Source organism: Malaya genurostris, chromosome 3 (assembly GCF_030247185.1).
Source record: "Malaya genurostris strain Urasoe2022 chromosome 3, Malgen_1.1, whole genome shotgun sequence".
Classification (NCBI taxonomy): domain Eukaryota; kingdom Metazoa; phylum Arthropoda; class Insecta; order Diptera; family Culicidae; genus Malaya; species Malaya genurostris.
The window spans coordinates 81,299,508-81,421,403 of NC_080572.1; the positions used below are offsets into that span (position 1 = coordinate 81,299,508).

The 121,896-nt window shown below is 37.8% G+C and overlaps 4 protein-coding genes across 16 annotated transcripts in view; 1 reads left to right on the forward strand and 3 right to left on the reverse strand.

The window, feature by feature from the left end:
- The window catches only part of LOC131436933 (uncharacterized), a 2,358-nt gene extending 1,179 nt beyond the window's left edge, over positions 1-1,179 (reverse strand). The window contains exons 1-3 of the mRNA XM_058605930.1: positions 932-1,179; positions 664-874; positions 300-603 (exon numbers count right to left, since the gene is read on the reverse strand). Coding sequence (XP_058461913.1) covers positions 300-603; positions 664-874; positions 932-1,068 — 652 coding nt within the window. The 5' untranslated portion in view covers positions 1,069-1,179. The remainder of the gene's footprint in view (positions 1-299; positions 604-663; positions 875-931) is intronic.
- Positions 1,180-18,155: 16,976 nt separating this feature from the next.
- On the reverse strand, positions 18,156-21,704 carry LOC131435345 (uncharacterized). Its single transcript, XM_058603130.1, has 7 exons — positions 20,603-21,704; positions 20,418-20,546; positions 20,228-20,358; positions 20,021-20,170; positions 19,862-19,964; positions 19,263-19,790; positions 18,156-19,199 (listed from the first exon to the last, which is right to left on the reverse strand). Exons 1-7 carry the CDS (start codon positions 20,924-20,926, stop codon positions 18,549-18,551), a joined length of 2,016 nt encoding a protein of 671 aa, XP_058459113.1. The 5' UTR covers positions 20,927-21,704; the 3' UTR covers positions 18,156-18,548.
- Positions 21,705-22,109: 405 nt separating this feature from the next.
- LOC131435346 (uncharacterized) lies at positions 22,110-29,763 on the forward strand. Of its 9 annotated transcripts, none has more exons than XM_058603138.1 (6): positions 22,192-22,328; positions 25,222-25,268; positions 25,330-25,587; positions 25,648-25,874; positions 27,713-27,823; positions 29,067-29,763. In XM_058603138.1, exons 3-6 carry the CDS (start codon positions 25,331-25,333, stop codon positions 29,117-29,119), a joined length of 648 nt encoding a protein of 215 aa, XP_058459121.1. In that variant the 5' UTR covers positions 22,192-22,328; positions 25,222-25,268; position 25,330; the 3' UTR covers positions 29,120-29,763. The 9 variants fall into 9 exon arrangements, with proteins under 9 accessions (XP_058459114.1, XP_058459115.1, XP_058459116.1 ...); XM_058603134.1 differs by lacking the exon at positions 25,222-25,268 and adding an exon at positions 22,445-22,663 and having other exon boundaries at positions 22,202-22,328; positions 25,311-25,587; XM_058603137.1 differs by having other exon boundaries at positions 22,204-22,328; positions 25,181-25,268.
- A 13,368-nt stretch (positions 29,764-43,131) lies between these two features.
- On the reverse strand, positions 43,132-119,301 carry LOC131434936 (uncharacterized). Of its 5 annotated transcripts, none has more exons than XM_058602236.1 (7): positions 119,127-119,301; positions 105,199-105,432; positions 73,396-73,489; positions 44,978-45,103; positions 44,564-44,699; positions 43,931-44,507; positions 43,132-43,867 (listed from the first exon to the last, which is right to left on the reverse strand). In XM_058602236.1, the coding sequence occupies exons 2-7, from the start codon at positions 105,272-105,274 to the stop codon at positions 43,566-43,568; spliced, it is 1,311 nt and encodes a 436-aa protein (XP_058458219.1). In that variant the 5' UTR covers positions 105,275-105,432; positions 119,127-119,301; the 3' UTR covers positions 43,132-43,565. The 5 variants fall into 5 exon arrangements, with proteins under 5 accessions (XP_058458219.1, XP_058458216.1, XP_058458217.1 ...); XM_058602233.1 differs by having other exon boundaries at positions 105,199-105,630; XM_058602234.1 differs by having other exon boundaries at positions 118,979-119,301.
- Between the last annotated feature and the right edge of the window lie 2,595 nt (positions 119,302-121,896).

Genomic DNA, 121,896 nt, shown 5'->3' on the forward strand with positions numbered 1-121,896 from the left:
TTCAGCTCGTAAAAACTATGTAATAAGAAGTATGCCATTAAACTTTTGAGTTCAGATGATTTATTTTTTTCCAAAAACTATACTTCTCGATTTTTGTGATAACTGTTTAACACTTACATTAAAATGTACCCAAATCAGCTCTAAAATAAATAGTACTATAGCTGCTGACAAACCGATCAACAAAACGAAGGACGGTCCTAGAATGTGTGTTACAGACAGAGGTTTCAATTCTTTTACACTGTTGTGACCTTCAGCAATCAAGGACAAGATTTGCTCCATACGACTACTCATATACTTACGAATCATTTGCTTTTCCCAGTGTAAGATGAACCCGTGCTGAATTGTTTCCAGATTGAACTTGTTAAAGTACTCCATCAATGGCCAACCCCGTTGTGAATATGCGATTGTGTACATAAAATATAGTTCTTGTTTAAGAATATCAAATAACTGAACATTTTCCTGTCGAACAAATGACAAATACGCATAGTAGCCGCTGTTCAAAAATTCTATGGCTAACCCGTAGTCTCCACCCAGGGAACGACGGAAGAGTTCTTCCTCGTCTGGAATCATATCGAATCTAGCTACCAACTCTCGGATATCGTGCTGAAAAAAAGAAAAATGTATACTTTTCTACAGATAAAATTTAGCATCCAATTCTGTTACGGTGTCAGCAGATTCCAAAGAAAGAATCCAGGCCAAAGATGATGCACCCCACCGGTAAGGAGATTCCACAAAATCGTGAATAGTTTCAAGTGGTTTACCATATCTCGGAATAGTTAGAACACTTGCTAATCCACTCGCATAGGTATTACTCAGTACGACTCCAGATAAAAGTATAAATGATATCAACACACGATACGATGAGAATACAGAGCTGCAAAAAATCGATTTCTCATTAAATGTATAGCTCTATTAATTTCATGAGTGTTACTTCGAGAATACTCCTTGATTCAAGAAAATTGAGATCATGTCAAAAATCGACTCATTAATTGAATGTTTGGAATTTAGGTTGTGCTTAAGATTCAAGCTAGTGATCAAGTGATGAACTACGGTCAGAACAATCAACATTAGCAAAATTAAAAACCAAACTACATTTGAAAACGGGTAGATGAGAGTTCGAGATGTTGGTAAAAGCTTTGCCTTCGGAACAAGCAATTTAACAGTAGATTTGGCTATATAGTGACTTCCATCCAGTATTGGAAGAAACCTACAAAGATAGTGCGCGATAAATCATTTTCGGTTATACAAACTTTATAAGCATACCAGTTCAGATAGAGACAACAAACCGCAAAGTCGGTTTGCTTGCTAAAAACAGAAAATACCTCCCCATTACCGGACCCATTTGGATAGATATCTCCCCAGTCATTTGGAACATCTAATTAAAAACGCTGGTCATATTCGAATTCGTCGTATTTGTCCATTTGTACTTACACGGCCATAGTTTAATATTGCAATTCCGTTGCTTGCAAAATTCCACTATCAATGATCCTTCAAGACCTTCGATGAAAAGTTCTTTGGAAGCGCTTGAATTGAAGGCATCGGCATTGCCTAGATCAGCGCCAACATTTTTCGTTACACAATAAGGCGCATATTCTTCGACCGCCATATTAACCGTTATTCCTTGCACATCGAAAAGTTTATCGTAGTAAAGCTTTCCGCTGCCAAAAAATTTACGCTTAGCAATATCATAGCTGTCCTCCAAATCTACCTTCGACGGAATCTCATTCCATTTGGTTTGTGTATAAAAAGTGTAACTAGTATTACCCGATGGAACTATGAACCAGAGGTTTGGAAAAACTGTTAAAATGATTGAAATTTAGAAATAATAATCAGTAAAACATCACATAACTGTTACATTTCAAAGCTTCTTCAAAGTTGTCTAGTGTTTTGATTTCCTCAGAAAAAATTAGAAAATTTCTGTCTCGCATTCTTTGCGTTGTCTTCTCTTTCAGAATTAGTTTTGTTTGCAGGAACTCCTCTATCTTTCGACTTATCACTATGTATGACTGGAATATGTATATTTTTTAAATATATTTTATTATTACCTTCTTGAGAAGTTATCTTACTTGACAACCATTTTCTATGACATTTTCAAGATATATTTCGTTCGTCATTGATGAAGCTGATATCCACATCACTGAAGGTTTATTATCTTTTAGTTCACTAAAAGCAGATTCAACCGATGAAAGTATGGAGCAGTAATAATCACAATAATTGTGGTTATCAATTAACTGCTGATCATAATAGACTACTGCACAATAATCCCCTGAGAAATATGTTAGTACTGCAAATAAGAGTAAAATTAATTTAATCGCCTTTATTTGCATTCAATAGTTTCTACTCAAGTACTGGACAAAAGCAATAATATTGCTCTGTTCCTTAAACATCTTAGCACAACTAGTTTATAGGATTGGTATGCAAGCCGTCGAAACTGAGTATCATTTTTTTTATACATCCCCTGGTTTTAAACCTTCGCAATTTTTTGTTTATTCAGTGTTCTTTGTCATGAAATGCTAGTCATCGTTTCTGTCCTATAACGTTCCATTCCTAACATTAAATACTACCAATGCAACTGATTTTTTTTGCATCAGAAAATTGAAGTTTCCTATTGCATTGGTCAGAAAAGCGTAAGAGCGACAGGAGTATAACTATTTCCACACAAAATGCGTCCTGTTTCTCCATTTCCGCTACTAATTCGTTACCACGAGTGTTTCACTTAGCAATGCATACATGCATAATAAATCGAGTGATAGTATGATGCATCTCTATAAAAACCGCTACAAACCCAAAACAGTTCAAATATTTGCACTGTAACCCTGTATAATATTCATGATATAGTGTTGTACACAAAAGAAAACAGGATAGAGTTTTTTAATATGTTAGCTCATGCTATATTGTGTTTGAGCATATATTCGAGCTACTCCATCACATCCTATGGTGTTCCCATGTCATTATCGGTCACCTAAATAACTGACCATCTCATCACTACAGTTGCCATATCATTTGACCGATTACTCGACTTTCAAATTGCGATAATATGTGATAATATCGAATGCAGTATCTTTGCTTCGACTCTAAGAACCAATGCCGTAGAAAAAAATAGTTCAAAAATTGCTTGATACTGCTGAACAGCAAAAAAAAAAGAATTGTAATAATCTTTATGGGATTATCAATGGGTATGAAAAAACCTATTTTAATCCACCTAGTTGTGTAATGATGCCTTTCTCATATCAATCATATTTTCATTTATAATACTGTGGTGTTCTTCAAAATAATTTTCTTCGATTCTTAAAAGAATAACTACTACTATCAATTGGAGAAGATCTGAGGTCGATTTAGATTTTTTTTACGGTTTTTCGCCCTTTTCAGTGATGGTATAAAAATTTTACCACACTTTACCGGAAATATTTTCATTTTTTGCGCATTTTACCCCATAACTCCGGAACCGGAAGTTGGATCCAAATAATCTACGTTTGTGATCCAAATAATCTAAGTTTGTGAAAATCGGTTCAGCCATATCTGAGAAAAGTTAGTGGAGAGTTGGCATCACTGGGAGTCCGATGCGATGTCCTGGTGCTGCTCTCAAAAAAGTATAATTTCAATGTGTTGTTTGATACGTATGGTTAAAAATTAGGTTGAAATAGTTATTTTGAGTGATGGTGCAGGTGTAGCAAGTGTGTTTCTAGTAGTGAGAGTGCTATTTATTGAATAATATTGATCAGCGAAACTAAAGATGCTTAAGCGGCGGAAACTGAGAATTTACCGCCTCAAAATTCAACGATGTTAACCGATCGAAGCGCCGTCTGCATGTCATTGTCGGTGTTGTAGGATTTCTATGGAATGTGTGAAAGTTTACAAGTCGATCGTGTCATTCATACTGAAGGTCTAGGGTTGGTCTGCAGCGGACCCATTCGCGAGTGTTTTTATTTTATTCTTTCAGTGGTCGTGTTTCACCTCACGTTGCTGACAGCAAAGCGAGCAGGAGAAAAGGAATACTGGTGAAATCGTTCCTTGGAGATATTTTATATTTTTCTTATTTATTATATTTCTGCTGAGAATCGAAAATTAGGTTTTGTTGAGATCATATTGTTTACCAAAACATATCCGGATTTCTTTCCCTTCCCAATAACAAATCTCCTATCCCGTGATGCTCGTGGAGATACAGTGGTACCCGCGGTCTCAAGAAACAACGAGTATCAGACTAACATTCCTTACTTTCCCTCAGTAGCACAGCCTTTGGTCGTAGTCAGCGTCGGTATTGATCATTTAATAAAAAGTTAGTAGTGAGTGGGTATGCACAGTGAAAATGATTTGCTTCTCCCAAGCTTCATTTTCTTGGTTCATTGTACATTTCCACTCATTCGATCAATCACGAAGTGCAACCACGGGCGATCTACATCAGCTCAGCTCAGTCATCTCTGAGAAAAGTTAGTGCAAAAAAACGTTACATACACACATACGCACATACACACACAGATATTTTGCGTACTCGACGAACTGAGTCGAATGGAATATGACACTCGGCCCTCCGGGCTTCGGTTCAAAAGTCGGTTTTCACAGTGATTGCATTACCTTTCTATATGAAAAAGGCAAAAATTAGACGTACTGAACATCGAATGTTATAATTTTCTGTTTTCGAGAAATATTGCAAATGATTCACACGTTATTACATCGAAACAACGATTACATCTACTTGATTTAATGCTGTATACGTTTCTGGTAGGAATTTACGTATTTTTTCGTGTAATGTTACAACCGTTACGAATGACACCAAAACTTTCGTGATATTACAACGAAATTGCTGCACATCGCTACTAATTACTGATGTGCAGCGATTACGTTATCTCACTCTAACTAATAGTTTTCGTACACGCAGAGAAAAATATTGTAAAAATAACTAAATTTTGGTTTCACGCAACGATTTATTTTGTTGAAATAGTGACAAAAGAAAATCTGATTTCAAATTACAAATATTGTTGCTTGAAGCTACAAAATATAATATTTGATTTTACTCAGTGCATTAGTTTGTATTAAGAAATATTTTGTTTAAAATAACAAATATTTTACCTGCGGGTTCCTGTGATTTTCTTAGCAAACAATTTCATGGTACTAAATTTCTGTTTATTTCTGAATTTCATGGTAAATTTAACTTTCAAAATGAGTTTAAGATGAACTAGCTTTAGATAAAGGTATTATTATTTGTTCTTTGAATTTATAAAGTTGGTAGTTGAAATGAATGATAAGATTCAAACCTAAAATAATTAGTATTTCAACATACGCTTTTGTTTGTTAAAATCATTTAACGTCATTTTTGAAACTAATTTTAATTCGATTTTTATCCATTTTGTTAATTGTTTTCTATAGCAGTTGAGCCCTTTTGTCGTTGGACGATCAAATTTTTCACATGTCACAATCAATGATTCGGTGCTCCATTAATCTGGTCAAGATAGAATTTCTTCATTTTCTGTAAAAAACGTGTTATGTAATGTAATGTAAAAGTTTAGTAATAGTTTGAAATTGATTCAAAACAATCATATTCTAGCTAGAAATCAACAGAAATCATGTTTTAAAATCAACTGACTGTTTTGTTATTTTAAACAAGCTCAATTTCACTGCGTGTATATAAGGTGACTACTGGAGCTGAGGTGAATGGGGGTGCCGTTACCTTTCCCACTGAGAGGCAGAGATGCCAGGATCGTCAATATTTGAAATTTCCGCGTCAGTTTTGCGTGTCATCCTTTAAGTATTGAGGTTTCTATGCCCGGTGAAAAATGAACGGTAGCCCTACTGAAAAATGGGTGGCCAACACGTTTCCTGATGAAAACAAAACAATATGTAAAAGCGATTCACACGTAGCATAAAGCGGCTATCACCTGAATGGAACGATTACGGAATAACAACATTAATTGTAAGCAATTCATATGAAAGGACACTACGTCAAGTTCACGGAACTTTTTAACGTCGGATACGTGAGCAATATTCGGCTAAATAAAATTAATAAATCAATATGGACGTCGACCGAAGTTGATTGATCGTCTGAACTGTGTTTAATGCATTCGTTTCCTGATGAAAACAAACCAATTGTGTGGGATGCATAAGTGTGTACCATCATTCCTGTATTACCAACAGTGTACAAGGTGCTGAACTGTAAGGCAACATGAACCGAATGCCCTAACTGACGGCGTCGCGTCTCAACCGAGGCTACCAACATGAAAAGAACTGAGGCCAGTACATATTTCCCGCGCCAGCTCAGTTCCCTCCGAGACTACACGAGAGTCAGGTAAGCCACGTCGTGCTTGAAACGGCATCAAGTCGAAGGTGCTTGCTATTGGCAAGAAGCGTAAAGTTCACATTGGCGATCCTGCCAGACTACAGCAATTAATGGACAGATGATCCTTTTTTTTTGTTTTTATTAATTTGGTCTAGTAACAAAAAAAGCAGCCATCTTGAACAAATATCTCCATACTAATGTTACTTTGTGGTTATGTGATACTTTTAACAAATGACTAAAGTGCAAGCATGGCGGAATATCCGCAGAACAGGTGGAAATGTATAAGAGCGTGACCGGATGTCCGCAAAAAAAAAAAAAAAAAATAAATAAATAAATAAATAAATAAATAACCAATGCGAGACCGGAAGTCCGCGGAGAAAAGTTCATAGCGAGACCGGATGTCCGCAAAGAAAAAGTACCCGTATGCGAGACGGGATGTCCGCAGAGAAAAAAGCATGCGAGACGGGATGTCCGCAGAGGAAAAAGTATGCGAGACGGGATGTCCGCAAATAAAATATATGTTGTATGGTGTAATATTCGAATATAATCCTCGGAACTTACTTCTAACAAATAACAGTTCAGTAACGATTCGTTTGTGCACCGCATCTCTTTTTTTTCCTTTCAGATTATTTAAAGCGAAGAATAACCAAAAAAAATGTCAGGCGACGGCAAATACGTTCGAGCTCCAAGATACTCCGATACAGAAGTCAGCTGCGAAGAGTACGAACAGATCGAATTAGGAGATTCATCGAACGACTTGGAAAGTGGTGATGATAGTGAACTAAGAGTTGATTCGAACTTCACCGAAGACCCTGTCCCTCCAGAAGCAAGCAAAACGGTTGGCTCTAACTCTAGCATAAACAAAGACACAGATCCAACCACCATCGAACCAATAAATGAGCTGGAAGGTAGAAATCCAGGTACTAGCGAACGCCTCCAAAGAATGGAGAACATTTTGTCTGATATAACGCAAGCAATAAATTCTATGCAAACGATGCGTCCTTCCAACGACTATGACCAAACCTGGTGCACATCTGTTAGTAGTCAATCAGAAGTCATCCTACCTAGCATTCGTTGGGATAGCATTAAACCCTTCCCGACTGCAGTACCGGCAAATAAAATGTGGGAAGAATGGAATCGATACATAGAAAATTTCGAAATTGCCGCTTCTCTCAGTAACGCACATAATCCCATTCAACGTTCCCAATTACTATTTCTATCAATCGGTGAAGAGCTTCAGAGTATTATAAGAGCAGCAAAACTCAGACCTAGTCTGGATGACGCAAACTGTTACCGTAATTTTGTTAATAATATTAAAAACTATTTTCAGTCAATGACTGACACGGCGGCTGAACACGAAGCCTTCTCCAACATGCGCCAAGAAAAAACTGAATCGGCAATTGCTTTTCACGCCCGGTTGATGGCAAAAGTTCGACTGTGTGGGTACAGCCTTATTGACCAAGACAGATTTGTACGAGCACAGTTACTGAAGGGCTTAAGAAACAAAGAACTGGTGAAAGCAGCCAGGGTATATGGTCATGATGCCAATTACGTGGTACAAGCAGCTACTCGAGATGAAGCTTACGAAGCAGAGACAATCTTAACAGATCAGTCTCCGGTGCAAGCGATTAACCATGTATATCGTCGGTCACCAGATTCAACGAGAAAACGCCCAAGAACTAGCCAATGGGAAAATGGACCGAATTTACAGCAGTTCCGTAGTAACCAACTGCCACCGCGGCGAGAGATTCAAAATCGTGGCCGGCGCTCACGTTGTCGTCGATGTAATGGGTTTTTACACACTACTTTCCCATGTCCAGCACTGCGGAGAAAATGTAACACTTGCGGAGAACTTGGACACTATGCCGTAACCTGCAGGAAATCTCGCGTTCGTCAAATTGAAGCGAAAGCTAATGTACCTTCTCCACTCGATAATCATGTGGATCATACCGAGGTACGAAATGATTAATTTTTGTGCTAAACTCATAATAAAATGAGACGATTCAATGATTTGTATTCGTTTTTTTTGGTCTAAACTTCTTAATTGATATATCACACAAATTTCCTCTTACAGCACGTTAATATGCTCTCATTTCAAGATGTCTTGGTGGATTGTTGTCTAGGTTTGTCCAGCCCAATACAATTCCTCATAGATTCTGGTGCAGACGTGAATGTCATCGGAGGAAAGGATTGGATTCATCTCAAACATGAATATGATTCAGGTTTAGCTAATTTCAAGTATGTTGAAAATTCCAACACAAAAAGTCTCCAGGCGTACGGTGCAGAGTCACCTATGATAGTAGAGTGCGTCTTTGAGGCTGAAATCGTTAGTCCAACATACAATCAACCGGCAGTAACAGCATTATTTCATGTAGTACGGAATGGATCGAGGTCTATTTTAGGCCGCTCAACAGCAAGCGATATGGATCTGTTGCATGTTAAGACAGTTAACAATGTTCAACACGAAAAAAAATCAAAAAAGTTTCCAACAATGCCGGGGGTCAAAATTAAATTCAGTTTAGACCATACCGTACCACCAATCAAGAACGCATATTACAATGTGCCCGCTGCCTTTCGAGAAGCTGCTAAATGTCGCTTAGAGAAAATGGAATCGGACGGAATAATCGAAAAAGTAAATACTGCCCCTAAGTGGATAAGCGGTATGTCTGCCGTCGCCAAAGGAAAAGACGACTTCCGTTTAGTAGTTAACATGCGTGGACCGAATAAGGCTATCAACCGTGAATATTTCCGACTTCCTATAATCGAGGAAATGAAAGCCAAGCTCTATGGTGCGACGTGTTTTACGAAGCTAGATCTCAGTAGCGCATATTACCATCTCGAACTACATAACGAATCTCGCGACCTCACCACATTTCTAACAGAGAATGGAATGTACAGGTTTACTAGGTTGATGTTTGGAGTGAACTGTGCACCCGAAATCTTCCAGCGAGAGATGACCCGTATACTTAAAGGCGTGAAAAACGTAATCGTTTATATCGATGATATTCTGATTTTCGCGAAAAACTTCGAAGATTTACGAAGAACCGTGAGTGAAGTGCTGAAAGTACTTAGAGCCAACAATCTAACGCTCAATACAGAAAAATGTGAATATAACAAAACTCGTATAAAGTTCCTCGGTCATGATCTGGATAAAGACGGTTTCCATGTGGAGGATGCAAAAATAAAAAGCATACAAAATTTTCGTGAGCCTGCTACAGTTTCAGAGCTCCGAAGTTTTTTGGGATTAGCTTCATTTGTTAGTCCACACGTGAAGAACTTTGCGGATATCACTAGTCCGCTGTGGGAAATCATCACAGCAAAATCGTGGTACTGGGGACCTACACAAAGTCACGCGTTTCAAGTTGTAAAGAACCGAATAGTACACTGTTGCGTGTCGTTAGGTTTTTTCTCCGAAAACGATAGAACTATTTTGTATACAGATGCCTCCCCTCTAGCCCTGGGAGCAGTCTTGACACAGGAAGACAAGCATGGATCTCAGCGAATTATAAGCTTTGCATCTAAAGCACTAACGACGACTGAAAAAAAATATGCTCAAAACCAACGAGAAGCTCTTGGTGCCGTTTGGGCTGTTGAGCATTTTTCATATTTTCTACTCGGTAGACGATTTACGTTGCGCACAGATGCTCAAGGGGTATCCTTTATTCTGAATAGGACCCGCGAAGTATCTAGAAGAGCTTTGACACGCGCAGATGGTTGGGCGCTACGATTAAGTCCATATAATTACGAAGTGGAATATGTTCGGGGAGTAGATAACATAGCTGATTCCTCTTCGCGGCTATATGAAGGTGACGATGAACCGTTTAACGACGATTCGGGTTCATGGGAGATAGCATCATTGGAGGCTAGCACTGTAGGATTCCTGACTGAAGACGAGATCAAGAATGCCACAGCTAGTGATCGAACTCTCCAGGATGTTATAAATGCTCTTGATTCAAATCATTGGCCAAAATCTGCACATAGATATAAGCTTCTTGAGAACGATTTGGCACTACGCGACGGAATGCTGGTGAAAACAGGCTGTGTGGTAATTCCAGAAGCTCTGCGGAAACGAACGCTTGAGATATCCCACCAGGGCCATCCCTCGGCATCTAAGCAGAAGAGTATATTGAGACAGCGTGTTTGGTGGCCTGGAATGCCTAATGATGTTCAGAAATGGGTTGAGTCTTGTTCCACTTGTGCTGTCACTGGTAAACCTGAAAAACCTACTCCAATGCAGCGTATTTTTGCCCCAAAAGCAGTGTGGGAAATGATCGCACTTGACTATAATGGACCATATGTGAAATTCGGAGGAATTTCCATACTTGTCGTAGTCGATTACAAGTCCAGATATCTTTTTGCACGTCCAGTAAAATCAACAAGTTTTGAACAACTGAAGAAAGTATTGGATGACATTTTTGATCGGGAAGGTATTCCGAAGTATATCAAAACGGACAATGGTCCGCCTTTCAACGGAGACGATTATAGGCAGTACTGTGTTGGTCGAAGTATCACACCAATATTTTCTACTCCGTTATTTCCACAGCAGAATGGGTTAGTAGAAAGATATATGAGAATAATAAACAAGGCTATGATTAGTGCATCAATAAACAAGACAAACTACAATGATGAATTGAGAGCAGCAATAAACGCTCACAATTCGGCACTCCATAGTATAACAAAAATAGCCCCAGAAGAAGTATTATCCGGTAGAAAGATTAAACGCCGTCTTCCATTGCTTGACTTGGGAAACACAACAATTGACGAAGAACTATTCTCTAAGAGAGACCGCGAAGCAAAGCTAGCAGGGAAAGAACGGGAAGATAAAAGACGTGGTGCCCGCGCCGCACAAGTTGGCCCTGGAGACACGGTTATTGTCGAACGGAACACATACATAAAAGGCGACTCACGATTTTCACCGAAGAAATACACAATTGCTGAAAATAACAACGGAAGCCTAACACTCCACGATGATTCAGGTCATATACTTAAACGGCACATTTCACAAACAAAAAAAGTATCCAGTTGGCGCACTGATGAGTCATCCGAATGTGAAAACACAGTAAATTCAGGCTTCAATAGCAGCACTAGGGAAAATCGCAATAGGAAAACTCCAACATATCTAAAAGATTACATATGTAGAATTAATCAATAAAATGAAAGCGTTACCAAAACAATAATTGCTCTTTCACAAATATAACAAGCAGCTATACAAATCATACAAATTAATGGAGATTCTTGTTTGTTGTTTTATTCAATATTCGCAGCAGAGATGCCAGCAAAAAAAATAAAAAAAGCAATCATATAAACAAAATGGTTCCAAATTTGCAAACCCGAAAAATTGTCTGCGGTTTCCGTTTCTATATAAAGCATGACACACAAAACTAATTTACGGAGTAGAGGAAACAGCGCTGTCATTCAAAAAAAAAAGTCGAAAGTGGAAAAAATGCCTGCAGCACTTCATAGGAATTCTACAGATTTTCAGACAAATCTGTAGACCTGGCATCTCTGATTCACAGATTTAATGACAGCAGTGATGCCAGATAATTTATTTTAAATAAAATATATTATACACTAAAAAAAACCCCCTTTCTAAAACGCCACTTATTTTGTCAAGTTCAATATCACATCAATGAGAATGATTGTCCTGAATGTATACAAAGCATAAAATCTAGTGCATTAAAACTATAAAATATTGGTACCGTTGAAGCATAAACTACCCATTGAAAATGGGATGGTGCTATCGACTTTTCACGTTTATTGTAAACACCAAACTAAGTTTGTATATTCTATGTCAATGAAAGGGTCTCTCACGATTACACGATAGTCAGCAATAAAATAAAAGATCATTGTTCTTGTATTCACTTTGTTTACAAGAATAGTATAAAATATCTACAGTTTACCGAAAATACAATGTCAAAACTAAAATAAAATGAACTTCAGTCAATTTGATCCTTTCTCTTGAGGAGAGGGAAGATGTGTGGGATGCATAAGTGTGTACCATCATTCCTGTATTACCAACAGTGTACAAGGTGCTGAACTGTAAGGCAACATGAACCGAATGCCCTAACTGACGGCGTCGCGTCTCAACCGAGGCTACCAACATGAAAAGAACTGAGGCCAGTACATATTTCCCGCGCCAGCTCAGTTCCCTCCGAGACTACACGAGAGTCAGGTAAGCCACGTCGTGCTTGAAACGGCATCAAGTCGAAGGTGCTTGCTATTGGCAAGAAGCGTAAAGTTCACACCAATCTCATTTGCATTTGTGGTTGTAAGTGAGCTGTCAGAGAGCCTAATTGGGAATTAGTACCATTCCAACTCAAACCGAATATCTCAGTAGCATGATAGTCTCGATTGCCCCCCATTTCTATCGTTCACAGGAAGAATAAAGGAAGGATAACAAGGAGAGTTCCAATACGTTCAACGAGAGGCCGATTCGAGGCTTTCGCACCGATTTTTAAGCAGACCATTGAACCACGCACTTTTTTTTTTTCGTTCAACACTCTCGGTTGACGGAGGTCCATTGTTCAGGTTTTTTTTATATGAGGAGTTCGAGCTTTGATGGACTAGCTTTGTTGGAGACTTTTGGAAGTTTCTACTTTTTGCCTTTCGCATATAGAAAGGCTACGTAATCACTGTGAAAACCGACTTTTATACCGAGGCTCGGAGGGCCGAGTGTTATATACCATTCGACTCAGTTCGTCAAGATCACAAAATGTCTGTGTGCGTATGTATGCCTATGTGTATGTGACTAATTATGTCACTCGATTTTTTCAGAGATTGCTGAACCGAATGTTTACAAACTCAGATTCAAATAAAAGATCTTATGGTCTCATAAACTGCTATTCGATTTTATCCCAATCCGACTTCCGGTTCCGGAATTACAAGGTAATATGTGCATATGTATGGGGAAATGCGCACTCAATTTTCTTGGAAATTTCTTAACCGATTTTTACAAACTAAAATAGTAGGTGTTAAAATTCTTTAAAAACTCCGCGAAAACTGATGCAGATCCAACTTCCGGTTACGGTTTTACTGCGCGAAAAGTGATTTTTTTTTTCATTTTTATGGATATTTTTTCGCAAGTGATGGCGAAATTCATCTAGTTGGTAGACCTTGTTAGTTAGTGGATATATATATATATCTGCTTTAGGACTATTAGTCTCCGGAACTCACTTCGATTTCTATGAAACGGTTCAACCGATTTTCACCAATTATGATTCAAATTAAAGCTCTTATTGTCTCAAAAGATACTGAGCAATTTCATTCAGATCAAAACTTTCAAACTATAATACAAAATGTTTCAAAACCGGTTCGTATCGGTTAGGAAGAAGAAAACAACACCGCCTAGCACACAGCGTTCTTTGTTCAATTTTGTGTAGCGTGCAGGGTTTGCCAAATTTAAATCCATTTTTACTTGATATAACTGTTTACAATTAGAAAAGGTAATACTCAAAGAAATTTTTTGATTTTATTCAAGTTTGAAAAAAGAAATCTGGACTGAATCTTCTAGTGATGTTTTCAAAACTATGAGTAATAGGATAAAGGAATCATTACACCACTGTAGAATACATTTACATCGCGTAGAATAACAATACATTTGTTTTGTCGTAAATAAGACTTACTTTACTATGGGTTGCCTATTCAAAATTTATCTTGTACATGAACTTAATGACGAATATTTTTTGTATTTAACGCAGCAATCCAATGTATCCATTTATAAAAGAACTGAATAATATTCAAAGAAGATCTTTTTTATATGGAATTAGAACTGGCTTGTAATATGTTCGCTACAACTGACTTATATTCACTTATATACTGACATAATATGCACTTAACAAACTAGATTAAGTGCATATTATGTCAGTATATAAGTGAATAATGTTTTACCATTTCTCATGAGTTTTTGAAGGAATTATAGATACTTTTTGTTCACGCTTGGGTTAGATATAATTAAATTCAGCTTGAAGAAGAATCGGCCTGACCTCGCAAAAAGACTTTTGTTGGAATTATTCAACAAGTTTCTTGAGCAAAATATTGCTTCACCTGAATGCAGGCGAGTAAAAGTTATTCCCATTCAAAAGCCTGGTAAACCAGCTTCCAACCACAACTCATATAGACCCATCGCAATGTTGTCCTGCACCAGAAAATTGTTCGAAAAAAATATTCGTCGACGTTTCGGCACTTGGATCGAGATGAACGGTTTGTTGTCAGACACTGTTTGGCTTTCGTAGAAAAATTGCTTTCACTCAAAAACAACAAATGACATCTATATTTTTGCACATAAAAAAGAGCATTTGATTCAGATTCTATTCCAACGGTTATAAATAATTACAACCTTTAATAACCAACCTTCACATGGTGATTTGGAAACATTCTCATTATATAAGAGCGGACTCCTCTATAATTTTTACGTGAACGACATTGATAGCTGTCTAGTAACCGGATTTACACTAATGTCGTTTTCGCTTGATGCCAAACCTAACCCAGTTTCCACCCTAACTGCTGTCAAACCGTTTGTTTGAAGCTAGTTTCGAAAGTAGTTGAACTGAAAATGGAGTCAGTTTCGAACCTGGTTTTTAAATCAGGTTTACTCAAAGCCCCGTTGCTAAGTGCGAACCCAACACAGTTTCATGAAAAAAAGTGTTTGTTTGATGAAACTACCCCGGATCAGTTTCAGTTTTCTCAAGCAAAAACGACATAACAGTTCGGCTGAAAAGTTCGTATCGTTTAATAGAAACACACATTTTTTTGCCAAAATTCGTATTTATTATTCAACATGATTGCCATCAGAGGCGATACAGGGATTATAGCGATCTTCCAACTTTTCGATACCATTTTTGTAGTACGATTTGTCCTTTGCCTCAAAATAAGCCTCAGTTTCAGCAATTACCTCTTCATTGCTTCTAAATTTTTTACCAGCGAGCATTCTCTTGAGGTCTGAGAACAGAAAAAAGTCACTGGGGGCCAAATCTGGAGAATACGGTGGATGAGGGAGCAATTCGAAGCCCAATTCGTTCAATTTCAGCATGGTTTTCATCGACTTGTGACACGGTGCATTGTCTTGATGAAACAAAACTTTTTTCTTCTTCAAATGAGGCCGTTTTTTTGAAATTTCGTCCTTCAAATTCTCTAATAACGCTATATAATAGCCACTGTTGATGGCCTTACCGGCCGATTGTTGAGTCTTTCCACGCTTTGGGTTCGGTTCATCGCGTGCAGTCCACTCAGCTGACTGTCGATTGGACTCCGGAGTGAAGTGATGGAGCCATGTTTCGTCCATTGTTATATATCGACGAAAAAAATCGGTTTTATTTCGATATAACAGCTCCAAACACTGCTCAGAATTATCAATTCGTTGTTGTTTTTGATCGATTGTGAGCTCACGCGGCACCCATTTTGCACAAAGCTTTCTCATATCCAAATATTCGTGAATAATATGTCCAACACGTTCCTTTGATATCTTTAGGGTGTCAGCTATCTCGATCAACTTCACTTTACGGTCATTGAAAATCATTTTGTGGATATTTTTCACGTTTTCATCGGTAACAGCCTCTTTTGGACGTCAACTGCGTTCATCGTCTTCGGTGCTCATATGACCAGTACGAAATTTTGCAAACCACTTACGAATTGTTGCTTCGCCCGGTGCAGAGTCTGGATAACACTCATCAAGCTCATTTTTTGGTATCGGCGGCACTTTTTTTCATCAAAAAGTAGTGTTTCATCAACACACGAAATTCCTTTTTTTCCTTTAGCGACTCGACGCAGTCACACAGCGAGATTTTTGCTTGTGAAAAGAAAGTCCATTTGGATATAAACGAAAATGGACTGGCAATATGACCTAAGTTGCTGTGTCATCAATCGGCGTCATCTCAAGTGAGGTGACGCCAACCAGAAATAAGAAGAAGAAGATCATGGCGTGATTTCAGTTACTGAAGCCGAAGCTGTTAACCTGCAAAAATCATTGCAAGATATCTTAGATAACTTGGTCGTTTGGGCTGTTCATCTGGGTATCGAATTATCAGCGGAGAAAACTCAATAGGTTGTGTTTTCAAGAAAGCATGATCCCGCGCAGCTTCATCTTCATATGATGGGAAGAATGATCCAACAGGTTTTGACTTTCAAATACCTCGGGGTGTGGTTTGATTCCAAATGCACGTGGGGAGGACACATTAGGTATCTGATAACGCAATGCCAACAAAGTGTAAAATTTCTTCGAACAATAACAGGATCTTGGTGGGGTGCTCATCTGGTAGATCTAATAAAATTGTATCAGACTAAGATACTTTCAGTGATGGAATATGGATGCGCTTGTTTTCGTTCCGCTGCAAACTCTCATATTATCAAACTGGAGCGAATTCAGTATTCTTGTTTGCGAATTGCCTTAGATTGCATGCAGTCGACTCATACGATAGTTCTGGCAGGAGTTCTTCCATTGAAAGATCGTTTTTGGGAGCTTTCGTCGCGAGATGTGAGGTACTGAATCCTCTAGTTATTAAAAACTTCGAAAGGCTAGTTGAGCTTCAATCTCAAACAAGATTTATTACAGTATATTTTAACCATATGCCACAGGAAATCGACTCTTCAAGATATATTCCTATCTGTGACAGCCTCCTAATCCGTGCAGCGTGAAGTGCTTGGAATCCCGGAACACCTACGCTCGATGGAAATCCCAAAAATATTTACAAGTAAGTTCAGGTATATTGACTCTGAGAACATATTTTACACGGACGGATCACGAATTGAAGAGGCTACTGGGTTCAACAATAATGTTTCGGCTTCATTAAGGTTTCAAGAACCTGCATCTGTTTATATAGCTGAGTTAGCAACAGTTCATTATAGTTTGAGTGTAATCGTCACATTATCTCAAACCATAATTTCCTTTTCACAGATAATCTGAGTGCAATTGAAGCCATTTGCTCAAGCATTGTTGACAAGAATATACCGTTTTCTTGGACAAATAAGACAATACCTATGGTCTGGGTCTCAGCTCATTGCTCCATTCCAGGCAATGAAAGGTCCAACAATTTAGCCAAACGTTGTGCTCTTGAGGGTGAAATTTATGTGCTACCGACTGCTCTCAACGAATACAATAGCGCGTCTCGTCAAAGAACACTTGCCAGCTGACAAGCTATTTAGGATAAAGATTATCTGAGCCGGTGGATGCACTTAATTATTTCTAAAATATGGATAAAGGCATAATTCAGGGGACTGGATGTGAGTAGCGATTTCATTCGTGTGATGTTCAGAATCATGTCCAATCATTACACGTTAGACGCACATCTCCTTCGTATCGGACTTTCCGAGACTAATCATTGTACTTGTGGCGAAGGTTATCGCAACATTGATCATGTCTTTTGGACATGCGAAGAGTATCGTGATGTCAGGTCCCAACTAATAAATTTGCGTACGCAAGGTAGACTATCCATTGTCCCAGTTCGCGACATTCTTGCTTGTTGTGACCTTCCGTGCATGAAAGTTCGTTATCATTTCATCAAGACAATTAGAGTTTCAGTTTAATTATAACCCCTTTTCACATTTATGGTAGCCCCCTAACTCTTTCATGAGTTCAACAAATAGCTAACTTTGAATAAAAATGATATACTGTTAAAAAAAAATCTGAAAAAGCTTATGAGATAGCAGAATATACAAAAATATAAATTTTCTTATCATGTATAGTAACTAATCGTTCGGTTAAAATAATATAGTCGAGCAGGTTTGTTAAATACAGAAATACCTATTATGATTTTTAAAAAAATAGTGGGAAAATGTTTGATTAAATTTAAATCGGTGTAACTATATTTAATTATATTAGGTTAAAAGAGTAAACGGCCTTAAAAAATAATCGTATTAATGAATAACAAAAAAAAATCATTTGATGCTCTAAATACATTTCCCTGCAGGAATCCCTAATAATATCAAACGGAATTGACCAAATCTAAGCCAACATTATCTTATAAATGTATGTGTTGGAGGATGACGTTCATTTTGTATCTAAACGGATAGTAAATCCAATGATGAGCACTCTTCAACCAACCCAATTTAAGATTTGAATATGGCCATGATCAAGCGTATCAATAGATGTGTTTCATAAACAAATATTAAAAAAATCTGTTTAGAACAGTTTAAGAAAAAACACTGCTCTGGAATCAGCATGATCAAAAATGTGGTGTTGGCAATTTCAGAATCTGCGTTAGTTATTAAATTATTTAACATGGTTGTTTTAGGAGTACTATAATTTTATCAATTTCTGCCAAACAGGAAGTTGATGATTTTGTCTTTACGGTGCATTCAATATACGATCTAGCTCATCACAACAGTCACAGACTAGCAGGTTTATAATGATTAACAACAATTGGGGGTATCGTTGATCCTCCTTGGGAAACCGCAAAATACAATGCGCTATTTCATCTGCAATAGATTCTTCTGGTTCGATCGGTTTATTCACCTTTTGACGAACAATTTCTAAACGCAATACGTCAATAGCTGCCAACACTCTTTTTTCAACATTTTGATGAATGATAGCACGAAATTTTAAAAGATTAGTTTCCAAAAATCGCTTCTGTCTCATTGTCAAATGTATGAGTGGATGATTTTCATCTGTTATGGTGCGCTCCATGGCCTCTGCAATGGATGATTGAATTTCTAGATCCTCCAATGAACTAGGTAACTCTTCCGAATACACCAAATGGTCTACCAATGAAGTTACTGAAGTTACCGGCGTTGGAGGTCGAAGGCGTGATTTCTTAAACTTTTCCTGTTCGGTTTGGTATTCATCGATTATTTGAATTTCACCGATTGAAACCCGATGGCGATGGTTTTCGGATTCACTTTGCAAAGACCGTCGTTTCCAAAGCATATTCCAAGGACCACATAGAGTGCTTCTACGACGGACATTAGCTTCGATTTGGTTTCGCATTTTTGTGGCAACCTGTAATCATTAGAACACTATTATGTTTTTTTCCTCATATAATAAAAATTTCTCTGAGTTTACTTGCTCAATCAGCAGACATCCGGCACGAATTACTTGCTTTCGTATTTGAGCTATTATTTCTAGTAACGCGTTACTGGTATACTTGATGGTTTGTCGATCCATCGGTAGTTTTTCCGTTGACATATTACTCAAATCGTTGATCAACTGTCGGGCCGTATCGATGATCTGGGTACTACTGACGGTGGGACTGATAGTCCTATGTATGCTATACGCCATGTTCACGGCATTCTCCACGGATGCACGCGATACCTGTATTTCAACATCCGGTTGCCGTACCTGGATGCTGTGCCACGCTTTCAACATCGCTTTTATCAAGGCCGGTTTGGTACGTTTGTCATACTTACTAGCCAAATTTCTAGCCTTCCTACGTGTCAAAGCTCGATCTAGACGATCCTGCTGGGCAGCTGATTGCAAAATGCGTTGCTGTACGTTACTTTGCGTGTGCTTCAGCAATTTTTCTAGTAGTGTTTGACGTTCGACTTCCGCTTCCTGGGCTGATATGAAAAGTAGTTTGTGACGTTCTTTGCGCTGTTGTAGTAGTAAATAACGATAATTTTAACGATCTAACGAACGAAAGCAAATGTAAATCAATTTCAAACCATGATTTTCTTAGATTCTACGTTTCTTTTTTTCAAGATTGTCATCCTACGAGTTCTGAGATGATCCTTTTCTTTTAGTCTTCGTTTAAGCCTCAAGCGGTACCTGAAAAAATGAGACATTTTCAATAATTGAATAGAAAAATAACTGAATTCAGTTACGATTTTCTTGAAGCTGTGATCAATTCCTTGTTGTGACGGATTTTCAATGTTCTAAGATGACCGTTGAGCATATTTAAATGTTTGTATCTTTCACGACATTTCAGAAACTGTTCTAATTTTTTCTCATGCTTAAAAATAGCTTTTAGTGTTCTGAAAAGCGTATATTTTTAATGTACGATTCAGTTTTCTATAATATGTATACTATGCCTTTGTCTTTTCACTTTTCTTAAAAGATTTGCTGTACATTTTTTGCGTTCCAGTAATCCTTCAAAGTCGTAGTGCTTTTTAACATGCAAAGCTGCTTGCTTGTCGTGATATTCTTTACACCAGGCACGATCCTGTAATATAGAGCTTATTATTATAATAAGTATTATGAAATTACATTCTTCTCGCAAACCAATTTTTGAAGCTCCTTTCGAATTTCGTGTTTGTGATATTTCCACAAATAACTTCTGAATCGATTGAATTCCGATAAAGAACAAACTACTTCGTCTCTATTGTTAGTAATTTTTTGATATCTTAATTCCTGCAAGGGAAAAAACTTATTAATTTAGATTGTTATCGAAATAATTTGTACCTTACATTTTTGATTCTCTCATCCTTATAGAATCTTTGCAAATGCTTGTCGTGAGGCTGTAGATAAGCGTAGGAAACATCGTTTCCCAACGGGTCGGTGAGGTCGAAACCAAAGTCATCCGGTTTGGTCCAAAGGCACTGGCCAAGTAAACCCCGGCTGAAGGTGGGCGGATGTATTGGGCAGGCTTTGGCCGGTAACTTTTGGTCCAAGCCAAGCTTTTCCCATAATGGCAAGCTGCCGTGCTTGGGAAGGGCAGCTACGGGTTTAGGAATTGACTCGTGGAGACGAGAATACCTTGTAGGACGTCGCAGTTGCAAAAATTTTGCCATCTCTAAAAGTCTATTGCCGAAGACAGTTCAACATTTAACAAAATTGGATTGCTGTGATCATTTGTGAATTTTGATTAACTTCTCATGAATCACAAGTTGTGATAAAATAAACAGTTAAATCGACGACACGACCTGCCACTCGACTATCAAAACTGTATCGCAAATTTAACTACCCCTCAGTAACTGGTAATGTCAAATCGAGAACGCTAGTGAATTTTTTTAAACTGGCAGCACAAGTTGATATATTTATTGATTTTGAATAACAGTCACCATAACCTTGGTTACTGCATATCGAAGGCAAGATGAATGTAAACAAAATAAATTTCAGATCGGTTATTATATTACAGAACATTTTAATGGATTTACCTGACTCGAGCGGAATGTAAAAATTGAGGAGTACGAGTTATCTCTTTTATAAAGCCAAGTTCAAAATTCAGGTCTTGACTTGAAACCGTTGTGTGAGAAGGAAGACATGGAAATGACCGACAACGAGCTGAGCGAGGCTAGTGCTCTGCGGTACCTGCATAACGTACGGTAAAATGTTTTCTTTGTGGAATTCCACTAGTAATCCTCGAATAGTGGCCAACAAGGTGAAATACTGTTTCCACTGCTGCGCAATCAACCAAAAATTTTGACACCGGCATATTACACCGAATTCTATTGCCCAGAAAAGCTAGCAGTTGAAGTGTACGGATGAATCGCTGGAAGCAGATCATTGTCCTCGTTCGTTGGTTTTATCCATAGTTTCGATTAAATTCCGAAAATCGAGTTCATTTAAATGCATTTCTGCTTAATTTGGACAAAGTTTAACACTAATAGAACTATTCCACCGCTTTCAAAACATGTTTATTTGTTTTGGGGTTCCTTGGTAACTAGTCCATAGCAACTTAAACAGTGTTGCTCGAGAAGATTATTTTTATCATTTACAAGGGGTCGCTAGATTTGTGGTAACTGACGGTGAATCGTTAGCGAACAGTTTTATTGCTGTTTTTTCTTCGGAGTGTCTGGTCGTGTCGTCGGTTAAATCGTCTGGATTTTGACTCGGAATCCATTTGGAAATCATGTTGAATGGCGAATCTAATTTCAGGCGATATATCTATCGATTCAGCCCATAGTGCACGGTGGTGAGTATTTTGACACATACAGAAATTCACCTCTTATCTCGTCAGGGCAGTAAGGTTGGAGAAAATTTTCAACCGATCAGTACTTATAGACAACTGATACCGGGAAGCCGGGAGTGCGAACATTGAGCAATAGAAATTTCCATTGATGTTACTCAACATTCTAAAACGGGTTAACCACAGTGCCAGACACAGTAGCTTATCGAATTGCCAAAGTTATCTGAAGCTACTGATCAACCAGCAGCCACCAAACAACACATTCGGCCAACCACTAGCCAAAGGTAGTAGGGCGATATATTAAATTTTGTCCGTTTGGGCTGCGTGAACAAGATAAAATCGCGATAATATTGTGCTGCGTCATTCTACATTCTGTACTAACCACCTACCTCTGCGACAGAAAAGGAATATTCACATTTCTAGCAACTAATCAGCAAGGACCTCGCAAACTAATTTAGCACCAACTGCAATTCTGCACGGGATAAATCCATTACCACCCACTCATCCAAACATCTGCCTCCCGTTGCCTGAGTACGCGTGTGTGTGTGCATTTTTGTGCTTGTTCTAATTCTTTAGTGAGAAGAAAAAATGCTAACACTCGCCGTTGTCTTAGCCAGGGGTGAGTTTAAAAAAAATTATAGGTAGTTCTTGAGCAGCATTAATCGTATAGTGTTGCCGTTGAAGCATGTTTCTAAGATTGGCAAAGCATGATTGTGATAAGACCAAATACATACTCTGCTAGATTCAAGATGTGGAAATAGAAAAGGTAGCTGCTCCGCGCGGGTCTGACTGACCGAGCTTGTATTCGGTCATATCTACTTAGCCTCTACCTTATCATTCTGTTATGTTGAAACGGACTATACAATTCAGAGATGCCAGATATTTTCATAGAAAATCTGTATTGCTTTGTATAAAAATTTGTATTTATCTGTATTCCCTAATCAAATGAAATTTCTACAATAAAACGATGATGCTTCCAATAGATTGTGGTTATAGAATGGTAGATTCAATGGGCATTTATTCTTCATATCTTTGTAAGTCAGAACCACGCTCATAGGTATATTCAACGACAAAATGTAATAGCTTTTTTATCAACAACAATTGAATTGTAATTCCATATACTTATCTAGTTTGAAAATGTTGACTTCATAAGTTGACTTGGCATTCCATTGTGCAATATGTAACGTCAAGTCATGTCATACAACTCTCAACAGTCTGACAATAAAGTTTCATGATGCCATGACTTCCTTGAATATCAATTCAAACTATAATATAAATGTATTTCAGTGTTCATCACTTGCTTCATCATCAAATATTTGCAGAAAATAGTTCCATTTTATTTGTGATTTGTCAGTTGAATCATAAACTTTTATCTCGTCACTGCAATCAAATACTAAAAAGACTAGACGGAAAAGTTTGATTTTTTCATTTTTAAAATCTGTACTCTGTTATAAATCTGTATGCGCATGCAAAAATCTATATAAATGGCATCTCTGATACAATCGCAAATGGTCAGTGGTGATTTCGTATGGAAATCGTCACAATATGACGTGTTGTTGTGTTGGTAAACGTAGGCTTGGTACCGTTATCGTAGTAAGTTTGCTTTCGATGTTGGGGTACGTTCGCGCAGTGTTTTGTTTACTTCATGTTTTCCCTTCGTTAGCAAAAACAGACATGCTCGTGTTCATAATTCAAAATTTCACACTTCATTTCTGGTTGGTTTGACCCACCAGCCGGGATCTAAAGATAGCAAAATTCACTGAAAGTTTATATTTTGCACCAAACTATTCTATATTTGCTGCAGATTTTTTTTATAGTAGTCATATATATGGCGTAGTATGTCGTGACGCCCAGGGAAGTACGTTTTGAATCCACGCAATCAAAACCTACTTCTCAAGGCCTAGGATGTGTTTTTTTCTGGAATGAGTCCAAATATATCAATCTGACATCCGAGAGAATGAGTGTTGGTATTTTAAGCGATCACTATTAGCGCAGCGGCATTGAATGAAACAGTTCATTTGGCAAATTATTTGCTTGAGCTGTCGTAAAATAGATAGTATTTTAATCAAGTGCAATTTGGAGATACTTGTAGCTTATTGAGCGTTTTTTTTTGGCGATTAGTGTGCGTGATTTATTTTCAGATCCACGAAAATTCGTTTAATCATAGATAAGAGTTATTTTTGATATGTAAATTTATTACACGTCCTTGTGCATAAATCTATGCACATAGTACAACTATAAAATTACGGATTTGAACATTAATTGTAAATTTTTAAAGTATTTGAAGAACAGTGTGATTGAACTAATTATTCAAAGCTATAGATAATCATTTAATCACGTTTACGTTGCAAACATTCTCTACTAATCCTTGCATCTAACCTATGCAGATGCGTAAAAACGAAGCTAACTGATCATGACATACCGCATGGGCTTACGAAAACATGCCCGATCTGGTCTGGTTGTTTTGCACTCTGCTGTCCTGCGCAGATCTGCGTCCGGTCTCGGCACAGACTCGGTCTGCTTCGGTTATTACCGTGTCAGTTTCCCTTTGTGCATGGCACCAATCATGCTAACGTTTCTGGGATGCGCCAGTCATACCGAAGCATTTAAAGAAGCCGGTTTCTGAGAGAGACGGATCTGCAACTGCCCAGAGTATCAACCGTTCTGCAACGTGGTCTAGTTTTTTTCTGCGACGTACAGCAAACACGCTAAATATAGCAGTGAATAGTATTGTGTTTTTGTTTTTGGGTTTTGCCGGAATTTGGACTGTTGCCGGTGAAGTAACGCATCTTTGGTGAGATTTTAGTAGATAGCAAAACGTGTCTTAGCCCCCCACGAACACCATCGCCATCTTTTTAATTTCTTTGCTCAAAATTTCAACTACATTCATACTACACAGAATAATAAAAATTGCGGGTTGTAGAGGGTTAAGGTTAAGATACACTTTTATGGGAAAATGAATTACTCATTCGGAACGGGACATGGAAGTACAAGTGGCGGTTGATTGACATTCGTTTGATTGAAAAAGGACGAAGGCGAAAAATATTGCGTGTCAGATGTTTCCTGTAATGTCGCCTTCGTTAGCGCCGCGGTATTTGGAACACTAATATTAGTCGTAATTAAATTGCATGTTTAGCTGCTTGCCTGTAGTTCATTTCACAATTATCTGACCTTTAGTGCAGACGTATAGTTGGTGTTCTGCTGTTAAGAATAAGGATCTACGCGTGAGTTCTTAGTTAAATGATATCTACTTTTTGATTCGAAAGCATTTTCCCAACTCACCAGCATGGTTAGACAAGGTCCTCGCCCTCTGGTCATCTGTGGCCCGTCGGGGTCCGGTAAAAGTACCTTGTTGAAAAAGTTGTTCAAGGAATTCCCAGATACTTTTGGATTCAGTGTATCGCACACGACCAGAAAACCGCGTCCCGGAGAAGAAAATGGTGTTCACTATCACTTCGTTTCGGTGGAGGAAATGCAGGCCGCCATCGAGAATGGAGAGTTTATCGAAACTGCCGTCTTCAGTGGCAATATGTATGGTACCAGGTAATATTTCACGTTTAATTTTCAAGCATACCTATTGAAATTGGAAATTTTTGTATGTAGCAAAAAAGCAGTTGAAACTGTCCAACATCATGGCAAAGTTTGTGTTCTCGATATCGAAATTGAGGGCGTTAAACAGGTGCGTAATTCGGAGCGCTTGAATCCGCTGTTGGTGTTTATCAATCCACCATCCGTGGCCGAATTGGAGCGCAGGCTGCGTGGTCGTAAGACCGAGACGGAGGAGAGTTTACAGAAGCGACTTAATACCGCAAGGGTCGAGATTGAGTATGGTAAGTGTGTTCTACTGTTCTTACACAAGCGGGTGCTCATATTTGCCTGTACGGTAGCTCATGTTGCTCGAACTGTTGTCAAAATCACTGTCATTGCCTTTAGTATGAAGTGAAGGGCGCACAAAAAAGTCAGCAATAGGCAAAGATATCATATTAACTAGATATCCAGCTCTCACATTTCCCGAACAAATCATTGGCAACATCCTTTTTCGCGAGCATGGCGCCCTTAGAATAGTCCGCTTCGAATCTCGTACGTAGAAGTAGGGGAGAGATGTCAAGTTTGTGCGCGCCAAAAAAGCAGCACTGCGCACCCATGCAATTGACATGATATGTTTAATGTGATGGCGTTGCTGAACTGAAGATTGATGCGCTCTAAAGCAGCCCTTACACGTGACAATATTATTGTCAATCCAAAGTATTGTCAATACCATCAATCCAATTGGCTTGATAACTTGAGTCCGAGTTTTTCGAAAAATTGAAGCGTTTGGCGCTTTAAATATTGCAAATGAATATTAAAATATTGAGAAAAGAGGTCATTGCACATATTGAACAGTTTCTCTCTGGAGAGAAAGTATTGTCGGATTGATGAGCAAGTTTGATTTTTTGACAATATTTTCGTCAATCCAATGAAGTTTCCATTACACGATCAAAAGTATTGTCAATACTCCTTGTATTGACAATAATATTGTCTCGTGTAAGGGCAGCTTAAGCTGACAGGGTCTGCAATAAGTTAACTTGCTGTTCACGTAAGTTCGTTAACCTTACACGAGTACAAAACCTTCCCTTCGGCGTTTTCGAATCGCATTGAGTACAGATGGGTTCAATAATACTGCAGTTGCGTGAAGAATATTATCGTTCATGCTACGCGAAATGAAATGGCGTCTCTGTTATTAATTGATGTTATATTCACTTATTAACTAAAGTAGGGATGACTATAAAATATATAGTTTTATCTTTTTTCGTATATTGAATTCTTACCTCTGCATAGGAAACAAAGACTGCGTAAAAAAACAAAAGTTTGATCTACGTAAAAAAATATACGCTTGCGGTATGAGGGTAAGGCTAGAGCCATACAAGGCGAAATGCATTCACGCACGGAGTGAGGAACTCCCAAGCAACTCGTTTCGCTTCATGCAATTACCCACTAAACACTCCAAACCTACTTCCCCGGAATCATCGCAGTGGGATAAAATTATATCTACTGGGAAAACTGTACACGTGTCCAATCAGGTTGCACTCCGCAGTGTTTCATCACAATTCGAATTCTGCCTTCATCGTGTTCACCTGTTCAACCGTATACCTGCGACATCCTTCCAGCAAGAGAACACTTCACACACCGCATCACCAATCCACTTCACTCTCTTACTTCTGCCGGACACCACTTTCGAAGCTTTTTTCGTTGGTGTTGCTCGGATAGGAAAATTACGGGCTCGAGTTTCGTCTTTGTGGTAACTTTTTAGCAAACTTTCAATTCTACTGTCTCATTCGTTAGTCTGTTTCGAATCTGTTCTGTTGTGTTTTTCGTTAGATACTAAGAAAACCTGGTTCAAGACAAGACTGATGTACTAGCTTAAACTCGAGGGAACAGCATTGATTGCTACTCCCTTACAAATTGCACCGAAAATCAGCCGATGGCCTAAACTGAGTTTGACAAACCATTCAATGTACAATTCCTAGTAAATTCAGAGACTTGATTGAAAAAACGGGGAGGAACGTTAGTCTGTTGTTTGTTGTTACTGGAAACCGAATATATATTTTTTTTACTTTACAATTTCCTGTTATCAACTTTAACCGCTATTGTATCACCAAATGCCTTTCTTTATTAACTCTCTTTGTAGGGAATACCGCTGGAAACTTCCACATCGTAGTCCACAACAGCAATTTGAAGCAGGCGTACGCAGATTTGCGAGATTTTGTCGTGCGTGAATTGGAAACACAACAGAATCAAGGTATCAACGTTACACTGACCCGTGTGTCCCAGAATGATGACTAAACACCTACACGCAGACCGTGCGTTTTGAGTGAATTTAATCGTTTACGTAGGATTACTCATTGTCGAAAGCGAAGCAAAGGCCATGAGAAACGTGCCGCTCTTCGAACTTTTTACCTAATCCAAGGACCGTTTTCATCATCCGTCATCCACTAACACTAAAACGAATCTAATACGAACCATTTCTCTGACAAATATTCTACTACGCTGTATTTTATGCGCCATTCCAATCGTTTGTCTACAACAAAACTTCGATTTTAAATTATTGTGCAAGGTCCCAGTAGAACATCAGTAGTTACAGTATAATGAACAGGTTAAAAGCTTTACATACCTGACTTGTTCATGATGCTTACTAGTAGAATGCATACTAAGTATCAACATAGAACGACTAAAATTAAAGCATACATCGTTAAATAGAAAAAGTGAACGTACGAATTTATTTTGACCAACTGTTGAAACAGCAGTCATTTTCTCATGAATCAGTTTTCTCTGTTTGAACATTGCAAACGGATTAGTTATATGTAGTTCTTACCAAACATAGCAATTGATGTACGTATAGGATGAAAATGAACAATTTAGTCAAAATGCACATTCCAAAAAATATGATTTTGCTTATTTTATACTTTAATCTCTTAACATTTGATTTTTCATTGCTGTAGTTACTAATAAACTCTGAAAGTGCTAAATAAGTTAGTAGAATTAAATATACTTTTAAAAAAGTAAAGCATTTAACAATGGTCCCATTTTAAAATTGGTGCTGCGCTTGTGAATTGAGGGACAAGGAGGAATCATTTTAACCGATGTTGTACGGGTCTAGTGCTATCGGGAACACGAAACATGTTTATCAGAATTATTTCCCCTCAGACCAGCAAAGCTATTCTATTAGTTAGTCATGTACTAATTTGTTGCATGTAAATAAATGTGTTAGGTTTGGTTGAATGAGTACCGAACAACTAATGCGGCTAGTTGAGCTGTTCTATTCTCAAGTATTAAGTGTGCTGATTTATTAAGTTTTGTCTTTGTGCTTCCTAAAATTGTTTGTCAGGCGGCTGGCACGAAAACTGTTCTGTGCACAATTAACACCTGGATTCTAACCTTCCCTTACTGAACATAATTATTTATGTTTACTTTCTCTTCTTATTTCCGCTTCCACGTTTTCTGAATGTATCGCATCGAACGGTTTCCACTACAAACTACAATAGATAATCGTTTTATACCAACGTTAGTTACAGGATACAAGGGGATTGAAGCCTGATCTGTTTCATTAGATAAAACAGGGATGTGTAGATGCGTAATTACTGTTTGTGTATTGTTAAAAGAAAAACTAGTGCTGCAAACACACACATACATTTACTCTGGATGCTTTTTCATAACATAATGAATTATTTGTAAACAGTCACGACAGTAATCAACTCCCACTGAAAGTAGCTGTTAAACAAATACAAATTTACTATTGTAATTAGAGTTCAGAAGTGTTGATAAGGAAAGAATGATCGAGGAGGAATGAAGACATAAGTTATAAGCTATTTACAAGGCCGATGGGAAATTAACTGCTTTTTCGTTGTTAGCAATGATTTCTAGACTGTTTTGATCCACTTTTCTTCCTCATATTTTACGTGATCAGTTTTTTTTCTTTCTACCATGTGACCAACCGGATTGAGGGCTAGTATTACGAAATAAATAAGATCCAACAAAACCAATAGAGAGGCAAGGATGACCTGTCTTGACAGTTTATTTTTAGCATGCTTTTTGGATCGTGAAATATTCATTACTGAGCCGGAAGGTACACTGTATGTAATAAGAACGATTTTAAATTAAAGGATTTGTTTATCCTTTTCAAACGACGGTCCTTTAGTATATACCAATAAACGATGTTTAACTTTTAGTAAATATATGGAAATAGAAGCTTTTTCTAATTGCGAGTGGTAATATCATCTCAATAAAACATAACATTCATTCAAGTATGAATTATGAAATCTAACTAAATCAAAATTATAAGGAGTTGGGCTAAAACTATGTTGAACTGTAAAATGAAAACATAACAGTTCGGCTGAAAAGTTCGTATCGTTTAATAGAAACACACATTTTTTTGCCAAAATTCGTTTTTATTATTCAACATAATTGCCATCAGAGGCTATACAGCGATTATAGCGATCTTCCAACTTTTCGATACCATTTTTGTAGCATTTTTGTCCTTTGCCTTTAAATAGGCCTCAGTTTCAGCGATTACCTCTTCATTGCTTCTAAATTTTTTACCAGCGAGCATTCTCTTGAGGTCTGAGAACCGGAAAAAGTCACTGGGGGCCAAATCTGGAGAATACGGTGGATGAGCGAGCAATTCGAAGCCCAATTCGTTAAATTTCAGCATGGTTTTCATCGACTCGTGACACGGTGCATTTTCTTGATGAAACAAAACTTTTTTCTTTTTCAAATGAGGCCGTTTTTTTTAAATTTCGTCCTTCAAACGCTCTAATAACGTTATATAATAGTCACTGTTGATAGTTTTTCCCTTTTCAAGGTAGTCGATGAAAATTATACCATGCGAATCCCAAAATACAGACGCCATAACCTTACCGGCCGATTGTTGAGTCTTCCCACGCTTTGGGTTCGGTTCATCGCGTGCAGTTCACTCAGCTGACAGTCGATTGGACTCCGGAGTGAAGTGATGGAGCCATGTTTCGTCCATTGTTATATATCGACGAAAAAAATCGGTTTTATTTCGATATAACAGCTCCAAACACTGCTCAGAATCATCAATTCGTTGTTGTTTTTGATCGATTGTGAGCTCACGCGGCACCCATTTTGCACAAAGCTTTCTCATATCCAAATATTCGTGAATAATATGTCCAACACGTTCCTTTGATATCTTTAGGGTGTCAGCTATCTCGATCAACTTCACTTTACGGTCATTGAAAATCATTTTGTGGATTTTTTTCACGTTTTCAACGGTAACAGCCTCTTTTGGACGTCCACTGCGTTTATCGTCTTCGGTGCTCATATGACCAGTACGAAATTTTGCAAACCACTTACGAATTGTGGCTTCGCCCGGTGCAGAGTCTGGATAACACTCATCAAGCCATTTTTTGGTATCGGCGGCACTTTTTTTCATCAAAAAGTACACCCCGATTCTGAAATCCAACGGATTTGTGATACGAACGAATCTTCACTTTCGTTCGAGTTCGAATTTTGCATTCTTTATTCCGTTCGACTTGTATGATTCGATCGACTCTCGTTCGGGAACCCTCGAAATTTCGAACACTAACCATCAAAACTGTCACCACTACTTATGTACGATTCAGACGATCCGGCTCCTTCCGTCACAGTCAACCTTCGTCACCGTCACCGTCAACATTAATTACATGCATTCTTTTGGAGCCATTCACACGTAACGTCACCGTCACGGAACGTCTTGACGGACGGAGCGTGTGAACGTTCCGGTAAAGAAATTATTGAACTAATTTTGACGGAAGCTGACGTTCCAGTGACGGTGACGGAAGAAGGTGGACCGTCTGAATCGTACATTACTCGTCAATCGAGTAATGTTCGAAAATTTAACAACTCGAACGAAGTTCATACCAAACTCGAACGGAATGCAGAATGGAAATTTCAAATTCTATCGGAATATTTTGAATCGATCGACGTACAGAATAGGGGTGGTAGTGTTTCATCAACACACGAAATTCCTTTTTTCCATTTTTTTCACAATAACAAAAGTAGCTTCACTCAAAATGCAATATCTCACAACTAGTAATCAGACAGCTGTCAAATTTATACACGTATCTTTTGAAGGTTGGTACTAACTGAAAATGGTATGGATTCAAGGATAATTTTTTTTTAAATAATACCATTTAATTCTGTTATAAGTATATCACGTCACTATACAAATTCACTATGTATCTCACGACACTATAAATCTTGTATAATAAACGTCACATCACATATGCACATTTCGAATACAATTTATATTCTTCTTCAGTGTGATAGTTTTGTTTAGTTATTGGAAGAAGAATATAAATTGTATTCGAAATGTGCACATGTGATGTGACGTTTATTATACAAGATTTATAGTGTCGTGAGATACATAGTGAATTTGTATAGTGACGTGATATACTTATAACAGAATTAAATGGTATTATTTGAAAAAAAATTAATCCTTGTAAAATAATTCTGTTCAAACACTCAAACGAAAAGTTAATGGTATGGATTTAATTCTAGTGGGGCCTTCTCATAGAAACGATACGAACTTTTCAGCCGATCTGTTAATTTACAATTGTTTTATGTGGAACAGAGAAAAGCCCGGTGGAGTTAGTTTCTGTCAAACTTGCTTTCCAGCAGACATAAAACCTCATCGTTTTTTGCATCAACTGATTACAATCATCCAAATGTTTTTTTTACATGACACTGCAAAATCGAGCAAAACACTTTCAACAAGCCGTGCAATTCTACAGTTGAACAGGTTTGGTTAGTCGATGACGTTCCGGAAGTACCAAAAAAGTTGATCGTGTACTCAAAACTGAAAATCACTCCTAAAATTGATTGAAACCTAAAACAAGTTCAAGACGGCTGTACAACTTAATAAGACTAAAACGAATCCTTATTTTGGGCATTGAGAAATAAAAGATGAAGAAGAGTGGAAAGATGACTCGGGATGTGACAGAGATGAAGAGATGGAACAAAATGTCCGCTCAGGTTAATTAACAGAGTATCCCAAATATGACGATTGGTATTCAAAGTATTCTTCCGTTATTTTTCATTTATAGTAAAATAAACCACCCTCATTTTAAGTATTTAATATTCGTTTCCCTTAACACATTTCCTAGATAAATCAGTTGTTCGCGCCTAGATATTAAATTACTCAAGCTTCACTAAACTCAGATCTTGACAAAACCATACGAAGTAGTCAAATTTTAGAAAACCACACAACAAACTGTGTGAATGAATTACTTATGCAGGAGATGCGCATCGTATGATGAATGACAAATAAAACCATTTTACTTGGAAAACCAAAATAAAAAGAAACCGCATAACGTTGGAAATCCACGCGAAAAATTCGAAATACCTAAACGGGGTTTTCCAAAGTTACGTTTATTCGATTTTTGTATTCATATCTTGTATTTGTAGAAACGTCGAACGGTAGCCCAATGAATTGTCCAACGAGAGCTCATTTCGTGACTTATGTTGTTCGATTTTGAAGCAGATCATTGAACCGTGAACAACTATTGACAGCTCAATTCGATCTACAAATGCAACAGACAACACCACAGAAGAGAAACCATTATCACTTCAACTTTGCAGATCAACTATCACAACTTCATGCCGTTCCAACACGCTGAACGAACACGTGGAAGCTAATCGTTTCATCTCGCCCAGTTTGCAGTTCAAGAGACGCTCAAAATTCAACAAAATGGTTCCACTTTCTCAGTGGGTAGTGCGCTCCCATGGACAATTCTTGCCCTAAATCTTCATTACCTTGAAAAGCTTTAATATAAATAAACCCGGAATTTCAAACTCTTTCTCATTAAACCTGGTTCGATGGTTTAGAGTATAAAGTACTGGTCTCGCAATCCTGTTGTCGTGTGTTTGAGTCCTGACGTAAAAGGATTCTTAGTATCAGTAGTTTAATAAAACTTTATTGGGCTTTTTTGTCACTTCTCTCTAAGGGTCACGCTCGTGCACAATTTTTTGTACCCCCTTCACAATGTTTTACGGGGGAAAATATTGAAGTCATTCCTTTTTGCTTTGTTTAAAAAACCAATATTTTAGTGAAAAATAATTGCTGAACTTTCATTTAGGTAACTTTATAGGTAGGATTTATTGTTATGAAATAGTAACTTTATAGGTTAGCTTCCAAACTTATATCAAATTTTACTCATACATCTTTTCGCAATTATGAACTTCACTGTTTGGGTCATGAATGATGATTTTAATTAATACTGAGTCCACATACTTCATAGGATGAAAGATGTTTAGTGGTGGCCCATTGATTCTGAAACCCAATAGCAATCAAACCTTTTTTTGTAGAAGTTTATTATTTAGTTCATCCTTGAAAATTCTCTCGTTGTAATTGCTATGCTATGGACAATACTGATGGGGAGAGTTAAATTCAAATGAATGGTATTAAGGTCCCATATGGAATTCCTGAATTTCATCCGGATCCGACTTCCGGTTGCTGAATCACAATGTGATGAGTGTTGAAAATTGTTCAAACACTCATATAAACGACGACTTAAAAAAGTAACGAAATGTTCAAATCTGATCTTGAATCTATTTCGAAATTCTGCTTTTGTAAGTTGTAGCACAGACTAACAGACATGACACTATAAGTAAATTCAAATATTCTACAAAGCCTGATGGAATCATTATATAAGACAAGGGGTAAACCGATAGCGAATAGATAGAGATCTATATTGAGCTGCGCGTATTATTCGCTATCGGTTTACCCCTTGTCTTATAAAAGGTGATTTTTTTGAGGTTAGGATTTTCATGCATTAGTATTTGCTCAGATTTTTTGAGGTTATGATTTTCATGCATTATTATTTGCTCAGTATGCTCTGACATTTCATCATGAATAGACTTACTAACGAGCAACGCTTGCAAATCAGTGAATGGGCCCTAGAAAAGTTGGCAGAAAATCCGCTTTTTTATCGACAAATTTTGTTCAGCGATGAGGCTCATTTCTGGTTGAATGGCTACGTAAATAAGCAAAATTGCCGCATTTGGAGTGAAGAGCAACCAGAAGCCGTTCAAGAACTGCCCATGCATCCCGAAAAATGCACTGTTTGGTGTGGTTTGTACGCTGGTGGAATCATTGGACCGTATTTTTTCAAAGATGCTGTTGGACGCAACGTTACAGTGAATGGCGATCGCTATCGTTCGATGCTAACAAACTTTTTGTTGCCAAAAATGGAAGAACTGAACTTGGTTGACATGTGGTTTCAACAAGATGGCGCTACATGCCACACAGCTCGCGATTCTATGGCCATTTTGAGGGAAAACTTCGGAGAACAATTCATCTCAAGAAATGGACCGGTAAGTTGGCCACCAAGATCATGCGATTTGACGCCTTTAGACTATTTTTTGTGGGGCTACGTCAAGTCTAAAATCTACAGAAATAAGCCAGTAACTATTCCAGCTTTGGAAGACAACATTTCCGAAGAAATTCGGGCTATTCCGGCCGAAATGCTCGAAAAAGTTGCCCAAAATTGGACTTTCCGAATGGACCACCTAAGACGCAGCCGCGGTCAACATTTAAATGAAATTATCTTCAAAAAGTAAATGTCATGTACCAATCTAACGTTTAAAATAAAGAACCGATGAGATTTTGCAAATTTTATGCGTTTTATTGTTTAAAAAAGTTCTCAAGCTCTTAAAAAATCACCCTGTATAATGATTCCATCAGGCTTTGTAGAATATTTGAAAAATCGTCGCAATAAATTTGGGGATTTGGTTGATAGTATATTTAACGTTTTTAGTAAAGTTTGAAGGAAACAATTTATTTTTCTCCTCGTTGTTCAGAATAACGACTTCTAATGTACTTGGAACCGATTATTGATATATACATTGCTGTAATATTTATACTTTTTAGTTAGTTTTTTGTTCATTATCGGGTCCGATGTAAAAAGAACTTGTAGTCATCTAGGCTGTTTTAGATTGTGTTGTGTCTTTCGGGTTTAAAGTAGACAATCGCGTTTACATTTACGACTTTTATTTATTAAAAGAGACATCGAGCGTTATAAAAAACTGTTAAAAATGTTTCAAAAAAAGTGTAACCGTACTTCTGAAACTTTTATTTTATACTGCAAGAAAGTGTTGCCAGAAATCATGCGAAATTAAACGACTCCATAAAAAGCATATACAACATTTCTTCCCTCCATTCGAAAGAATCATCTACGGCGAATACTTGCGAGGAGGACGACGGTCTCTTGTTGAACGGCGCACGGTGACCGGTAAAGGCTCTTGAGAAACCGGTGTGTTGTCCAGACTTGCAGATGGAGTGTAGTACTCTGCAGAAGCTTGATTTGAATTTCCGTTTCCGGAGTTGCTTGGAGTTGATGGCACATTCAAAGAGCTCCCGTCATTGTTGTAGAAATGGACACGCCTTGAAGTACTCTGTTGACCTAAATCTTCAGTGTTCAATGTATCAGTTGTCTTAGGCCCTTGAGGATCAATTCTGGAGCGAATTTGATCTATGTGTCGTTTGATGCGTTTCCCATCGTAGTCAATTTCATAATGAAGATCTCCTAGGCGAGTCGCAATCACACCAGCTAACCACTTTTCCAAATGGGAAATACCTGAGAGAAAAAACACTTTTTGTCCCGAGGTAAATTCGCGTACAGATGGCTCAAAATTGGTCTCTTGCTTTAACGTAACTCTTTGTTTAACATCCTCCGGTTTAAGTCCAATCGTGTTCTGATATTACGTCCCATGAACAGCATAGATGGTGACTCTCCAGTGGTAGTATGAGGAGCTAGACGATATCGTTGCAAAAAGTTATTCAAGTTCGAATGTAATGTAGATGGAGTGGTTCCCATAGCCTTAAGTGCGTCTTTAGTTGTTTGCACGTAACGTTCGGCCTGCCCGTTTGTTGCTGGGTGATAAGGAGCTGATTGCTTGTGAAATTTAACGCCACTTTTGCGCAAAAAATCTTTAAATTCCGCTGCTGCAAATTGCGGACCGTTGTCTGATACAACAGTAACAGGTACTCCATAACTCGAAAACAGTTCATCCATAATACGAATAGTGGCCACAGTTGTCGTTGTATTAGTAATTTTTACCTCTAGCCATTTACTATATGCATCCACTACGATGAGCAGCATCGAACCTGCTACCGGACCAGCATAATCTAGATGTATCCTTTCCCAAGGTCCATTGGGATACAGCCAGTGATGTTCGCTAAACTTCGGCAGAGCATGGGAATGACGAGCGCACTCGGAGCACGATTTAGCTACCTTCTCGATATCAGCATCAATTCCCGGCCAGTACACAAACGAACGAGCAAGTCCTTTCATTTTCACTATTCCAATATGCGATACATGAAGATCATCCAGCACAGACTGTCGAAGAGCAGGGGGAATTACTACACGATGTTCAAATAATAAACAGTTTGAAGAAAGACTATATTTGCTTTCTGCCCCCAAACCATATTTACTTGCGTCGGTGGCCAATATCAAAGGAAGATCCGGATCATACGGCATTAGCACCTGTGGCGAGATAAGAGCAGATTTTATGTCCTCGTATGCTGCTGCTCTTGCTGGTGTCCATTCGAAACTTTCTTCTCCTAACATTTCTCGCAGACATCGAGATCGTGTGGAAAGATTAGGAATAAAAGCGTTATAGTATGTGGCTTTCCCTAAAAACAGGTGCATTTCGTCTGGATTCGATGGGCGAGGAGCGTCTCGTATTGCTTCAATGTGTTGGTCTGATTTGTGCAATCCATTTGCATCGATCTTATGGCCCAGGCATTCGAGAGCCGGGGTGGCGAAAACACATTTCGAACGGTTCAATCGTAAACCGTAATTTTTCAGTCTATCGAAAACTGCTGTCAGTGCAATAAGTAAATTTTCAAAACTATCTGCAAAGACTATGATATCGCCATAGAAATTAATAACATTAGGCAAACCTTTTAACACGGATTCCATACGGCGTTGCCAGATTGCTGGTATGTTTGCTGCACCATATACCGCTCTAGTTGGACGAACTAATCCATGTGTTGGTGTGTTGAGAGTAAGGACATGTCGAAACTCTGCATCGATTTGGAGGTGAGTGTAAGCGTCTGTCACATCGAGATGACAGAACAAACGGGCTCCTTGCATGCGATTAAAAATGGTTTCGATCTTGGGGATCGGGTGTTCGTCAATAATCATCCGGGGATTTACAGTAGGTTTGTAATTTCCGGTGATACGTAAATTTCCATTCTTTTTCACAACGATGTGAGTGGGAGATGCCCATTCCGAATAGTCGACTCGTTCGTAAACACCTGCCCTCAACTTTTTTTCGATCTCTTGGGCGTATCGGCTTTTCAGCGCCAACGGTACATCTCGAGCTTTTGCGAATACTGGTGTTGTTCCGGACTTGAGGTGTACTGATGCCGGAGGACCTTTGAGAGTACCGGGAATATCACTGAACACATCATCGTAGTGAGACAACAACTGTAACATAGCTTTCTGTTGATGCGTCGAAATGGTAGCAGAAATAGAGTCCAGGCACTTTACGTGATCATTTTTCGTGAAAAGCTCATTTAAATTCACTTCGGGAACAAACTGAGAAATCCAATCTCTACCAAACAGCGTGTCGTAATCTTCGTTAACAACATACAATTCAAGCCGACGTGTAGTAGAACCTATACTAGCGTTCACAGGAAGACGTCCTAAACAAGAGATACGATGACCCGTATAACTGGTAAATTGACGGTCCGATTCCAACAACCTAAACGTTGGTTTGATGATACGGAGTTTTCGTTCACTAATAATGCTACACGGAGCACCAGTATCTACTTCCATGTCCAACCTTTTCCCGTCGATGGTGACGGCTATGACTCGTTTTCCGGAAGTGTTGACGGAATGAATTTTACTCAACGATTGAACTATGTCCGTTCCAGAGGTTGATATTTCTTCGGATTCCACCTGGGATGTGGTACGTTCCTGTGATTGCTGTCTACTGGATCGACACACTTTAGCGATGTGGCCCTTTTTTTCACACTTGTAGCACTTTATGTCGCGGAATTTGCATTGATTTCTCGGGTGATTTCCACCACATCCACTGCAATCACATTCTCCAGATGACTGTATGTTCCGCATCTTTTGTGACGGCGATGACGAAATTGCCTTTCTCATTCTCGGTCTTTCGTAACCTAATTTACTGACAGGTTCAGCAGCATGTGGCTGAGCAGTACGTACTTCTTTGGTTGTATTTCGAGTGGCTTCCAAGGTGTGTGCGATCTCGAAAGCTGCTTTGAATGTGGTGGGTTTCTTAGCAATAATTTCATCACACATTTCACGCGATCCAAGGCCATGCAGAAGTTGCTCAATTAGCATTCTGTCAAGAAAATCGTCATACTCACATTGTGCTGCACCTTGTCGAAGTCTAAGAGCAAAACTTGAGACAGGCTCGCCATTTTGTTGCACAATCCCGCGAAATTTTATACTCTCTACGTACTTGTCTTTTGCCTGGTCAAAATGATTCACTAATAATGTACGAAGTTCTTCGTAAGTGAGGTTTTCTGGATTGCGGGGACTGACCAGAAACTTAATAGCATTATTTAGTTCCGTTCCCATGTGCACTCGAGCATAGTGTGCGTATTGAGGAAAAGGAATATTACTAAGCTGCAACGCCCATCCAAAGCGTTCAAAATAATCCGACACGGAAGTGTTGTCCGACGACCGATATTCGGAAACGGAAAATGATGGTGGTTTCACCTGCGCCGCTGCGGCTCTGGCTTGATCCACTTGCCCCACTGCCACAGCCTCAATAGAGGATTTTAGAGCGTTGGCTAGCATTTGTGTAAGAGATGCCATTAGCTCTTCGTTAGCCATCTTGATTTCGCGAGATCGAAACGGACGCGTTACTTTCGACCGAGAATTTATGCCTTTTATCCCACTTCTGACACCAAATGTTGTGTCTTTCGGGTTTAAAGTAGACAATCGCGTTTACATTTACGACTTTTATTTATTAAAAGAGACATCGAGCGTTATAAAAAACTGTTAAAAATGTTTCAAAAAAAGTGTAACCGTACTTCTGAAACTTTTATTTTATACTGCAAGAAAGTGTTGCCAGAAATCATGCGAAATTAAACGACTCCATAAAAAGCATATACAACAGATTGTGTTGGTAATTTTCACCCGAAATTAAGTGGCAGCAGGCTAGAAGCAAGTAACTATGGTAACAAAACATTTGTTACGTTCGATATTGTTTCGCGTTGGAGGATGAGAAGTAGGTACAATCTGTATCCGGCATGAAATCCGCATGGACGTATACAAATCAGTTCATTTCAGATAATTCTGTATAAATGGCAACTCTGTAGCTAAAAAATATTAAATATTAATCTCATACAAATTTTTAGGATCGGTCTTTGATTTGAAATAAACGTGAACAATGTTTTGATGAATGGATTATTTTTATCCCCTACAAAATCAGCCAATCAGGTCCAAAATTGGAACAAAAGCAGCCCCCCCCAGTTTCAGGTCTTGTCTTAAGTCTAGATGACAGACTGATTGTTTTTGATAGGGTAACGTGGCGCCATCATGACATATGCGAGTACTGTCCCAACTAAAGGAATATTCGAAATGACCGTTCAAATAAATAAAGAATCCAAATTGAGTATCTTGTTATCCCACGAATTGGCAATTTGGTTTCATCGGATCCTTTTGTGGATGGCCAAAACAGTCGAAGAAGAATCTGTCGGATGATGCTAGGGGTCTTTTAGCTGGAGAAGACCGTTGTCAGCTATCCTAAAATAAATATGAATAACTAAAAAATTAGTTTTAATATTACTTTTCTCTCCCAGAAGATGACATAACTTCATTCGATTTGATGATTGCTTTTTTAATAGTCACGGTCAAAGCAGTTACTTAACTTTTCAATGTATAGACTTAGATGTGCAAAAAAAGTATATGTTGTGCCAAGTACTATGGTAATGAATATATAGTGAAATCTTATCTGATATACAATAAACCTTATCATAGCAAATGTCAAGGAGAAGGATATTTGAAAAGAACATATCTCGCCTGCAGACGATCGCAGACGAGTAATTCAACCACGGTATGAAAGCTCTTTTGAAGTAGTTTTATATGTAAGTAGTCCCATCTACACCTTTGTGCGCCTTTTGATGATAGACAAGTTGGAATTATGTTAAAAAAGACACGAAAAATGGCTCTATTTCATTAAACTGAAATGATAGCGGCATAGTATGTTTGAGAAAGTTTTGCAGTTTTTAATGATGAAAAACTTCGTCAAACATGAAAAACTCATATAAATTGAAAATATATATGTTTTCTTACAAAAACTGGTTTTAGGACACCCTTTTCAGAAAATAGATCATATCATGAATTACACTCAAGTTACGAAAATAATATCTTCTGCAAATTTGTTTGAAATGACTTTCTGCACAACTTTGTCGAAGTTACTTAGCCCATAGGTTGGCCCTGAGCTAAAATAATATACCTATCTCACTTTTAGGGGGATTGATTACATAATTTTTTTTTTCAAAAGATGGCACCTATAATTCTGAGCAACTTTGCTGAAATTACTTTACCTCGAAAACATTGTTTTTAATGAGTTATCAATTAAGAGCGTGAAATTGGGCTTTTGAACCACTGTGCAATGCTTGGAGAGAACTGCTTTTGCGTTTTGAACAATAGTTGTTTTTCGAACAATTCGCTGTTTTTGTTTGTAAATTACCACTAGATAGCTGTTTAAGGGGTTTTCAGTACCTTCCGACATGAGAAAAGCAGCTAATCTCTTTTGATTAATCTTGGCAATGTGGAATCGATTTTGTGAGCGATTCTTAAGGGGGGTAGGGTCTGAACGATGAAAAAAATCATCATTTTTGCGAATTTTTTCCATAATTATCGTTCAACAAAATAAGATCAAATGTTTTGTATGATAAAAAGCATCATTCGAACAACATTTTGTAATATTTTCGTGGAAAAATATTGAGAAATAAGTCGGTGAGAGGTATTTTTGAGAACGCTTCTTAATAATCATGATTTACGATGTCCATTGTATCTCAGCGCAAACTAATTAGAAGTGAACAAATGAACGCAGCCTAATTAGAGTACATGTTTTCTAGACCCCAACGTTTCTGTTTTTTTTTAATTTTTGGTGGTTGTTCAAAGTGAAAATTACGATTTTCACGAAAAAATCCACCATTTTGTAGCTGTTAAACCTCTCCAAAGTAACAAACAACGGAAAGGAAAACGTTGGGGTCTGGTTTTTTATATGTAGAAAGTGTGTACAAAATTAAAAAAAATATGGTGGAGTAGTTTTTGAATGACGATGGACACGACTGCTTTCGAGGAAAACGCGTTTAAAGGTTTTTGTCTATAAAATCAATGGAAACAATTAATTACTTCAGGGAGCCCGTAGGGTCTAACATTTTCAAAAAATCATAGTTTTTATTTTATAATTTATTATAACGAAACATTTCAAGAATGTTTTGTCAATCGAAGTAGAAATCTTGGGCCTATGCGCCGAGCTCTTGCTTCTTCCTATAATGAGATAGTCATAGATAAAGATCAATAACTTCCAGAGTTTCGTTCCAATAGGCTTGAAAATTTTACAGAAAATTTTTCAAATGTTTTACTATAAGAAAATATAAAGATAAATGATTTTTCAAAAGTGTTAGACCCTACCCGCCCCTTAAGGGTGGAAAAATCGTTTATTCTTTCTTTGTTTTTTCTTATAGAAAAACATTTCTAGAATAGTTTGTCAAATTTCCAAGCCTATCGGAACAAAACTCTGGAAGTTATGGGTCTTTATCTTTGCTTATATCATACTGCAAAGAGGCGAGAGCTCGGCGCACCCTCAAGGTTTTGAAGTTTCCGTGTCCATCTTCTGTAAGGAACTACTTCACCAATTTGTTTCATATTTTGCACACTTTTTCTACATTTAAAATATCTAACCCCAACGTTTTCCTTTTCCTTTTTTTTACTTTGGTTGAGGTTTTATAGCTACAAAACGACGGATTTTTTTGTGAAAATCGTAGTTTTCACTTTAAACAACCATAAAAAATAATAAAAAAATCACTCCTTCACAGGCTTATTTCTTAACATTTTTCCACGAAAAAGATACAAAATGTTGTTCGAATGGTGCTCTGTAATATGCAAAACATTTGAATTATGCAATACATTCGAATTTATTTTGTTGAACGATAGCTAAAAAAAATTACAAAAAATAGTTTTTTTTTTCATCTGTTAGACTCTATAACCCCCTCCCACCCCTCAAAATCAAATGAAAAAGAAAAATTCTTTATTGTATCTTGATATTGATAGAACTTTCTTCGTATTGATGTTTCGTTCCCAAGAATATTTGATTCCCGTTAGAAACTTTGAAAAACTGTCTCTAGTAGGTTAGTTAGTAAATATTTTGTTTTTAAATTTACAATTCACTTCAAATCAACAATATTCAATTCTCTGTTCTGGATCAAAATTAGAAGAGCTTTTGAAATGGTTGCGAACCCGCTTGCAAAGTGCCAGTACATTTTCGCAATGCCGGTTGCCTACTGTTGGGGCGCATTTCTTTTGGTTCTTAGATTAGGGTATTTTTGCTGTGTTTTTGATAAATATGGCGTATTTATTATTGTTACAAAATAAGCTCGCTATTTATTTTTAACTAAAAATGCGTTACGAGCTATGTAAACAGTGTCATGTTTGGTAGAAAACAAATCATTTTTAACAAGAAATGCTCTTAGCAATCGTAACGTATGAGATAATATTAGCTATTTTGTTTAATAACACTCCCATTGAATTTAATCATTTGGTAGTTAAACGATTCAATGTTTTCCTCCCTCAAAGCCGCATAAATAAATGTTATCCTCGTACTCGTAAGTAGATTTATTAATGAAATATCGTTCACATCCATACATTCACATACAAAATCGCTTTAGTATCGAAGCCGTAGAACAACTTTCTGATCGTGGAAGACTTATTGTAAGAATTCTACCCGGGAAGAACTAAACAGTATTTCGTATTCGTACACTATTAGGCCTATCCATATCTTCGTTTGGGATGTATTCCACTACCTACTTTGTGACAGAAAGGCTTCATCGTCGAGTTCCAGCGCCCTTCGTGGCAACCGAACACGGATGCCGCTCGAAGATGGGCTGGGATATCGTAATGGTCATTGCACCGGATTCGACACATTGTCCCATTGGGGACGTACAGGTCATTCGAGGTTTCGGTACTAGGTTTCAATTCGCACGCAAATCGTCCATTGTTCGGTGGAATCAGATAGGTGCAGTCCGATCTAGAGGCAGTGTCACTGTCGTATGCGTAATCATCCGATACATCTGCGGTAATAATAATTAAAGTTAGTTGGTACAAGTTGCAATACGATTTAAAGATGAACCTACCATTGTAGACGCAATACGGTTCGTCACCTTCCCAGGTTTGATCCTCGGTGCACTCCACATACGCGTTCTGTTTGCTCAAAAAGCCATCGTTTCGACAGTGGAAGGTACATTTGGATCCCCATATGTGCCCTAAGTCGCAAGCCATTTTCAGGTCCTTATTTTTCGGATGATACCGTCCGCATTGTTTGACAATGACCTTGTAGCGCAGCTCGCACGTCAGTATCGACTTCCCAGTGCGTTTGTTGATAACCTTGGCCAGAAAGGAAAACGGTCCAGCACCGTTCGAGTGTGGCAGGATGAAGTTGAACTTGGTTCCGAACAGCGTTTCCAGTTCGTACAGGTCACGCGAGATCGGTTGATTGCGACATGTTGTCAGCATCGGTGGTTCGATCAGCACACCGTCCAGGCCTTTGCGTGCTATCGCCGTTTTCTCAGCGGGACACTTGATGCATAGTCCGTTGACAACGGTTGATTTAACGCTAGAGTCGTGCGACCGGCGATTAGCTGACCAACTGTCCGTGTGGCGTTGACGTTGGTTACGGTTCCTGTTGTGCAACGGGGGTTTCTGGCGGTACACCTGCATGCAAACGGTTGTGGTTATGGTGTTCAACGATAAAACAGGTTCATACTTGCCGTAGTGTCCAGCTTGGCCGTGTACGCCAAAGTTCTGTTCTGGTCCGGCTCGAGGAACGCGCGTCCCCCCTTCGGTAGCGATATTGACCCACTCTGAATGTGTTCGTACATGTACTGGGTTTTACTTGATCCGTACCTACAAGTGAAAACATATTCGTTCATTCTTTAATGGAACTTTAGCAAGGTGACAACAAGCTTTGCACGTTGATTAATAGCTGCTGTTTGACAGCCAATGAGTGTCGATCCGTGGAATAAATCGATTAGAAGATAAGATCTATTCCTTCTCCTAATTAGTTGTTCACTCGACAGTTCGCGTTACTGAGAGCTGATCGCATAGATTCGTTGTTCGTTGACGACACCTTTGAATGAGCGTGCGCGCGTTACAACTAACCAGAGTCCTAGAGTTTAGCTTACCGATCGACTGCTTTGGTGCCGCCTATCGGGACGAGATCGTTGCCGGTGCGACCGGTGGCGCCAGCGTTGTTGTAGTGGCGGCTACTACGACTTGCCCGACCATGATTTATACCGTGCTGGAGGTTCCTGTGTAGAAGAAACGGACAAGACATGAAACCGGAATTATTACTACTGTGATTAATAGTGTGTTCCTAGAGGTATATCTCCTATGCAGATGCTAATTGTCGAGGTAATGATAGATCGGTGTGTATAATTGTTTTGTCGTTTGTGGGCCACCTTAATTTAATTGATCAATTTTTTATTCCTGAGCTTTCAGCCAAACATACATACTATCTAATGCATGTCAGTAGTGAGAATTGCAACATAAATCCAACCTAACAAGTGTAGGACAGTGTATTTTCATCATGAGTACTAGTAACGAAATAAGATTTATTTGAAATGGTTAACTAATATCCCACTAATTTTCTAACAGAAAACTGTTCGAAGCATACAAATGATAATTGTAATTATCATGGCATACTAGTTCAGCCCATAAGGAATTTTACTACTTAGTGATTTTTCAAACACATTTTTCAAAATTTCTTAAACACATTATAAGACACGTACGTTTAAAATCTGTACTGAAATCATTTGAATCCATGTATTTAATTCCAATTCGTTTGCTACTCAAACAGTTCTAATGTAAGTAAAAGTGATTAATTCACCTAGCAGTGAGATGATACCTTTTTTATCAATCCGCATGTGTTTTTTGCATGGATATTCTTCGGTATTTTAGTTCTCATGACACTATTTTAATTATCGTCGTTTAAACGGTGACAATCGATTGAACATTTCATGAGATGTCGAAGTAAGTTCCACTTTAGAGTTTTTCGTCATTATTTAGGGTACTTCCAAAGCCGGTATTCAGGAACTAGTATAACCCAAATAGATTCGTATGGCCATAAATTAATCCGCCAAACAATTTACATCTTCTATATCTGTATGAATTTTAAAAACCCATCTTTCTGTCATTCCAGAATTGGATAAAATTAACAATAAGTCCTTTAATTTGAATTTTTGTTGAAGACTGTGCACGGTTTGGCCTTAATTTATGTGAAATGAACATTTTTATACTCATCACCTTGAATCTCCTAAACCGGAAGTCGAATCTGACTAAAAAGTAAGAAGTTTTATAGGATTTTAAGACCTCTCATTTGAATCATAGATGGTTTTTACATTTCATTTGAATCTTGGATCGATTCAGCCATCTACGAGAAAAATGAGTTGCATTATTTTAATTTCGTTTCACATATCATCCTGTAGTTCCGGAACCAGACGTCGGATCCAAACGTAATTCAGGAACCTTGTTTGGGAGTATACTACTTTTCATATGAATCTGAGTTTGTAGGAAACGGCTCAGCCATCTCCGAGAAAATTGAGTGAAATTATTTGTCACACACGCATTCGCTGATCTCGACGAACTGAGTCGAATGGTATATGGGAGTAATGTTCTTCCAGCATTTATTACTGTAAGTAGTTTAAATCAAAATAATTATATATATACAATAACAGTTTTCAATATGTGTTAGAAATTTAACTGACATTTTTAAAAAGTAATTACCAAGAAACAATTGGTTTTTAGAAGCACTGCGATTGTCTCAGGAAACACCTAAGACATCTCGTGCGTTCGAATTTACATATGATGATAAGCCATGCATGCAAAATTGTACGCAATGGTGATTAGGGAAGACGTGGCGATTAGTGCGCCCCTAAGGTTTTTGTAGTATTACAAATAAAATATTACTTTTTCAAGATCGCAAACACGTCTACAGAAACTTGAAATCTTGCTTTATAATATCCTCAAATGAACGATTATAATTAGGATGTTGCTTACGAGCACGAAAGCCAAAAAATGATCGTGTTTTGTTCCTAATAGTGCGCAAGGGTAAGGTAATAGTGCACAGTAGCACACAATTATGCGCACAATTATTCTTCCGTAATACTCGAATACTAGAATTTTCCGTAATACTCGGATAATCATCGAGTATAATAACTATGTTTTTGTCGAAAATTTTTTACTAAACCCAGAAAAACGTGATTCTATTAGAGATAAATATGAAGCTTATTTTTTAAAGACAGATTTCATATTTAAATATGCTGTATTGAAAAGAAATTAACAGGGAAAGTGAAATATCTACGAATGAAGTTAACAGGGCCAAATATCAATGTTTATTGCAAGTAAATAGTGGTGAACATTAACAGTAGCTCACAAAGAGATGCGCACTAATATGCATCGCGCGCTATTACCCACCTCTCCCCTAATAAAGCATGTTCAATGTATTTTTTTGTATCAGTTTGTTAGGATAGATGGCTTTTACTTGTATATCTATTAATTTGTTTTCTCTCTGAAACTGTATCTCTATTTATTGTCCCTCCAAATTATATCTAAAGCACGTCTTTCTCAAAACCGAACTGAATTGAAAGACACGTTATCAAAGGCACCTTCAATATCTAGGAAAACTCCCAAGCAAGATTGCTTTTGTGAGAAAGCTTTTTCAATGTTGTACACAACATCATGTAACAGGGTTGTAGTGGACTTTCCACGCTGGTAAGCATGTTGCATTCCATGTAGCGGTTGCACGCCCAGACTAACATTCCTGATATAGTGATCGACTATGCGTTCCACTGTTTTAAGAAGAAATGAGCTAAGACTTGTTCTTGAACCAAAGCTATAGAAGCTTTACCTTCTTGAAGAAGTCTGGATAGATTCATAGTTGCTGTACGTTTATGCTGAAGATTGATTTGTGCCACTCTAACCATTATAAATTAGAGTAACGAACATTCCACCTCCAGCACCAACCGTACAACAACTACAAGAAACCAAATATATTGGCTTATAATCGCCTATAGCGAACCATGTAAGGATTTTTTGAAATGTTATTATCATTTAAATCCCACGAGTTGCGAAGAAAGAAGTCGTCCACTGTGCCAGAGCTTCGCTTAACACAGTAAGGGAACACCCCAAGATATTCCGTTCACGACTGCATTGTTTAACCTCCTGCAGCCATTCAGCCATCGGCACGGAAATACACCTTGGCTTAGGAGTTCCTATTTTTGTGGCCTTTTACGACATGGAACAGGAAACCAGTGGATCAATTCTTGGTAAAAAAATAATTCCGCCGGATGCCACACGGCTTACCTGTTTGGTGGACTTATACCACCGGTACAGGTGGACCGTAGCGTTATTCTTAGCCAGTTGGGAAACCGCTACCGACACTACACGGCTATCTAGGCTGCTCAGAGAGGGACGTTTACATTGATGGTCAACTTCCATGGATGGCCGAGCAGCCGACAAATTATATCTAAAGCACGTCTTTCTCAAAACCGAACCGTTTTGAGATACTATCATAATTTGATAATCTCATTATTAAATTGGAGGACACTTGAGAGACATAGAAAATAAAAGAAATTGAGATTATTCAAAAACTACCCAATTTTGAGTGATTTTCATTCAATTGCGATCCTTAGAGTAACATCTTCTTAGTTGAAATAACTAAATTCCAAGAGGCCCATTTAAACATACACTAAGAGGTAAGCTATATTTAATAATTGAGTTTCATTGACATAACAAAAAGTTATAGATGTAATGCGATTTACGTAAGTTTAGTTTATTGAAATCAACCCATACACAACCTGACATAAATGAGCCTGTGTTCCACTGAATTCAGAACGGCGCTAGTGTACCTAAACAATACGGGTGCAATGAATTACGAAACAAAAAGTCTACAAGAGAAACCAGTACTTCATTACGTTATTTATGGTTACTGTGTATGGCTCCAGCAATATATTCAAAAGGAGCGTAATTTTCATATTGTGACTCACGCAAGAACTCATGAATGAAATGCAAATAATGCGTTTTTTTTCTAAAAGCGCTGCATAGCAACAAACTCATCCATAACACCCATCATAAATCTACAAACATGCGTATTTTATAATTTTTCTATCTTTTAATTCACTCTGCCCAACGCTTTCTCTTTGTTCTGAAAAGATAACTAGTAATAGTAATTGATAGAGTTAGAAATGAAGTGTTTTTAGAAATGTGGTGTGTGACTAAAGAGTATTTAGTTGTATCAATGAACACGCAAAGAATTAGTAGCAAAGACATCATATTAACAAGATATCCAGCTCTCACATTTCCCGAACAAATAACATCCTTTTTTGCGAGCATTTCGCCCTCAGGTGAGTCCGCATCGAATCTCATACATAGAAGTAGGGGAGAGAAATGTCGAATTCGTACGCGCCAAAATAGCAGGGCTGCGCACCCATACAATTGACATGACATGTTGAATGAGACGCCTTGAGTTGCTGAACTGAAGATTGAGATCGCTTCAAGCTGACAGGGTCTGCTAGTAGCCATGTGTAGGAGTATTTGTTATCATTGGATGAACTTCTAACGATTCGGATAAAGATAAGGGAACCATAGATTGAATATTGGTTTGCAAATTAGTAGTATTGTTATTCAAGATTCAGTAGAATAAATTACTTCACGTTAATTGTTCATTGAAATGTGATGAACTACTTTTAAACCTTCTTTTGATAAAAAGAGAAAAATTATACTTATACTAAACCATAGTGACTTATCATCATAATTATTTTATTAATGTCAAGAAATACTAGCAAAATTTATTTTATTTATTTAAATATAAAAAATTAAACCGCAGATTGTCGAAAAACAGATACGTTATTTCCAAATGTTATTTCATTTACGACGCCATTGTGGAATGTGTTAGTGTAAAAGTCAGGCGACTTACGCTATTTCACTATACACCAGAGATGCCAGATATTTTCATAGAAAATCTGTATTGATTCGTATAAAATATCTGTATTTATCTGTATTCGCTAATAAAATGAAATTTCTACAATACAATTATGTTAAAAGGTGTTATTCCAATAGATTATGGTTATAGAGTGGTAGATTAAATTTCAATCTTATATTATATTCATCGACGAAATTTTATAGTTTTTTCCTATCAACAATAATTGAATTATGGTGCCATATACTTGTCTAATTTGAAAATGTTTTCTCATAAGTTGAGATGGATTTCCAAAACCCAATATGCAACGTCAAGTCAGGTAATACAACTGTCAGTCTGGCAATAATGTTTAATGATGCCAAGACTTGTCTAACTTTTAAGTTCAGTTTAGTTACAAATTTTAATATAAATGGATTTCAGTGTTCTTCATTAAATATCTGCACAAAAAATATATATTTTGAAAAGTGATTTGTACATTGATTCCTAAACGTCTATCTCGTCATTGCAATCAAATACTAATAGATAGTTTATTTTTTTCCTTAATACTTTTGGTGAAATCTGTATAAATCTGTATTAAATTTAAGAAATCTGTAAGAAATCTTTACTCTGTATTAAATCTGTATGCGCATGTAAAAATCTGTATAATACAGATAAATCTGTATAAATGGCATCTTTGCTATACACTCCAGCTAAAGGCACGACGTAAAATACACTGGTGGCGTAATAAGACAGTTTTGGTTGTGTTGGTAATTTTCTCACGAAATTAAGTATGGCGCGCCGGGATTCAAGCATGTAAACATAAACAAACGACCAGTTCAGATCGGGATTTCACTTCTAAGTTACTCCAGTTGTCGCGCAGCCTGGCGAATCTTTGGCACTAATTGAAAATCTGGACATTTTTTCTTCAAGGGCTTGCAAGGTAACGTCGAAATATAGAAAATTTTACACACATCCGATTCTGTTCATTTCGTTGGAGGAAGGATTTGGCAGATCGCACTGTGGTATCTATTACAGTTATCATGGATAATGGAGTGATTGTGCTGTGATGCAGATGATGAAAACGATTGAAACATCCCGGAACAAAACACCGCATTTCACTGTCAATATTTTCGCAAACAGAACCAACTCTGAATATTTTCATAAAAGCAACTCCCGGAACGTCATTTGTTTATGTTTTTTCTTCTTCACGTCTCTCTGTTATTCCAAAATAAAATGACAACCGCACTAACACATAGAAAAACGTGATCACCAGGGTATTTTACATCGTGAGCTAGAGGAATGAATGATGCTGACTAAGGTGGACCTTATTGTTGAAAATCAGCACGAAAACGTGAAATAACGTGGATAAAAATAAAACGAATTGACCATTCTCGGTTGATTTTCCAGAAGGCCGTAACAGCAAGTGACAGTTTCTCTTTGTTCATTCTCTCTTTCGATTATTGTGATGTGATCTAAATAGATTTTCTTGGATTTCACAGTTCTGTTTGGAAGTCGAACGTTTCGAGCATCATTCTATGCAAAGAGTTAGGTGATAAACGTGTAAACCGCTTGGTAATTAAAAGAAGAGAAAGTAAACTAAGAGAAACTGTCACTTGCTGTTACGGCCTTCTGGAAAATCAACCGAGAATTCAGTCTGCATCATTCCACTCAATTCTGACAGATTTTCGAATCAACTGGTTGTAGGCGAAAGTTATTCGGAATCGGTTGTTGCACTGGAGTTGGAATTTATTCGGAATTCATTATGGTTTCCTCATGGAATTCCGAATGTAAATTTCTCGCCGATTCGGAATTGATTCGGTATTCATTCGGATCTGATAATGTGGGGTGGAACAGGTTCCAAGATAAGCATATTTTGATCAGAGTAGAGGACGTAAACATTTCAAAAGGGCCTAAAAACAATTGACAGATTCTCTTTGTTTACTTTCTCTTTCGACTATATCTGCGTTATTATGCAATTGTTCGTTACATATCTGATACTGTAACAAAGCTGGAAATATTTACTTTCATTCTGCATGAATATTTTGTAGGTTAACGTGAAAATTAAGGAGTTATTAACAGAACAGAAAGTAAACAAAGAGAACCTCTCATTCGTGTATGTGACATTATGAAATGTTCACATCAAACTGTCAATGAGGAGAGTAAGAAAAGCTATCCATTCACTTTCATTGAATCTCTCAACGGGTGAGCACGTTGTATTGTGCTCGACGTAGCCAGAGAGATTTTCGCATGAAGTCTATTGAAAAGTAAGTCCATTGGACTATAAATGAAAATTAACTGGCAATATAACCTAAGTCGCTGTACCATCAATCGACGTCATCTTAAGTGCGGTGACGCCAACCAGACGGAAGAAGAAGATGAAGAAGAAAGCTCTCCATTCGGAAGAAACATATTCTTAGTAAGAGTCGGAAGAAACATATTCTTAGTGAGAATTCAATTAATATTACACACGCCACTATACGAAGTATAACAGATGTAAAAATACAGATACGTGTTTCGGATGTTAATTACATTCTTCTTCAGAGATACTGTTACTAAGTCTGTTGCCAGATTTTTAAACAGTATCACTGAAGAAGAATGTAATTAACATGCGAAATGCGTATCTGTTTTATTACGTCTTCTGTACGTAATTATGCAGATTACTCGACTTCCAATCAACGAATTGTGATAAACTCGAGTATATTCGTTTCGGTTCTCGAGAAAGTTCACGCAGAATTTGTTCTGTATTTTCAAGTTCTCTAAAGTTTCGCGTGTACTTTTAAGCAGCAAGGAATGGTCTAATTGTAAAACTTCGGGTTGCTTGGGATATCTACTGAATAGTAAGTTATATTTACTTAACGTTTGAGTCGTACTGACTCAATTTCAAATTGGACCCAAATTACTTAATTTCAGCTTATTGATCGACACTGTTGAGTGGTTGCTGTTTATGTTTTGAGTGGTTTTGCTCTTTATGTTTGGAAAGAGCGAACGAAAGAAAAGGGGGGGTATGCTTTCCGTGCATACGCGCTACCATTTCGCCACCCTGAACCTTGTAATAGACACAACTCTAAAACACGGTTAGGCATGATAGAACGTGCATCGAACATGGTCTACATCCTGGCCATCACTCGCATACTTCCAAACATCTTCTCTGTTCATCAAACACTAGTCTTTTCGCTTTATACCTATTTTCAGCACAAGCACTGAGTATGAGAGTGTATTTATAATCGCTTGTCACCTTCTCTACTGGTGTCAGTCACTGGCTGGGCATCGTCAGCTACAGACCCTGTGAAGGTTGTATTGATAGTCTGCCCTTTCCTACCAGAAGCAGAATGTTACGGGAAATCAAACTGCAAAAATAACTCGTACTTTAAGTAAATTTAAGAACATTTTTGATTTCAGATAATTCTACGCCGAGTTAACGTTTTCATCGCGCAACTTGATTCTCAAAAGAGGTTATGGGGAATGCTCTGTTACCGCTATATTTTTCAATATTAATATACGGAAATTTAACTAGATATTCTTTAAATGATGCTTTATAATGTAAAAAGAATAAATTTGCTTAAGCTGTTTCTCCGTAAAAATTTACAAAAAAAGTGTTTTTTGATTCAAACTATCCCTTACTTCCTCCTCAACTAGAGCAACAGCTGAATGAAAATGGAGTAAGCCTTCGTGAAAAACTGACAGCATGTTTGATTGGCAAATTTAAAAAGATTAGCTAGACTCAGGAAACCAACTAATATTTTTTACCAAAAAGCTGATTTTGGCATTATTTCTACAGGAATTTTTGTAACGATTTCCTCTCAATTCACGTGTGTTGACTTTTTGAGAATTAAGGTTGTTATTTCTAAGACAATACAACACAATTTTCACAGACAGCCATTAATTCATCATCATTAAAATCAGAGCTCAGTTAGCACCTGGTTACCGTGCTGTAAACGTTGAAGGAATAATTACACGTCTTCATTTGCTTACCCCGATCGATCCGGCAAATCTTTCAATAAGTATTAACGATTCAATTTTGCTCACTAAACCTACATAAATAATAGCACCGGGCGATGTGGAATTATACAGCAATTTGAACTTCGTTTAGTGGGCTGCAAAGTTTGCAATTAAATGTTCATTTTCTTGGGTCGGAAGTGTTCCTGGATTCGAAAAAGCAGCACAGGAAGGAAAATATCTATCCCACATCAATGTGTTTATAAATCGATCATTATTGCGCGAGGCGTGCGAACGGAAGACGATCGAATCGAATGTCTGCTTGTTTACATTTGTAATCCGGGCCTGTTGTGACTGGGGTGGAGACGGTTGCCTTCCGTGTGGGTTCGACACATAAATGTCCTTTCTCAATGAGCTACATATTGACACACCGACTGGGCTTCGAGACCAAACAAAGTACCGCTCGGTGTGTGACCTGGTCGGGTTCGTAGGAGGACACCGTAAACGACTACGGTGTTTGTTTGATGAGGTGCATGCGTGCAGTTGGAAAGTCCATTGCTGGAATTGGGGTCAGTGTATCATTGATGGGACATACTTGATTTTTGCTTGTTATAATGAAAGTGGAGTCTGTTGAATGGAAATTTTATTCTATGCTAACTTCACTATCGCAACACTACCCCTAAATAAAGTAATTTTCTCTTTAGCTTCAGTCGAGCTCATAAAGACTCGTTGCAAATGACTCGGGCGAGTTGTCGGACGGTGTAAATAAATATTGATTATTATGCAAATTAATTGCTCTACAGATATCTAGACTGAGGTGGTGAATTAGTGCATATTGAAAAGTGGTATTTCAACGTTGTTCATCGCTTTTCGGCTCTTTGAAGTGAAGATAGGTACCAATTGTCGTTTTGAACGAGATTGGGTGACATGCTGTTGGAAACAAAGTAGGATTTTATTGAAACGATTCGCAATAGAAATGAACATGAGAGTCGCACCCATATTTAGGGCAGCGAACGACTTAGAAAGCTATTTGGGATATCCAAGTAATAGTGCGAGATTTAGAAAAGTGTTGAATGTGCTTCAAACAAACGTTTGATTTAATTACTTTGATTGTTCATATAATGTGTAAGCGGTTCAGTTGTTAAGAGTAAAAGGTGCTAGATTGCAAAGCCAATAGTCGTATGATCGAGAGCCGAGTTAGATGGATTCTTAGTTGTTCAGTAGGGTAGTAGTGCACTAACCATGCAATTTTCCTGTTCAATGATGAATCGGCTCTGTTGGAACACAATCTAAAATTCCAAATCTATTCACTTAGAGCCCTGACTTGACTTTATTTTGTATATATTTCACATTTTGAAAATTCTTTCCAAAAGACAGCTATAAAAAGTGTGGTTATAATTCGATACCGTGAAATCTGATCTCTTCAAATGAAAATTTCAAGTCAGATTTTAGTATTTTACAAATAAGCAGTTCCATAAATTAACAGCAGAAATGATGGCAATATCAGGATCGACATTTTTCATTTTGAAAGAAACTTCACACGCGCTTTCAGATTGGCAAACTAATTGTTTTGCACGGATGGAGAAACCAATTCGACTCCAGACTGATGTTTAACAGGGGCGTAACTATTTTTGTATGCACCTTCTTCAAATCGTGGTAACTCGAAAACTGTAAATTGTACATTAATGGCGTCAAAAACTTGTCTCGTATGTTTAAAATCACAATCCACATTTAGAACAGATTCTCGAGCTCGGCATAATGAAATACCGAACTAGATCGGCGACACGACATTTGACTGATTGTTCAGTAATCCACATGTTTTTTCTCTGAAATTCGGTAATGTAATATTTTGATAAAGCGCGTTTTTTGCCGAAGTTTGGCAAAATATTAAGCGTCATTAGCAAATCTGTTTGCCGTAACTAGCAAATCTGTTTGCCAAGATTTCAAACAGTTTTTACTGAAGCTCGACGAGACACTAGTCATTTAAAATCTCTTGTCGATTTTGCAAAACACCTCATAGCCATTGCTGGTGGAGCTGCCAGATTTTCGTTTGTTTGAGCCTCGACCCGAAAAGATTTTTAGTGTCAATAGGATCGTAGAACCATGGTCATATGTATTGGTTCTGTACACTATGAATCGGCTGTGAAGTCTGTTCAAACAGAAATCAAATTTACAGATTTTTCTGTAAACCCACAGATTTTCTCGCCTATTTTGCCACGCAGATTCTGTGTCACAGAACACAGATTTTATCCAAATTCACAGATTTTTATAGATTTTTTATGAATACCTTATGATAAAAAAAGAAACGGAATTTTATTAAAAAACATGTTTTAATCCACCTAATGGTGTAATGATGCCTTTCTCATGTACATATAATATTGTGGTATTCTATTCAAAAATTTTCTCTTCGATTTTTGAAAGAAACCAAGAGATTGTTTGTGCATAAAATACAGAATAAAACAGTGCTTTGATTGCGTAGGTCATCCTTAAGAAAACGAAGTGGGTTCACTATTATATGCACTTCCGGCACCGGAGAACCCGAGAACCGGTATAATCAAAGTTGGTTCGTACGGCCACCAACTAACATGACACACAAACTCTTCTAGTTTTTATTCAAATTTTGAAGATTTTATACATTTCTGTCATCGCATTCTAAATTACGATTTAAATGTTTGTTGCATCCGAAAATATTTTAAGTAACGGTGTACAATATTGAACACTTCCGGGACCGGATACCGGGAACCAGGATAGCCGGAATCGGTTTGTTTAGTTGCCTACTGATAATGACTATCGATTTGTGTAGTTTTGAGACCAGTTTAGGAAATTTTTTACGTTTTTTGTTTCGCCGGTTCAAGTGACGGTGTACAATATTGAACACACTTTACCCTATAACTCCGGAACCGGAAGTCGGATCCGGATGAAAATCAGGAATTCCGTATGGGGCCAGAAGACCTCTCATTTGAATCTAAGTTTGTCAAAATCGGTTCAGCCATCTCCGAGAAAACCTAGTGATATTATTTGACACATACACACATATACACACACACATACACACACACACAGACATTGCTCAGCTCGATGAACTGAGTCGAATGGTATATGACACTTGGCCCTCCGGGCCAATTTTTACTAGTCGGTTTTTCAAGTGATTGCATAACCTTTCTATATGAGAAAGGCAAAACGCAAAATTTCAATTTTTAATAAATTTCTTTATTATCGCCTTCAAAGTACTCTCCTCCTGCGGCAATACATACATGCCAACGCTTGATCCAATTTTCCATATAAGTTTTATAGGCCGCCGAAGGTATGGCCTTTAGTTCACGCAGCGAATTCTCTTTTATGGTCTCTATGGTCTCAAAACGCGTTCCCCGCAATGGCAATTTGAGTCTGGGGAAAAGGAAGAAGTCACACGGGGCCACATCTGGAGAGTACGGTGCTTGGTTGATGATATTGGTTGAGTTTTTGGCCAAAAACTGCGACACAACCAACGCTGTTTTTGAATGAAATTCAGCTTTTTTGGCACCAGCCGAGAAGCGACGCGTTTCAAACCCAAAACATCAGTTAAAATGTGTTCGGCTGATCCATAAGAGATGCCCAACAACACAGCAATCACTTTAATCGGTACAGAACGATTTTGCAACACGATTTGCTTCGACGATTCAATATTTTCTTCAGTAACAGATGTTTTTGGGCGGCCAGGGATCTCATCATGATCCAAGCTTGTACGACCACCTTTGAAGCGTTTATACCACTCGTATGCCTGTGTTTTTCCTAGACACGATTCACCAAAGGCCTTTTCTAACATTTTCAACGTTTCGGAACACTTAAATTCATTTGCAACACAAGATTTGATACACGCACGTTGTTCTAAATTTTTATCCATTATAAAAATCGCCACACGAAAATTTTTACAACTTTTTTGTATAGACGCCAAACAAAAACTAATCGTATGATATGCGTCAAAATTTGACAGAATGTGTATAAAAGTGTTGCCAACGTTGAGAGAATAAAAGTTTACCGATTGGACAAGCGCGGGAATTTTAAAATGAAAATTCCGGTTCTTTTTTGATCATAAGGTATATCATAAAAATGGCAGATTTTCAAAATGTGTTTCACAGATATTCACAGATTATGATCGAAAGTATGCAATACAGATGGTACACAGATTTTTCAAGCTGAAACACAGATTATAAAATGGCAACTCTGGTGTGCGCGTGCACCTTTTAAAGAGATGTTTGAAGAGAGATGGCTGAACTGATTTAAATAAGCTTAAACTTAAACGTTTGAAAGCTACTATTGGACCATAGATCAAGTTCGAAGATCAAATGGCTGTCACTTGTTGTCTGTTTACTGCATCTTCTGATGTGGAATATGATGTAATTGTGTTAACTGAAACGTGGCTGAATAGTGAAATTAATTCACTTCAATTATTTGGCTCGATGTACCGGTGTACCGTAACGATAGGGATCCAGTAAATACCGGAAAAACCGCGACGGTGGTGTGCTTATCGCTGTCTCCAACCGGCTTTCGTCCAAACGTAAATCTGTTCTGAATCATGCTCTTGAACAGCTTTGGGTAAACATTCGCAGCCATAATACTGACATATGTGTAGGTGTGGTATATATCCCCCCCGATTCTGCCGATAAAGTTGCAGTTATTCAAAGTCATATTGATTCCGCACACGACGTCGCTCAATCTATAGATCCTAGCACAGTGCGTTTACTGTTTGGGAACTATAACCAACCAGGTCTAGTTTGGATAGAAACTTCTTCCGGTTTTGTTATCCCTGATCCATCTGGATCAACCTGGACAAGGCCGAACGTTTCCTTGCTGGATGGAATGTCGCTACTGAACATGGTGCAAAAAACACTGTTACTAACATGCGCAACCGTACACTAGACCTGCTTTTCGTAAACGAGGAAATTTCAAGGAATTGCATCACAGCTGAAGCATTTGAGCCTTTAGTAGCCGTTCATGCAAATCATCCTCAGCTTTCTGTCACTTTTACTTGTCCTCGGCTTGTGCGGTTTGACGATGTGTCTGAAGATACGCTGTTCAACATTTCGAAGACTGGCTTTTCCGGACTCAATAATACACTGTGTGTTATCGACTGGGATTCTCTACTGGATGCTGTTGACGTGGATACAGCTGTAGGCAAATTTTTCTGTGTTTTGTGTGACCTTTTCTTAGTACATATTCCCGCACCCCGCCCTCGTCCAAAGCCACCTTGGGGCAATAGAAACCTACGTGAGCTTAAAAGGTTACGAACAGCTGCACTTCGGCACTATTCCAATCGACGAAACCCAATAACAAGGAGGGATTTTGCTCAAGCTAGTAACAATTATCGGTCGTACAACCGCTATATCTACTCTAAGCACATACAAAAAACTCAATCCAATCTGAAACGAAATCCTAAGAAATGGTGGTCTTTTGTTAATGGCAAACGCAAAGAAAACGGACTTCCTTCCAGCATGTTCCTTGAAACACTCTAAGAGGCACCTGCAACTTATTCGCACAACACTTCTCGAGAGTATTCAATACAGACTCGGCTAATTCAACTCAGATGGAACGATGCCTTCAAAACGTTCCATATAATGTGATAAATATTGCAAACATTCGATTTTCTGATGAGGATATTATGGCGGCAATAAGTAAGTTGAAATCCTCAACATCAGCTGGGCCAGATGGAATTCCGTCTATAGTATTGAAAAGATGTTGAAGAGCATTGGTTGCAAGCCCTTAGATTAGTTTTCAACCAATCATTGTCGCAGTCAGCATGCAGTTTTCTGCATACTGGAAAAAATCGTACATGTTCCCGGTCTTCAAAAAAGGAGACAAACAAAATATTGCAAATTACCGAGGTATAACTTCTCTCCGTGCTGGATCAAAGCTGTTGAAGATTTTAGTGGGGAACGTTTTATTTCGTGAAACAAAGACATGTATCTTTAATGATCAGCATGGTTTTTATCCAGGCAGATCTACAATCACTATCTTGACACAATTTTGTTCCCTTTGTATTAAGAACATTGAAACTGGATCACAGATAGATACACAGATAGATACAGTAGGCCGAGTTTTATCAGTGAAGCTAGGAAATGTCCAGTCACACAACTTCATTAACGAATCAGGTGTTCCTCAAGGAAGCAATCTCGGGCCATTGCTGTTTTCATTATTTTCTTTTTTCATTCCACCAGGATGCAGAATTATGTACGCGGACGATTTTAAACTGTTTCTTGTTGTGCAATCGACAGCTGATTGCATGGAACTTCAGCAGCATCTAAACAATTTTTGTGAATGGTGGAATCTCTACCTGTTAACTATAAGTGTGTCCAAATGTTCTGTGATTTTTTTCACACTCAAGAAAAAACCCGATAGTCTGGAACTACACTATTTCTGGGGAAACACTTGAAAGAGTAACTGTTTTCAAAGATCTGGGTGTGCTTCTTGATTCTCAGCTCTCCTTTAGACATCACTACTCGCATATAATTGCTCAGGCAAAATGAAATCTAGGTTTCATCATGAGGATCGCCAAAGAGTTTACTGATCCATACTGCTTGCGAGCGTTATATTACGCGTTAGTACGGTCTACCCTTGAAGCCTCAGTGCATATTTGGTGTCCTTACGCCAGTGTTTGGGTCAATAGAATTGAAGCAGTACAATCACGATTCCTACGATTTGCTCTTAGATCTCTGCCATGGCGTTATCTGTCAGAGCTTCCACCATACATTGAGCGCTGTCGTTTGCTCGACATGGACACACTAGACAAACGACGAAATATACTCCGAGCTGTATTTATAGCGAAATTACTGAATGGACAAATTGATACTCCTTAGATTCTCTCGCAAATATGTATTAATGTTCCTCCAAGAACGCTAAGAGCGCGGAATTTCTTGCGACTCGACTTACGAAGAACGGAGTATGGTCAGAACCAACCGATTAGGGCAATGTGCAATGTTTTCAATAGTGTGTACGACCTTTTTTGACTTTTGTGTATCTAGTGTTGTTTTCAATAATAGGCTTAAGAGACTCAAATAGTAGCTAAGTAGAACTTAGCTATTTTTTAGCACTTGACAACGTTTGTACCTTTTTTCGTTGGGCCAATGTTTTTGAATTGTAATTATATAAACAAATATGTAAAATGTTAAAAAGATGATGGGTTTTTACGCGCATTTGATGAATTTCAAATGGACTTTTCCCACTCCCGTAACCGACAAAACGCATTGTTTTTTAACACTCAATATTCTCATAGGTGGCTGAACAAACCCAGGTTCATTGGAATGCTAGTATTGAACCATTGTTCAAGTTCGTAGATCAAATGTCTATCACTTCGGCAGTGGTTGAAAAAGTTCAAATTTTGACGCAAACGAAACTGTGAACGAAGAAGTATACCTTGGAGAATGATCGAAGAAGTGTTTTCCGGAGTGCAGGTTCGCACTGTTTCTCGAGAGTCTCAGCACTCGCCGCACTTGTTTTGGCAAGATTTGGCTTCATGCTAATACACTGAATATGTACTCTTTTTCTTTTTTTAACTACTAAGTTTAGTAGTCAATATTTCTTTTTTCCTTTTTGCGATATTCTCCTAACCAGAGATCATTTTTTTGTAGAAACAGACAATGAAAATTATAGAATGATAGTACTCAAGGGAGAGCAAGGATGTGAAAATATAGAACGGAAAAGAGAGACGTGACAGAGGGTCATTTAAGCAAGCAGAAATCTTCTAGTAACTTAACTTTTACCTTCTACCAGAGGAGTTGGGCTTAGGCATCTGAACAATGCGAATCACCCAAGTCATCCATGCAGTGAAGAACTCATTGTGTGTGAGAATGCCGTCGCAAGTAGAAAGTGACAACTTCTGGTAACTTTTCTTTTTGCCGGTTCGGATAGTAAATGGTAAAAGACCTTTATCACTACTTTTCGACATACCAGAGACTTGGGTGATTCGCATTGTTCAGATGCCTAAGCCCAACTCCTCTGGTAGAAGGTAAAAGTTAAGTTACTAGAAGATTTCTGCTTGCTTAAATGACCCTCTGTCACGTCTCTCTTTTTCGTTCTATATTTTCACATCCTTGCTCTCCCTTGAGTACTATCATTCTATAATTTTCATTGTCTGTTTCTACAAAAAAATGATCTCTGGTTAGGAGAATATCGCAAAAAGGAAAAAAAACACTGAATATGTTTTATCTTGATGTGCATTACATACAGAAAGAGGGTAACCTTTCCAACTGCCCAGAACTGCGTCACACAGAATTATATTAGGCTCTGATGAAATATCAATTGTCCAAATCTAAACAACAGACTAAAAATCGGTATTTTTGGAATGTCAGAAATACAATAGACTGGCCAAGCATCGACGGTGTAAAGTCGAGAGCTGTAAAATCGATTCGTTTTGAATGGTGATGTGCGAATATGTGTAACGAAAATAACATTCACAAAAAAATAGTGTGTTCTTTTTTTGGTTTAGCTAATGCTTTAGTGATTACCACCATCTTCATTGGAACTAACAAGATCTTTTTTTTGTCACTAACTTTTTCGTTCCCCCTTTCCCCGTCTCTTCACCATCTCGATGGCAACTAATTAGATCTCTGCAGTTTTCAGACATTTTGTTTCCTTACACTCTTTTTACCTCGCTTTCCACAATATTTACTTTTTTTCATTCTCTTCCGTAACATCACCATCACCGACTACGGAATACCGCTCCCGTCGATGACCAGCATGCGGGCCACCCGCCGGGCCTTCGTAGCCTGGGGGTGTTTCCCGCGGATATTTAACAACACCATCTGGAAGACTCATGCAATATTCAATTCACCGACCACTGCTGATCGCCAGCTGAAAGCTGGATTTTCGAAAATCCGAGACGACATAATCTAATGATACTATACTAGTTTTAAATTAGTCGTTAATTAAGATTAATACCCTTGGCATCTTAGAGTTTAAGCAGTGTGCCTAAAAATATATTATATTATTGAATAAAAAAAAAGAGTATCGAAAGTCGAGTTATTTTTTGGTACCGGCTAAATTTTGTTTGCAGAATCTCTGTTCTACTCTGAAGAACAACTTTTTATAAACTTTACCAATTTGCTCACGGATTCAATTATAAACAAATGAATTGAAAAAGGAATATTCAATACAGTGAAAACTTATGGCTGTAAAAGTAGAATACTAAACTGTTTTAGCATATAATCTCAGAGAAACTGATTAATCAATTTTGCATTTATAATGAATGACTACTTCAGAAACGTTTTTCTTTTATTGGTGTTGTTTTGTTTTACTTCGGTATGTCGCCTTACCAGGGCCCAGCCAAGTCTCGTGATGGGCAGTGTTGCTAATAGAGTAAGAACCCAGTGCAAGCAGCACATTCTCGAGTGAGAGTCAGCAGGAGTAATAAATATATTTCAAACTATGTCGGATTGCTCGCCGAACTTCCGATGTGTTGTCTAAAATAGCACTTGGTAGGACGCTCTATTCTTGCCACCGGGCTGGATTGAAAGCTTGTTTGTGTTACTCTCTAGCCGAGTACTGCGCTCCTGTTACTTCTGTGTATTAAATTCAAGTTAAGTGTGAATATTTTTGAAACTGCTGCATGAAACATGCTTTGTTATTGCTTTTTTTTTTATTACCATTATAATTGCTACTAATCACAGCATGATCGAGCTTGATCAGATTACATATTAATCCTCCGCGCATAGAAAAAACGGTATAAGAGTACGAGTGGGAGCAAAATTTTGAATGGGAGCAAGATTGCGAGTATTTATTAGGAACAGTGTCAGTAAGAATGTGCACGCCGACGAGTTGGCCAACGAAAGAATGAGCGGTAGAATATGCACGATAGGAGTGCTCGGTGTTCCATCGTCACTCACAGAAGAGCACTGCGATAACAAAATAAAAGATGGAAATAACCATGGGGAGCACACTCACACGGGAGTTTTAGATGTATTGATGGTACACGAGAGAGAATTATTTGCATAATATGAGCGCAACACTGGTGATGAGGGCTGTCACCTTTGTTATTGCTGACGCGATACCGCGTCTTCCGCCGCCCGCTCCAGGTCAGACGCTTTTTTAAGCCGCCTTCTAACATAGAGAAACTGAAGCTCGTTGTTCACTTTCCTGTCAGTATACGACCATAGCTCCCACCGGGATTGGTTACCCGATTTTTACTAAGGTTGCTCGCACTCCACCCGGCACCGCGTGGAGCAAGAGATAGGAGTTCTGTATAAAAGGTAAATGACCGCATGGTGGGGTCTCAAGTTGCACGTTATACAGCTTTGTCGACCTACTTTTAATCTGTCCAAAATAATTTCATATCCGATTACTGTCAATACTGAACTAGTTCAGATATTATGAATTTGTCATTTCGTACTGATTAATTCGTCAGTCAGCAGTAAGTAGTAAGTGCACTTTGTAAATTGTGACACACCACATTACAACGAAACAACTACTCAAGACAAGGCCTTAAGTCATGCGCAGTACCAACCCCGAGAAGAGGAATACAGCAATTAAATTGATTAATTGAATCGTAACCTAATCAACCAGTATAATGTCTTAGTTATACCGATCAACTTATCCGCCCGGTCGCTACCAGATAGGCCAGTTCGATGATGGTGCGAACAGGACTATTAATACAGACACGGATACGGTATCTCTCACTCTCTGTTCCACACCCATCTTCGAAAGAGTAATTATGAAACAGGTACGATTATCTGCAAGAATTAATCTTATTCAGGCAAAACATCCGGTCAACTGGCGCTGCCGAGCTGTCCGAACGGAGTAGCGCGATATTCGAATTTGAAACTTAGTGCATACCGCCGACTGACAGCAACATGCCGAGATACGTTTCCGTGATTGAGATATCACGGTTCATTGCAGAGCGACCTCCGAGATAAAACTGTCACCCGCTAAGTGTTTCTCGGATAAAACGGGCAAGTTATGGGCTTCACAATCCAAGTTGAAGCCAGAGTTTAAACGAAATTCAACGGGGTTTTGATTAGAACTGTGTGTTCATTTCAGTATGTTTCAATTGTACAGTTTTCTTCGGGGGTTCGATGTGAAATCAATACGACGGAGAAATTAGCATAAAATAAATTCAATGTTCAATAGCAATGTCGATTAATTAATTTTTATTGCAACTCCAACGGCGCGCCTGGGGAGTATGTAAAACACAGTGGCTACGTGCGCAGACCGGTGAATGTTTACAAACAGATGCGGACCAATATGATGCGGGTCTGGTCGGATTAGCATATATCTTGATTGCCTCCAAGTTTTTTTATGTGATCGTCTGTGATTTGGATAAAAATCTATCGTTAAATTGCTCTTTTCAGTTAACATCATGCACCTGCGCACTGTTCCTCGTAGACAGTAGTGACTGATCATCTTGATCAATGGTCTTGGCTAATTCGAGACGTTTCCCGGCAATTGAAGCTCGGTAACAAACATATTCTGTTCGAACCTGTGAAAAAGCAGTGCTCAGTATCTGATGGCAGATCGTTTGATGAGCTTATCGAATGAATACTGGGTGTTTCACACAAATGAATCTTATTTATTACCATCAGATGTCGGTTCAATTCATTATTCGTCGCATTAGCACCCCTTTTTCAGATTCTTTTGTTTTCAGTAGTAGCACGCTGGATTGTCAAGATTGTTCCTTCTAACTAACCAGTGGCGTCAGTTAACCGAAGTGTTGCGTGTCATAAAGAGTCGAATTTTAGATTGCAAATGGTTTTTCTAACAGTACGAAGAATTTTATTTTTTTTAGACCTTCAAGGTGATGATAACTGTTTTGGATTCATATTAACACTCCAAATATCAATCCTGAAAAAAAGTTTCAACGGAATCTTCGAGCTGTCATAGTTAAGCTGTTTTTCAACGAATTTCAATAAATTTCACACCCTCGAATTTTGTGAAGTTCGTAGATTGATTCAAAAACTTAGTAGGAGACGATTGGTAAAGGAAAACCAATGAAAATTTGATTTTTCCCGTTCCAGGTTTTTTTCACGCGTCAAATATGCCCTATCTAGCAAAGTCTTGGCATTACATTCCTTTGGTGGAATTTGGCCTTTCTGTTCCAACAGACTTCGCAGCCGATTCTTAGTGTACAGAATCATTGCATGGCTAGTACTATCCTTCCAGGTCGGGGCTCGAACAAACGACAACTGGCTTGTAAGACCAGCATCCTATGCTTCCTATTTTCTTTCCTTTGGCATAAACGTGGCATAGAAAACATTGAACACTTCAACTTTACCGAGTCATAACTTTGTTGATAGTGAACCGATTTTCGAAATTTGTTCACCATTGGAAAGGTACCGTAAATAAAATGCACTGAAAAAACCGAAAAATAGGGTTGTTTTCCTTTCTCCACGAATCGGCTGTGCGTTACATGCAGTGAATTGTCGTCATTTAGAGTAGAAATGTAAGCGATCTCGGAATTTATGGCATCATCACAAGTCTTGTGGATTGTTGTGTTATATAAATATTTAGAAGGTCTGAGACATGTGTTACAGAAATAACATGACAGTAAACGTGAAGAAACGTAATACAATAACCTTTTTCGGGGCACAGTCACTAATTTTATTTGTAGGGTAAGGGCTCCCTATTTCATCTCATTTGTAAGGACGTTACCTTAAAAACCTAATTTAGCTTAAATCGCCTTGCTCCACACTGGGAATTGATTCACATTCCTTGGAAATTAAAATAATGTTCAAAAAATCAGCTAAAAACACTTCTGATATGTTCACCACTGTGCTCCTAATTCATATCAAAGGTTTTATATTCATCATATCGTTGGTCCTTTGTTCATCCCATAAATTAGCAATGACGACAGTAATCAAAACCAAAATATTGCACTATTACACTCTCAGGTTTAAAATGTCAGAATTTGTCTTGAAAAGGGCCTAATGCCAACTATGAGACAACACACGATATTTTTAGAAACAGTTTGGAATCATTTCGACGTTTAAAATTTTTTGAATCGTTTCCGTAACCTTTCGTTTTAAATGTAAAATTTTTCTGCGCAGTTAATTTGGAGAATTTAAAACAAAAAACCTGTTTTAATCCACCTAGTGGTTTAATGATGCCTTTCTCATATCAATCATACTATCATATATAATACTGTGGTATTCTTCAACATAATTTTCTTCGATTCTTAAAAGAATAACCGAAATCGGTTTGTTTAACCGTCTACTGATAAGTACTATCAATCGGAAAAGATTTGAGGTCGATTTTGAATTTTTTTAAGGTTTTTCCCCATTTTCAGTGATGGTATACAATTTTTAACACTCTTTACCCTATATTTCCGAATCCGGAAGTCGGATCCGCATGAAGTTCAGGAATTACGCATGGGACCACAGGACCTTTCATTTGAACCTAAATTTGTGAAAATCGGTCGCGCCATCTATGAGAAAAGTTAGAACACATATTTTCTTTTTTTTTTGCACATTTTACCCCATAACTCCCGAACCGGAAGTCGGATCCAAATAATATTCAGGAATGTTCTATGGGACCTCAAGACCTTTCATTTGAATCTAAGTTTATGGAAATCGGTTCAGCCATCTCCGAGAAAAGTTAGTGCAAAAAAACGTTACATGCACACAAACGCACATACACACACACACACAGACATTTTGCGTACTCGACGAACTGAGTCGAATGGTATATGAAACTGGGTCCTCCAGGCCTCGGTTCAAAACTCGGTTTTCACAGTGATTGCATAACCTTTATATAAGAGAAAGGCAAAAAAAAGAATTGTTATTATTTAGACAATAGCCCTTCTAAAAACAAAATGCAGAACCAGAGATGCCATTTATTCAGATTTATCTGTATTGTATAGATTTTTGCGTTCGCATACTTATTCAAATCAGAGTGCAGATTTTATACAGATTTGCTATATTTCATACAGATTTGAAAAGGTTCATAAAAAGTAAGAAGTAAAAAGTTACACTTTTCTCTCTGAGTATCTGTTAGTATTTGATTACAGTACTTCTTTAAAAGTTTAGTAATAAACGGACAAATCACATGTTAAAATGGAAATCTTTTGTTCAAATATTTGATGGTGAACACTGAACTTTTATATTAACATTTATATTAAAATTTTAAACCAATTTGAACTGATTCATTTTATCAGTGAAAACAGATGGAACAGATACATATTTTCTATGAAAGTATCTGGCATCTCTGTGCACAATCGATGAAGCACACACACACACACACACACACACACACACACACACACACACACACACACACACACTTAACAGCGGTATTTTGACATATAAAGACTGTCCCAAAAAGTATGGACGCAACCAAAAACCGCTGCCATTTCGCAATGGTTCAGAATCTGTCAATTTTTATGACTGCGTCCTGTTGTTTACACTCTTCTCTAACCACTTGTGCAGTTGTTTATTCGTTTTCATTAGTTTGTTTTGAAATGCGTGGACTTTGTACAAATGGAGCACAGAACGCGGACTGTCACTGAGAAAGATAGCAAAAATGGAAGGAGTAAGTGAAAAAGCCGTGCAAAATGCAATCAGGAAGTTCGGTGAGGATAACACCTTTGAGGATAAACCAAAAACGGGTCGAAAAAAGGTCCTGCTAACCCTCAGTTGGATAAACGTATACTGAAGGCGTTCGAGCAAAAGAAGGAGGTTTTAGTTCGGATTGTTGTTAAAAAAAGTGGGCACTTCGAAGTCAAATGTTCTTCGTGCTAAAGAACGTTTGAATCTTCCAACCTATAAGAAGCAGAAACAACCAAAACGTAGTCCGAAACAAGAAGCATCGATCAGGAAGAGGGTTCGAAAGCTGTACAATTCGATTCTTGCTGGAAATTTGAACTGCATAATCATGGACGACGAAATGTTTGACGCCTTGGTTGTTTCAACTAAAATGTTGTTGATTTAACTAACATATCTGTTGATTTTGACATAACCATTCAGATAACCGAAATTGTTGTATTCAAATGCTGTCACTTGGCGGAGAACGAAGACAGCAAAAGGAAGAACAAAAAACCTCTTCATTTCACCAGAAGCGTTTCATATTGAAAATTTTCAATGGTAAATGAACGTCATTTATGTTAGTTACGTATTGGTAGTGAAAGTATGCAGAAGAATATAACAGTTAATTGTAAAACAAGTTTTCCATGAGTTAAATAGATATTCTTACAGTATAAATGTTTCAATTTCATCTGAGAGTAATGTATTCTAGGACAGTTCATGTCAATGTTATTAAAAACCGCCTGACGCTTAAAAATTTGCTGCTAAAGTGAAGTGGTACTATTTGTATTTTCTTGGAAGTGTTTTTGTAGCATTAGGTTTACCAGCGAGCCATTCTGCCAATTTCCTAGTTCCCTGGGACCATTTTTCTGGTGAGCTCCCTTTTGAGAATTGTAATCTTTTGGTTCATTTCCATATCCTTTGTGAGTTTAGTGATAAAGATATAAGCAGTTAATTAGGTAAAATTTCGTTGTTCAAGCAGTGGAAGCTGCCCCCCGAAGAGGCTAACAGTAAAAAATATTTATTGCAATTGGCATCTTAAGTTCAAATAACTGAATAATTGGTTGAAACAACTGAGACATTTTTTTTGCTTTCATGCATACAAGTAACTTTGTTGGGATTGTGTCTTTGCTCAATTGCACAAGTGACATTTTATTGAAACGTTTCATTGTTCGCTTAGGGTGTTTGGAATTGCTCAACTGAAACGTTTCATTACTTGTTAGGTGTCGTTGCCAAGCTGCCAGCACGATAAATCAAAAATGACAGATTAGTTAAAACAACAGCCGATTAGTTGTACCAAATTTTAACCAATTAAAATCAGAAAAACAACTAATATTTTGGTTGTTTTGCGATCGCTGGCTTTTCCGTGTAGAATGGTATACTACCAAAAATGTCACTTTTGTCTCAAAAGACATGAATCCACCAAATTGCCCGCAACTTCGACCAATTGAGGAATTTTGGGCATTAACGAAGGCACATCTTAGGAAGCATGTCTTGGTAGCCGAAACCATTCAACAGCTCGAAAAAGATTGGAAAAAAGTGTCGAAAAGGTGCGCCAGCTAGTCTACAATAGCTAAGTAGCAAATGTTGAGAATAATATTCTGTTGTTGTAGTCTAATATCATCAGTATATCGAATAAAATTTGAATATCTAACACTTGTGAATTATTTACAGCGAAATCAAAGTGCGTCCATACTTTCTGGGACAGTCTTTAGCGGAAAGAAACCAGTGCTACTAGATTTGCCACAATGGTTATTTCATTAGTATTTAACACGCTCTTTCTGGTAATATTCGAAGCCGAAACAGTTTTATTGAAATATAAATATCAACACTATAATTAAACTAATGTCACGGATACCAAAAAAGTACTTGTTGATGATAATTTGAAGAAGAAAAACAATTTTTTTTGTAACATTATGAGAAAATTTGTCTCTGTGTCCTAAATTGAAAAGTGAGTTTGTTTTAAATGCAAAAAACGATCACCGAAGAATTTAAAAACATTTCTTCCAATGAGAAAGTGTGACAACAGCTTGAATAATCATTTTAAACATTTTACAGTTTGGTTCAGGAATGTTGTAAGATATTATTCATGTTCAAAATAATGAGGTTAAGGGATGAGATGAAAATAGGAGCTCAGATGAAATAGGGAGCCGTTACCCTATACTCCATAATGACAGTTCCAGTAGAAAAGTATAAAGTGTCTATTAAAAACGTCGGTAAAAGGCACACCCAGAATTAGATACGTAAGTAATCTTCAGCTGTTACTAACTGGAAACGCTCTATTCCTAGTGCGGATGGTCAATACATGAAAAAGTAGCTTTTGAAACCGGTGCAATCTATTACCGGCAGAAGCCTAGCTGCATTCCGGCTGCTGTCAAAATTGCTCAGGCTCTCGCCGCACGTAAGACACTATTGGCGTTTTCGTTTTTAATTTGCACTACACCGGTGCAGTGCTACACTGAGGCATGAATAAACGAACAAAAATGACGAAAACATAAACAGTAACCATTGACTACAATACACGATTCCATTGCACAGAGCTACACCAAACTTTTGATGAGTGCTACACCAGTGGTATCGGTGCAGAAAAAGTGTAGCACTGGTGTAGTGCAATTGGTAAAAACGAACGGTTTCAGTGCAGCTTTCGCTACACCAGTGTAGTGCAATTTAAAAACGAAAACGACATATGATTCACTTTTCCTTCTTTTTTTTGAACGTACGTTGATATTTGTCAATTCTGCATGTACATACGAACATAAAAACGAGTCCTGAGACGAGGAACATTGAGATTAAAATATTACCTACTATGTTTGGTAGTGAGGAAGCTATGTTACTGCCTTTCATATGTACTTCTTATGGAAAAACTAAAATCAAAGGTGCTAAAAATGTAGAACCGATTCAAAACGGTCTTGTATGACAAGAATACGGCAGAAACAGAGCCGGTAAAAACCGCTAGGCGAAATTCTCTGTCGGAAACGGTTATTGCATTATTGCCAGACTCTTGCCGGAATTCTGGCAGAATGCCAGCAAAAACTCTGGCAGACATACATACTTATTTTCGGATTTTCAGTTCGATAATGATTACTTTGATCTAAATAACCGAATTGTACGCTATTCTTATAAAAATTTACGTATTCCGCATAAATTTTTCCCGAAATTCGGTTGTCTACAATACATGTACCGAAAACTTGGTTATTTTGTACCGAACAGTTTGCACTTTGAAATAATTCGGTAAATTTGACAGAAATATTACGGAACGATCAGCAGTTTATCAACTTTCAACGAATCGTTCGGTAAAAATGGCCGAATCCAATGGTTATGCGCAAACACCTAGCACGCCATTTTTTATTTTAGTTGAATTTTAACAAAGTGAGTCAATTTTGAACAAAATTCAATGTCTGGTTGCTTCGTTATTGCAACTATTCAGTAAGTAATATAATTCTTTCTACAACATTTCATCTTTATAATAGACGGATGCAATCACTTGTTTTTTTCTGTCGGAAGGCAATTTTCGGTTATGTAGAAATACTTGGACAGCATGTTTTTTACATATTCGCAATCACTATTAATTTAAAAATATAAAGCAAAGCCTTGGTATTACATTCCTGTAGTGGAATTTGACCTTCTGTTTCAACAGATTTCGCATCCGATTCAGAGTGTACAGAACCATCGCATGGCTGGTACTACGATTCTACTGACACTACGAATCTCTCCAGGTCGGGGCTCGATCATACGATAACTAGTTTGTAAGACCAGCATTTGAATCTATAAATTACATTTAAATTTATATTAAATCTGTGTTATTTCAGGTTGATGACCCGTTTCCCGAATTAAATCCAGATTTTCAAATGTAATTTATAAAACTGAAGGTGGAGCTATTTGTTGGCGTGATCACTTAATTCCAGTAAAGAGTGACATTCTGTATTGCTTCGGATTGTTGTGCCAGTGCTTTGTAGTGTTTAACTGTAAAAGTCACCTTGCAGATAAACTGTTTGGAATCGGAACGCTTACAATAACTGGGAAATGTTTTCGACGAAGTTTGGATTTAATTTTATAGAAAAATATTTACATATTAAATGAATAACAAAATGTATTTGATTTTCAATTGTTTTGGTGTGTGTTTTCCGAAATTTCAAACATTAAAGTAAATACTCAATATTGATTGCATACTGTACTGAACTGTACAAATAACTGAACTAATTGGTTGTTTTTGAGAATACATTCGGTTATCTTCCCGTGCTGACTAAACAGTATAATATTACCGAACCCTCATCACAAATCACTGATCAGTATAGTGAAAAATGACAGCTCGAACAAACTTCAGTTTTATGGAATGTTCGTCAATAAATAAATTACTGAACTGATTGCGGTACGTTCAGCAGAGTAAAAATCGGTAAAAATATTACTGAGTTCGGTAAAGAAAATTAAGCGTGTAGCAAGTCGTCTGGGGGGAAATTCACCCGCCACGTGCGAGTCGGTAGCATCTCGAAACTATACCGGCATGGTGTTGATGGTCACCTTGCTACGTCCCCTATACCAGCATCGGTAACGATGACCGTAAGCCAGCGGGGTTTTTTTTCAATACCTGAACTAAAGACTCACGTTGGTCGCAAAAGTAGGAACCATTAACTGAGATATAAACATAATACTACTGTTATGCGTTCCTTATTTTTGGCACGATATAATTTTCTCGGTTGATTATGGGTGCATAAACGACGCGCGAACACGATGCTCTTGCCGGCATTTTCGCCCCATCCTGTAGCGCCTCTCGCGTAAGGTTGGGCGAAAATCGATTTTTTAAAACCAATTCCAATGCAGCTTCGTGTTTATACAGTTCATCGACGATCCATGCGAGACCCCCAGCCGGGCTTATAAACTCGATGGAGAGTTTGCCATTTTTTAAATGTTTTATTTCTGTTTAGAAAAAGGCGCTGATGCTCAGGAATTTGAATAAACATGTACATCGACGAGAAACGAGACTTCTCGTATTTCTCGCCCATTATACACGGCTCATTAGTAGCGCTTAACGCGGGGTCCGAAGCGGAACCATCCGATATGACACCAATGTTTCGCGTGAAGTGAGATCATAAATTTACGATTTAATAATAAAATGAGTTGAAGGTTTGAAACGTTTTTATCCGGGACCAGATTCCTCTTTTCGGTGGACTTGATTACACCGATTAAAGGGGTCAATTTACGAGGTGCAACAATTGAGGAAGGACCTGCATACCTGCTGAAATTGGCGCTGTGCTGTTCACTGCTGTGCCTTCTGGTGGAGCTGTAGCTCGGATCTCGAACGTGCGGTGCGGCGGCTGAGCGCACTTCTGAAATTGAAAACGAAAATAAAAAGAAAGAACATCAGACATAAAAACCGAAGACACTATGCCAGGGACAAGTTTGCCGCCAATGAAAAAGATAACAAGCAATTTTCCGATTGATCGAAATCGCTTTAAACTGGTTAATGGGGAAAAGATTTCGAAGAATGCAAATTTCGATAAGTGAAATTCCTGGAAAAAGAGACAGGTAAAACCGTGTTGGCTCTGTTCTTCAGAACCGTTTGGCACCGAAAAGCGAAACATCAACGCGAAAATTATGCTAACGATGTGTGGATTCTTTGAACAGTGGACGAATTCCGTTGGTTCTATATTAGACAAAAAATCCTATCCACATCGTATTTTGTTTTGCGAGTAACGCTCACCTCCGTATGCAGCTGCAGCAATTACTGAATTTAAATGTCAGTCAAAAACCGGTCAGTCGAATATGACCATGCGAACAAAGATGCTAATTGTAAACGTCTGTTTCGTGTTTTTCTTGGCTCAGATATTAGCTGATTGCAATTTGTCTTGCGCGTTTCAGAAACGTTGATAGATACATCTGTCATCTTGTCTGCCTACACGGTTATTGAAAACTACGTCATCGGCAATAGATTCTTCAACGTTGCTAAAACGATATGTTTCAGAAGAAGCCTTTGCCAAAAATTAAAATCCCTAGCGATTTTTGCACAATTTACCTTAATCGTAAAGTGTCCCTCTCGGTTTAACCACAACCATTGCAGTAGCTGTCAGCTTGGGTGGTCTGAAGCTAATTGTGTCCGCCTAAGTGAATATGACTTCACAGTTTCAAAGCTGTACTCAAGCGGCCATTAAGCACCGATATGATTCAACCTACGATTGCAACAAACTGATCGTTTGATGTGGTTCGGTTTAGGAAAATAGCGCCAACAAATTGTGCCTTGTTGAAGAAGTACAGGAGACCGCCTCAACGTTACAGGATTAATAGCAATTCCCATGATCTCCGCAGTTGTTAGTGAATGAGTTAGATCATTCTCCACTGAGCTGAGCTCATGATAAATATTGAATATAATCGGTGGAGGTGGTGGTGGTGGTAGCCACATGCTGGGTTACGTTATGAATGAACATTCACGTGGTAGTCATCATATTGGGATATTTTATGCTCCGAACAAATGAATTTGTTTTCAACAGTGGAGAATATTATTATTTAACTATGGAATGTTTTTATTGTTTCATAAGGTTCTGGGTAGCAGTCGAGGTGTTGTACCTTATGATAAAAAAAGAACCGGAATTTTATTAAAAAATGCAAAATTTCAATTTTTAATAAATTTTTTTATTATCGCCTTCAAAGTATTCTCCTCCTGCGGCAATACATGCATGCCAACGCTTGATCCAATTTTCCGTACAAGTTTTATAGGCCGCCGAAGGTATGACCTTTAGTTCACGCAGCGAATTCTTTTTTATGGTTTCTATGGTCTCAAAACGCGTTCCCCGCAATGGCAATTTGAGTCTGGGGAAAAGGAAAAAGTCACACGTGGCCATATCTGGAGTGTACGGTGCTTGGTTGATGATATTGGTTGAATTTTTGGCCAAAAACTGCGACATCAACACGACGCTGTTTTTGAATGAATATCAGCTTTTTTGGCACCAGCCGAGAAGCGACGCGTTTCAAACCCAAAACATCAGTTAAAATGTGTTCGGCTGATCCATAAGATATGCTCAACAACACAGCAATCTCTCTAATCGGTTCAGAACGATTTTGCAACACGATTTGCTTCGCCGATTCAATGTTTTCTTCTGTAACAGATGTTGTTGGGCGGCCAGGGATCTGATCATGATTCAAGCTTGTACGACCACCTTTGAAGCGTTTATACCACTCGTATGTCTGTGTTTTTCCTAGACACGATTCACCAAAGGCCTTTTCTAACATTTTCAACGTTTCGGAACACATAAATCCATTTGCAACACAAAATTTGATGCACGCACGTTGTTCTAAATTTTCATCCATTATAAAAATCGCCACACGAAACTTTTTCAACGTCTTTGTATAGACGCCAAACAAAAACTAATCGTACGATATGCGTCAAAATTTGACAGAATGTGTATAAAAGTGTTGCCAACGTTGAGAGAATAAAAGTTTACCGATTGGACAAGCGCGGGAATTTTAAAATGAAAATTCCGGTTCTTTTTTTATCATAAGATATGTTTTGTTGGTATCAAAAAATCTATTGAATTCCGAAGAGGAGTTCGATCGTCTGTTTCAAATTCTTAGTGCAATTACAGTAGTGCTGTGATACTTCGAACTTTACGAATCCATTTAGATTGCAGCTCGAATATCAAGCTTGTGCGCAACAAAATCTGGACAGATTGAATTCGTAGGAAAACAAATTTGATGTTAGTTCAATCCTTTGTCATCATTTAATTGTGCATTATTATTCATCTAAAAACTAATTACAGTTACTTAAATAGGCTACAAGAAGAAACTAGGAACCCTACTTCAGCCATTAGGGTCAGTGCAGACTTCTCTGCAACCGATTTAGCTTCTTCTATACAGAATTTTCGATTTTTTTTATAGTTGTAGCTTGTTGTTTATATTGAGAGAGCTCTCTCTTCAAGCGAGCCCGATATCGCTCGATAGGTTGCAGCTCCAAGCAGTTAGGTTAGGTCGCCTCTTTCGGCACAACATGAACTCCATTCCAAAGAACATATTTGACGTAGTGACAAGATGCTAAATAGGCCAGAATCGCGAGGGAGCATGGAGTTATGGATGCGTAGCAATGGTAACAATCGCTTCTTTAGGCTTTTTTCTCGGTAAATATTTACTTCACATTTACATTTTTTTCATTCATAAAATTTTATTTCGGCTTGACGTGGATGTGCTGGAATTTTTCGGGGTTGATGTGGAGGGAGCGCTGTTGTCCTTTGGTTCAGGTGTCTTCTTGTTCAGTTTTTCACATGGCTTACCATAGCGAACGACTTTTTGGCAATATTGACATGTGGCCATCTGATTGTCATAGGTAACAAGTGATTTGCACGGAATTCTAGGGTCTTGATCGAAATTCACCTAAGTCCTCTTCAAGCGCATGCGTAACAAACGTACGCCAATTAGAATACCTGGGAAGAAGTTCTTCCACTTTTCTTTTTCGATGAAGAGAATCTCTCCGTACTGGGACATAGTTTTGCGAATATATGGTTCGCAGACGCTTGAGGGAAGATCATGCACCCGCACTTCTATAGCACTATCTTCCATATATACTGGAATGTTGTACCTAATGTTTTCGTGCTCCACATAGTGCACATTGTTATTGTCTTTTGCGAATTGAATTGCATTCAACTCTTTATAAAACTGGATGTAAACAACATTATTTGTCTTGTTGCATTGAAGTAAATGTACACGTTTAATATCAAGATGCATTTGAATCTTAAGCAAGCCTTCAAGTTCTCGTATCGAAGGTTGAATTTTGCAATAATTGTATTCTTTCGTAGCGGCGGTAGCTTTTGTTCGTTTGGTTCACTCATTTCGAGATCGCTCTATTGCTCACTACACAATACTGTACATGGTTTCTTCCGTCCCGAACGTAAGCGGTTTTGTTTTATCGACTGACTTGGATGGGATGTGAAAGCGAACTGTCCAATATACGTAATTTTGTTGCAAACAAGCCTCACGACAAGTGTGTAATCTCGTTCATAAGCACGTGCTCAACCGAAAAACGTTACTAAATGTTTTCATATTTCAGAAATTAACAGTCACGTGATACAATCAAAAATTGGTCAGTATCAATTTACCGAAAGAAGAACGTCAGTCCGGCGTCCACAAAGTACCGCAAGATGCACCACTGTTTGTTTTTCATCACGGTTAGAGCAAATACAAATAATAATACCCCTAGGTCCCATAGAAACTATTCTCTATTATTTGGATCACCAAAAACGAACAAGTTAGCCTGGCCCTTTGTTCTATTCAGGCTTGACAAGTGAGTGATACCGAAAATATTTCTAACTGGCAACATAATTCAACGTTGCTATGGATAAATAAGGAGTGTATCGAAAATAAGCTATCCACATACATTTGTGTTGTACGTATGTATTTGTGATGGCTTTTTATGCTCAGATCCCAGCATGCTGTGCGTTTGGCTGTCAGCTTTCGTTTGTTTACTTGTTTGTGCGGTTGAAATTCTGCATTTTCAAAATGTCGCGTATTGAAAAGGAAGTGGAAATTAAAGTTCTGGACACATGGCTCAGTGCGAAAATTAGCGAAGCGGTTTGGAATTCATCATGCCAGTGTTAAAAACATAATTAATAAGTTTGGGGAACATTATTCTTAGGATGAGCTGCCAGGAAGCGGCAGAAAACCCGGTTCTTCCAACCCGAAACTGGACCAGAAAGTTGTATCTCTAATCATGAAGAACAAATCAATGTCAATACGTGATTTTGCCAAAAAAAAACAGGAACGAGTGTCGGAATGGTCCAGCATATCAAGTGGCGAAATCACCTAAAGACCCACAAGAAGCAGAAAATCTCGGAACAAAGGGTAAAACAGAAGAAGCAAGCAGCAACAAGGGCCCGGAAATTATATTCGCCTCTTTTGCAGGGTCCGGAAGCATGCGTTTTGATGGACGATGAGACTTATGTAAAAGAGGACTCAAAAACCCTTCCAGCAAATACAAATAATAATACCCCTAAGTCCCATATAAACGAATCGCCAATGTTTGGTTCACAGCATGAACAAGTAAGCCTAGCAAATATCTCCCTTTCGTTGCGATAGTGTAAAAATGTGAAAGGAGATCGTTTCTGGCAACGCTTTATGCTAGTTGTGTAGAAGTTTTCGGATTAAGAACCAGAGTGGTTGACTGGTTTTTCAATAATGAATGTGTATTTTCATTTCTACTTATCTCTAGCCGTACAATTATTTTTACCGTAACTTATCGTTTCCTACCGGACGTACCTGGAGCGGGAGAAATCGGAAAAACCATAGAGAGGGAGAGAATGTCATGCTAATGGAGAAGGACTGGTAAAAACGTTCACAGCTGTGGCCCAGCTGTGATGTCATAGATTTGGTTATCGACCTCCGCTTTATGCAGGGCAAGCAATCACGAATTATATTGCTAGCTGCCTGCGCGGTGGACTTAGGTCGAGGTAAATGCGAACGCGCATTTCTGTAAGGTGTATGACCGGGATATCCAAATACGTGGAAATGTCGTATTTGGTTTGGGATTGAATGTAAACTGTATTTAGAATGGATCATGCTAGGATGGGATAATTTGTTATATTACACCTTCACCCTTCGGGAGATAAATGTAACGAAGTGGAATTCATCTAAAACTTTCCTCCAAGTACGTCATTTTGTTATAATGATGATTAGTTACTGCCTAAGTATACAATGTTTATTGTTTAATTAGTCTATTTTTATGTACTAAATATGATTGTTTTGAGATTGTATGTTCTATTTCACAATTTGGCTCCAAAATATTTTTAACTCTATAAGGTCCAGAATAGAAAGAATCTAACTTACGCCTGTTTTCATTTTTGAGGTATACTGTGTCATTTTTGTTTATTGATAATGGATTTATATTTTTGTTGAGGATATCCTGTCTAAATTCTTTTTTTGCTAATAATCTTTGCTTTGCTGTTTCGTGGGATAATTGCATTTTATATCTCATTTCTTTACTGTACTGCTCAAAATTATAAATTGGATCTATTTTGTTTTTGCTGTATATCTCCTGTGGGAGTTTCGGTTTTACACCAAACACTAGTTCATACGGTGTATAGCCATGATCTGTATGTGGTGTAGAATTATAAGTAAAAGCATAAAATTGTAACCATTCATCCCAGTCAGATTGGTGCTGGTTGACAAAGGATCGCAGATATTCGTTTAGACATCTGTGATTCCTCTCCAATGAGCCAATTGTCTGCGGATGATAGGCTGTTGAGAAAGTTTGTTTGATGTTTAAATGTTTACAGATTTGATCTAGTACTTCGTTTTTGTACTCTGTACCTTGATCTGTTTTTAATTCTAAAAATTTACCATATATTAGTATAAAATTTTCCACCAAAGTTTTTGCTATTATGTTAGCTTCTTTAGTAGGTATTGGTGCATAAACTACGTATTTCGTTAGTTCGCATTGCATTGTTAATGCGTACCGGTTATTTTTGTTTGTCTTTGGTAGTGGTCCGATTGTATCGATTGCCACTATTTCAAACGGTTTTGATGGTGTAGCTGTAATTAGTGTGTTCTCTTTAGTATTTTTAGTTATTTTATTCAATTTGCACAATTCACAGGCCTTGATGAATTGTGAAATTGACTGTTTCATTTTTCTCCAGACATAAATTTCTCTTAGTTTGAGGTATAGTCTATGCTGTCCTATATGTCCACCTGTCGGCGTTTCATGGTGCCTTTTCAATATTTCATTTACCTTGCAAAGATCACTAATGAAAATTGCTGGTTTGAAAATTATAATTTGCATGGCTTTTAATGTTTTATTACTCACTTGTTTGAGTACTTCCATGGGAATTAGTTTAAATATTTCGTCTTCTTGAGACAGCGCAATTTTATTTATTTGAAGTTTTTTCATATCTTCTTCAATGTCTGAAAGAGCAAAGCTAATTTGACTTTCATTATTTATTTTATATTCATACTTCAGTATGCCTTTATTTAGTTTATTGTTTCTTATTTCCTTTGCTTTAATATAAATTGAAAATGTTATGCAATTTTTTTCGATTATTGTGCTGATTTTGGCTAATTTTTTTGTTTCTGATTGGTTTTCGGTGGTGTACATCGCAAGTTGATCAGGCTTGGTTTCACACTCCTCATTTTTTCCAATCGGTTTGGATCTTTGACTTCGTGTCATTGATCGCGTATTCACTATTAGAATCGACTTTTGTTTAAGTTCATCAGAGGTAACGACAACACGTGACAACGCGTCCGCTCCCACGTTATCCTTACCCTTAATATACTGTATTTCAAAATCGAATTCACTTAGATCTAGTCGCATTCTAGTCAGCTTCGACGTTGGGTCTTTCATGCCGAAAAGGTATACTAGTGGTCTATGATCCGTTTTTACTATAAATTTTGTACCGTACAAGTATGATTTGAAGTAGTTAATAGCCCAATGAATAGCTGTTAACTCCTTTAGAATTACGGCTTTATTTTTTTCGCCTGGGGTAAAAGTTTTACTGGCGAATGCAATTGGAAGTTCATCTCCATCTATGTTTTGAGATAAAACTGCTCCACAACCAATGTCTGAAGCATCAGTGGTTAAAATAAAAGTTTTCGTGAAGTCTGGGAATTGCAGTATAATTGGAGACATTAAATATTGTTTTAGAGTATAGAATGCGTTTTGACATTGTGGTGACCAAATGAATTGATGGTTCTTTTTCAGTAACTGGTGTAATGGATGAGCTATGATCGAAAAATTCGGAACAAATTTACGATAGTAGTTGCAAAATGCTACGAATCGTCGCACTTCGTCACTATTTGTTGGTACTGGGTAATTTTTTATTGCTTCAAATTTTGAATCGTCTGGCAAAATGCCTTTATCGGTTATTTTATGTCCCAAGTATATTACTTCACTTCTAAAAAATTTGCATTTACTTGCATTCAATTTTAAGTTATATTTTCTAAGTCGTTCAAATACCTTTATTAAATTCGATAAATGATGTTTAATTGAGCATCCTGTTACAATGATATCATCAATGTAGACGAAAGCCATTTCTGGTGTCAGACCAGCCATAGCGATTGTCATCATCCTTTGAAAGCTATTCGGGCTGACATTTAGTCCAAATGGCAATCTTGTAAATTGAAAATGACCTGTCTGGGTCGAGAATGCAGTGTATTTTCTTGCATTTTCGCTTAGTGGTATCTGATGAAATCCGGACATCAGATCCAGTGTGCTAAAAAATTTTGCTCTGCCAAGTTGATCTAGAATAGTATCAATTCTTGGTAGCGGGAATTTATCCGCGAGAAGTTTTTTATTTAGCTGTCTGAAGTCAACAACTAAACGCCATTTTTTTGAGTTATCCTCACCTTTCTTTGGTACTAGTAGGATGGGATTATTATAAGAAGATATGGAAGGTTCGATAATCTTTTCGTTTAGCATTTTATATACCTGCCCATCGATTTCGTTTTTCTGCGAATGAATCATTTTATAGTTAGGGATATAGACTGGTACGTTATCAGTCAGTTCTATATCCTGGGTATAAAAATTGTTGGTAGTAAGTGGCTCATTTTGTAGACAGAAAATGTCGTTGTAATTGTTTATAAGTTTTTTGAAATCGTTTGCTGCGTAGAATGGTACATCCGACTTTTCTATGCTTTTTAAAATTTCATTTGTACGTTGCTCTTTGTTGTTATCGCCTAAATTTGTTTTCAAGTGTTTATAATTTTCTAAAGGTTCTAGTTTTAGGTTGAGATTATTGGTGCTTAAATTAACGGTTGAGTCTGTGGTGTTCAAAATTTTAATAAAAGTGTTTTCTGGTGATATGATAGTACTTCCACAGAACACACCAGGGGTCAATTCCTGTGAAACTATTATCATATCTTTGTTAATTTTGAGATTGTGAAGTTGTCTTATTACTTCACACCTTGGTGGTATAATATATTTTTGGTAAATTGTATCTTCAATTGGTAATGAAATAATATTATTATAAATTTTGAAATTTAGCATCCAACATTCGTAATCAATGATGCACTTATGAGAAGACAGGAAATCTCTTCCTAAAATGCCATCAGTTAGAATTGGAAAGTTGTTATCTACTATGTGAAAAGTGTGGTTGGTAACAAGTCCATTGCCAAAATTTAATTCTGTTGTGGTTGTTGCCAAGGTTTCGGTTGAAATGTTTGTTATGCCCGTAATTTTTATTTTATTATTAGCGTCTAGTGGGTGGTTATTATTTACTTTGTTGATTTTTATGACGGAAATGTCCGCTCCGGAATCTAATAAAAAGTTGCACAATGAATTAGCCATTTGTACATAAATTTTTACAAAATTTGATGCACAGATGTTCATTGAATAAATCTTCCTAAAAAATTTTGTGGTGGTGTTTGAGCATTGTTAGAATTATTCGGAATAACAGTAATATTACTGTTAGGTTGTGCATTCGGGACTGCATGTTGATTATTCGGTTGTTCTGGTTGTACGAGGAGCATTCGAGGGTTTCGATTATTATAAGCTCCGCGACTGTAACCTCTGTTATTGTAATTATGCCAGTTTTGTCTGTTTGAATTAAAATTGTTTCGGTATGTGTTGCGGTAGTTTTGGTGTCCTCTGGAAATAGTTCTGCTATTATTATAGTTATTGTAATGTCCGGGGTGCCCATTGCGATGTGAGTATTGTCCACCAGACGTATTTGGTCTTCCACGCCCGCGACTAGTGTGTCGTGTGGTAAAAATTTGAGCAGCGTTGCTCGTTTCTGTAGTGTTCTCTCTTACCTTTTGGGTTGCTGCATTAATGTCAGCAAAATTGCCCGCTTTTAGTATGATTTTTATTTCTTGGGACGTTACTCCTTTAATAAGAGAGTTCAGTCCGCTTTTGGTTGCTAACGAATTAGCCGTCTGCTCTGGGACTCCCTGAGCTAGATAGGTACATTTTAGCCGTAATGTAAGGTTTTCAATTTCTTCGCATAATTCACTGGTTTTAGTGCTTTTCACCTGATTCAATTTAGCTACTATGGAGTCCGGGGACTCACTTACTTTACAGCGTCTTTCGACGTCGTCTGCTAACGCTTGTAGCGTATCGCAGTTTCCTAGTCCTAGCCGCGCTTTACCGGTTAGTCTAGTTTTAACGAATTTTAATGCCGTTGCTAGTTGGTTTGCTGGTGTCAATTCAGCCAGTAAACTTACGGCGTCTGTAAACGATGATAATGAGTCTGCAGAGCCATCGTACATGGGTACGATGGCAGTCGCCTGCTTCACGTCAAATATTGCGTCGGTCGTTATCTTCTCTTTGTTTGATTCTATACCTAGACTACTTAATTTTTGGTTAATTATTTTATTTACTTCGTAATTCCACGACCGGGAGTTTTTTACAAGTATATGAAATTCTTCGTTCGGTATTTCGTCTTCTTTTTCTATCAAAAACAGTTCAAACCCTGTAAACGCCTCAGCGCACTTCTTTCTTTTTGACTCTAACAATTCTCTAGATATGGGTGTGTTTACTGCCTTTTTGCAGTAGGTATAAAGACTTTTTAATGTTTCATAGTAATTCATTACCCAGCTAATTTAAAACTCACTAAAGTAAGCGTAAATGCATTTTAATAATTTTTTTTTTGTGTACTACTAACAAATGGGTTTTCAGATTTTTTTTTTCTTGTCATAGTACTTAAATCTAACTTATTTTCATATCTATTTTAAGCACTTGTCTCACCTGGTTGACATCGCCCGTTACTTCCTACCTTCTTTAATAGTTGGAAAGATGCTCTGAAGGCTGGAAAATTTTTCTTTATTGATTTCGTCCCGTAGGACCACTGTTCCCTCATTGGGTAAGATTTTTTTTTTTGTATTTTGTCCCGTAGGACCACTGTTCCCTCATTGGGTAAGATTTTTTTTTTTGTATTTTGTCCCGTAGGACCACTGTTCCCTCATTGGGTAGAAAGTTTTTTTTTTTCTTTTGTCCCGAAGGACCACTGTTCCCTGATGGGTAGAGTTTTTTTGTTTTTTTTTTAACAGCCACACACAGTTACACACGGTCTATGTTGGCAATGGTTCGTGCCGCTTTTATGGCTTGTTGCCTCATTACTCTCCTCATCAGCACATAAGCTGAGAAAAACAGTTGAATGGTAACCATTGCCAGTATTAGTGTTAACTTGAGTTCGTTTGACTCGTGAAACTCTGTGTGCATCGACAGCTCATTTAGAACATTCACCTGCGCATCTCCGCTTTGATTCGTTTGTTTAGATTTACTACTTCCCATTATGGACACGTTTATTAATCACTAGCCGCTTATATTATACAATTCAATGTCTAGGGTGTTGCACATTGCAGTAGCACTAGGTTATTTTCTCTTTTAGCTGGCTTTATGGTAATGTTCCTTAAATTTCACTGTCTTTTCTGTATACAGTTTTTCACAAATGGATGGTATTCTTTGCCATCTCGTTCGATGCTATAATTTCATTTTAGCAAGCTACTACTTTCTTCACAATCATTAAAGTATGTTCACTAACTGATTTTCGTTGCTGGCCCGTGACACTTGTCAACGGTTCGCCATGTAGAAGTTTTCGGATTAAGAACCAGAGTGGTTGACTGGTTTTTCAATAATGAATGTGTATTTTCATTTCTACTTATCTCTAGCCGTACAATTATTCTTACCGTAACTTATCGTTTCCTACCGGACGTACCTGGAGCGGGAGAAATCGGAAAAAACCATAGAGAGGGAGAGAATGTCATGCTAATGGAGAAGGACTGGTAAAAACGTTCACAGCTGTGGCCCAGCTGTGATGTCATAGATTTGGTTATCGACCTCCGCTTTATGCAGGGCAAGCAATCACGAATTATATTGCTAGCTGCCTGCGCGGTGGACTTAGGTCGAGGTAAATGCGAACGCGCATTTCTGTAAGGTGTATGACCGGGATATCCAAATACGTGGAAATGTCATATTTGGTTTGGGATTGAATGTAAACTGTATTTAGAATGGATCATGCTAGGATGGGATAATTTGTTATATTACAGTTGCTACGGTGCAAAACAAACTTGTTTGTTTATCGTTGCTGTGTTAAACTGCAACAATCAGTCTAAATATCGCCGGCTAATAAACCGAGAAGCTTTCGAAATGGTGAGAAGTTGTTTTGTAGAGGGATGTGACACACGAACAGGGTCGTCCGAAATTTCGCTCCATAGTTTTCCTAAGGATCAAAATATGTAAGTAATATGTTTACATATTTTTCACTATAATAAACAGTAACTATAGTGAACTTGTTCTTACCCTTCAGTGTTGCTAGTTTTATAGGAAATTCGTCAAAGTACATTGTCACTCTGACAGTGTATCATGACAATGTACCGCACGATGCAAAATGTGTCCTTGAAAATTTGTCGGAGTACTCCGTATTATAATTTGTATTTGTTTCCAGGTCCACAATACTTTACTGTCGTCGTTGGGGAGGATGTGAGCGATGCGGACAGGTCGATTCAAGTGGAGAAACTCGATCGAAAAGTACTGGTATGGCAAGCAATAAAAATTTGTGGATAGCTTATTTTCGATACACTCTTTAGGTTTTGTTATTTTTATATAAACAATCTAGAAATTAAAAACCAGAAATGCATTCTGTTATATGGACTTCCAGGTAGCTTGCAAATAAACTAGTAAATTTGTAATATTCTCTTATTTTCAGTACCCGATACTACTCCCTTGCTAACAGGAAAAAACAATTATGATGGAGCAAATATAGCGTACACAAATTTACCCATCTGTCCACACCTCGAAATAGGTTAACAGCTGAGCCTTAGTACAATTTTTTTAAACACATAGTTCATACTTTCAAACATTTAGAAATGGGATTCTAGCTAAAAATATGCCCACACGTGATTAGCATATTTCTTGCCAGAAGCTTGATTTGAAATGCTGTAAATTATGGACAAAGATTATTTTCGGAAAATGGTTTGTATTTTACTCAAGATAAATATTAAGATGTGGAATCAGGAAAAGATGCTCATCTATGATTTTCCAATGATTTTATTTCGCTACATTTTTATATAATCAATCCATATTATATTCTCGTATCGCACAGTTCGTTAAACTTATGTTTAGATACCTCAGCATCAGATAATACCAGGAAGCTATCGTACGTAAACTCTAGTTTCCAACCAGCTGTTCCAATTTTGCACGAGAGAACTTCAAATTCATTTTTTTGCCCCGGTCCTTCTATTGTGAAATAAATGATCAAAATGCTTAATAAAAACTAGAAACACGCAGTTTAGCTTACTTTACAATTGTTCCTAGCAGCATTTTTTTCTCGATTTAACCAGAGGTGTCGGAATGATAAACAATAATTATGGAGAACTGAATTGTACCTCACAGTGATGCCAGTTGTATATAAAATTTTCAAAGTACACTGTCACTCTACCTCGACAGTGTACTACGTAGCACAAATTGTGTCCTCGAAAATTTGTCAGAGAATTCCGTATTGGTTAGAGTTCGACTGATTGAGCTGTCAAATTTTGTCTGCTGACTCATAGGTTACTATGATTTATACTGCATGGGTAGTTTCGACAGTGCGGGTGAAGGTAAACTCATGAAAAATCGACAGTTTTTGTCCATTTTTTTTAAAGTAAACGTTATAAAGCTGTAATTTTGTCGGTACTCATCTTTTAGAGTGGTGGCTATTGGACGGAACTTATTAACTGAGCAAGCATTTCTACGCGCTTAAGTTTCGGTATTTCACTCTTCATTGTACTCAAACAGACAAGGATATCAAAGCAAAGAGTTTAGAATAAACGAATATTTTTTATTCAGCTTCGTTTGGGTTCAATTATTGTTATCTGATCGTTCCATTGGAAGTTATTCAACTGTACACAGTCTCATAAATGCAGCGTGAAGACGTATTATTAGTCAACACTAAATTCTACCACCTTTGTTCTTTAAACATGATTCCTTGCGTTCATTCGACTGGTGTTAGTTCGTGCTTCTTGTGTATGGATTTGCATCGATCTTTCGATGGAAGGCATGGGGAGACCTCGACAAATGGGAGCAGGTCATAAATTTCGCACGCGACAGGAGATAATCTGATTTGTGGGATTGTTAATTCGGGCGCTGTTGGTGCTGTTTGATCACCGCATGGTTTATGTTTAGGACATTTTAGAGTCTGTTTTGTGTTGTTCGGATATTTTTAAATCGGCTCCTGTTGCGAGTGTTGACATCCTCTTTGATAATTAACTTCCGCGCGCATATTCGTTACATGGGTGGTCTACTTTCTGTCGAAAAAAAAATATATGCTTGCCATAAAAAGAATCTAAATACAAGCATTTTGAAATAAAGTACGCATAACAAAACGAAACGAAACTACGTCCAATAATTGCCACTCGAGTATCATCACAACAGGGGTTTTTACGAACATATGACATCGATAAACACATTTGACACTTGTGATCAATCCTTCATCACCTCCAATTGAAATCCACATGCTGTGAAGCAGTGAGCTTTCAATCGTGCATGGATCACCCAAACCGGCAGACCAACACCAACTGAGGTCGAAGCCCTCGGTTTAGGGTGTCCATTTTCGATTGGGACACAATTACATACAGCATTTCGATTGCATTTAGAAAACCGACCAGCCGATTCGAGGACAAGATCTGGCTAGATTTTTTCGTGGTCCTTCTGAGTTCATAAAACTATGCAAAAATTGCATAACATATGTCAGTTGCGAATCACCCTAGCACCGGCTTGAGTTGAGTGCGACAATCAATCAATCCGTTTAGCTGGGCTGGTCTGAGCTGAATGCAGTGGAGAGCTGTTGATTGAATTGGAAAAGTAAATATCACAGCATTTTATTGACGTTTTTCGTCGATAATACTGACTTCCTACACACTTGATGCAGCTGCGTGATTTATCGAACCCAGTCGAATGCAATGGACTTGCCATATGAATAAATCGTCCGGTTGATTGCAGGAAATCTCGATCATGTCCCAATCGTCGACAGCTTTAATCGAAACAATGGATGTAAAATATGGAATTGGACGAACGTAAGTAAACAACGGTTCATAATGCCGTAGTATAAGACTAGTTTCGAATTCACTACAGCAAAAAAAGTGCTTATAGACTATTGTAACAATTTGGCATGTTTGCGCCGGATTTCTATACTCGATTTACGTAGACGTGTAGATCTATCACAATTTATTCGCAGCATCGTCTGCCCTCTCAAGCCGAGCCGGGCGAACAGGTTCATATTGCTAATGCACTTTGACTATCACTGGTTGTCACACGTATGACGTAAAGCTGCACTTCTGACTGTGACGGAGGAGATTATGATTGATTACCACGTGTCTGCATTGCAATGCCGCCGAAGCGTTAGATTGAATATCCGCCATCAATTCAAGTGGTGATCCCTGGTGCATAATGTTGTTGCTGCATTGCATTTCATAATTAATGGGAACAAGCCAGTCAGTGGCTCGGTTAAGTTTACATGGGATGCTGATTAGGTTTCATGTCCACAGGTTGGAAACGTTTACAGTGGATATCTGTTTTCTAATTTTGTAGTTGACATTTAATAAAGTTAATGTCAAGTTAGCAAACATTATGTTGAAAATATCATGTAAATAAAGTTGCCTTGAATATCAGTGATTGATGGATCCACGCCAAGAGATCAAGTGGTATGCTTTAATTATTGTGTCCAACGTTTTATTTTTGAAGATTTTCATCATCATTTGCTAAAGGAATAAGCAAGTATATTTGTTTTTTTTTGCTCAGATATTATGAATCCATATCCCGAGTAAAGTCTCACATCAAAATGAGAACAAATTGAAATCTGATTATGATAGCAACATCAGCTTGAAATCCTAATTTGGTATCGACTCATCAAATTTTCAATTGATATTACATTATGTTATCACTTCGCTGTTCGCTTAAAAAAAACCTGTTTTAATCCACCTAGTGGTGTAATGATGCCTTTCTCATATCAATCATACTATCATATATAATACTGTGGTATTCTTCAAATTTATTTTTCTTCGATTCTTAAAAGAATAACCGAAATAGATTTGTTTGACCGTCTACTGATAAAAACCATCAAATTGGAAAAGATTTGAGGTCGATTTAGAAATTTTTTTAAGGTTTTTCCCCATTTTCAGTGATGGTATAAAATTTTTAACACACTTTACCCTATATTTCCGGATCCGGAAGTCGGATCCGCATGAAATTCAGGAATAACGCATGGGACCACAGGACCTTTCATTTGAACTCAAGTTTGTGAAAATCGGTTGCGCCATCTATGAGAAAAGTTAGAACACATATTTTCTTTTTTTGCACATTTTAACCCCATAACTCCCGAGCCGGAAGTCGGATCCGAATAATATGCAGGTCGGATCCGAATAATATGCAGGTCGGATCCGAATAATATGCAAGACCTTTCATTTGAATCTAAGTTTGTGAAAATCGGTTCAGCCATCTCCGAGAAAAGTTAGTGCAAAAAACGTTACATACACAGATACGCACATACACACACACATACACACACACACATACACACACAGACATTTTGCGCACTCGACGAACTGAGTCGAATAGTATATGACACTTGGTCCTCCGGGCCTCGGTTCAAAAGTCGGTTTTCACAGTGATTGCATAACCTTTCTATATGAGAAAGGCAAAACCTGTCAAGGCAAAAGTTTTGTGATATTTAAAAAAAATGAAAATATTATAATCAACAACTTAAAGTATCCATTGAAATTGGGCAAATTTCAAATGGCGAACAAAAATACAAAGTTAAGTTTCAATGGAAGAATTATTCCTTCAATCCTACGTTGCCTTCTATAAAAATACTTTGACATCCTGCCGAGTAGCTTTGTGGCACTTGACTGAAACCATAACCGTGAAGAAGTTGTTTATTTCAACATTTTACCAGCTTTTACGCTAATAATGCTCCTTCTTTTTAGCCACGAGAATATTGGTGTCGAACCACACATTTGGGAGACATTGGGTAAATTGGCGATCATCGGTACCACGTTTGTTTGAAGCTGGTCGATTTCATCGAACTGAGCAATGTCTCTCTCTCTCTCTCTCTCTCTCTCTCTCTCTCTCTCTCTCTCTCTCTCTCTCTCTCTCTCTCTCTCTCTCTCTCTCTCTCTCTCTCTCTCTCTCTCTCTCTCTCTCTCTCTCTCTCTCTCTCTCTCTCTCTCTCTCTCTCTCTCTCTCTCTCTCTCTCTCTCTCTCTCTCTCTCTCTCTCTCTCTCTCTCTCTCTCTCTCTCTGTGGGTGTGTGTGTGGTGTGTGTGTGTGTGTGTGTGTGTGTGTGTGTGTGTGTGTGTGTGTGTGTGTGTGTGTGTGTGTGTGTGTGTGTGTGTGTGTGTGTGTGTGTGTGTGTGTGTATTTGTGTATGGGTGAGTATGTGTGTATGTGGCTCTATGTGTGTGTATGTGTGTATATGCGTGTGTGTATGTGTCAAATTATCTCACTAGGTTTTCTCGAAGATGGCTGAACCGATTTTGACAAACTTAGATTCAAATGAAAGGTCTCGTGGTCCCATATGGAATCGCTGAATTTCATCCGGATCCGACTTCCGGTTCCGGAGTTATAGGGTAAAGTGTGTTCAATATTGTACACCGTCACTTAAACCGGCGAAACAAAAAACGAAAAAAAATTCTAAACTGGTCTCAAAACTACACAAATCGATAGTCATTATCAGTAGGCAACTAAACAAACCGATTCCGGCTATCCTGGTTCCCAATATCCGGTTCCGGAAGTACCGGAAATAGTGGTCATATATACCAAAATGGATCTCACTCACTTTTCTCAGCGATGGTTTGACCGATTTCCACAAACATATACACATACATACATACACACAGACATTGCTCAGCTCGATGAACTGAGTCGAATGGTATATGAAACTTTCGCTTGTCGGTTTTTCAAGTGATTGCATAACCTTTCTATATGAGAAAGGCAAAAACGTAAAAAATTTTCTAAACTGGTCTTAAAACTACACAAATCGATAGTCATTATCAGTAGGCAACTAAACAAACCGATTCCGGCTATCCTGGTTCCCGGTATCCGGTTCCAGAAGTACCGGAAATAGTGGTCATATATACCAAAATTGATCTCACTCACTTTTCTCAGCGATGGTTTGACCGATTTTCACAAACTTAGATTCAAATGAAAGGTCTCCCGGTCACATGCGAAATTCCTGAATTTCATCCGGTTCCGGAATTATAGGGTAAAGTGTGTTCAATATTGTACACCGTCACTTAAAAGATTTTCGGATGCAACAAACATTTAAATCGTAATTTAGAGTGCGTACTAGTAGAGTTTGTATGCCATGTTAGTTGGTGGCCGTACGAACCGACTTTGATTATACCGGTTCTCGGGTTCCGGTGCCGGAAGTGCATATAATAGTGAACCCACTTCGTTTTCTTAAGGATGACCTACGCAATCAAAGCACTGTTTTATTATGTATGTTATGCACAAACAATCTCTTGGTTTCTTTCAAAAATCGAAGAGAAAATTTTTGAATAGAATACCACAATATTATATGTACATGAGAAAGGCACCATTACACCACTAGGTTGATTAAAACAGGTTTTTTATATCTTTTATTTATACCTGACTTTAACTTAATTTTGGTCGTTCGTCGGGTTTGCATCCAAAAGTGAGGGGGAGTGATATTATGTGGAGAAAGGAAGGGAAGGTATTTGTGATTCCTAAGTAGTCCACAAACTGTGTCGAAGACACTCTTCAAAACATCTCTCATTCCTAGTTATATATGCTTAGAAATTCATATACTCACTAACGCTAGATACAATGAGAAGTATTTTATCAATCATCTAATAGATCTTGGAACTTTAATACACTTTTTCAAAGAAATCGTCTAACCAAATCTGCATAATTTTGAGTCGCAGGACTAATTCTGTATTAAATGATCGTAAGTTATAAGTCTTCTCAAAAACTAAAAATTTACTGAAGAGATTCTGGTTCTATCTATGGTCAGAAGCGAGATAATCGTTCATTGTCCCAATTAGAATTTTCGACATTTCATGGAATGTTCAATCGAAACGTGTAATACGTTTAGATTCAAAGTCGATCCGATTGGCAGTTTCGACATTACAGAGTAATGCGTGAATAGAACTTTAAATTTCCGCTTGAAACGACGGTCATTAAAATAATGTCATGAAAACTAAAACACCGAAAAATATTCATCCAAAAAACACTTGCGAATGATAAAAAAAGGTATCATCTCACTGCTAGGTGGATTAAGCACGGTTTTGTTTAAGTGAATGGCGCAAGCTCTCGACCTCAGTTTCTTTTGTTTCGAATGCGATTATTTATGAATAGGACTCTTAGAAACGATGGCGAGACTGTTGGAGATCCGGTAATTCAAAATATGGAATAAATATACATATTCTAGTTTAATGTAAGATTTTGTGTTAACAAAACGGTGGAAAAACTATCATTGTTTATAAGCAAATCCTAAAATGATCCATCCTGTGAAATAATCTCTGGGACCTAAATGATCCATTTGACGGAAGAAAAAGATCTTCGGCAAAAAGGCTTTTGGTAAAATTACCTTTGGAGAAATAACCTTGGAATGTCAGAGTGCGACATCCATTTGGTTCTCTGTTTTGATCAAAGAAAAGTAATCATACTGTCCAACTGTACAACATTCACAACATCACCAATAAACAGCCAACAGCAACCATATTTGGTCCCGGTGAACATTCCTGATAATTGCAGGTATGTTAATTTACACATCAACATAATTTATGATTTCCCCTCACCTCTGGTGGTCCACAAATTGATCTCTGGGAAGAGACTCATTCAAACGCTGCACACACACACACACACACACACACACACACCGAGCGCGATCGGCCTGAACGGAAGGCGTGAAGAATGCGCACCCATGAATCAACAGCTTCCATAATCTTTGCGCACATGAGGTGTAGTACATATCTGGCATGTTGCCACACGTGCCACAAATAGTGCAGGAAAAATCTCATACCTACAACCGCAGACAACCCAGAGGTTGTCCCGAAGCAGTTTCTATAGTTGAGTCAGTTAAAATGTGCGACGAAGCACTGATTGTGTTGGGAGGAAGAAAGAAAAAAAAGCGGTGTTACCATAAATGATGACTTTATTAGCTGGCAAAACAGAGGCGGTGACGATGGGTGCGAATGTTAAGACAAGCAGATTCGGAGCATATGTTCGAACCGATGGCGTCGGCGACTTGACAAATCGAGTGTTATTAATTACCTGAGTAGGAAAAGTGCCGTAATTCATATGGGCGCTTGCTTAGTGGGAAGAGGCAAATTGAAATGTAATTAGTACTGTCAGAGATTGATGTCGGCTGTAGGTCAAAGAGAAGTTCTAGGAATCGATTTGATTATCATTCTTGAAATGTCAGTGTTTTAAAAATACTTTGCTCTTCTGATATAAACCTTCAAATTTCAAAGACCGTAAACGTTTCAATTCCAGAGCTGTGAAATTTTTAATTTTATTATCACCCAATCAAGTGTGTGACCAACAATTCCAGTGTGGTCAGCAGTTTCATCAAGTCGTCGATCTATAGACCTGAATTCATCGAACGTGCGCGTCAAATTTCGATTGATTGTAGAGCTCGTTTCAAATTACACCACAAATGATCATAAATAACAAAACCGATGTGCAACGATCGAAAACGGCCCCCTGTTTTCGCGATCTTACAGGAGGAAGCTTCAACTCACGCAGAGCACCAGAGTAGACTGTCCTATCAGGGCTACTCCAGGTCCGCCGGTCGCCAAGAGTTATGGTTTCAGTCGGGCAAATAAATAAAGCCGCGGCACGTCTCGGTAGCATTCCAATTGGTGTGACGCTTTGCATCACGGGGGGACAGATCTGCTTGCCCATATGCATGAGCCTAGTTTGTGTGTTGTGAAATATGTAGGTATTATATCAGACGGGTACGGAAAACTGGAATGAACGAATTTATTGCAGCAGGAAGATGCGATTGCCGTTTGCATTGGAAATAATACTGTTTTTTGAGGTCAAGGCAACAAACCGTTCCATTTCGCGAGCTGCTCAGACTGCCCACCCAGAAAGTGAACCGTCAATCTTCTGAAAAATCATTCTTCATTGTTTTAACTTCCCGCTGCAAGCAGTTTCTTTTTCCGCCAACATTTTTTTTTCGAATACTCCCTTCCAAAATCAACAAACCGCAACTCGAGCTGAAACTGTCACTGCGGTTCCTGACAGTTCCCAAGTGTTGCACCAATTACGCATCCAAGTACCGTAGAGGGGCTCAATTTTCACTTTGCCAACTCGTGAGTCATCCTACTGGACCATGTCTTCGCACGATCATATCGACTGCGTTTCAGAATAACCATCATCGTCAGCACGTCATTTGCGGGTGCGGCAGTTTGCAGACAGGCACTTTCTTGCTGTCTCGAGTGTCGATCGGTCATCAGCTGTGCTCTACATTTGGTTTGCAGTGTGGGGGTTGCTGACTGGTGGCTTACGCGCGTCTATCGGTGGGTACCGTGTCGAGTCAAGTGGTTCAAAATTATGTATGATATAATGGTTGATGTCTCGCCCGGGTCATCTGACTGAATCGATGCTATTTCTGGAGGAGCAGTACAATAAACTGATGGAAAAACAATCCTATTTCTATAGGTAAGACATCGGAAGCTTATTGTGAACTAGAAAACTCACTCTTTAAATATATTGACATTAAATGTCGATCCCGTTGACTGAAAGTAAGATAGCATTGGGTCCAACACCCAACATTATATGTTTCTCTATGGCATTTTGTTACCTTGGCGATGAAATTCGAAATATTCAAACCAAACCAAACAGACCGGTCCACTGAATCCTCGATGAACATTAGAAAAGGTCCCAAGTGAAAATGATAGTTTCTCCACTGAAAGATCGAAATCAGAATTTTGGCGAAAAAATTAGTTGTTTTTCTGATTTTAGTTAGTTATTTTTTGAGACAACTAAAAGAATCTTACTTTTGCTAATTTAGATTTTTTAATTCCCATTCATTAGCCTCTTGTTCAGTAACTCCTATCCCTACCTGCCCGCGTTGCCGGCTGGGGTACTAGTAACCATAAGAAAGGTCGGGTAACCAACCCCGGTGGGACCTTGGACGTATGCTGTGACAGGGAAGAGGGGTAGGGGGGGGGGGGGGGGGTGGCATCTCTTTACAGAGAGCGAGCCTACCCGAGCGTCTGTTCCTCATGTTGGGGCGGCTCGAAACAGCGTCTGCTCTCTATGTTAGGAGCGGCTAATTACCGTCCTTATGTCAGTGTGGGACTCTAAACAGTGAAACGAGTGGCACGATCTTCCGAAAGTCCGTACAACTTTTTGGTTGCGCTGACGGCATTGATATTGTGACACGTTACCTTGAGAGGATGACGGAAACCTACATCGGACTGAAAGCTGAAGCTAGGCGTATCGGACTAGCCATAAATGCGTCGAAAACAAAATACATGAGAGGAAGAGGCTCTAGAGAAGAAACACTACGCCTCCCACCACGAATATTGATAGACGGTGACGATATCGAGGTGGTTGACGAGTTCGTGTATTTGGGCTTACTGGTGACCGCCGATAATGACACCAGCAGAGAAATTCATAGACGTATTTTGGCAGGGAATCGTGCGTACTTTGGACTCAGAAAAAACCCTCCGATCGAGAAAAGTACGCCACCGCACGAAATTGACCATCTACAAAACGCTCATTAGACCGGTTGTTCTCTATGGCCACGAGACCTGGACTATGTTGGCAGAGGACCAACGCGCCCATCTATGGCGGAGTGCAGATGGAAGACGGAACGTGGAGACGGCGTATGAATCACGTATTACAACAGCTGCTAGGAGAACCACCGGACACGGACAGCTAAAATCGGACGTCTACGATGGGCTGGGCATGTGATAAGGATGTCGGACGACAGCCCAGTGAAAATGGTTCTTGAATCTAATCCGACTGGTAGAAGTGAAGGGTGATCTCAGAAGCATCCGGGCCTTGAGTGGCTGGCGACGAGCAGCCATGAAACGAGTTATGTGGAGACGTATGCTTGATACAGCAAAGGACACCCCAGGACTACAGCTGTTAGGTAAGGTAAGTAATTCTCATTCTCTTAATAATAATAAAATATTAGTTGAAATGGCTATTTTTTTAGTTGAGTTATCAAATTAAACGTGCTGTCATTTCTTAGCTAAGGCACACTCCATTCAAATAATTTTTTAGCTGAATTAGAAAAATAAAATGTTGTTTTCAACCAACATGGATGGTTGAATTGGCTTCTGCAAGCTGCAGCTATATAGCGCACTGTCACCGGAAAAACGTTAACACCGTAATGACTACTAGCCACTAGATGGCACTCCACTACCGAAAAAAAATAGATAGATACGATGTTGTATTGGAGAAAAAGACATAAACGAAACATAAACTTCTTTTTAAAAATTTTTCTTCTAAATCGCTGTTTTCTTCATTTGACTTCACGAAATCGACTCTCTCACTGAAGCCTTTGAGCACTCGGAAAATTAAAACCGAATACAAGTAGCACACCAGACGCGTAGCCCGAAAGGTGGGAAGAAACAAAAAACTTCGTCTGACATATACAAATATAGTGCAACGTTCGAAACTCATTTCACTGTTCCTCGTAAAAACATTCTTACGCACAATCGCTTCAAATTCGCACAAATTCTGAATAAAACTATCAAATACCTCGGGGTGTGGTTTGATTCCAAATGCACGTGGGGAGGACACATTAGGTATCTGATAACAAAATGCCACACGGAAAGACCGAAATCAGCATTATGGCGAAAAAATTAGTTGATTTTCTGATTTTAGTTAGTTATTTTTTGAGACAACTAAAAAAATTTTACTTTTGCTAATTTAGATTTTTTAATTCTAATTCCCTTAATAACAATAAAATATTTGTTGAAATGACTATTTTTTTAGTTGAATTCACCAATTAAGCGTGCTGTCATTTCTTAGCTAAGGCACACTTCATATCCATTCAACTAATTTTTTAGTTGAATTAGAGAAATAAAACGTTGTTTTCAACCAACATAAATAGTAGAATTGGTTTCTGCAATTTGCAGCTATATGGCGCTCTGTCACCGAAAAAACGTTAACACCTTAATGACTACTAGCCACTAGATGGCACACTACTACCGAAAAAAATTTCAGTCGCGGTTATCTTTTCTATATAGGCAGGTATAAATACGGTGTTGTATTGGAGAAAATGCCATAAACGAAACATAAACTTCTTTTTGAAAATTTTTCGACTTCGCGAAATCGATTCTCTCACTGAAAACTTTGAGCACTTGGAAAACAAAAACCGAATACAAGTAGTACACCGGACGGCGTGACCCGGAAGGTTGGAAGATACAAAAAAATCATTTGACATATACAATTAGAGTGCAACATTCGAAACTCACTCCCTGTTCCACGTAAAAACATTATTACCCACAATTGCTTCAAAGGCGTACAAATCCTGTATAAATACACTTTCCACTAACAGTTTACTTTAGTTTAATGGATTGTTTTGCTTTGACACTTCTCATGAGTTTTTGGCTAATAAACTTGTTAATAAAACCAATTTCATTTTTGTTTTCTGTGTGCTGTCCTTCAGTAATGATGGTGATAGATAAATAGAAACAAATTTTCTGATTTTAATAACAAAATTAGTTGTCAATGAGAATTTCGTGTTGGATTGAAATATGGCTAGTTTGTGTCCAGAATATTCGCCAACTAAACACATCCTCTAAAAATAAGAGTTTTTCAGCAAAGTAAATTCTCAATTTTAACTAATTTTATAGTTATTTTGGAAATTTTGTTGTTAAAATCAACTAATTCAAAAACAGTAATACGAATTAGGCGCTGAGCTAATTTCGGTCGTTCCGTGCAACAAAGATCTTGATGTAGTGCTCATCCGGAAGGTCTACTAAAATCTTATCAGACAACGATACTTTTAGTGATGGAAAATGGATGCGTTTCGTCCCGCTGCAAACTCTCATATTATCAAATTGGAGCGAATTCAGTATCGTTGTTTGCGAATTGCTTTAGGTTGCATGCACTCGAAACATACAAAGAGTCTTGAAGTTCTGGCGGGAGTTCTTCCATTGATAGATCGTTTTTGGGACCTTTAATCGCGACTGCTAATAAGATGTGAGGTACTAAATCCCCTGGTTATTAATAACTTCGAAAGGCTAGTTAAGCTTCAATCTCAAACAAGATTCATGACAGTATATTTTAACCATATGTCACAGGAAATCGACCCTTCAAGATATCCGTGACAGCCTCCTAAATATCCCTGACTCAAGATTATTTTTCGACACATCCATGCAGCGCGAAGTGCGTGGAATCCCGAAACACCTACGCTCGATGGAAATCCCAAAAATATTTTCAAGTAAGTTCAGGCATTTTGACTCTGAGAAAATATTTTACACGGACGGATCACGAATTGAAGAGGCTACTGGGTTCAACAATAATGTTTCGGTCTCATTTAGGCTTCAAGAACCTGCATCTGTTTGTATAGCTGAGTTAGAAGCAGTTCATTATAGCTTGAGTGTAATCGTCACATTATCTCCAAACCTTTATTTCCTCTTCACAGAAAGTCTGAGTGCAATTGAAGCCATTTGCTCAAACGTTGCTGGAAAAAATGAACCGTTTTTCTTGGGCAAAATAAAACAATACCTGAAAGACATATTGAATAATAATTATAAAATCACAATAGTTTGGGTCCCGGCTCATTGCTCCATTCCAGGAAGTGAAAGAGCCGATATTTTAGCCAAACGTGGTGCTATTGAGGGTGAAATTTATGAGAGACCGATTGCTTTCAACGAATTCTATAGCGCGTCTCGCCAAAGAACACTTGTCAGCTGGCAAGCTTCTTGGGATAAAGATGATCTGGGTCGGTGGATGCCCTCAATTATTCGTAAAATATCGTCAAAGGCATGGTTCAGGGGTCTGAATGTGAGTAGGGATTTCATTCGTGTGATGTTCAGACTCATGTCCAATCACTATACGTTAGATGCACGTCTTCTTCGAATTGGACTTTTCGAGACTAATCATTGTGCTTGTGGCGAATGTTATTGCGATATTGATCATGTCGTTTGGACATGCGTGGAGCATCGTGATGTCAGATCTCAACTAATAAATTCCTTGCGTACTCAAGGTAGACTATCTAATGTCCCAGTTCGCGACATTCTTGCTTATCGTGACTTTCCTTACATGAAACGTCATTTCATTAAGACCATTGGAGCCCAATTTATATTTTATTTTATGTTAGACCCGTTTCTCTTCCATGAGTTCAACCAATAGTCAGCTAAAATATATGAATAAAAGTGATGAACTGATACAAACAAACCTGAATTGTTATAAGATCATGTACAAAATAAATGTATTTTATTAATTTTAATTTTTTATAGCAAATCGCTTGATAAAAACAGTGTTTAGATTAACTAATGAATACCAGCATACTAATATGATATTCGAAATATATTAGGTTTAACGTACTATGTATTGTGGATGCCACGGCGAAGAAAAACTTATGTAGAAATATGCCTATGAAATAAACGTATTTATGGAATAAAAGATCATAGAGAAATTGAACTACATATTTTTCTTGACATAACAGTTTATATACATTGCGATAACATCAACTCAATGCAATAAATATCAAGCGAGGAAAGCAGATTGGAAAATTTCATGTGAATACAACGATGAAATGAAAACCGCGAAAAAGCTGCCGCTGAAACGGGACTCGAACCCATAGCTAGTTTCTATCCGAGGAAATTGTTTTGCCAATTTTATTACCCTGCATGTGAAATACACAATGAAAACAGCTCAATTTAACAGAAGAACCGAGCATGTTCAGCTGTACAGTTGAAAAATAAAACCTGTTTTAATGCACCTAGTGGTGTAATGATGCCTCTCTCTTATTACTCATAACATCAAAAATATTACTGTGGAACAGAGATGGCATTTCACCAGAGTTATACACGCTAGAGTCAGATTTTTGCCACACCGAGGATGCAAAAAACGAAGCACCGCACAAAGAGGAAAGCGCACTTCTTCTCAGTGTCGAATAGACAGCATTTGAGTGTGTGCTTGTGGTTAAAGCAGCTGGCGCGAGTGACCAATTCGCAGTGGCTCTTCGCATGAATCGCTCACACGCGCTCTCGTCTAAATACACCCAAGTGACCACTAGCGCGTGATGTTGAGCGAACACTTCTGTGAACTTCAATTAATAGAGAGTAGATCTGGCCTTGCTATGAACAATTTGCAAGGAAAACCGAAAATTTTACGATAAATTGTTTTATTTTGCTGATTTTGCTTGTTCACGCTTCTTCTACGCAAACCATACAGCAGAGTGCTCACCGGCGTGTACACCTCTGTGAAAGTATCTGCATCCACCTCAGAGAATTTATTAGCTAATGCTCTAGCACTTTGGTGCGATTCAGTGGAAGAGGTAAAAGGAAATAAACAAACGCACTCATGATGCGTGCACACTTTACACAACAGTGGTGTATAAATGTGAAAGAGAAAAGCTCTCGTTGAAGTTGTCAGTGCGAGGGAAGAAATTTTGCTTGCTCTTCGTCACACAGAGGAGATAGACATCTCTGCTGTGGAATTCGCAAAAACAACTGTTCATTGAATAGAAATAGGAAAGTTTGTTTGAAAAAAATCTTGTTGCTGTAGTTCCGGAACCGGAAGTAGTATCCACAACAAATTTAGGAATTCCGTATGAAACTTTAAGACTTTTCCCTTGAACCTATAAGTTTGTGAAACTCGATTTGGCCATCTTGAAGGAAAGCGAGTGAGGCCCTTCTGCAGTTTTGAATCACCATTTCCAATTCTTCCAAAACCGGATTCAGATGACCGAAATAGCCGAAGTTGGTTTGTTTGCCAGCAACATATGTGACTGTTCCAATTTTTAACCTAGTTAAACCTAGACTTACTATCTCATGCTCTATTTCGATTAAATTAATTAAACGAAATCTAACAAACGAAGCGAACCTGCGTTTTTGTTACTTCTGCATATGTAAGTCAAGCTAAACAGCATTAATCAGCAGCATAAAACATGTAGTAGGATTATCACTTTTATTATTATTATTATTATGATTATTATTGACATCATTAAACCACCGGCTCGGCATTACTGCACTACCGGATGTGAAAATTACATATTTTTTCAAAAAAATTTGAACTCATTGACATTCGTTTATTCTTTCGGTCGTACGGTCGTAAAAAAATACTAATGAAATTGGTAACTTTCCACTTATCACACTTTAGTTCCGGAACCGGAAGTCAGATCCACACACACACACACACGCACGCACACACACACAGATAGAGAGAGAGAGAGAGAGAGATTCGCTCAGTTCGTCGAGCTGAGTCGAATGGGTAAAAAGTCGGATTTCACAGTGATTGAATAGCCTTTCTATATGAGAAAGACAAAAAACAGCATAACAAATTTCAGTTTTACTAGCAGTTTATGAATAAATAAATTACTGAACTGATTGCGGGCCGTTCTGTAAAAATAGGTTATAATATTGCTGATTTCGGTACAGTTAACTAGTCTGTTCAGTCAAATGGTCTTGGAAGGGCAAACTACAATATCAAAACAGTTGAAATACGTAGTCATTAAACTCACGATTGGTGTTCCTCAAGTTTTTATTGTTATTTAGTTAGTCCCGTTCATCATTCTATGTACTGTTAAAAAGTTAAGTCTTTCAAAATTTAATCAAATCCACACAAGATCGTGCAACCTACCGAAGCCGTGTTTGGGCGTGATCTTACGATTAAAGGATCACTCTGAATAAACAGATTTACGATCATTTTATCCTCGGTCGTGTAACTGAAAACATCAATGCCAAAACAAGTTCATCGTCACCGTGACGTGAGCTCTGTGTGACAGTGATTTTTATAATGATGATCCGAGTTTGCGTCAATATGAAATATACGACTCTTCAAGATGAAGTAAACATAATGCTTTACGCATTGGGTGGAGGGCAGAATAGAAACGGACCTTTCATCAGGATTTTCTTACACTATAAAAAACTATAAAAAGATCTTTCAGTTTCATTCGCTAAGATAGATTAAGCTAGGTTTTCGAAACCGGATTGAATTCCGTTTGGAGCTGACGGATTCGTCACTGAGAATTAACTCAGTTGTTCCGAAGTAACGTAAGGTAACGACACCGTCCATTCCTCTTAGCTCCAGTATTCACCTCATATACTGAAACCATTGCACAGTGGTCCGAAATTTATTTTTAATATTTTTTTCACTATTAAATATTAGTTTTTTGTATTTGGCGTCTTCACAAAAGTTGTTTGTAATCAAATGGCGCTCGTTTTGATGAAAAAAGTTACTAGGGTGGTCCTTATTTAGATTGAAATCTGATATCTAACTTTCTTAATTGAACTCAAAAATGATTTTGTTGTACAATAAAGTTGTGGGAAATTTTATTTTGAGCATCTTTGCTGAATAATGCACCTCTCTAGCTTTTAATTTGATCGAGTTACACCAATTTTCCCGAGTAAAAGTAGGGTGGCTCATGAAAAATCACTTTATTTGTTCTAACTTTTTTGTGAAACGTTACATGGAAAAGTGTTACTTTGAAATTCGCCGACGTTTATCTTATTCCGGTTATTGATCAATTGACCTAATCAAAATGATCTACTTGAGTATTGAACTTTCTTCAGCATTTTAATAAGATGCTGTAAAATGTCTTAATCATCAAATCCCTAAGCTTTTTGTAAATCAATTTCTGTTCATAGGTTTATCATGGCCAACTAGTTCGGTACAACCATTTTACACAGTATCTCTAATCCTCAGTTGCTTAAACTCAATTGAAGTAGTTGTTTTGGTAAGAAATTAATTAAAATTGTTCTGCAATCTATTTTCGGCTGTAGTTTTTGTGTGTCTCATTTCTCGAATGGACAGTGTATGGAACACTTGTAGAACTAATTTAATACTATTATTTTGCTAAAGGTACTATGCTGATACGTTAAGGCGTTAAAGAGTTATGCAATATTTTTGTGTTTTTTGAAGGTATTTTTAAGATTAATTTAAATAATTTAAAAAATAACACCCTTCCAATTTTTTCTTAAATTTTTACTTATATTATGATCTTTCACAAACCGCATAGGATACATTTTTATCGATCTGGCATCTAGTGAATATTGATATTCGAAACTTGACATTTTTTTGGTGAAAAAACAATCATAACCTTTTACTGGTAGCTCATAAGAAAAAGTTTGGTTCGGCAAAATTGTGCGCAATCAGTTACGTACCCAGGCCCTGGCCCCTTCCGAAATCAGCATAGTAATGAATAATAATAATGATGCGAAGCGAACAGATTCAGCAGATGAGAAAGTTATCCTGCCGCTGGAACCCGCACATACTTATTTAGGACTAAAAAGACGAACGCAAGTGCACTTTGAGTACATATTTGGATGGATTCATTATTATACGCTAGAGAACAAAATGATTACTCGACAAAGGACCGAAGTCGTGCTTCGAAGCATCACGAGTGCATGGAAGGCTGGATTTCGGGGATTGTCATGGTATACCTTTGGAGGATTACTTCAATGCAAGTATTAGAGTGCATTAATGGAGTGATTAAAGACCGAAATCGCTGTGAAAGGGCCTTACATGAAGTACATGAACATCGCTACTACGGTTATAACCAACGGTTTAGGGCTCCGGTTACTTGCCCATCCACCTTGTTCACCTGATTTGACCTCTTCGAACTATTATCTGTTTCCAAACCTCAAATCATCTCTGAGAAATCGATGTGAGTTTCGAAATCTGTATAGTTAGAGTAAGTTTGTATGGCCATCAACTGATATGACCTACAAATTTAGAACATGTTTTCCGTTTTCCACGAATCGGAGAAAGGGAGCTATCTCGGACCACTTCTCGCAACCTTTTACAAGTCTTGTGGTTTTTTGTGGTCTACAAATGGACATTTAGAAGATCTTAGACATGTGCGACTGAAATGGCATGACAGTAAACGTTAAGAAATGTAACACAATAACTTTCTCTCGGCCACAGTTACAAATTTAATTTAAATACTTAATAATGATAGTTCCAGTGTCTGTTGAAAACACCGGTAAAAGACGTACCGAAAATTATGTACACAAGCAACCCTTCGTTACATAATTTTTTATCCTAGGGCCCCACCCGAAACGAAATCCTGGGTACGGGCCAGTGCGCAATAATTAGTTCAACAACTCTTTTGAAGACAACTTTTCCATTTCACAAAAAAGTTAGAACAAAAAAAGTGATTTTTTAGAAGCCACCCTACTTTTACTCGGGAAAATTGATGTAACTCGATCAAATTAAAAGCTAGAGAGGTGCTTTTTTCAGCAAAGTTGCTCAAAATAAAATTTCCCACAACTTTATTGTGCAACAAAATCATTTTTGAGTTCAATTAAGAAAGTTAGTTTTCAAATTTCAATCTAAATAAGGACCACCCTAGTAACTTTTCTCATCAAAACGAGCGCCATTTGATTACAAACAACTTTTGTGAAGACGCCAATTACAAAAAACTAATATTTAATAGTGAAAATATTTTTGTCACGCTAATTTCCCGTTTCGGACCATAGTGCATTGGTAAGAGTGACGTCACTCCCTATCGCCACCTGAAATTAGTTCATATTTCAACAGGGGGGTTTTAGGGTTCTTCTACCAATAGTGATCTCATTAGTAGAGTCGCCATGTTGTTTTTCCGATTACTAGATTTTCAATTCATGAATTGTGGTAAAGTCGAATACAATATCCTTGCTTCGGGTTTAAGAAGTAACACTGCAGAAACAACAATTCGAAAGTTGTACAATACTGCTGTTATAGCGACGAGAAAACTCGAAGCGAATACAAAAATTTTCATCTTACCCCCCTTAAAGTGAATCTAACTCTAGTTAATAGTTTTCGTATTTTAGATGACTACTGGAGCTGAAATGAATGGGCGTACCGTTGCCCTATTTTCATGCACATATTTGGAGCTTAGGAAATTCAGCTATTTATTTTTGAATTCAGTTGGAAAATTTACCTTAGTTGTACTGTGCCAAAAAACTAAAATCACTAGATGATTAAGGAAGCAGTACGGTTTTTAACTTACCTGACAGACACAGAAGTACTACAAAAACGAACATTGCTCTGCTTATTGGAAAACACAGGACTCTAAAGCAAGCCATGCCTTCGTGGATAAAATGGTGCTTTGTCCGCTGGCCGTCGATTGAAACCGGAACGCCCAGGTCAGGCGTGTATGTAATTTAATCAATGTCACTGCTCTTCCGATTGATTGTTTTGGGCTGGGTTCAGGTTTTGTTCGATACGTTACTCTGCTTTTGTTCTGCGTGAGAAATTCTGCTATTGTCACAAATGATTTATCCACACCGCGTGCGTGTCGGCTGCATTAGGTTGGTTGCAGGCGCCACGTCGAAAGTCTGTATTTTATGAAACGTGCGACGACAATTTATAACACATTGTTAACCCGTTTCGCGATGATGGTCAACCTCAACGGAGGGTGGTTATATGGACAGCAATTTTTCTAGGAAGATGATCGGACGTAGAGGTGATCAATTCTGATTAATTTTTTTTCTTCATTAGCGTTTTTTTTTATGGTCGACTGATATTGTGTTATCCTCAGTTATTGAAAATGAAACGACTTTAATAGTTAATCAGTTTTTTTCTAGATGTGATAGACTATTCTGCAAATCTGACCAACCCATGCTAGATCATAGTTGAATGCGTTTTGTATACGAACCACATTTCCATGAATGAATATTAATTTACCGAATCACATCACTTAAACAAATTACACTTTTTTTCGATTCTCGCTATGCTCAGTCGCCACCCACTATCGAGGTAAACACCCAACCAATCAATGTAAGTGTGTATTAATAAATTGAACCATTCTATAGATAAACGACTCTGGCGATGACGGGCATATGTTAAACCATAACCGTGAACTGCTTACCAAACGGATTCCGCTGGGTTTGATAAACTGCTGCCGTTTAAGAATACTAGCTAGAGTTTTTCCTTTTCTATCTCCTACTTCTAATCAACTTTCGTGGCGACACGCGGCGCCCGCGACCCACGAGTGAAATGAATTCATTCATGCCTGGCCGATAATAACGTTTGACAACTGGTCGATTACCATTGCCATTAGTCGGTGTAATCAGGTGGGATCGTGCGGAATCTTTGGGCTGGATGGTGACCAGCGGAAGAATGAAACCCTGCGGTCGGTCGATCATCGGTTGATCCTATGCAAAGCACGTCTACGTTTGATCAAGGCATATTTTAAAGTATTAATAAATGCACGATTGTTGGCTGGCAATCGATGCGACGGAACGTGTTTTCGGTTTTTGGTTTTGGCGAAAAAAATGAAACATGGAAATTTTGCGAATTGATGTTCCCGGAACGACAGAAATCGATGAAATATTTACGGATAAAGTCCCTAATCCTGCGGGACGCTAGATTGGCACAATTGTTGGAGGATTTACGAGCGTACATTTTCAACGATATTAACGCAGATTTCACCACAGGAGGTACAGCCGTTCACCGTATGTAAATTAGGTTATATATTTTATGACATACGTAATGACAATGAAAACTTCTTAAGATTCAATGAAAGTATTGCGCTTGAGACTATAACTTTATAATATGTACATATTATCACATATTAATGCTCCAACTCAGCCGGGACACGGATTTTATGTGGCATTTAGTTATAATGGCACTTGTTTCCCTTCATATTTTATATTCTTTTGATTCCTTAGGAACAAGATTCAGTAGAGTTTGCACATGAAAGGCAATTTAATAGATTTTATGGACTTGCTCTATCTGCCTCCATCCTCGGAATCGCCAGTTTCTCATACTTCTACTCGCACTAGGATGCTGGTCACGGTTATAATATTGGGTGACTATATTCGGCTCCGAAGAGCATTTTGATGTCATTTTAATGGCCTGTTAGTCAATATGTTCGTTGAAACTTCTCTTGAAACCATTTCATCGTGAGAAAATAAAACCTTTCGCCTTTTCTTCCCATTTTACACATTAGGATTTGGTTAATAGGAGAAGAAATGTGTTTCTATGATCCGTAAATGAATATTTATTTAACGATCGTGCAAGCTCAGGGATGTGTATAAATATCTAGGGTATTAGAATTCTCCTATTAACGTGAGCAACAGCCTTTATTCTAACCGTTTTGAATTCTTCTGAAATATACCTGCGTTACATGTTGGTGTTTGGCAGTTTGACTGTGAGATGACACGTTCCGTCTTGGACTCTGGTGCGACTTAGCAACTCTGCTTGAGTTAAACAGCAGCTTTTTAAATTGCTTCGAAGTGCAATGTCTAAACTAATGTCACAAACGAAAACATTTCACATTTCGTCAAAATAAAAGCGGCATAGTTGTTTAGCTCTGTTATCACATTATTTCACCAAAAGAAAAGAGCAGCTAAAGCCACATTCGGTGAAATGTCCTGGTTCGACGAAATGACCTTTTCGGCGAAATGGCTTTCTGCGAAACCGCTTTCGGCAGAATGGCTTTCGGCGAAATGACCCTAACCCTTTACAAACATGGGGAACTTCCTGAGTAGGAAAAAATGGAAACTTGTTGCCTCACTGATTGAACTATAAACAAATGAAAAATCGAAAACCCGTTCGAGACGAGAAATGCTACTTCAAGGGTTCAAGAAGAAATCTCTTTTACAATGAATTAACCCGAGACGGAAATTGATTGGATTCAGCCGGGCAATCAATTGGAATGGCGAATCGCATTGGCCGTAAGACAATACTCTGTTTTTGGTGAAACCACTGCTTTGTGGTGTGTTACAATTTATTGTAACTCGGTGAAAAGATAGCAACCGGCAACAATTTTTCTATATGAATAATCGTTGGTCGAAGAGCGGCCGGAATTGACCTGAAAATATAGAGAATTAGTTTTGCAACAAGGCAACATTGCAACGTTCATACGGCAAAACTGGTGAAGAACATAAACATTGATTTCCATCCACCTAGTGGAGTAATGATGGCTTCCTCATATAACTCATGTTTTCAATAATATTACTCTGCGAAAAACATTTTCTTCGAGTCATAACTGATCATAACTTATAAACTGACATCTTTTTGAGCCGCATCTTAAAAAATCAATTTTTTGCATTAGCATGTTCTAAATCACGGTAATTTCATGCACATTTAACCCTGTATACCCGGAGCCGGTTTGATCCGAACCAAATGCTACACCAACTTATGAAAAAATAATAGTTGAATCTAAGTTTGTGAAAATCAGTCCTGTGGTTTCTGAGAAATTGAAATAATTTCTGGTTTGGATCATTCATTTTTTCCGGGAATTTTCGGTACCGGGAACGAAAACCCGGTACACACACACACTTGAAAAAACCCTGTGATTTTACATCTTGTTAAATGCACATAAATGGAGTGTTGCAGTTCACGTAAATTTACGTCGAAGAACATTTACTATTGTGTCTAAAACTCCATGACATGAAATTCATTGAAATAAAAAAAAAAGAATACTGATAGCAACCACCGCAACTTGAACCGAGAATCATTGGATCACATGTACGTCTGTTAATCGACTGAGCCACAGAAGCATGCATCTGCTTGCCTGGTAAAAGGTGCATTTAAATTTATACAGTCGAACCTGCTAGCAGAACGCAAGTTACAGCCGAAACCAGTGAAATTCAAGCTCATCTAATATTAAGTCATTACAAATAAAATTTTCCGTCATTTGACAAATTAGGTCTTTATGAATTACATCGTATGAGGGATTAAGTCACCTGTAAAATTCAAATTTCGCCCCGTTACTCCGAAACCGGAAGTCGGATGCGGATTGAATTCAAATGCAAGCTATGGGACGATAGGGCCTCTGATTTGAATCTAAGTTCTCGAAAATCAGGTAAGCGGTCTCTGAGAAAACCGAGTGAAACGTATAAATTTTTTTGCTCATTTTACCCTGTTACTCCCGAACCGGAAGTTCGATCCGGAAATAATTCAATAGTCGGGAACTATGGGACCGAGAGATTTTTATTTCGAATACATACACACACAGACATTTTGGGTTTTACTGAAGCTAAATATCGACTCATCGTTCAAAAAATGCTGACAAGTAGTAATTAACATTACGTATGTTTAGCAATTTAAGACGAACTGTTATGTTTTGTTAATATTCAAGCAGCTGAAATTGTAATTTCCTCTTAGCACAGACTGGCTTCCTCTGGTAGTCAGTTTCAAAGGAGACCTAAAACAGCCAAAGTATGAACTACTTGCATAAAACTGTTAATTGAGAAGACTGTTTCTTGGTACATCGTTTTCAAACCTTTCAATGAATTATGTGATAACAATACATACTAAATAGTATTCGTGTCTCGTACCTGTAATCTGCGTGGGTATTATTAATGATATCAGCACAACGTTCGGAATACAAAACAAAGTTCGAAATACACTATTACAAATCGTAAGTATTTTCGGTTTAATTCTAGTAGTTATGAGTGAGATCAAATGCTTGAAATGATGATATTTGAAATGTAAGTTATGCGAGCGGTTTTATTAGAATTTAGAAGCAGAAAAAACTTTACGAATTATTAAGGAGTAAAGCAGTATTGTTATAAATCTATTATAATCTTCCTTATAATTCGACTTCCTGTTAGTCCGACGGGGCGAGATCAGGAAAGTACGACGGATGCGATATTTGCCTTTCTCACACAGAAAAGCTTTGCTGTGAAAACCGCACATTAGGCGTAAAAAAGCATTATCAATGATTGGCTGTATATTTTGCCAAAGTGAACATTTAAACAGTTTTAAGAGCGATTTTTGTTGCTGTCATGAATTAGCATTAGTCCATGCTTATTGGTTACCTGGCAACTAAGTGTGGCGAAACTCATCCTTCACCATCAAAACGAACTACTGTCACAGAAAAGATCGTGCAGTCTTGTAGTCCATTAATATTTAGGAAGACATGTTAAATTTCGATGCGATGATACTATTTGTTTTGTTTAGACAGACGATTTTTGTTAACGAAAAAAAAACGATGTTCGTTCTTTCATAGAGCATTTTTGTGAGAGGCAAAAGGAAACCAAAAAAAAAAAAAAACTGTAAATTAGGCTAGGGTCTTGTGTATACATGATATTTTGAGTGAGACTCATATTTTGTGCGTATTGGCCTTGAACCAAAAACCCCAACGCGAGCGGGCCTCGGAAGTGTGTTTGGCCATGAGGAATCCGGTAGATTTTTGACATCGATTGGAAAAGGATGCCGAAATCTGGATCTACTATTACACTTCAGAAAATAGTGTGAATGCCCGGCAATGGACTGACGCTGACACGGGTGCTCCGATCCAGCTTACACACCATAAAAAATCTGAATTTTACAGGTGGCTTAATCCCTCGCACGATGTAATTCATAAATACCTAATTTAACTAATTACGGAAAATTCAATTTGATGTTCGATTATCATGAATTTTACTGGTTTCGATTGTAACTGGCATTCAGCTTGTAGGTGCGAGTGTATGAATTTAAATGCGCCTTTTATTAGCCAAGCAGATGTGTGCTTCTATAGCTCAGTCGATAACCAGGCGTACTTTGTGATCCAATGATTATCTGTTCAAGTCGCACGGGGGTCGCGGCTTTATTTTATTATCCTTGAACCACCTCATGTAATAAGCGAATTAAAATGTTTTATTTCGCGTAAGACAAGCTCGATTTTTCTTATCCACATTTAGAGTAGCTCTATCTGTTATGGAACATGAAAGTTTCTATTTTTACTGCCAAATATAACAGCAATGCATTGTTAAATTTAATTTGTATACTTAATGCTTCTCGTGTATTTTCAATTTACTAATAGTCCGGACCAAATCAGAGTCTTGGGTTACAGTAACACATTCGATTTAATAATTTATTATCAGTTCGGCGAGTAGCTAAAATATATTGTTTTGTCTCAACACTACAATATACTTGAGAATAACTTTTCGCTTGTGACAAACCGGAACAGTAAGCTACTAAAGTTTGTAATTTTTGAAAAATGGCGCAAATGGGAATATAGTATGAGGGAAAATGTATGGCTAACCCAAATACAGCTACAGCTCAGTTGGATTAAGCGGCGGGCTACCGAGAGAAAATTCGGGCCGGGGGGGACTGCCATATTACAGACAAGAAAATAAAAAAAACATTTTTAATATAAGAATATCATCGTATCAAGAGATTTTTAAATACATTGAGTTCGTAAGCTAAATTTGTTTCGATTTTTGATATTTTGTTTTATTATGAAGAATGTAAAAACCATTTTGAATTTCCGGGCTCCCGGAAAAAGTCAACGCCCGGGAGGATTCATTTCTTTGCCCTCTCGACGGCCCAGGCGACAGGTCCTCATCAGGTCTTCTCTTCATCGATAAATTTGAAATCAACGTGAAATGAATGATACAAGAGCTATGGAAAACATTTATCATGTTTTTTTTCTATCCTTTTTGACACTGTCGATAAAACAGTTTGATGGGCACACTCAAATAATGTTGATTAGTATTTAGCTACAAAATGATAACTAGAACAATACTACAAATGGTTTGAATAGCAGTTGAAAATAAGAATGTCGATAAACGTGTATGTATACACTAAGGACTTTTATACGGTTTCTTTTTACGCGGATTTTCGAAATTACGCGTTTTGTTTTCTTTATTTTGAGGTTTTTTCACGCGAATTTCCGAAGTTACGCGGTTTTTTTGCGTGGTACGTATCCCCCGCGTAAAAAAGAAACCTCAGTGTATTGTGGCATATAAACTGCGGGAATATTTCACTGAGTGATAGTAATGCTAAAATTGATTATAAGCAAACCATTTCTTTTTTCGTTTTCACAAATATGTTCGAGAAGTTTGTCATTTTTGAACTTAAAAGTATATTCGGCCAAACAGATTAGATTAGTGTTCGGTTGCCGGCACCCCACCGTAACTTTTGACAGAATGCAGATAGCGTCATTCCGACAAATGTCATGTGTGTGTAATAGCAGCACTTTCTTTTTGTGTCGAATACCAAAGCAAACAGACACTTGTACCACAGAACACAGATATACAGGCTTACATATGAATTGGAGATGGGCAATTCGCTCCTGAGCTGTTCCAGTGTATCGAATCATTGAAGTGAGCTGACAGCTCACAGCTTTTTTCAAAAGAACCGCAGCTCACCAGCTCACTAATTTGCTACCGAATTCACTGCATTGTGACGAAGGGAACACGCAACGAGCTGATCGGATCTTCGGCTCTTTAAAAGATTCAATTTAGTCGACATTAATTAAAGATAAATTAATTCGAATTGCATTCATTGCATCATTGCAAATCAATGATTTAATTTCGATCATGCATATGATAGAAACCCGGTGCATAAGAAAAACGGCGCACAAAATTAACCTTAAGTTCAAACTAAAAGAGCTGATGAGCTGATACATCGAACCGATTCACTTTGGTGAGCTGATCGGTTCGGAGCTGTTCACCAAAATGAGCTGTTTTGCACGCCTCTAATATGAATTGTGTGTAAAATTTGCTCAACATTTGCAGATGTCACCACGATCGACACGAGGTACTACCACAGACTAACAGACATGACAGTATGAGTAAATTTTTATAAAAATAATTTTTCGTGATGCACTAGTTCCATCTATATTGTACTGCGCGAACTATTTACTATCGATACACCCGTTGTGTTATGTAAAAGTTTCTCTTACTAGTTGGTTTCCCCAAGTTACTCTTACTAGTTGGTTTGTCAACACCGATCAGCTGCTTGCAGGGATGCCTGATTTCATCATAATATTTGAAAATGAATCGTCACAAGAAATTATTGGATTACGTTGATAATATATTTAACTTTTTTAGCGATGTTGAATGGTAACCATTTATTTTTCTCAACGTTGTTCATCTAGACTTATTTTTAATGTATTGGTAATTTTCATCCGAAATTAAGTGGCGGCAGACCAGAAGCAAGTGAGACGTAGGCACAAGTATACAGTTTTGGCAATATGTATTAAATCTGTATCCTGCATAAAATTCGCATGGACGTATACAAATCAATAAATTACAGGTAATTCTGTATGAATGGCAACTCTGTTGGTGAATGAAAAAAATAAACACAGTCTAGATGACATACAGGATGTTTTTGATAGGGTAACTTGCCGCCATCATGCCATATGCGAGTAGTTGGGACTAAAGGAATATTCGAAATGACCGTTAAAATGATTAAAGAATCTAATTTGATCTAATTTTTGGTGAAAAATTCACTTTACGCTAGTTTTTTGTATTGCTGTTGGTTAAAATGACAAGTTTGTTTTTGTTTTATTCCGATCAAAATCTCGTGTGATTTATGCGACATGGAAAAAATTGCCTTTAACACTTAGGGAAATCGTGTGACAAGTGTTAAACTTGTTGTAGTTGGAATATTTCTATAACAGGCAGAAGGATTTTGTTATCGTTCCGGAACGTTTTGAAAAATCGCGGCGAATAGTCGAGTAGGTGGCATTGTTGTTCCAAGCCTTCTAACTACAGTTCGACATGTAGATGGCGCTGTTGCACAAACGATGATGTTTTCGAATGAAGCTGTCAAAATACATACACGCTCTTTGAACATAACTCATGGTTTGAGTTGCGTTTACTCAAATTCATAAACTGGAACAATATGTCAAAACTTGAGTATGGATTTGAGTAAAGTTTACTAAGGCCATGAGTTATCTCGCATTTATTCATACATTAGAGAAAGCGTTGATTTTCCAAACATTTGAGTGAAAAAAATACTTCTAGCAGTTCAGTGCGTTTTCTTTATCGGAATATTCTTATCGAATTTAAGAGTCCAAGAGCACGCCGTTTTTCATTACCTTTTCTAGATCCGGCTTTTGAAATCATGAATCATCAATCATAGGTGTGTTCAATAGTAATTTTGTGGTTTCAATTATGCTAAGTGAGAGATCCTACATAAGGATATCGAAATCGTTCAATTTTGACTCCAATGCGGTCAAATTGAACGCTTTTCAATAACTGTTTTGCCCTTCCTATTTAAAAGAAAGAAGAATGATTTTAATTAGGGAATCCTTTTATATAAACATTAACGGAAAAGAATTTATTTATTTTGAGTGCAAAAAACTCAAATTTAGAAAAATATATTTTTTCCATATTTTGAGTAAAATATACTCAAATTTTGACAGCTTCATCCCTTACTCAAAAATGAGTAGATAGGTGGTAACTCAAGTTCAGAGTACGTGCACTTTTTAATGAATTTGAGTGGTGTGTCACTCAATTTTGAGTTATGTTCAATGAGAGTGTAGGAATGTTTATTCTTCAGTGAATTTTTATTTATTTGTAGGTGAAATTCGAATAATTATGTTGTAATTAGGGAAAAAACATTGATTTATATCAATTAGAATTTCAATCAATATTTTTAATATTCCGTTTGAGAAGTTTTTGGTTTCAGAAAGACATACAGATTGATAATATTGACTTTACTTGTTGATACCGCTCTGAAATAATTGGTCTGCCCGTTTATTCTACCCAGCAGTTGTTTAAACCTTTAATTTTGATTACAAAAATTAATGACATAACCTCACTTAGCATCGATATATAAATATAAAGAAATTAAAAGTTTACTTTTAACAGAAAATGAAAATTATAGAATGATAGTACTCAAGAGAGAGCAAGGATGTGAATATATAGTAGCTGGTTCGGATAGTAAATTGTAAAAGACCTTTATCACTACTTTCCGACATACCAGAGACTTGGGCGATTCGCATTGTTCAGATGCCTAAGCCCGACTCCTCTGGTAGAAGGTAAAAGTTAAGTTACTAAAAGATTTCTGCTTGCCTAAATGACCCTCTGTCACGTCTCTCATTTTCCGTTCTATATATTCACATCCTTGCTCTCTCTTGAGTACTATCATTCTATAATTTTCATTTTCTGTTTCTACAAAAATGGTCTCTGGTTAGGTGAATATCGCATAAAAAAGAAAAAAGAAATATTGACTTAGTCGTCAAAAAAGAAAAAAGTTTACTTTTAATGCAACTTTTAATTACTCCACCTTTTCAACGATTTATTATATAAACGGAAAAATTCATTTGAAAAATCATAGTAGAAGTTGAGGAAAAAGTTTTTACTTTGAGGAGGTAATGTTGATCTTAGTGCATTGAGCGAAATCTACCGTTTATTCAGAATAGAGCATTAAACTTGGTTTGATACTATTTTTCAAATGCCTGGGAATAACAAATAAAGTATCCAAAATAAATAGTACTCGATCGCTATACATTTTAGTACTTGAGAAATCAACATTACACTGGTTTCTGTTCAAAAAAATTTTGATCCGAAAAATTTCTGAAGATTTTCCATGTTTAAGGACTATTCACACATATCCGGTCCGGTTCAGTGCCGGCACGACACCGTGCACGGATACTGATACTATTTCATTCGTTTTCTATGCGCGCATTCACACCTATCCGGCACAGTGCCGTTTCAGTGCAGCTCGCCGTCAGTGTCGCGTCCGTCCGGCAAACTCAAATTCGTCGTCACCGATATTTTTCATTTTCACTGAAGTCGGTATGTCATTGCATTGGCTGTGCCGGAACGGAAACAGCACGGAAACGGAACGGAAGGGTACCGATAAAAAAGAACACTGACGGCGCACTGAAGGCACTTTCACTGAACCGTCACGGAACTGAAATGTGTGAATATGTAGTCCTTTAATCGTAGTTTACACTAAAAAAAGTAGTAGTAATCACTTTGAAATCGATTTTCTTCTACTCGGAGTGTACTTTTATTGATGGTATCTATTTTTACTATTGAATAAACGATAAAAGTGTTGCAAATCACTACTGCCGATATGAAAATTTTCGAAAGAATCCTCATTTTCTTGGTTCCAATTTTTATTGGCAGGTGTCGCTACCGGTAATTCAGCTTTGCGACAATGTGCCAATAGCAAATTTGAAATTCACACAGCATTTAGAAAAAATTAGTTCGAACCTGTATATCTGTTATCTGTGCTTGTACTTCTTGCTGCACCCAAAACAAATTTTAATTGCGTGAGAATTAACACAAAAGTTTTATCTGACTTTATGTATAGTATCATAAATTGAGGAACATCATTCGAAAAGGTGAGTGGATTGAATATTTATTAGGTGAAATCGATCTTTTTCGTGATTTGATACCGGTTGCCTTCAAAATTTTCGCAAACAAAGTTTATTTTTCGGAATTTTCAAAATATCTACCGATTTCAGTTACCGGCACTCCAAGGTGTTCGGTTACCGGCAGCCCATTTCTTTCGACAAATCGTGGAAAATTGTCAGTGATGCCGAATCTGCAAATTTGTCTGTAAATGATCAAATTTCGAAACCTTTTTTCATCTGAAGACTTTTCACAGACTTTTGAAACTTTGATTGTTTGCCGACATTCGTCAGAATTTACAGACTTTTGAAAACTGGCGCGATCTTTTTGTATTTGCTAGCGCGATCTTTTTGTATTTGCTAGCTGTATTAACTGGCATCTCTGGTGATATGCAACACGTGGATAAATTGACAGCTTCAATACATTCGTCATAAAAGTAAAAACTTTGGCTCTTTGGTTCTGTTAGCCATGGCGACTCCAAAAAAATCGTCAAAATCAAGAAAAATTAACTTTAATGCACTGATTAATGCCATTAAACGTTGCTTAGTGGATGAGAAGCCAATACATTCGGCTGAAGTAACGTATTCAATGCCGCGAAGCCGGTGGAAGACCGGCCAAATCAACACAAAAGGCGCCACCATCATAGGCCAAGAAATCCAAGGCAAAGGCACCATCAGGCAATGAAGACTTTTATCCAAAACGTCACCGAAAAGAATAAATTCCGTTTTTTCTTTTGAATAATTGCAGTCTTTACTTATACTTTTCCATTTTTAACAGAATTTCTTGAAGTAACCGAACACCTTTTTTGAAATGGCCAAAATTTATCACTTTATTAAATTGATACTTCCAAACTTTTGAGGATGTACAAAAATGGCTCTATGAACGAATGTCAATGTAAGTTAAGATTTCTCCTACACACTTAAAAAATCCCTCTTATTAGATGCACATAAATGAAGCGTCGCAGTTCACGCAAAATCACGTGGGAAAAAATTTAATATTGTGTCTATAACTCCATGACATGAAGTTTGTTAAAATAAAAAGAGAATACTGATAGCAACCGCCGCGACTTGAACCGAGAGACTCATTGGATCGCAAGTACGTCTGCTAATCGACTGAGCCAAAGAAGCATACATCTGCTTGGTTGATAAAAGGTGCATTTAAATTCATACAGTCGCACCTGCTGGCAGAATGCAAGTTACAGTCGTAACTAGTAAAATTCAAGCTAATCTAACATTAAGTCATTACAAATGAAATTTTCCATCATTTGACAAATTAGGTCATGGATTGAATGGATTACAGATTTGAATAATCCTTATACAAGTCAGGCATGATTCGACTTTCACTATCATTATTTGACTCACAAAACTTGCTTCTGTGTAAGAATTAAAAATTATATGATGATTTCTCGGAATATACACTGAGAATTTTTCAAAGACATATTTGGCTATTGATTATTAATCACCGACGGTCTTTAGCTTAGGTGAACTTACACTACCAACAATACACTTCACATCTGCAGAACAATATTTACTTAGTTCTATGATGTCTTTGTGTTATCCATTCTTCTTCATTGATTTGAACTTTGCGTCGGAAACGATGCTAACCACAATTTCCCCGGGTATTTAACCCGCCAAAGGATCGTAAAATACATCGTGGTGATGCGGTTTGAGTTCAACACTTACTAAGGTCCAGGAAATGCTGCGTAAAGTTCATCATTTCCTGCCTGGCCATTAAGTTTGTGGCTTTGTAGGTCAAGAAATGTGATGAACAATGAAAAACGGAAATTGGAAAACGCAAACGCCTCATTAAAATATCTCAAAATTGGTTAGTCTCGTATCGATGGGATGTTATTTGAGTCTGAGGTATAACATAGCCGAAAGCGACACAACATTTATGAAAGTTGCAAGCATATCATCTAAGATACACAATCGATACGTATAACCACTTAAAGTTTTTGTGGATCACATTTTGTGGTGTGTTGTTTGTAGTTATCGTTACAGTCTTTCAAGCGGAAGGATAATATTTCTTGATTTTTTTTGGTGTGTATAGCAAGGTGTTGCAATAGCTTTGAGAGCTTGATCAGCCCAAGTAAGAACCAAGAATTTGGACTTGTAGAAATGTGCCACTACTAGAATATTAGAATTCTGTAGATTGCCATCACCCCCATAAGAGCACATTTCATCCCGTCATTGGCTCACAGCGTGTTGGCCACGGTTGTAAAATTTTATCAGTTCAACCGTTTCTTTTGTTGACATATTTATAGCCGGATAGAAAAGCTTAACATATAAAACGATCAGTTTTATGACAGGAACTCAACATTTGATATTCTTCATCTACATAACCGGCATCCTTGTTTTAAACACTTTAACATAAAGTCGATTCATTTCTGATTCGCAGATATAACTCAACTTCAACCGGCAAAAGTGCAAACTAACTGGAAATCATTTACTACGCGGACACGTATCACACAACCCGTTGCGGTTTACTCAGTAAGTTAATTTATTACGTCCACTTCTTAAATCATTTAATTCCTCTGCGCTCGATTGGAACTGAGAAGAAGGTGTTTTATTCACCACTTCCCTCCAGTAGGGGCTCAATTCGGCACACAGTCGGCAAACACATGGAACGGAGTTGTTTCGCTGCTGGCCGATATCCAATGTTTCAACTCAACATAAATTACTAGATATCGATATTCACCGACCGCCTTATGACAATTTACATAATTATTTTAACTTCTTGCCTTTGTCTAGTTAGCACCTTCGAAGGTTTTCAACAGTCCCGCCCCACGATGCCACAATTTGCATACAATTTCTTATCGCACTAATAAGCGTTCAGTTCGATTGCAATCGTCGAAGCTTCCGTACTGCCGAAGATCCTTTTAAGCCCGCAACTGTAGATATCGTACCCGTATCATTTGCCGGGATCAAAGAACGCGCGCGTCCGAACCGTCAGGCCGACCAAAGCAAACTGGCTCAGCTGGTGCTGGTAAACAAACCACCGCGTGCCGACGAGTACGACGACGACGACGCCGTCGTCGAAGAGCAGTTGGTTTTGCAAATTTGCAAAAATGAACACTAGACCGTGGCCGACGCCGCCACCGTCGCCGGATGAATGAGCAGCGTGCGCCGTGCGATCGCGGGAGAAAGAATAATCTGCGAGAAAATTGGTGATGAGGCATTGTACGCCCCCTTCCTTCCGTGCGTCCTCATTCTTCGAGACACCGAAGTGCCCATCGTTTCCGCTTTGTTGAGGCGTTAAAGCGTGAGCTTGTTGGAGTCGGTCAGTGGTCAATCGGGTGGCTCTGCTTGGATTCGAATTTGGAAAAAAGATCACTTTGTAGGTGCACTTTTAATTTGTAGTAATGAATATGCAGTGGATTTAACGGTTTTTTTAAGGCCAATAAGATACATAAAATTTGAAAGTGCATCACGAGTAATAGCATGAGATAATCACAAATAACTCAATATTTAGGTTTTCTATAATGTTTAGCACGAACGAGAATCAAAGAGGGAAATTATGCCATTTTCTGTCATAATTTTGGGCGCCTATAGAGTTCTCTGGCTCGCCATTGAATTCTCTGGTAATTTGAAACACGAAACCGAGTTGTCTGTTGGGTTTCTCTACTACCATAGACTGGTAATTTTAAAAAGACAGTTTTACATCAAGTAAAATTTTTAGATCTTTCACACATTCGACTCTTTTCAATACATGATTTCCCATGTCCTAGTTGGTAGTATTTACCTTACGGTCATTCGCTCAGTTCGTCGAGATCACAAAATCGCTCTCTCTCTCTCTCTCTCTCTCTCTCTCTCTCTCTCTCTCTCTCTCTCTCTCTCTCTCTCTCTCTCTCTCTCTCTCTCTCTCTCTCTCTCTCTCTCTCTCTCTCTCTCTCTCTCTCTCTCTCTCTCTCTCTCTCTCTCTCTCTCTCTCTCTCTCTCTCTCTCTCTCTCTCTCTCTCTCTCTCTCTCTCTCTCTCTCTCTCTCTCTCTCTCTCTCTCTCTCTCTCTCTCTCTCTCTCTCTCTCTCTCTCTCTCTCTCTCTCTCTCTCTCTCTCTCTCTCTACGTGTACGTGCGTGCGTGCGTGTGTGTGTGTGTGTATGTGTGTGTGTGTGTGTGTGTGTGTGTGTGTGTGTGTGTGTGTGTGTGTGTGTGTGTGTGTGTGTTTATGTGTGTGTGTCAAATAATCTCATTAGGTTTTCTCTGATATGGCTGAACCGATTTTGACAAACTTAGATTCAAATAAAAGGCCCCATGGTCCCAAACGGATTTTTTACGAATTTAATCCGTGTGTTCAAGATTGTACACCGTCACTTAAACCGGCGAAACAAAAAACGCAAAAAATAATTTTGAACTGGTCTCAAAATTACACAAATTGACAGTCATTATCAGTAGGCAACTAAACAAACCGATTCCGGCTATCCTGGTTTCCGGTATCCGGTTCCGGAAGCACCGGAAATAGTGGTCATATATACAAAAATGGAGCTCACTCACTTTTCTTAGCGATGGTTTGACAGATTCCTATAAACTTAGATTCAAATGAAAGATCTTCCTCTCATACGGAATTCCTGAATTTCATCCGGATCCGACTTCCGGTTCAGAAGTTATAGGGTAAAGTGTGTTCAATATTGTACACCGTCACTTAAACTGACGGAACGAAAACCGTAAAAAATGTTGTAAACTGGACTCCAAACCGTCAATCTTTGGGTCAAATGAAAAGTCTTATGGTCCTACAAAAAATTACTGCGATAGCAAAATTGTAAATAAAAACTTCAAAATTTGAATAAAAACCAGTAGAGTTTGTACGCCATGTTAGTTGGTGGCCGCACGAACCGACTTTGATTATACCGGTTTGCGGGTTCCGGTGCCGGAAGAGCATATAATAGTGAACCCACTTCGTTTTCTTAAGGGTGACCTACGCGAGCAAAGTACTGTTTCATTCTGTATGTTATACTAGTTCAAGCACAAGCAATCCCTTGGTTTCTTTCGAAAAAATCGAAAAAAAATTTTGAATAGAATACTACAATATTATACATGAGAAAGGCATCATTACACCACTAGGTGGATTAAAACAGTTTTTTTTTCAAAAGCATTTGCCTTAGTCAGAATTGATTCTGCTCGATTTAATCTATTTGAAATGCTGACCGATGTATATCAAGGAAGTCACTTGGGATTGCTAATCCTCGTATTATTTTTTAACGACGATGAAGTTTTATCTTGTCAATGCTTCTGGAAGACAATACTTCTAAGCGGGGTGAACAGTAATCTCATTAAAAAGGAAAATGGATGTATTTTATATAATATTAATTTATTCAAATATTTTGTTCACTTTTAGGTCAATATATTTATTCCAGTAGATTTTCCAACTTTTTGATTCCTTTCGAGAGGTAAGTATCTTAAAGGCTGACTAAAAGTAAATTAAAATGCACAAAAAGACCAGTAATTTACGTCTCAATAAGTTTATAAATTTTTTTACGTTTCGCCTTCGGCTCATCAGTGCAATTAGCAGATTATGTTGATCTGCTAATGCCACGTCACGGATCAACATAATCCGCTAAGCAGACGTAAAGTACTTGCTATTTACAAGTCACTTTTTTTTTACACCGAGGTGTAAGGTCTTTCCTGACGTCCTCTGCTAATTGCACTGATGAGCCGAAGGCGAAACGTAAAAAATTGAA

Excerpts from the sequence above, each read along its gene's own strand:
- LOC131435345 (XM_058603130.1), bottom strand. The coding sequence starts at position 20,926 with ATGGCAAAATTTTTGCAACTGCGACGTCCTACAAGGTATTCTCGTCTC. Across the intron at positions 20,547-20,602 it reads AGGATGAGAGAATCAAAAAT|GAATTAAGATATCAAAAAAT; the intron begins GTAAGGTACAAA and ends TTTCCCTTGCAG. Across the intron at positions 19,200-19,262 it reads GATGTCTGCTGATTGAGCAA|GTTGCCACAAAAATGCGAAA; the intron begins GTAAACTCAGAG and ends TAATGATTACAG.
- LOC131435346 (XM_058603131.1), top strand. The coding sequence starts at position 22,196 with ATGTTACTCAACATTCTAAAACGGGTTAACCACAGTGCCAGACACAGT. Across the intron at positions 22,329-25,310 it reads CGGCCAACCACTAGCCAAAG|CATTTTCCCAACTCACCAGC; the intron begins GTAGTAGGGCGA and ends TTGATTCGAAAG. Across the intron at positions 25,875-27,712 it reads AAGGGTCGAGATTGAGTATG|GGAATACCGCTGGAAACTTC; the intron begins GTAAGTGTGTTC and ends CTCTCTTTGTAG.
- LOC131434936 (XM_058602236.1), bottom strand. The coding sequence starts at position 105,274 with ATGGCTTGCTTTAGAGTCCTGTGTTTTCCAATAAGCAGAGCAATGTTC. Across the intron at positions 45,104-73,395 it reads CACAGCGCCAATTTCAGCAG|GAACCTCCAGCACGGTATAA; the intron begins GTATGCAGGTCC and ends TCTTCTACACAG. Across the intron at positions 44,700-44,977 it reads GGCACCAAAGCAGTCGATCG|GTACGGATCAAGTAAAACCC; the intron begins GTAAGCTAAACT and ends TTTCACTTGTAG.